The sequence below is a fragment of the Chiroxiphia lanceolata genome, chromosome 2, assembly GCF_009829145.1.
Source record: "Chiroxiphia lanceolata isolate bChiLan1 chromosome 2, bChiLan1.pri, whole genome shotgun sequence".
NCBI classification, from domain to species: Eukaryota; Metazoa; Chordata; class Aves; order Passeriformes; family Pipridae; genus Chiroxiphia; species Chiroxiphia lanceolata.
In genome coordinates, this window is record NC_045638.1 from 118,282,978 (window position 1) to 118,424,284 (window position 141,307).

Sequence of the window (141,307 nt, forward strand, 5' to 3'; positions counted from 1 at the left end):
CTTTCTTTCCTGTTTGATTTGTAGTTATAATGCAAATAATACAGTGTCTATAAACCCCCTCTCAGCAGCTCCATTCCTGACCCTACCTGAGGAAAAAAACCTCAAAGCAACAGAAAACCTTAGGCAAAAATGTTCAGGAATGTGTAGCACGCATTATTTCATATAGATTTTAGTCCTGCTAGTTGAGTTATTTGAAAATGAATTGGATGCAGCAGGGAGGTCAGCAAGAGCTGTTGTTAAAAGCTGCTCTCTTTCAAGATACATATAAAAAAACCCCTGAACACATTCCCTTTATGAAATATATAGCCGAAAATGATAGGAGCTGCTATCCAAATTGCAAGCAGTACAAATGGTGGGTCAGGAGAGGTGTGACCAGAGAGGAGAGTAACAGTGTGTAAGCACAGGAGGCCAGTGTGGAGTAAGGGAGGGAGCTGTATCATTTTTGTGCAGAAAAGCCACAAAAATGTCACAGAAGCAGATAAAGGAGGATGTAAGCAAACATCAAAGAAGGGCTTGTAGCACTGCTTTAGAGAGTTTTAGGAGAAACGAGCCTGAAAGAGGGACCGGGAAATCTCTCCTTTGTTTCCCTTCTGTATTTAGGAAAACAGGCTTTACCATTGCTTGCAGCCAAAGTTCTTCCAAGGAGAGAGAGAGACGTGCCCTGCTGCAGGACAGGCAGGCTGTGAGGATGTGGCAGCAGGAGGGTGCTGAGGGGCAACCAAGGCGTTTGTCTTCTCTCCAGTCCCCTGTTCCCCAGTTGCTCGAAATGTTCACCTTTCAAACAATAGTCAGTATTCCAGCCTGGGTCCGTGCAGAAAGGTGGATTTCTCTGGAAAATGGGAAGAAATGCAGTTTGACTAATTAGGAAGAAGCAGTGATGTTCTTAGCAGCATTTTGGCCAAAACCCAGGAGAAGGAAAGGCTGAATTAAGGCGGAGAAGTAACCTCTGCTATGAAGAGCTCTCTCAGCTTATGCCTGCAAAGTTGACTTTCTTTTGAGCACATTTTGATTGCTTTAAAGTCATGTACTATGCGTGCACAGTACTTTTTTGTGTGGCTAAGCTCTCAAAGTGAGCAGCTGAACAAGGCTTCGCAGTCTGCATGAGTGGCTAATTTCCCTGCACAGTGACAAGTCTGGTTAAATGTGTTGTGGGCTGTGCAAAATGCACACAGAGCCCTGGCCTGAACCCCTGCAAAAGCTTGGAGCGGGGCAGAAGACACTGTGCTGCAGCTCCTTGGTGCTTGTTGAATCCCTTCACCCTTGTCCTGTCACTACATGTTCTTGCAAAACGTCCCTCTCCATCTTTCTTGTAGGCTCCCTTCAGGTAGTGAAAGGTAGGACATGAGGTGGACAAGAGACACAAAAGCCAAAGCTCTGGGAGATGGTAAAGCATGTGGGATATTCTGCTCCTTGGGCAAACAGACAGGATGTCAACAGCTACTTCTGGTAGACAGCAGTGCTTCAGAGACCTGCAGAACAAAATTCCTATTTTCCTTCCGTTTTTCTTTAAAGACAAAAGTAAAACAAACCTTCCCTTCCTCACAAACTAGGGAAAACTCTAGAAATGGATGCAGAAGGGGATGAGTGCGTTCTCTGAGATGGAAGGCAGGATTTCTAGCCAGGGTGGATGTGGAGGCTGCCGTGGGGCACAAGCCACTTGCCTGAGCCGTGGTGTGCTGCTGGGCTGAGGCTGCACCCCAGTGCCTTGCTCTCATCCTACCCATCTCCCCAAGGCTGCCTTCTCTGCCCCTGCAGGGGCAAAGCATCCCAAAGGTCCATCTTTTTTTGTGCAAGCCAAGTGCTGGTGTGCCAGCACCTCTATTGGCATTAAATCTATAAGGCTACAGGTGTCCCATGGGCTGTCAGATGCCAGCTCCCCACAGAAAGAGGCTCTGTGCATGCAGCCATCACCCAGCCCCCCAGGGCAAAGGGGGGGAAGGGGCTCAAACCCAACATAATGATTTCTGAGTGCAACAAGGGGGGAACAATCAGAAACAGGGGTGAAACTGGAGGGGAGCAGTGAGTAGAAGAAACAAACCCACCCTGCTCTTCGTCTGTTTGTGTGTGGGGAGGGAAAGTGGGGGCCCTTTCAGAGCCCTGCAACAGCCAGGGTAGGCTGCTTCTTTTTCCTGCCAAAGTCAGTGCAGAAATCCCTACTAGAGCCATTACTTTTGGACCACTTGACTGCTTCCCTCCACAGCCCTCTGCATCCTCCTTCCCCCACAGGAAGGGGTAGAGCATCCTCAGGGGGCTGGGTAGCACCTTGAGACCTTCGGGAGCTCAGTCTGGGGGCCTCTGCAATGTGCTGCATTCCTGGTCTGGCTGGAGGACAGTATGGATAACAGGGGCTGGCAGTGCCGTGTCTGGTGTCCCATGGGATGGGAAGCTCAGCCTGAACCGAAGGGGCCATTTAGCATTGTGAATTATTGAGTGCCTTGCAATGTGGAGGAGCCGAGCGAGTCAGCTGAGGTCGGGCAACCTGTGCTCTGCTTTCAGAAACGCTGGCTGACCAGGGACCAAAGTACCCCTCCAGCCCACCAAAACTGCAGTGTGAGGGCTGCATCCCTTTGCAGCCAGGTGGGGATGGATGGGAGGTGATGCTGGGGGTCTCACTGGTGCCGAGGGAGGTAGGGATGCTCTCTCCCTCCAGGGCTGGAGAGAGCAGGCTGGGCAGCGAGCTGTGAGCGCACCGCTGGTGCTTAATATTTATTAATGACTTGGAAAAGTGGGGGAAGCAGTGAAGCAGCAACTTTTGCAGATGGCATGAAATAATTCAGGACAGAGAAGAGCGTGCAGGCACCCGGTGGGACTTACCCAAGGTGAGGGGCAGGTGAACCTGGCTGTTGACAAACAGGGTGGAGAAGGCTGTGTCCGTGCCACCGCCGCCTCGCTGGGTCCTCAGTCGACCGCAGCCGCGGGGGGAGGCTGGGTGTCACCACACACAGTTCACTGGGAACATCTGCTCAGACTGCAGCAGCCGTCTCCAAAGAGAACAAAATGGCTGGCTATATAAAGAACAGGGTAAAAAAAAAAAAAAAAAAAGAAAAAACAAACCACCATGCTGAAAATACCACCTCTCTGCCGTCTAAGCAAGCGGAGCAGGTGAATTATGGGCTGGAGGCATCCTCTTGTTGCATGAGTAATGTAGATGAAGAATGGGGGGCAAAAAGGAGCAAAGATAATGAGGGATGCAGAGACACAGAAAATAGTGACTGTCTTGTTCCCACCTGTATCAGATTTGAGGTGAGGTGTTCGAAAAACAAAGACAAACCATTTTATCTCCCTAAATGAGCCACAGTCAAAGAGACATCCATTGACACTGATGGACAAAATGGCTAATGTGGGAAAAAGGAAGGATTCTTTTCAGCTGTGTAGCATCAGCCTTGGGGATGAGACAGTGCAAGACACATTGTGCATGCCAAGAGTCCAGCATGATTCGGGGTAGGGCTGTACACGTAGGTGAATCACAAAGACATTCATGTTTTGTGTCGTGGTTAGGAGTTGCCATGGCAGGCTGGCTGGGCTGCAGCTCCTGAGAGTTGCCCCTGAGGCTCCCTGCAGCTTTTCCCTGTGGCACAGCACTGGCCACAGTGTGAAGGTGATGCTGAGCTGGGAGGGAAGGTGAGTGGCCCCCTCAGCAGTGCAAGACCATCAGCCAGTATGTGGGACCCATCTCCACCTCTGACCTCTCTATGAAAGAGGGCTGAGGTGGTGGGCTGTGCCACCAATACCAGAGGGAGAAAGTGGCAGAGAAGATTGGTGTTTACATCAAAATGCCTGGTAATCCTTGCCTCTCCACCTACCCATTGGCACCCAGGACTGAGGTTCAGTCTTCTACCTGCACCAGGGTGGCAGCATCTCTTACGCCATGACTTTCATTCCTCGGTGCAAGATAAGCACAATGTACAGAGGTTGTGCTTTGGCCACTAATGGACAAGAAAATGCAAGCTGGAAATAGATTGTCTTGGAGATTTGCATATTTGTACTGCTGGAAATGTTCTCACCTAGGATCATAAAGCAGTGGGACTGTAAACAGCATTTGGTCAGATCTTTTTCACTCCTCCAGAGCAAGGCAGGGGGAGTCATCTCTCATCACGGACACTCATGGCACTGCTTCATAAAATTCTTCTAGGGTGGTTAGTTAAATCACTCAAGCAAGACAAGTCCTTGCCTCTGATACGGTTAGGAAATGTGACCTAGTTAAGCCCAGACGTTTTTGAGTGCGATGAAATGGAAGCGACTTGCGCTTGCTGAAAATTGACACCAGAAATAGGGCATTTGCTGCTCTCCTGGCCAGGGGAGCACCACCAAGCCCATGGAGTGTGTGTGGGTAGGTTGGTGGGTGCACGAGGCAGCACCCTGCCACAGCAACCCTGTCCCAACCCTCCTTCTCCTCCTGTGTGCTGCGGCCGTCCTGGCAGGCACCAGGGACCCCTCCAGCCCCGGCCAGTCCCCCTCTGCGCCTCACTCTCCTCCATGAAATCCAATTAAAGGGTGAAATGAATTTTGGAGTCACTGTAAGAGGCTGGGAAATGTCTGTGCATGGGGAGGGGGAAAAAGGTCTGTCTGCTGGTGCTGGAGCAGCAGAGGACTGGCTCTGGTCTCGTTTTAAGCCCAGCCCCACTGAAAAGCTGCTGCCACAGCTGCAAGGGAACTATAAACGTACCATGCAATAATGTTATCACTTTGATGGATGCTGGAAAGGCTTTGAATGTCTTTTTTTTTTTTTTTTCTTTTACACTGTGGCCTTGTACCTTGCAGCTTCCCTTGCTGTAATGTGCCGGTTTCTTTTGTAACTCAAATCCTGCCCCCTCCTCTCTTTAAATCGGCAGAATACCTTCGTTTGCTGCCCCTTTCCTGGAGGAAAAAAGAACTGCTCTACTTTTTTGAGGAAAAAAAGCCTTTGTCCTCTCCTCTTGCTGTGCCCAGAGCAAGCTTATGTCTCTCCAACACAGATTAGCACAGAGTTGACCAGAGAGGAGCTCCAGTGCAGGCTGTCCAAATGCCCGGAGCTCTCGCCTTGGAGAGGAACTGGCCTCGTGGGGACTGCAGGCTCCTCAGGATGAGAAACAAACTTCTTGGTGCTGAAAGTCATTGTTTTTGGCATTTTCTTCCTCAGAAACAGTTTCCCTTTTGACAGCATTACGCTTGGGGCAGTCCACTCAAATGAGCTGCTGATGTCTTGGACCCTCCAAGGGGCTGATATGAGAGCTCAGGAGTGCACCACAGTGATGTGACCTTGATTTGCTGTTTTAGGAGGGTCATGCAGATGGCTGGACTGGCTGATGCAATGTGCCCTTTCCCAGAAGGATCTTCTCCATCCTCCCTCACTTCTCAGCAGTTTTTCTCCCTCTCTCCCTCCCCTCCCTCCCCCATGCTTTCCCCTGTGCACCCCCAAGTCTGTGGAGTTCATCCCTGCCAGTTCGGATGGAGGCCAAAAGCACAGAGGGGTTTGCAAAGCAATTAGGTTCAGAGGAGAAAAGGTCCCTGAAGGCTGTGAAATTTGCAGGCGCAGCCCCAGGCTCGAGGAGTGCCAGGGGCTGGGAGGGTCCCCCGGGGAAAGTCACACTCGACGCCTGTTCTGGCCTTTCTGCACTTTTTCCTCAGACATCTGCTCCTGAACACTGCTGCAGACAGTGTACCAAGCTGGAGGCCCACCAGTCTGGTGAAGGGTGGCCATTGTTACATCCTGCTCTTCTCCAGTTTCCTGGTTTTGTTCACCCTCCTTCTCTCTCTGGTTGTTTCCCTGCTAGGCAGACTTGTCTCTCCCACTCGGTTCTGGCCCTGTTCTCCCTTTATAGGATTTGTTTCAATGTTCAGCCCGTGCTTGGCTTCAGCTGTGGGTGACTCATTCTCTGTGCCTTGCCTCGGTCCCACCTCTTGGCTGTCTCTTGGACATCTGCTCTGCGCTGCATCATTCAAATATAGCCTGCCTGAAAATGGAGCCCTGCTCTGTGCCCTGACACAGCCCCTTGACAGCAAAAACTTGCCTTCCATGCAGAGCTGGGGCTTCTCCAAGGGCACAGTGGCCTCTCCAGTGGATAGCATCAACACAAAGGCACTGGTACAGCGCCTCCTATCCCCAGCCCAAAGGTAACTTTGTCTCCCAACCAGCCCGGACTCACAAGAGCAGGAGAGAGGTGGGGCAGCGCAAGCTCCTGCCGTGCTCATCAGTCTGTCCCTGGGTACTCAAGGGATTTTTGAGCTCATTAGGTGCAAGAAACCATGTGGAGCCAGATACCTGCTTGCACCGCTGCCCCATGGCTCCCTCCCCGCTCCTGCACCCGTGTCCTGAACGTGCTTCCCTCAGCACACTCTGCCTGCCTCTCTCTCTTTTCATCACCTGCCCTGCTGAAGGGGGGCACAGCTCTTCTGATGCAGAATTCCCTTCTCGTGGGAGGAGAAGGAGGAAGAGAGATGCTTTGCACTCCCGAGGCCTTGCGCAGAAGAAGGGCTGCCCCATCCCTGTTTGTTTCACAAACTGGGTTCCCCAGAGTCTCTGGTTCTTCAGGGGCACTGAGAGCTCATGGCAGGAGGATGCATTTGTACCTGAAAAGATGGAGTAAGAGAGTGATTTCTTTTAGCGTTCCAAGTTTGCTTCCTGTAGGGCTTTGGAGTAAGACGTATCTGGTTAGCAAGGGTATAAAATCTAACAAAAGTAGAAGGCTGAATTTCAGGCCAGTATCATTAACCTAGACAAAACTCGATGAATGTGCTTTCTTTCTTCCCTCCTCTCCTTAAGTGAATCACAGAATCATGGAATCAGCCAGGTTGGAAAGGACCTCAGAGATCATCAAGTCCAACCCTTGATCCAACCCCACTGTGGTTACCAGACGATGGCACAAAGTGCCACATTCAGTCTCATCTTAAAAACCTCCAGGTGAATCCACCACCTCCCTGGGCAGTCCATTCCAATGTCTGATTACTTCCTCTGTAAAGAATTTCTTCCTTACATCCAACCTAAACCTCCCCTGGCAGAGCTTAAGACCATGCCCTCTTGTCCTACTGCTGGTTGCTGGGAGAAGAGATCGACGCCCACCTGGCTCCCCCCTCCTGTCAGGGAGTTGCAGAGAGTGATGAGGTCTCCCCTGAGCCTCCTCTTCTCCAGGCTGAACAGCCCCAGCTCCCTCAGCCTCTCCTCATAGGAGACCAGGCCAATGTTTCCTTCTTGGTGAGGGATTTCTGAGGTTCTGACTCCATGGAAAGTTTGACTGGCATGGGTGTGCAGCCAATTTTTGAAGACAGCATTTGTTCAGGGTTTACTCAGTGCTCAGGATACAAAACTGAACTAAACATATGCATTCAGTTTCTGTGCTAAGACTAAGGGCTTTGTGTATGTTCTGTTCAGACAGGAGGGACTCTGCTGCTTCAAACTCAAACCAACTGCCCAAATTAAATACAAAGATATGCACTTAAGAAACTCCTGTGCAGATGTGCAGTTGAATAACAACTGTGCTGTGAAGAGACAAAATCCAAGTGCATTTCCAAGTGAAAACTTCCACAGCTATTTAATGTCAACAATAATAAGTCCTTTTATAGGTTCCTTTGACCTTGAAGCATCTCCAAATGCTTTGTAGGTCTGTGTGTACATATGATCGTTTGCCCAGCAATGAAGGGGAGGTTCTGGTGTGGGATGTAGCAGCCACACTGTGTTATATACAGTGCCCTTGGGCTCCTTCTCATTTCAGAGCCCTGCAGTGCACACACAGTGTTGTTAGCTCTCTAACTTTCTCCTCCGACCTCCTTCCCCTGCTTTTCTCCACATCCCTCCTTGCATCCCTTGCTCCCACTCTCACACTCTGGTGCTGCATTTCCTATTCCTGCACAGCCTTCCCTCCTCTCATCTGTGCGTGCACTATCCCTCTTCCTTGGCAGTCCTCTGCAAAACTTTCCTCCTAAAGTACTCCCCCTTCTTTCCTCTCCTCCAGACTCCTCCGCACTTGAACTCCTGAAGTTCAGTTGAATTTGCATGCCATCCCTGTTTTTGCTTGCAGGCCACCTGGGACAGCAAAGATGTTTTATCTACAATGACAAATTGCTGCATAAAGTTACAGTGCTACATGAAGAGAACAACCACCCTAATGGTATTGCAACCTGATGGACATGATATGCCAGGGAGAAGAAGGTTAAAGAAAACAAAGGTCAGTGCTGCTTTATTAAGTCTGAAAGCAAAGAAATGTACTTAAAAGGTGTCCTTATCTAATGCTTTGCATCGAGCCCATCTGCCAGTTCCCAGATTCTCCCATTACAGGCAGAGGAAGGACAAACTTCCTTGTACCTCAGGGTGGTCAGAGCATACTAATCTTAAGAGCCATCTAGCAAACCTCCACCAGGCAAAGGCTGAGGTTTCCAGCTGTCAATTATACCAGTGGTTCCATTTAAGTTGCCTCAAGTGAGGATTTCAGTGCCACGTGCCTAACCTCACCCAGCCCCCTACCTCCTGATCCTCTGCCATACCTGTTCACCTCAATTTTTGCTTCTGGGTTGGGCTTCTTCACGTTTCAGATGACCTTACAAGGGCGAGTGCTGCATGAAGTGCTGGGCAGTAAGCAAGAGAGCTGCCCTGAGATGCTGCTCATCATCCACCCGGCACTTGCAAATCATGGTTTTCCAGCCTTCTCCGTGCCTTTGTTTCTAGCTCTTCAACACAGGGAATCATTTATGATGTGCTCAGGCAGCCCCTCGCCCTGCAGGCACGAGGTCTTTAGTGCATTGGCAGTGACAGCTGGACAATGTGTGCTCCCCCTCCACCCTGGGCAGGAGCAGAGCTGATCTCAGAGCAACAGGCAGCTTGGAGCTTTTGGCCCACTTCCCCGCAGACGTGGTGGATGGTCTGACTCACGTGGCACCCGTCCATTAGAAACAGGCTTGGGATTGTCCTCACCAGTTTCTTCAACAAAATGGGTCCAATACTATTCAGGGGACAGCACCAGGCCTTGGCTGTGAGGAGCTCTAGTCAGCAAAACAAGGAAGACCAGATAGCTTTGACAGCTCAGAAGTAGTTGAATACCATAAGTGCAAAACCTTAGGCTGTTGAACAAGGTGGGCACATGAGGACAGTGGAAAATAGAACCAAAAGGGACCTTCTGTACCATATTGTCCAATCCCCTGCTGTTTGGGATAGCTGTGGTAAAGACCTGCCTCACCTCTGTGTTAAAACAAGTTGGGATTTTTGTCCCAATAAAATCTCCTGGAAGTCAATCCCAGAAATGTACTTCTTGGACAGTCGGGTCCTTCTTCTAATTTCCAGCTGAAATGCATTCCTGGCAAAGTTATAGGCACTTGTGCCAGCATTGCCCTTTTACTCAAATAGCTCTTCTCTCTTCCTGGTACTTCCCTCCGGGGTATTTGTAAGCAACAAATATATCTCTTCCCAGCCTGCATTTTGCTAGGCTCAAGAAACCAAGCTCATTTAGTCTCTTCTTGTAGAAGAAAGCTCTCTTTTCCCTGGTCATGCTTAGAGAGAAAGGCACAAAAAAAAAAAAAAAGACAATTTTAAATTAATTCATCTTTTATATGGACATACAATATTCTGTACTTCTGTGATGGCATTAAAATCTTGCTAGTTCTATTAGAAATCCCTCATCTGACATGTCTTAGGTTCGCATTTGTCTTTCTCACATCTGCATGCTATTGCCAGCTTACAGACATTTGATCAGCTAGTGCACTCAGGTCTTTCTCCTCCTCTGTCACTTCCAACTGATGAGCTCCCAGCTGGTAGCAGAAATTCTCATTATTACTCCCTCGGGGCACGACCTCGCATTTTGTACTATTAAATTTGATTCCATCTCTATTGCTTCTGTCCCTTTTTCGTAGGAAAACTGCTCTGATTAGTCACCGTATAATGCCTTAGAGACCTAAAGACATATTCACTGAACTTTTATTTTTAGAAACTGTTTGCTGTTTCAGTATTTTCATTCAGTGAATGATGCTGATGTCTCTCTGTATTACCACTTCTTTCTAACAGAAACGCCAGGCTGATGTGGAGAAGGGCAGGAGAAAATTGCCTCCCAGATGAAATATATGGCAAGAAGAGCTATATTTCCAAACCATTTCAAGGAAATAATTTTTGAAGTTATTTGTCACTCTGCTGCACAAAAATGATCAGACACACTGTCCAATCAACAGCAAACCAGAAACGAACAGGTATGAAAATGTTCTGTTTTACCTAACTATTTTTCCAAAGTGATCCAGATTTACTGTGTGTAAATTTACTGCATCTAGCTGCTGGGATGCAGCTCTCATCTACAGAGCTGTCACAGTGATGGCTCCCAGCACTCTGGCTTTTAACCATTAAACTGTTTTTATGATGTTCAAAATACTTCAGAAACAACTGCTGTTACTGCTTAATTGTTGCGCTCAATTACTGTGGCAGTGGGCAGCTTATGAATATCTGCAGTGGTGATGAGAATTCACTTATTCTAACCTCTCCTTCTCAATTACAAATAATGCTATGTGAAGATCATTTTACCCAGAGAAGGTCTGATGTAATTCAAAACAGTCCCCCATCCTTAAGATGCTGTAGCAGCTCTGGAGTGTCTGACGTTGCTGGTGCTTTGTGAGGAGGACACATTTGCATGCTGAAGAAAATTGCCACCACAAGGGCTATTTTATGGAAAAATGCATTTCAGAAAACACCTGGGGAGAGGTGCACACAACAGTACTGCAGAATTTTATTTCCCATGTCTCAATCATGTGGTATATGTTTGTGAGGTGTTTCATAGGGCTGTGAGCTCTTTACTGGCTTTGTAGGTGTTCGAGCAGCACCTGAAGAAATGGGGCTTCCTGGCCAAAGGGGACCTCTGCAAAGTCCATCTCTGCAAGTGAGTATATCAAGATTGCTTTGACTGCTTGTAAACCAGAAAAGTGTGTAGGGAGCTGTAGTACTGACATGGTATTAAAATCAAAGATATCTTCAATTTATTGCTGCTTACCCAAATGAGGCACATCCCAGAGGCACGTGACAATTTGCCATGGTGGTCTTCAGATGGACAAAACTTGTTCCTCATTAAAGAACCAAGTTTTCTTTCCACACTGTGTTCTGCATATGCTCAGGGGGATCCCTGCTGTCTTGGCATGGCCTGGGGAAGGGGTATGTGGGGGGATGACTCTTGGGGGGGGGGTATGTGTGCCTGCGACACAGTCTTTGGAGGCATCTCAATGACCTGCTCAAAGCATCAGAGCAGCAGGACCTCTGTGCAGCCTTTCAAGCTGTGCATCATGGGTGTTTGCCAGCAAAGATTGTATTTCCTGCCTCATCCAGACATGCTAATGAGGCCCCTGTGACATCTGACAGGGCTTACCTATGGAGACGTGAAAGAGAATAGCAGAGGGAGAGGGAAGGCGAAGCATCGTTTTGGAAGCATGAGAACTTCTGAAACATTAATCTGGTGAATAACTCCCTGCCAACAGAATTTCACTGAACCACTGATCTGAATCATGTCACAGATGGCATCGTCTTCCAAAGCATTAGCAAAACACAGGGCTCAACCTTCAGAGCCCATGCATCGCTATTTCTGATCCAGCACAACAACATGCCTTTAAAAGACAGAGCTTCTAATAACTGCAACTCGGGGGGAGGAAGAAAAATCAACCCTGTCTGGGATCTGAATAGCTGCCTTGCAGAAGGAGAATTGCCCATTTTGCTCAGTGCAGCAGTGAAGATGGGCTCGTAGGATAAAGAGCACCACGTGCTCTGAAAGGCTGTGAGATCCACTATGATGCCTTTTTATAAATGTAAAATCCCGACTGGCATTTCTGAGTGCAAGGCAAAGGTGCTGGGCTTGATAAAGTAGGACAAATCATGGCACGAATGGGAGAAGGAGGAAGAAATTGCATGTCAGCTGGCAGCCTACATTTATGGTATTTCATGGCTGCAGGAAGAATTTAGACTTGAATCATTGTTTTAAATACTGAAACCAGTGCTACCTGATGCCAGGATGGATAAACAGAAGTGCTCCTGGGCATGTAATCTCTGGTACCAGGAGCTACATCCGTATTCTCTCAGCCAGCGGTCTTTTTGGCACCTGAATTTAGGTGCCCATCCTGGCTGTGTCTCAACTTCTCAGTCAGAAGAGATTAATGATCCCCACATCCCTACACCCAATTTCCATGCAGGAGGACACGCAAGCTCCAGGTCGGATCTGTGGGTGGCCAGGACCCCTGAGGAGAGCACGGGTCCGAGGCAGGTAGCACTAAGATATGAGCACCTCTCCCAGGGGGCTGGGGTCTGGCAGCCCGACCTCAGCTGGAGTTTCACATGAAGCACAGCTTCCTGGTGAGATTTCCACCGCCCTGGTTTCCCAAGGAGGTGCAGGCCTCCCAAGGACACTGGTACATGTCTCTGGGGCTTTGCCCCGGCATCTCGCCAGCTGCCACTGAGAAGTCTTTACAAAAGATGGTCAGCTTCTGTTAGACATCTTTCTAACCACTGCTGCCACCACCCCACGCCCCCAGCAAAAAGATGTTACAAGAACAATGCCAAAGATTGTGAAAGCAAGCCCTTCACAAGCGGGAGGGCAATGGAGGAGAGCCAGAGTAATGGTTGCCTTGTGCAATCTAATTTTGGGCCCCATTAATGTCCAACTTGCCTGCTCTTTTAGCCCCTGCAGCCCTGCCTCGGTGCACAGACTGCAGCTGTGGAGGGGCTGAACAGCAAAACATAAGGACAGAGGAGGCTATTGCCAGCTGACCTGTGCTCCTGTCATTGAAGAAGCTGTGAAGTGTGTAGTAGTTGACATGGAGGCTGAAAGAAGACACTGACAAGACAGCAGAGTTCTGTCACAGAGAACTGGACTTTCTCCCTACCTGTGGTGCTGTGTACCTGTGGGATATCACGGACACACTTCAACAGGCATTCTCAGGTATTCACTGCCTCTGTGTGCTCTCATTGCCCGGTGCCCATCTTGAAATCCAAGGGGTGCCGATCTCTGCAGTGGCAGAGATCAGTGAGATCTCTGAACTCACTGCTCTGAACTCTGATCTGTGCCAACGTGCTGGTCCCTGGGTAGGCAGACTCCAGGCAGCTCAAAGAGGCTCAGGAATGGCTGCCTCCTCCTATCAGGTGGTGAGCTGGTGATAATAAATGCAGGAGTTGCTGTAAGCACTTCAGTGTTATAATAGTATTAAAGAAGAACCTAAGAGGAAATTAATAGGACCAGAGTAACCAAGTTTGAATAGCATATAAGGCAAAAGGCTGAGGAATCCATCAGCCTGAGGCAAGACCTCTCACAGAAGATGTCAGCCCAGGCAGTTAAAGTCAGGCAGTGTTAGAAGAAACTGGATATAATGCCAACCTGCATAACAGACACTGCTACCACCTATCACAGTAATAAGATTTCATAAAGAAAAGCCCATCTCCGTGGCTTCCAGAGGATTTCCTTTAGCAGACAGCTGGGCACCTGGGCTGATTAAACACAGATACAAGTATGAGCAACTGGAACAGCCTATCGTGTTTTATTGTACCCAGGCAGTTCTCACTAAAAAAGATGCAGCAAACACATTCAGTCCATTTTTAGCTCATCTCTGGATGTATACACGCCATGAGATAACTAACCATGTAGTCTCTGCAATGAACACAGTGCAGCACAGGACCCATTAACAGTCCTTCCATGGGAATGAGCACCCTGCTCAGTCCCCAGGGGTGGAAACAGCATCTTGCAGCCTCTGCCATGAGACAGCAAGAGGCAGTGTGCATAGATTTGCTGTCACCCCATCCCACAGGCTGGCAGAGGAAAGCAGGACATTGACACTTCCTCTTGGTTAGGAGACAGGAGCTGCCACAGGGTTTCCTCTGTGCTGGAGGAGGACATGAAAGCGGGACTCAGCCGTGAGTGTCTCCACACTTGGCTCTGCAGGCAGCACAGCTGTGATCCTTCATGGCTGGCCGGAGCCACAGGCACAGCCCCATCCCTCCCAGCAATACGTTGGTGAGGTTCTTGTACCTTTTCACTGGTTTGAAAATCAGCTGCTGCCAGCCTCGGTTAAGGCACTGCCAGCTGGAGCTGGGGCTATGCTTGTGATCTTGATCTGCAATTGCCTGGTGACTTGCCGAAAGCAGTAAAAGTCCTGAGGAAAAGAACTGGAACAAAACCTTGCAGACGCTGGGCTTGTAGGCAGGGAGCTCTTCAGGCCTTGCTTCCCCCCAGAGAAGATTGTCTTTGCCTCTCAGAGTGATCTGGGCCCCAGTTCTCTTCCTCAGGACCTCACTGCTGCCCTGACAAATCGTGTCAGTCTCAGCAAAAAGAGTGGCTTCTGGCATCAAGCTTTTTGAAATGTCCTACTTGACAGCCAGGGCCCAGGCAACAGTGAGACAACCTGGAGAAAAGAAGGAGACAGTGCAATTAAGTGAAGGGATGCCAAAGGTAGGGAAGGTTTAAACTTCTCTCCTTGTGAATCTTTGTAAAGCTGGGTCTGAGGCAAGGCCGTGGTTTCTTGAATCACCCGACACCTGGAAGCCACTGGCAGGCTCACAGCACAGGCAAAATGGGTGCTTCTGTTACCAGTGTTATCACCAGCCCTACTAACCGAGCAGTGATAGAAGAAAAGCATCATCCAAGGAACGGTGTCCACCATGCATTTGTACACAATGTGTGGCTTTAATTGCACTCAAAAGTTCTAATGACCAAATTAGGGCCTAGTCAGTGTCCTTTGAAGTCAACCAAAAGATTCCTGTTGACTTGAGAGGGCATTGGCTGAGTACCACAAGCTGTAGGAGGAAGTCTGAATCATCGTGATCCCATACAGAACTCTGGGAAGGGATGGTTTTGCCTCCATGAGGAACCACTGGTGTCACAGCCAGCAGAACTGAGAGCCCATATAGCTGCCAAAATCAGAAATATGGATTTAGCAAAATCTCCATGCTGTGGAGTTCCCATTCACTTCTGATTTTAAAGGAGTTGCATGCTTGTCCATAACTCTCACCACTTATCCCCACACTGTCCTGTCCCATTCCTAGGTAGGCACCCTTCTAGTACTACTATTTTGTTAGTTGTAAAATGGGACAAAGTCATCAACTCGGGCATCAATTTAGAACCTGGCCTCTTTTATTCCTCCCCCCGCTTCATCTACAAGAAATGGCAATTCCCACTAATTTTTAAAACTGGCAAAACTAGCAGATTGGATTCAATTAGTCTCTTTCCACCCCTCGCACACGCCTGAAATAAAGTTTCTGTTATTGAAGTTTAGCTGACGATGCTTTTGTGCAAGAAAGGAAAGGCTCCAGTTAGTTTTTCTGTAACCGAAGCCATATGGAACTGAAACTTGTTGAATCAATAATGAAACATGTCTGTGTCACAGAGCAGTTCTGATTCCAAGACATACAATGGACTGTTTGCAAAGTCACGTTGCTGGTTAAAATTGCATATTTTAAAATCGACAAATAATTTAGGGACTCAGCTGCTTAGGAGGATATGGTCTAGCTGACTGCCTGAGAAAGTTTTAAAAAATTCCCAACCAGCCTGAGGTTCTCTGTTGACTCATTTTCATAATGTGTCTAAGTACCGTGGCAAATGCTCACCAGCCATTTAGGCAAGTTGCTTAAGACACACCAAGAAACACGAAGACTAAAAATGATTCCAATGTCCTAATTTCCCATCCATCCTTCCCAACGCACGCACGGTGGCTGCACTGAGAAGCAGGTGAGTTGCTAATGCAGATTATGTTGTCCTTTGAGAAGCTACTGCAATTAATCCACCCAGTACCCCCCGAACAAAGAAATACTTCCGTGACACATCAGCGCTTCCAGATTTGGAAAGGATTTGACAAATGCCGAAGTGAGCTTGCACGGTAAGCGATCTGTGGTGGAGGAAAGAGTGTGCAGCCTCCAGAGGAGGGCATGGAATATCTAAGAGGGTAAATAACCTACTTGCTCAAGGGTAGCATTTATTTTATTTTACTTAGGTGCTTGGCAGTAAAGGAGGGGGTCAGAGGATGTCAGAGGTGACTCAGAAAAGCTTGCTGGTGACTAGAAATTTCTTCACTTTCTGTTAGCATGCGTGCAGCATGCCCATAGCCACCTCAAGCCCATCTGTGTTACAATATGAGGTATTCCCCCTCACTTTGGTTCTTGGCCTCAGTGTCACGCAGTTCCGTAACGCGAATGTAAAGCAGCATTTTGTGGAACTCAAAAAGCTTTGGTAATTCTTTTTAAGACTCTGTGCCTTTCCGAATATCCTTTCTTGGCAGTGCTGGGATAGCTCTGCCCCGACACTATCACGTTTCATAATCTCTTGCTTCCTACTGTCTCCGGGTGTAAGACAAGCATGAGACCCCCGTGCTCTCCGAGCAGGAGGAACGCTGTGGCAGTGGACTCCAGGCTGGCAGCTCGGGTTTCCCTCTCAGGGACTGGGGGAGCAGATGCCTGGAGCTCTGTTCTTCCTGGGTTTTCTTTCTCTCCTCTCTGATTCAGTGTTGGGTAATTAAGGACTGAAAGGTTGCCTTAAGTGCAGCCTTGGGAATTGTATTTTACTGCAGACAGTGTTCCCTGTTATCAGTTACTGTATTGTAATAGGGCCTAAAAATCTGATGCAGATGTGATCCTTTCTCGGAAGGGTTTAGTATCGAAACACAATAACCATGGAGGCAGATAAGGAGATACCTACGATTACTGTGCACTGTGGCACTGTAAATGGAGGTAACTTGAGCCAGCATGTGCTGGAAAGAGACAGGCACTGGTGGCAAATCACTCAAATCCCAGTCCAGTGCCTCCAGCGCAGAATTTGAGTCCTGTAGCAAGGGAATCAAACCACCACAGGGGACAAAATCATTACTAACCAAAATAGCTGACATCATCAGTGGTTGCATGGGAACCTGCCTGTCGGTAGGGGTATATACATATATAAATTTCCTGGTGTGGATTTTCCATAGGAATTTATCACTTCGGCAAAAATAAAAACCTCAAGAAAACCCAAACAAATGAAGTGAAAAAACAAAAGAGCGCAATGTCTCATAATAAGCTCTTTCTGTTGTGGCAGCAGCTGCAGTTTCTCCTCTCAGATTTCTTTTCTGTTATTACTCTGAAAGAATCAGCAGCTGCTTAGGAAATATTCCAGAAAGATTCACTGAGAAGTTCCTGGCGGTTTTTCACATACTAATCTGACAGAAGTAACATCTTCAAGGAAGGGACTAATTCTGCTGGTTTTCCTCTGCTCCTCATAAATTAGTGGTTTCTGATAACACGGTTATCTAAAAGGAAATAACAGCAGGAAAAAATGAAGAAATAACATACCCAGGTGATGGGAGACAAGTAGGTTTTTATTTCACAGAGGGTGTGAGGAAATTGCTTAGGTTATTTTAATGGTCAGGTTTGCATCTCTTCAAAAACTTTTGCTCAGCCGAACTGCTTTCCAAATGGGTGTATCTGGAGGCAACACCCATAAAGAGGGATCATTTGAAAGAGACATAACACAGGCTCCTCTAAAAGTAGGATACCTTCAGGCCATATTAACTCTGGAGTTACTCTGGTGCTGTCGTTGTGCTCTGTGCTGTAGGGCTGGAGTGTGCAGCCACCTGAGTCTGGATGGAGAAGCTGTTGGGGTCCAGATCAGTTCCTCTGAGCAGGCACTCCCAGGGCTGAACTTCGCTGTCATTTCTTGCGTGCTGCCTTTTAACTGGGATGCCCCCTCAATAAGAGCATTTCTCCCCATAATGTGGATGCCTAACAGGAGGCAGAGCTGCTGCCCGACCCCAGTCAGGGGTCTGGCCATCCATGCTTGTTAAACAGGTCAGGGGGTAGAGGTGAGCAATCGTGTCAAGGCTCAGAGTTCCCTCAAACCGTGACTGGAAGCTGTCACCCTGAGCCTTTCCCCTGCCGCTGGCCCCTGGATGTAAGACAAATCCCATTCCCATTTCCAGGTCGCTGGTGTGTGAGGCCACAATTCAAATGTCATCTTTTGAATGATGTTTGCCCATCATTCAACATCAAAGCATGTTTGCCCTTCCCCTGTCCTTCTGTGTCGCAGGCAGCTCTGCCTCTGAGTGCACTCCAGGCAAAAATCCAAAGCTCCTGTCGGCATCCAGAAGCGGAGACGTGGGTCTCCACAAAGCAGTATGGAGCCTCCAAAGCTCTCAGGATCATTAATCCTGCTGCATGAATGCAGAATTCGCTTCTTCCTCTTCTGCTGTCACTAGTGGGTAAGAGAAAAAAGTCCCTACAAACCCCAGAAAGCAGCGATTCTTCCCACAGGAAGTCTGAGTAAAAGCAGTTTGGGTCTGTGATGTCCAGTGCTGCGAAACATTGTCCACTGAACTGTACAAGCTCTTGGGAATGTGGAAGAGATAATTGGAGGTTAATAGAGCTTTTACTGCTGGCTGCCTGGCCAATTATTTCTATGGAAAAATCCTGACTCTTTCCCTTTATTGAAGTGAGTTCATGATCATCTATATTAAAGAAAGCTGTATTCTGAGAACAGATATGCATTTGCATACGGATGGTGTTCTCTTGAAAATTATTTGAATAAAAATAAAAGAAGAATGAAAACAGGAGTTTTCACTCAAGGGAAAAGTTAATGAACTCACTTCTCTTTCTTTCACTCCCTGATTAAATATTATGTTACCATTTCATCTTTGTGCATGAAGAGTAAAGCTCTATTCTGTATTTTGCCAGCTTCATTCATGAAGCTTTGTATTATTTTTACTGCAATAAAAAACTAAAAATTACGCTCTCCACACGAGAAGCAGAATGGAGAAGAGCAGTAATTCCCTGCAGTATGGAGGAAGGAGAAAGTGAAAGACGAGACATCCTCTTTTGTTTGTTTGAATAGGCATGAAATGCACTCCAACATGTGCTGGCGGGAGCAGTCGGAGAAGACCAGCTACAGAAGCTCATCAAGAAATGCAAAAGGCATTGCCTGCTATATAAGTGAGACCTTCCTTTCCGAAGAGGGTTTTTTCCTTGCATGCTCATTATTCCTGAGAGCCCGTGGGCTCGGTAGCAGATTGTACCGATGTTTTAAAGTTGACTGCTTGATCATTCTAATTAGGATCCTGTGGATTTTCAGTGTCGGTAGCTGAGTGAATTTCAGTGGATTTTCAGTCAGACCAGCTGTGTGCCACTGGAGTTCTTGCTCTGCAGTGGTCAGGTAGCTCAGCTGAGCTAGTGTTACCCACATGGGGCATCACCTTCTTTTAGCTGGTGGCAGAAGCATCGGCAACACTCAGATAAATAAGCCCAGAATATGATTCCAGAATTGGCTTGGCATTTTATTAGCACTTCAGAAGGCTATTGCCATGGATTTGTCAGTCTCTGGATATATGAAATTTGCTGGGAGTTCCCGTCTGAGACAGCACCTGAAAACTAGCTCTATATCAAAGCAACTTCACGGGGAGTGCCCATCACCTGCTAAACAGGGCTGGTTTTTCAAACGTTCTTGAGAATGAACATTGTTGCTTTTAATCTAGAAACGGATGCAGGGTTTTATAGAGGCTTAGTGCCTGAATGGCTTGCAGTCCTGCTCGATTGATGTTGAGATGTAAGCAGAGGCAACATGAAATCGCAGAAGAGATACTCACATGCAAACCTTGCAAAGCACAGGATGGGAGCTGGGTGATATAAATTCCAAGTACGTGAAAATGAAAAACAAACAAACGTGAGAATGAGAAAAGGAGATTTAAAATTTAGAAGTGGACCCCTCTGACCAGGGATTTAATCTGTGCTGCTGTTACTGGCCCATTGCTCTAGGTAGTAGGAGCAAGGCTTCTAGCTGCCAGTCAACCATTTTCTTTTTTGATAATTATCCACATTGCAGTAGAAACGGAAATTATCTCTATTTTCTCACTTCCCAATTGAAAACTGTAATTGCAGCTGCTCCCTCCTCCTTGTTTGGAAGTTTTACATGCAGAGAGTCATCAGCCAGCCTTGCCTTAAATCAAATCTTCCCATGCAGCCTGGGTTATAATCTAGCAAGCACAGCAGCTGCCTAGTCTCAGCAAGGAGAAAAGCAGCACATTTCTCCAGCCATTGGTTAGGAAATTCTTGCTAAAAGAAAGGGGCTATGCCTTGTCTGATGCCTTTAGAAAAACGTGAAGGAGTCAGTTTCCTGAGGGCTTTCACAGATATTGCTAATCATCTTAAATTGAAACAGGGCTTCCAAAACCAGCATGTAAATCCCCGTAACACACCTTCAGTTTCTGTCTCCAAGGCTACCCAGCTGCCCTGATCCTCTGTGACAAGCTCTGGAAACGCCGGGATGCTTCATTTCACACTAGTCCTTCCCTGCTCTTCAATCCCCCTTGCTCTGGAGTCGTCTTGCTGCCATGAAACACCGTTCCACAGCGTTGCTGCCGTGGTGGTGGGTGAAGAGCTGGCCTGAAAGCCCGTGGGAAGTCTGAGTGGCAGGGAATGCACAGGCTGTCACCCCTTACACCAAGGCAGAAATGCTGCTTCCCTCGGGGATACAAGAAAAGAGCCAGAGCCCCCATGCAGACTTGCCCAGTTTTGCTCGCTTATCTCTGCAAATGCTGCATTGGAGGTCTCCTTAAAATAATGGTGATAGTATTTACTCAAACTGCTTTTACCAAACCTTCTTATTCTGCTGTAAGACATGCAACTCATGCATAACAGTCACTAGTCCCCAGTCACAGAAGTGTGTTTTGAGGGATGCAGTATATGTAGCCTTATTGGACATCTTCCAGTGACTTTATATGCAGACACTGCTTTCTCACAGAGAGCCAAAATCTGCCCTCTTCTCAAGTCTCTTGGGTCTAAATTAGTGAGACTTTATATACTGTGATTTGAATCTGAATGTGTTTCCTTGCTTGCAGTCCCTGTGGTCACAGAGTAGGCAAGGAGACTTTGTGCTGTAGTTTACCTTGTGACTTTTTTATTTTTTTTTGGCTGTCCTGGGGAACCACATGTTCAGCAGACACATTCCCTGCGTTGCCAACACCGGAGCATCTTCTGAAAGAGAACATCTTCAAGGATGAAGGATTTGCAGAGGCACAGATGTGCGGAGAAGTGTCGTAGCAGAGAACAGGAGCCTTCAGCTGATGGCTCAGCTGAAGGTCTGGGGTAAGATAAAGCTTCTCTGAGTCGCTTGTCTGACCATTATCCAAGACTCACTGAAGATGTGCTGGATGAGCTGATGAGCCTTTTGTACTGCAGATCCCCTCAAAACGCTGTAGGGTCAACAGCAAAGTGCCAAGCTAGAATCAATGAGGCCTTACTGTAGACACTCAAGAATAAACAAGTCAACCAGTGGATTTGCAGGCAGACTGTAACAGCTTGTTATCTGATGTCCCCTGGGCACAAACACTGAGACATCTGCAGTTTTTGACCTGCTTTTTTTTTTTTCTCTGCTGGCTCAATAGCTAGTTAACTGGTCATTCAATGTGAAAACAAAACAGAGGAAAGGAGACAGCAAATTGCAATAGGCAGGAGGGGCTGGACTATTAAGACGCCAAAAGGACTGGAAATAAATAAGTACACAGGTAGCTTTGCTCTCCTTTATTATTTGTGCATCAGGCTCTCTGAGTTTGTTTCTGGAACTGTGTTAAAAGCAGAGTTTTTGATATGCCAGTTGTCATTGAACTTTCATGTTGGTTTTATTTTGCACGTATTTTGCATCTCTAATCTCTTTGCTTGGCGCTGCAAGTTAGAAATTAACCTGAAAAACACACATTGAGACTTCACTGACTTTCCCTTTTTTTTGGTCTGAGAACACAAAGCTCACTTCATAGCCTCTCCTCTAGTCCTATGAAGGGGAGGGAAGTGCCCTAGAAGGATGACTTCTGGATCAGCCTTTGTACTGAGATCTCAGCTCCTTGGGATGTAGGGACTGCACTAGCTTATAAGTGTGGGGGGTGTGGAGACTCTTTCCTGTTTGTAGGCTCTTGTTAATAAGGAGTGTGCCCAGATTCTCAGACAGGGTCCTAATCACCAGCCCTAGCCTAATCTCTTAATTAACTCCTGTTAATGTAAATGCACTCAAAAAGATTCTTTTAGCTGCAGTGTTCAAGCACTTAGAAGTCCTTTCTCGAAGAGACAGTGTGTTTCTTCTTTCATGGATTGATATAGTGACAACACTGTCTTGCTGTATGAGAAGGATTTGCCACATCCTATGGTGCTCACTTCTCATCTCTGGATTATAGATTATTTTAAATCAACTCAGGATAATAGGTGACAGCTCAGTGTATATGATATGCCTACCATTTCAGCCTTGCATAGTCAGAGACCTCCTGGCTTCTCGTTTCTGTAATTTCTGTGTCTCAGAACGGCCTACAGTCAAGGCTGGGTTATGCACCTTGTGGAACAGGAGGTAACAATATGTGAGGTTCTGGGACCTGCCAGAGAAATGCACTGTTACTGCTTCTGATTTAATCTGATTTATTCTCATCACATGGATGTCCTACTCATTGCAATCAAGGTTAGAAAAGGACTTGAGCCTGTTTCTGGTGTGGCAAGACAGTAGTCCCACAGGTAAAAAACACAAAGAAGTGCTAAGCTCAGATTGACCTTACTGAAAAAAGCAAGCTCCCAAAATGGAGTGTAACTGGATGGTATCAAGAGAGTGAATGTGGAACAGGGTAAGAATTGTACCTGCTCATGTTATGAGCAGAGACTCGCCTCTCCCGTGACTTCAATTTTGCCTAGGAGAATCCATATAAAAACAAAAAAATGCCAAGAGAAATGTTTCTATTGTTTTTCTTCTCTGTTTCTAATGAAATCTGTTCCTTTAAAACAGAGCAATATCCTCCCCTATGATTTTTGCAGTCACATCGCAGAAAGAGAGAAAACCTGAAAGCAAAATTGACTCCTTTTGATTTTTCCCAGTTCAAGAGAGGAGACATGCCAGTGGGAAGGAGAACAAAAATCATACTGAGTAAATCTAGATTTTAAACTGCCTTTAATGATCAACAGCAATCATACAAATATTTATTTCTGGGTTTATTAGTTTATTTGTGTTTAAGCTGACAGCAGATCTTTAATTTGATATTCAGTCTTAGTTACATAAAAATATGCATCTTTTAGATTGGTTATTTAATTATTCACTTCCGTAGGAGTTCAGAGAGCAAGTTGTTGGGGGATAATTTTGTCATGTACTGCCCTAGCATGTATTTTCTGTTCACTAATTCCTTGTTTGCTGATGCTTAGTTTGGTGCTAGAGATCAAATCCATAACTCAAGTTGACAAGAAAATGCCTGATAGTTTGAATAGGGTGTTGATTTTACCCTTACTGTTCATGCCGCAGTGGGAGCTGCCATGACATCTAACATCAGATCTTCGATATCCCTCCAGTGCTTTGAAGTGCAGCCCCTCAATATTTCATTCACAATTTCAACCGAAAAGCAACAGAGGGATGCAGCCCTGATGCTGGAAGTGCTAAAGGGAGGCACGAGGTAGGAGGAGGTGCCATTTATTGCATAGCAGGCTGGATAACCTTTTTGCATGTGGTTTGCTCATGTGGCGTCAGTGACATGGGTGTGCAACCCACAGACACAACCTGCCTGTTTCGCAGCTATTACGGCTCTAACATGTAGATCATCACTCAGGGAAGATCCTAGAGATATGCTGCTAAATCCAGATGAATGCATGGAAATATCATGATACGTGGGGCTTTCTCCTCATGCGTTTAGTGCTCAAAAACTCCATCAAATTCAATGAAAGTTTTCAGCATGTAAATGTGTTTATGCGTGCTTAAGTACTTGGGAGCCGAACTTCAGACAGGCAGATTTGAAAAATGTAGTCAGTCTTTAAATTATGTGCTCTATTGAAAGGAGTCTAGCCTAAAACTGTTCAGGAAGTTTGGGAGTTTGTGATGTAAAGAAACCTGTAGCGTGTGGTGTATGCTTTCCACTTTTCCTGGATTTCATTACGCCTTCCTGCCTCACAGAACAGCTGTAACATTAAACCCACTGAAATTTGTAAAGTGCTTGGAGATCCACTGAAGGAAGGCTGTAGAGGAGTAAAAGGTACTCAATTTTCATTGCTGCTCTATCAGGCAAGAGAGTTTCCAGAGTGTCTTAATAATAAATAAGAATAAATAACTGCAAATGTAGAATCTGTTCTGTGCTCATTAATAGGTACCTTTGGGGCTATGGTTGAGCAGAATCTCTTTTAAGGAGACGGTGAGTATAGATTTGAAGATTTGAATTCATATTTCAATACCTTTCTTAGGGCCATGGCTTGAAGCATCAGAGTGTGCTTTAGTAGAGCATGAACACTATCCAGATCTACTGGCATTTGAATAATAGTGGTAGATTGTTTGACCGCTTTCTCCTGTCAAATTTCTACTAGATTTTCAAATAAATCATTCACCAATATTTTTTTTTTTCCTCATGGTTTGGTTAGCTCAATAGCCAGCTGAACAATATTCGTCAAATAAATTACTCAGTTTTCCCCCATCAATCTGCAAATAATTTATTCACAAATACTTTTACGTGAGGCAGCCAGTTCTAGCCAGGACAAATCAAGGTAATTTCCTACTCTTTTGATCACATGCCAGTAGGACTTTATCTTGGACAGCTCAATAGAGACAGGTTTTAATGCATAATACATAATGGGTAAGCTGAGTTTTTCACAGTTCTTTGTGAGCTCTCTGCTATCACCCATATTTCTGTTCAACTACTACAGAGGAATGGCAGAGGGGCATATATTTTCCATCCAGGTACTTTCAGAAATGTTTCACAAAGCCAGCCGCACAGCTTTGAGGGTGCAGGGCTCACGTCAGCCACGGCTGTGATGGGGCAGCCCCTTGGCTGGAACGTGCAATCGGTTCAGTAGAGCAAGGCAAAATGTAAGGAGAGCTGAGAAGAGGAAATGGAGACGAGTATTGTGCCTGCTCCGAAACACAAAGGGAACCCAGAGGCAGAATGAAATCAAGCAATGTGGAATTTCGCCAGCATGCTGGGGATAAAGCCCCTAGCTGTTCAGAAAAGGGTCTTTAATGAGTAGCCAAGACACAAGACGGGCACATCCCCATGTAGATGTCTCCACGACAACATTTGTGCTGTGGTTCCCTTTCCCTAGGGTTCTCATGCAAGCAGTTTGGGAGCTGCTAACAGCCCCCCTCCTGCCCTTAGGGGCTGATGTATTGCTGACAGGGCAGTTGAGAGTGGCCTTACCTGCCTGTCTGCCTACCCCTCTCTTTTGTTGTGGAGAGCTCACGGCAACCCCACGCCAGCAGCAAGGGGGCCTCACGTAGCTCAGGCAGTGGCACCGAAAGATTCTTCTGCTGCTGGAGGTTTGCAGCCAGCAACATGCACTGCACGTGAGCAGCCCTTCTGCAGCCTCTGCTCCTAAGCAGGGTGCTGGGTCCTCATCAGGGTGGATCCTCCTGCTGTTGGTCGATGCACGGCCCTTCTGAATGCTGTTTATTCTGGCACTCCACGCTGGATGTGGGTCTTACACGCAGACGTCTCACCTCTGTCCTCTGCTGCTCAGGCAACAAGGTGGGGAGAACAAGAGCTGTTTAACCACGTTTGCCAAGAAAGAAACTTTGCAAAAGGTAGCAAGTGTATGTCGGAGGAGTGGTGCAAGTAGGGAGTGGTTGCGTGTGGGGTTTTTTAGGCTCAGGGCGTGTTCATGTTTCATGCAGATTTCGTGCATAATAACGTGTTTAATATAACACTCCAATCTCGATCCTTCCCTGAAATTCTGCTGGCTAATCTGGTTACCCCCAAATGAGAGACGCCTTCAGCCTATGCATTATGCAGAAATCTAGGTATGAAGAAATATAGGCAAACATTTCTGCAGCATCATCAATAAATGAGTATGTGTTATCTACCCAAATCAACAACATGCTAAACACTGAAAGTCAAATGGGATGCCTTCCTGAGAAACAAACAACTGACCACATATTTACTCTGCATCTCATGAATAAACATGGAAAGAGCACAAAAACAGAGGAAGATATTTGTCTCGACTTTATACTTGGAGAAAGCTTCTGGCTCAGACTGGTTCTCATAGCTGAACTGTACAAAATGGAATTGGCAAGGGGGAAAAGTGACATAATCACACACATGTAACAATCCATTGAAAGTAGGACACGCAAAAAGGAGAAGAAAACAGGCTTTGAAGGAGACAGTAGACCATCACAGCGGTCAGCTTCAGACCTGCTCTGTCATCTGTGCTGTCGATTTATCAGCCTTGGAGAAACAGCTCTCAAATTGAATGAGGGATCTCAGACACCTGCTTAAATTGTCACCGTGTTACGGAATGTATTTTAACACACCCTGCTGCAAGGCCACGTACTGAGGAGGGAATGAACATAGTGATGAATGGCAGGATAAGGATGCTCTCAGGAAAAAGAGAAAAATGCAGAAAGAAACTTGGGGATTCAACGGGGGTAGTGAACTCCACAAGCTTTTTGCGCAGTGTAGGAAGTTAATGGCCTAATTCCAATTTTAGTTATGAGAGAAGGGGAAAACCAAACAAACGACTAAGAAATGATTTTTACTCTGTGCACAGCATGAGTGTATAGACCACAGTGACACTGTACCCAGGGTGGGTGCCTGTGAGTCCAAAAGCACTTAGAAAACACTGGAGATTCTGAAAAATGCTGCAGCAGCTGAAATTGAATCTTACAATGTTTTCTTCAAAGAAAACAACCTATTTAGGTAAACAAGGGGAAGTAATAGGAGTACCATGTAGAGTTACTTATCCATGAAAATGGGATGGGTGTGCAGTTTTGTAGACAAAGACATAACAGGTTCTGATGTCTCGAAGTTGAAGTTAGACAAATTCAACCCTGAAAGAAGCAATTTCCTAGCAGCAAGGATAATTAAACACTGGATAAATTAGTAGGTGGAAGAAGACACTTGCCATTACCTGGAGTCTTTAAGACAACAAGTGTTGTCTTTCAAACTCACATTGATCCAGCTGCTGGGAAAAAAAATCTGTGACTTCTGTATATGGGTCAGATTAATGGGTTACAGTGGCCCCTTCTGTCTGGAAGTCTGACTATATGGGAGGGAAAGTGTTTCTTACTGAAATAAAAGAGTGAGATGACACTTGTTGAGAATACCACACATGGCTCAGGAGAGCAGGGGTTTCAAGACTAGAGTTTGATGAAGGATCAGCAGTTTAACCAGAATGATGAAAGCTGACTGGTAAGGGTGAGAGACCTTCTAACCTGTTTTATGAATTTGACATAGGGATGTATCTTGGTTTACAGAAGTGACGTTTTCCAGTGAATAAAAAATGTATTTGAATGCTGGCCAAAGGAGGAGGTAGAGCGGAATGACTGGAAACAGGCAGCAAGAACGAGCAGGGATATGACGGTATTGTAAACACAGGTGAAGACAGCCTTGTTTTGTTTGGACAGCCTTTTCTCAGCCACACTTGTGGATTCAGCCCCATTCGCGGTCTGGAAGCTCAGAGAACTTCAGCGTGGACAGGACCAAGTGTCCCCCAGGCACCTCGTGGCTGCAGCTCTGCAGAGAAATCTACTGTGTGCAGGAGCTCAGGTAACTGTGGTTGGAAGGGGAAAGTTCTCCTCATCAAACAGGGGTCTTGTTCCATTCCTATCAGGCAACACCCTCTCTACTGTATAGCTTAACAGAAAGAATAACAAAGTCCAGCTTAAAACCCAGCCTGATAATCATGCTCAGTGAAGAACACAGCACACACTTCCTGCTAGTGGGAGCAAACAACCTCGCCCAAGCCAAGGCATGCTCAAGACCAAGGTGTGCTGGAGACGCCAGAATAAAGCCTAAACCAGCCGTTTTGTGTGGGAACAGCTGCCCAAAACCAGCATAGGCTCCAGAGATGCCCCGCACTGGGAAATGTGTAACACGCACCCACCTCCAGCAGGGAGCCCGGGCAACAAACAGCAGAACGTGCCCAAGGAGAGCTCTGATTTCACAGCGAGCGTGGCAAGGGGACTGAAAACAGCAGACAACTGTCCAAGTTACCAGAGAGCCGCCCAGCACCTCAGCTCTTTGTTTTTGCAAACAGGAAATTAAATCCCCCAGCAAACAAAAATCTCTTGAGCAGCCTGGGAAGGAAGGCGGTGGAGCGGTGGCACGAATACCAGGCTGCAGCATGTCCTTATTGAGTTAACTGGGGAAAGAAAGGGGGAAGAAGGCGAGTCTCAAAACAGGGCAGTGCTGCTTGTGGGGCCGCCTGGCACCGGTGGGGAGCAAACGGCGTCTGTGCTCTCCCTCTCCTGACCCAGGCCATGAGCTCCGGGGTCCGTGAGGGAGCACGGGCAGGCCGGTGGAAGGGCAGGGGACACGAGTGTGCCCGCCTGGCAGCGGGTTTTAAGGCCACACGTTCGGGGATGGGCAGGGACATGAGCAGACCCTGCAGGTCGGGCTGTGCCCAGGTGTGAGGGAGCCCTCGGGAGGGTCTGCAGGGCAGCAGGAGCCCCCAGCTGGGGCTGTGTGAGGGCACAGGGGCAGCAATGACTCCTCCGTGCGTGTGGTGGTTCTGCGGGCAGGAACCTCGTGCCTCCGTGAGGAAAGGGGGCACCCCCCGACCGCCGCACTGGGATCGCGAACACGAGCGTCCCCCACGCCCCTGAGGCGGCCCCACGGCCGCGGCTGGAGCGAGGGACTAAACAGCGCCCCAGCGCCAAGGGCCGTTCCCGGAGGGACACCCGCGGGCGAAGCCTCTTCCCGCCCGGGTGCCGGGGCTTTCCCGGGGCCACGTGTGCACGGCAAGGGCAGCACCGCCCCGCCTGGGCCGGCCCGGGGCTCGGCGGGCCCCGCTCTCCGCCCTCCCCTTTAAGGGGAGGGGGCCGGGCCAGCCGGGCCGCCCGCGCTACCTGCGGGCGGGGGCGGGCGCTGGGCAAAGTTTGTCTCTGTGGTTGGCTGCGCCGCGCGGCGCGGCCGGTCGGGGCGGGCGGGCGGCTCCGTGCGCTCGCAGGGCAGCGAGCGAGCGGCCGGCCCAGGAGCGCTGCCTCCTCCCCGGGCGAGCCCAGCGCGCCGCGCCCGCGGTCCCGCCCGAGCGCAGGGAGAGGCGCCGCGCAGCCCTCGCCAGCATGGGGCACCGCGGGGACACGGCGTCCTGCCTGCCTCTCCTCCTGCTCGTCCTGCTGCTGCTCGGTGAGCCCGGGGGTGCGCGGCCGGCGGGGGGGGGGGGGGGGTGCGCGGGGAGCGATGGAGGGCGGCCGGGGGTGGGTGGGTGCGCTGCCACCTTGGCCGCAGGTAGCGCGGGGGGTCCGGGCGGGGGCCGCCCGCCGAGTGCGGAGCCCGGCACAGCCCGGCCGGGGCGCTGCCCCGCTCGGGGCCGGGCTGTGCCACCCGCCCGCCCGCCGGGCTGAGCCGGCCCCCGGCGCCGCAGCCCCCCCGGCCCCCGCTGCTCCCTCCGAGGGGTCGCTGCCCTTGGTGTCCCCCCGAAACTTTACGAGGCCTCCCCGCAGTGGGGATGGGGCGTGGAGGTGCTGCCTGGCGCGGTTCGGGGCTCCCCCCGGCAGCCGGGGTCCCGCGGCGCCCCGGCGGGGGGTAACGTGGCCGTGTAGCTGTAGCGGCTCCTCCGGGACCCGGTGCGTGGGCTGCGGTCCCTCGGGGGGGGAAGCGGTGAAATTCCACCTGGGACGGGTGAAGGGGCTCGCTTGAGGGCCGAGCGGGGGATCCTTCTCCTCCTGTCCCGGGAGGGGCCCCCGCGCCCTCCTCGGGTTCTCCGGGCTCGCGTTCTCCGGTTCTTCCCGGCGCCCTTCCCGCTTGGCTCCCGGGGTTTGCTGCCTCTGCCGGGAAGTTCTCCCGCTAGGAGATAGCGAGTGATTGTGTAGGTGATGGTTTGTGCCGTGTTCAGGTAATTGTGTAGCTGTCGTTGGTGTGACATGTGGCATTATTCCTCGCCGGTGTCAGGCAGCGTGCAGAAATAAAGACAGTAGCAGGCACTACACAAAAGGGTGAGTGGGGGTTTTTTTTACGCCCCCCCCAGTGTTATAATTTTTGCATCATTGATAACGCTGTTACAGAAGTAGCAGTGAGTTTAAGTAGAGAACCAGAAGATTGTTGGGGTTGGCTCTGGGCAGGCAGAGGTACCTCAGTGCTGGTGAGCAAGCGTGCCCCCCAAATTACTGTATGCAATTCTTGATTCAGAGCACTTGACTAATTTCAGGTGGTAAGTGTGAGCCTCTTCCACATTTCAGGTGGAAGGAGTAACTAATCAGTGCCCCAACCCCATGCTGCAACGTTCTTCTTTAAACAAAACTCTAATCACTGACTTAGTTTGTGCGTGTACTTTTGACTTTGCTATGACTAATTCTTTTTCTTTTTTTTTTTTTTTTTTAAAGTCTGCCAGAGGTCTTTACTCATGGTTTGGCTGTTGAATCTTTCATAGCCAGGTCTGCAGAGCGGAGAGTTACAGTTGAAAAGTCAGCTTCCTAAACCTGGGCTCATCCCAGTCTTTCCTGAGGCTGCTTGCAGGCAATAGGGGCAGAGGTTCTCTGTTTGCAAGTCAAGATCCTACCAGACACAGGTGTCCACTGTGCTTTCTCTTACTTGCATCTGAGGTTAGTCATCTTGTTTATCTCTACAGCACAGGCATTCTGCCAGCTGAGGAAACAGTGAAGAGCTGGAGAGCTCACCTTTAGTGTTTTTGTTTAGAAACAGAAAGGGAATAAGATTTTTTTCGAGAGAATGATTTAGTAGGACAAGCGGAAAATCAAGACTCTCAGATGCTCAAGGTCATGCAGCAAAAAGTAAAAACTATTAAGGATGACGCACAACAGGAAAGTTGTTTCCTTCTTAATTCTGGATGAAATAGAACTTAAAATGGGCATGCACAGATGTATGGTCACTGTTCATGATCTGGTTTGTCTGGGTGTTCAGAGTTGCCTTTCAGGAATTGTTTCTTTTAGTAGTTGAAATGGTGCTTTTAAAATTGAAAGTGCTTTTTGTGTGCAGAAAAAAACCCATCTGAACTTTAGTCTTACTTGTGGTGTGTGCTATGATGTGGCTGGCTATCTTCTGATAAAATTGCTTGGTGGCTTCTATGAGATATTTCAAATGTTAAGAGGTTGGGAAGGTGATGTTTCTCTCATTCTGGATGGGAGAATTATACTTCTGTGAACCATTTCTAGCAGCTCTTTAATGGAGAGAGAGGCTGGGGCTTTTTGGTAACTAATGTGCTGCAAGTGTTGAGGAATTCTTGTATAAGGGAGGTGGAGGGAAGGAGCTGAAGCGTAGGAGAGTTCATCCCTTGCAAGTACTCAGACTTGATTGTTTTGGTCAGATGTTTACAAAATAATGCAGCAAAAGGATGCAAATGGCTGAAGTATTTGGCTGTGGTAATTGAGAATGTTTTATCATCCTTTCTTCTTGATCCAGTACAGTTATAATCTGTTTGGTAAGGAGACTGTGTATCCTGATGGTGAGGCTTTATCTAGTCTCCCTTTTCTTCCCTCCTCTGGTGTGGTTAGATCTTGAGAAGAGAGGGCAGCAGGAGAGCATTTTGTGCTGCCATTGCCTCTGTTATGTGTGATTTCACTCTGCAGCCAACCTACCTAATTAACCTGTGAAATGCTCTGGAAACCAAAATATCTCTCCTAGGACAAGATAGCCAAAATGCAAAACAGGTATCTGGTGGTTACCAAGGCTCAGACTGTAAAGTAAACAACAAGCCTTCCAGCTCCTGAATTTTTTTTTTTTCCCCTGGTTCTTGTTTGAGGTTCAAGGTAATAATTTCAGTGCATCTGAAAAAGACTGGTTTTTGTTTAAGTGCAATGGGGCATGAGGAGAGCAGGTACTCAGTAGATCCTGGGGGAGAACCACTGATAATGGGTTTCCTAGAGGTGGCCTTTTTCTTAGTACTTTTTAGACCTGTGTGGCACTTTCTGTCCGCTATGATGAAAGTCAGTTCCAGCATGCCAGAACCCCAGGAGCCATGTGTTTGAATGAATAAGAGTTGCTTCCTACATCTCCTATCTGAAATTATTTTTGTTTCTTTTCCTCAGAAGCTACAACAATTAGTCACTTGAATCAAGGTTTAATTCAGGCTTTGCAATGGAAAGCTTTTGGTAATTACTGTAAGTTATTGTGATCGTGCACTTCAAGGAGAAGTGTGCTTTCATCTTTTCCTGCATTTGCAGCTAAAGTGGAGGCATTAGAAAATGGGAGAGCCTCGAGGTTTAGGGCAGGGAGGCAATGTAAGGATGATTGCCCACAGAGTGTTCAAGGTATACTGGAGTGGAATCTGCTTCCTGTTCCCTTGCTGGTGCCTCTCACCTGCCGGTGAGCCCAGGGCTGGCGCTGGTGGCCTTTGCCTGCCTGCTGTTGTAAGAAGGCAGGCTCAGATCTTCACTGGTCCTCAGAGAAGGCACTGACAGGGAGACCTGCCTACCTCTGTTGTAACTTTAGTGGTGGTTAAAAAGGCTCCCAGAGGGTAAATACCAACAAGACTGTCCTGGTCTCAGCAGCTGCAGGGGCTGCTGAGGCACTAGAAGCACGTAGTGAGCATTGGAACTGGGTTGGTGAGGCGCTGGAGGGCAGGTGGTGCTGCTGAGGAGGAAGCTCTTTCCCTGTGGTTTTGCCATGCTGATGTATTTTCTTAGTGTGTAGGCTGTGGGAATCGAAGGACTAACAGTGTGTAGTGAGTGTTTTTTCCTTTACATCCTGTGTTCTTTTGGGTTGACAAATGGCAGCTTAGTCACCTTTTCTGGCTCTCTTGTGTCTCTGCAGGTGCCTGTCTAGGGCTCCTTTTTAGGGACTGTGGGTGCTTTTTCTGGAATTCTTCGACCTTGTTCTCCAGGTTTCTCGATGGCTGCGTTTCAACGTAGCAACAGCTTGCTCTCTTTAGGTAGCCTCTGTTGTATTTGGCTCTAATCCCTGAACCGAGGTATAAACCTGCCTGAACAAGATTTGAAGTAAGCAGTAGGGGTCATTTAAAAATGCAGCTACATGCTTGATTAGAGGGGAATGTTCTTAAGAAATAGTATATATCCACCTGTCTAGCTATATAAACAAACATTCAGGGACATTTGAGATTTCAGTTTTCTAATAGATGTATTTGTTGATCTGTTTTTGTGTGGTTGTTTTTGTTATTTTATAGTTGTTTGGGTTTTTTTCCCCCCCAGTCTCCACAATCCTTGTCAAACACTAACCTGCAAAACAGAAATGTATTTTTTTTTTTTTTTGGAAGGGAAATGGTTACATATCTCAATAAGATATTTTTAGAAAGTGAACATTTCAGTTGTCTTGTTTTAGATGCCTTTCAGTGATATATTTTACTGTGTGTGGAGTTCTTTGTTTTAGAAGGGAGGGAAAGGGGGACGCAGTGTCTGAAAATGCGAATTCTTTCCGATTATGTGTGGAAGTCAATTGCTTGAAAGTTAAGTTGGAGATAACTTGAGGAAAACAATAATAACATGAACTGGGTCAAAGTAGGGGTTAGGTCAGTGACTATAAAAGTCTCCAGTACTTTCAAAACAAAGATATTAGGTGGAGTATAAAGGAAGAAAGGAAGACTGTATATTGTAATGCAGATAAAAATATCTGTTTAATACTTTGCTTTTGACTTTTGTTGGAGATGATGCAGTTACTTATCAGGCCCCTGGTAGACGTTCTTATTTCTTAGACCTGTGTTAGTAAATGATAAAGTCAGTTTTATAGAGACCTGTGAGGTGAAATTGTCTCAGCATACCAATGTTTCCATTTCTGTCCAAGAATAAGCAGTTTTATGCATGACCCTGCTTCCTAACCTGAATAAGGTACCACAAAACTGGATATTGAACAAGCCAGGAAGAGATTGCAGCATAAGCAGGTTTGGAGTTGTTAGAATCTCCTGCCATAAAGAGGGAATGAGCTTGTATCAATGAGATACTAAGTTCTCCATCTCGCCATTTTTTTTTTTCTAGTTGACTCTTTAGCAAACCTCAAATTGTAGCTTTCTTCCAAGGTTTGAACACCTGCTGACAAGAGGCTTTAAAATAATGAGATGAAGTTTTAATACACTTTATGCATTGTGTTTTGCAAGGGGCAAAGGTAGAAAATCAGTTTCAGAACAAACTGCATTTGGGATAGGTTGAACTGAAAAATAGCTGCTCAGATGCCGAAAGATAATGTCTTTCCACATCATCAGCATATCTAAAATAAGATAAGAAGCAAGACAGAGGTTATGGAACTTAAAGTTTCTTGGCTTTTTGAGTTTCATATCAGAAACTGTCTTGTTCATTTACATGTAAGCTTTCATAATTGTAAAGTATGACTGATTTCTTCTAAATGAAGTCTGTGACAAAAGAAAAAAGGATAACCTTCTTTTTTTTTTCCTCCACTGAAGCTGGAAGAGGTTTCAAAGCTGGGTTTCCAGTGGAAACCGTAATCAACTTTGAGCCTAATCAGAATGCTGTAGTTAAAGTGAGCTGGATGGAAGGTAGAACCGGTGTTGCTAAATGCCTTTGTTGAGTCTTGTGAAGTTCTAAAGCCATATGGTGATGCTTTTAGGTTTGAGTTGATGTAATTGCCATGGGGACTGCTTGAAACTTGAGGTAGTGCTGCAGTCGATGCTCCTTTTCATTACACTGGATGAGGCAAGTTGCTGGGAAAGTCTTACGTGACAGGGTCTGAGGAAGCAGCCTGGGGAACAGTGTCTTTTGTGTGCAGCAGTGGCAAAATACTGCTGCAGAAATATGAAGAACTGCTGAAGCAAGCTGAAGTGTTTGACTAGTGATAATCTCTGTGGCCAGATGGAATTTGCATGGATGCTCTAAAGGGTCTGAACTGTTAGCTGAGCTATCGGAGGAAGAGGTAAGAAAGACACACAATCCTGGACAGGATTTCCTTTAAAAAGGAATGTGAGGGTGGTTTTTAGAATTAAATGACTTGTGAACTTCAGGAATGAGAACTAATTAAAGACTGGAGCTCCCAGGCAAGCTGTCACAGCTGCTGATAGGCAGGGCTGCCAGCAACGCCTGTAGTATATCTGCTTGTTACTCTTTGTTATGAGTGCCATCTCTTAAATTGTTTATTATTCTGCAAGGCTTTAGGCATTCATGCTGAAATTTTCTTGGCTGGATGTCTACCACAGGTTGACTATTTTTTTTTTTTTTCCCCAGGAAACACCACCCACCTCCCCCTTCCCTTAAAAAGTGCCAGTATTTCCAATAGTTACACTTGAAGAGGGCGCAGGAAGGTTTTTTTTTCTTCCCCTTTTCTTTTTGATTCTTGCATGTTCTAGTCTTTTCTTTCTCCTCACTCTTGAACCAATAGTAATCTCAGCTGTGAAACTGAGAGGTTCTAGCCCCTCCATGGTTTAGAACAAGAACTGGAAATTTGGCTGGAGAGTTAACTTTGCATCAAGAATGTGGCTTTTGCTGTTCTTAGGAAAATGTCCAAATTTGGCCACATTGTAAGACTTGGAAAAGCATCAGTTTGTAAAAGCTTAGTAGGGAATTAGTCTCAAGTCCCTGGAGAAAGCATTCTGTCATTGCTTTTAAGGTGTCAAAGGATTACAGCTGTAATTGGGGGCAGAGAAATGGAACCCTTTTTATTCCAATTTGAGATTTCTGTAAATGTGTGTGAAGTCCTTTTCTTTTTTTGCTTCTGTTCTTTTTTTCTCTGTTCTTTTTTGCCAAATTGCCCAGTGTTGGAGAGATGTGGTGGTCTGTGTGGATCACTGATTGTAGCTGCTGTGAGAGTCTGGTGCTTGTAGCACACAAAGTGTGTGTGTGTGTGTGTGTATATATATATATGATCTTTCTTACATGTAGCTTTTAAAAAAAAAAATCAGTGTAAACTTTGTGTTGCTTTTAACTTTTGTTCTCTGGCTTCTCTCAGGCTTTCTTTCCCAGGTATCCATCATTGTCCTTCACTTCACACTGGCTGTAAAACAACTCCTGCTGCTACAGTTGCTCTTATGGCACTCTTCCTTTAACAGGCTTGATTAGTCTGGACTTGCCTTTCTGCCGACTTTTTCTTAAAGACGTGCTTTAGCTGTGCTGCTTAGTGCTTGATTCATGACTGCGATTTGCATGCTCTTTGAGTCGCTCTTTTCTTGCCGTATCAGTAGCCGTGAAAGAGAGTTTGCTGGAGCCATCGCTGGGGGTCGTGTTGGTTAGCGAGGGTCCGGCTCTGACAAAAGCTGGCTCTGCTTAGGTTTTGCCGGTCTTAAAAACCAGTAATTGCCAATGTAAAGGACTTTTGTTTCCGTGCGTGTTCCACTGTTAGCTCCAACTGCAGAGATTTAGCGTCGTGTTTCAGTCGGTCTTTGATGCAATGTGGCTGTGGGGAATCTTTGAGCAGGCTGTAACGCATTGTTCTCCTACACGCATTAAAGTGATTGTTGCAAGAGAGGCATCCGCGGGGACCTCTGCCAGCTTCTTATTGATGTGTGCAGTTTCATCTATTGACACACTACCCTTCATTATTACACACTGAATCCTATGGCAGTGGAATTTGCTATTAAATCTGCCCTGCAAAAGGGAATTGGCAGGAGCTGCTCTAAAAGCAGCGTGACCCCTGCGTTTGCAAAGAATAGCTTCTAAATATGAAACAGATGCTGAACTAATGGAGGATGCTTCCTAAATTTTCAGGGTACCAAACATAATAATTTTGAGCAAAAATTCAGAATTTGCTTAATTTGTGAATGATCATTTAAGTTTCAATACCCCTTTTCTTCCCCCCAAAATGTATTTCTGATCAGTAGGTGTGTATATCTGTGCTTGAATGCAGCAAGTGATACTGAGGTGAAAATAGGGAATTGTTTGTTAATGGAAACTGTTAGAATAAGCAGTGAGGTGTTAGTCTTTCTGTCTGCACTCTAATCCTCCTCCCAGTGCTAGGGGGTGGCAGAGGTGGTGTATTTCCTTTGCCTCTTGCCACTGCCACAAACTATTTTGTGCTTTCGGAGCACCACCCGTAATTTTTACCAGGATGTTATGACGTCCACCATCCCTGAAAAGAATCTTGTGTTCTTCAGAAGCCCAGTGACACAGCTGTATTGGGAGGTGATGTCAGTGGATGGAATTTATGCCTGTGTAAAGAGCCTTTATGTTACATATACAGTGTTCATGTTCACACACACTTCATATGGAGATCTAAATTAATGCAGAGTCGGAAACCTGTTGCATCAACCTTGTTCCCTTTGATCTCAGGGTTGGGTTCTAGACAAGGCATGCTGTACCTTTTGGCATAGAGAGCTTAAGTGCTTGGAGCAGGCTTTATGGGTGAGAAAATGAAGAGCATGAGAGCTTATCAGAGCTAAAATCACTCTGTGATTGTCTGGAGGTGGAAGGTAGCCAGGTAAGCCTGGGTCTTTCATGTCTATCACAAAGCAGGGCTGTCACCAAAGCTATTGACTAAGCCATGGTTGCTGGCTACTGTATTGATAGGCACCTGTCAATAGTTGCAAAGCTGATGATGTCCCTGGGTTTGTGGGTTTATTTATTTATTAAAAAAAAAAAAAAAAGTTGAGAAAATAGCATATGTAGCCAGGGGTCAATGGGCACAGAAGGGTGGCTGTTGCTGTAAGTTAGAGGTGGGGGAAGGAAGGTGAGGAGAGATTACTGGAGCACAACACACTTCCCAGAGAGAAAGGAAAGTGGGGGAATAGCTTTTTGAAAATGGAAGAGTTGGTTTAAAGTGTGTCTGCGTGAGATGGTGATGCTGGGGCAGTCATCCCCACAAAACAGCCTTGGTAAAAAGCCACAGGTACCTTAAAGCTCTGCAAGCAGAGCTTGACATACCCTAGTTTTCTAAGCAAAGTTTTCTGCTCACCACTGGCAGGTAAATGGAATATCTAATTGTAGGCTCCTGCAGAGTTTAAAACAAGGACTGAAATGCGATTGTGATGCGTGTGGCTGCAGGGTATGCTGTGGCATCTGAGTTGATGCTGGTGTCTGCCTTTTAACTCTGAAAGGGAGGGGGGTGAGGGGGGAACTGCAATAACTCTGTGAATAGAGTTACTGGGTGGGGATGGCCTTCCAAAATAGCCAAAGAACAAATGAGACTTCAGATGATACCCTGGTTCCTGCTTATGACCAGAGGCTGCAGGGCGTGTGCCTGTTCCAGACTTTGCCCTATAAACCTATAAGGATCAACAGAGATAGGCCAAAGCTACTTAGAAAGTAGCTGTTAGAGTTAATTTTGAGGTATTTTTCACTGACCCTCCTCTTGATGTGATGAGCAGTCAGCTTTTAGTTTGATTTTTCTTCCTGTCTGAAGCAGTGGAGAGACACCTCCTTGTGCATCTGGGCAAGGGCTGGTGACCTGGGCCCTTCTGTACTCAGACTTGTAAGGTAGATCCTTTCCTTGCTTTAACAATTCCTACCCAGAATAACAAACTAGTCCCCTTCCATGGACTTTGGCATGTGCGTGTTCCATAAAAGTCATGTGCTGGCTTCTCCTGTGTTTTTTCTTCTTTTGTCTCACTTCTGGTGCCTTGGGATGAGAACTGGCTTTGCATATGTAGGTTTGGCCGAAGTCCAGCATGAATTCTGTTCTCACATGAGTGGCAGTCTGGGGTCAGCACTAATCCTCCAGTGTCAGGGCTGCCTTGTTGCTGTGGGATTTTGCTTGCAGTCCCAAGTGGGACTTTGGTCAAGTGACTGTCATAAGTACACAGTTGTTTCTTGGAATTAAAGCTCTGCAACTGAGGTTTGCACCTCAGAGGGGTCTGGTAACAGGAGACATCCTGGGACTGCCCCTTGTGCTGAAACAATGCATTCAGAGAGGCTGTTTGCTGGGCAGGTGATCAGTCATGGAGCTACAGGGCAAGCCTTGAAGAGCAGTTTGTCATGGGGGTGGGAAGGTGTTTGGAAGTTTTGGCAGGGAGGAAGCAAGGGCCCAAGCTGCAGATTCTGTAAATGACTCTTCTGATGAAGAGCACTTTGTGCTGATGACTTTTTCATCTTGTTCTGGTGACATAAGATTTTTTTTTTGACCTTGGGTGTGCAGGAGGGAGGGTAAAAAAAACCCAAACAAAAAATCAGACCTGGGATACCTGAGTGTGAGGAGGAGGGTCCGTAGGCTTATAGAATATCTAGCAGTGACACATGCTGAATCCAGCCTTGTGTCTGTCTGTCTATCTTTTACTGGGCTTGTGTAAAATGAATTACTGGTTTTGCTTCAGTTCAGTGAATCTGCTGGCCTGAGTAAAATAGCAGCAGGTCTGGGTGGCATCCTAGTCCACAAGGTTGCCCTCTAAACGAGGCTGAGTGAGCTTGGTACCCTGTGTTTTACATAAAACAACTGGATGTGTTGGCTGTGGCTGACACATGGAGGCTGTCAAGGGGACAGTCTGCCCTGTTTCTGACTGTTCTGTTTGTAGGGGTGAGTGAAGAACTTTGGCCTTCAAAGTTACATGGGTGCTTCTCAGTACTACATAACATCACCACTTCCTTCTGCATTTCCCCAGCAATTGCTGTTTGAACGTGCATTATAAATGTGAAAGGCTCATGAATTGGTGATTGCTTTCAATACATACAGCCAAGGAGATTTTTAACTTGTAGTAGTTAATGCCCCGCCTTTAAGACCTCTTGTGCAGTCCTGGATGCACGTCACCAGATTATGAGAGGAAACAGCCTGATGATAGTGTCTGTGTCTTTAGTGAGACTGCTAAATTCCTCACAGGCACCTGTATGTACCCCTTCTGTTGTAATTTGATATAAAATTTGCTCCTGTTACGTTTACCACGTTTAAAACAGATCTCTAGCGCTTCCTCAGAGGCAGTGGTGTGTCTGGGTAGGTCATGCTGGGTTTGAATAGTTGTTCCACTTTGCACATCTCTAGTCTGGCTGGCTGTGTTCTTGTTCTGCTGTGGCATTTTGGCTGGTTCACGCCTTTAATGTAGCTTGGAGGGTTGGTGGGAGCTTGTGGGGGATCTGTCTTTCTGCTTCAGCAGCCTCTGCCATGGGAGCCTGAGACTGTTCTTAGCCAGCCTGCCTGGACTGAGGTGGTTCTCCTTCTTGAAAAAGATGGCATGCATGCTTTGTATTGAGATAGATAAAGGGCAGTGAATACCTGCTGGGAAACCTGAATAGCACTCAGGCAGAATTCTGCTTATCTGGTGGTATATATTGTTGGCGTTTCTGGGAGAGTAGAATCTCTCTCTTGCCCTCTTTCAGAACATCTGTTACTGTGCATGAAGTCATCTTTTGCCTTCCTTTTTTTCCCTTCCATTTGAATCCACTTCTACCTAAATAGTCGTCTATGCAGCATCAGAAGTGTGAACGCCAGCAAAGATTTTTCTCAGGTCGACTTGGGTGTTTTGTTCTGCAGGAAAGTCACTATGGGCAGAAGCAGTGGAGTGTGTACTTGTGATAGGGCAGAACGGTGACAGACTGTGGGACTTGAGCTGAGCTGCCTTTGAGCTCATTGTGGCAGAATGATAGCAAAGGTGTAAGAGGTTTTTTTCGATAGGATCTCGTTGCCTGTGGAACTTCGCAGAAGTTTCTTACTGCATCTGTTTCAGAAAAAGGACGTGTGGCATCTCTTCTGGCTGGCACAGCTGGCCTCATGAAAGAGCTCTGACAAATATTGCCTTAGAGCGTTGTGGCTACGTAAATATTGCTACTGTGTTTCACTGAAATTTTGGGCTAAGCTGTATAAATATGTATCCTTCCTATGGAAAACAGGGTTCTGAGTATAACCTCAGCTGAGTTCTGCTGCTTAACAGAGGTTTGTTTCGGTGATAACCAGTTGACTGACCACGCCTGTGACTCTTCCCAAGCTGTCAACTGCATACTTACCTTTTCTTGAAGCGTGTGTCAGCTAGGAAAGAACTGGGTTTGATGATTTACAGCACTGTGCCCGAGAGATGTCTTTCCCATTCGCATTTTGTAATCTGAATAATGTGATGTGAGCACAGCTTTGTTAGATTTGTAAACTCGTGTGATGATTAGAAGGGAAGAATATATCTGCCAGGTGGATTAATGAAGATGGTTCTTTTCATCAGTAGAGAGATTTTATTTTTTTTTCAATAGGATCTCAGAGAATTCTGGGAGATCTCACTGATTGTACTGAGAAACTGTAGATGATGGGCAGGTAGTGAATTTCTTGCATTGAACTGCTAAAAGATGAAAGTACAGTAGTGTGAGCAGGGTAGGCAGAAATACAAATACCTTAAAACTGCCCGGGGAAGATAATTACTCAAGTGTTAAACTGATTTATTCTCTTTGGTAAAGAGGATCTCCTTTTACAATAAAGGCAATGAGTGCTGCTTTTCAATCTAGAGACAGACTGGACTTCTGTGCTTTAATACTTCCTAGCAATCCCTTGTCCAAAGCTTATTTATTCCTTGTGAAAAGAACAAAGATCTTGAAATAATCTGTGTTTTGTCTGGGGAAAGGCAAAACCTGATCTGGTTGTGTGCTTTGTACCCTGCATTTTGACTCTTGGTAGGCTTAGGCTATAAAACTAGAAACAGTGGAGGCATTTGTTGGCTGCTCTTGCATTGCACTGTGGCGAGTGCTCTTCTGCTTGAAGTCTTTGAAGCGTCATCATTTGATGTTGTGGATTTTAACAAGTTCAAGCTGCTGGGAAATGCTCTTCAGATTATTAATCTCTGTTCTTATTTCTGAAAAATTAAGCAGGGAGGCAGGAGGTGAGGTGGGAGGAAAGTTGTATAGTGAACTAGAGCCCTGTAAATTCTGCATGTACCTTCTGTTTAGGTCTTCACTAGCAGCAGGAGTGCCTTTTGTTATTTTCTTGTAACAGTTGTAATACTGATTGGTCTCTAATAATAAATAAACTTTCTACAGGATAGTGCCCTTAACATGATTTATGACTGCCATTCCAACAAGAGAGCTAAACCCAACTGGTTTTGGGATGTAGTAAAATAATGTGAATTTACCAACAGTGAAGAAATTAAAAGGGAAATAAACAGTTTTGCTTTATTTATATATGAAAGGCTTGTCAGTCTCAATGTTATGTATTGCTGACGTTGGACATTGTTAGGTGCAGACCTGGGAGGAGGACACTTTATTTTTAAACCATTCATTGAGAAATCTGAGTGCAGTATAGTGTGTCTCTCTTTGAGTATTAATGAAGGTGTATCTCCTTTTCTTTTGCCCAGTGGGGCTTAGATATAACACTGACTTTTTTTGAACAATGCTCTCTCTTCAGATGTTATTGTGAAGCATGAGAGCAAGGAGAATTTCCTGATACTGCACAGCATTCAGTCCCTTACTTGTTTATCCTTCATTTCTGTTTTCTTAGGTGTAGGTCCATGTTTTGTGCTGGCATTCTGAAGGATGTGTCAGTTCATGTAGTCTCTAGTGCTAAGGCTGGTGAACAGGTCTCCTTGACTTGACATGGCTTCCAGGATATGTTCTGATAAAGGGATCAGGGTTTTCTCTCTTCATTGGGACAGCAGTGCTTCATGCTTTGGCTTCCTGGGCCTAATCAGAAGTACCTCTGGGGAGTATTAGCTCTCCCAGTGCATTGAGTACATCCTTTCTTACCTGAGGGCTGTTTGCCCTCAAGTGAAGGGGACAGTTCAGGGAGACACTTGTTTGCTAGAAATCTCAAAGGTGCTTAAAAGCTACTACTAAGACTCTTCTCTCACAGTTTAAAAGCGTGCACTGCTAAGTCTAGTGTCTGGAGCAAAGTCCATCTACAGCTTTTCAGGTGAATTTCAGCACCCTTAACTTCCTGAATTGGTGATCTACTTTCCACTTCTGCGCTCTATATTTTATGTTGGTAGCTGCTGTGGTTGAACTAGACATAATTTCTTTTCCACTGATATTAAAATCGTTTGTTTGCGTTAATACAGTGGTTGGTAGAAACTTCTGAGGCTTAGTCTGCAGTGCACTATTGCTTTTGGAATGTGCATTTGAAACTTGAAATGTTGTCTGTAGTTATGATGCCATGTATGTGTCCCAGTGCAGGATCCACAAAATGGCTGGTGTGCTGTCCTCTGGGGTGAAGTTTGTCTGTAGAGTCTTTTGTTCTGTTGAACAATGTTATTATGGGACACAACTGTTCTTTCTGACACAGCGAATGTGAGGATGCCTAGGGTGCAGGCAGTCTGCTGTCTGCTTCAGTGTAAGCTGATTATAAGTGTTAGTTACTGAATAATTTCAGCATATCTCAAGGTTCACCCAAATATTAACAGCTACTTATTCTGTACGTAGGTTGTCTTGTTAAATAGTGTAACCTAGAATAGTTCTACAAGGAGACTGGAGCAGAAAAGAAACAATTAAGGGTTTTCCCTCTGGGTGTCTTTCAAAAATTGTATTCTCCTCCTCTTGCTATTTTAATGTCACGTTGGTTCTCTACCCGCCTTTCACTCTTGTTTCATGCTCAAAAGGATTCCCTTGCTTCAGACTTTTGAGTTACTTGAAAATTCTGTGTTCTTTCATTCCATTTTTTCCTCTCTTCTTACTGCTGGGCCCAGCCTGGGTGCCACTGAGGAGCAGCAGTTAGTAAAAGGGTGCAGCTGCAGAAGTGAGGGAGGGCTGACACCGAAGATCCATCCGTTCATTCCTGTGTCTTGCCTCAGACAGTGGCCATGAGCAGGAGCCTAGGGAAGAGTGAGTGCAGCCTATTGCTACCCTGGTGTATCATCTCCTGATCATCTGTAGCTTGGAAACTTCTTAAGCTAGAGGTGGTATCCTCACAGAATCACAGGATGGTTTGGGTTGGAAGGGACCTCAAAGGTCATGTAGTTCCAACCCCCCTGCTGTAGGCAGGGGCACCTTCCCCTAGAGCAGGATGTTGAAAGCTCCATCCAAACTGGTCTTAACCATGCTTAACCTTGGCTAATTGCTCCAAGTATTTGCTGTCTCATGGCTGTTGCATTGGGCCACCTCTGAAGTTTTGTCTTCTGAAGTGTTCTGGGTGATGGCACCTCTTAGCCGATCTGACTGTGCGTTAACTTTCCCTTTCTCTTTTAGCACCTGTGGTATTGAGTGTCAAATGCTGAGCTTGCCAATGACAGCAGCAAAGTATCTGCCTCCAAAATACATTTCTTAAATGTGTCATGGGAATAACAGGAAACATTTTAAGAGGTGTATTTAGGCGCACTTAGCTGAAAACCGGTAGTTAAAGGCTGAAACCTAAACTCTACTAAGACTCCAAGGGGTAGTATGTTGTGGTAGTCTTTTAATACATGTCTAGATCTGCATTTTCCCATGTCTAATTGCATTAAATTCTCCCAAAAGCTTAAATGTGTGTGACGTGCTGTAGTGCTACGTGTTACTGTGTGTCCCAGGGAGGCTATTCTGAACTGGTTCTAGAAGTAAGAGCACATACTGCTGCAAACACTGCAAGTTAATCAAAGCAGATAATGGTGAAAACTTGCTGGCATATAGTCTAAAGGGAGAAAACACTTTCAATTTGTGATGGGGAACATGAAAAGACCGCTGGTCTTGTTTGGCCAGGTGCTGAATTGATGAGCCTTGCTATTCCACTGCTGCAGGTAACAAAATACCTGCACTGAATACAGGGCAGGGTTTTCAGAGGTGATGGGAGGCTTGAGGCTGAAAGCCTGAAACTTTACAGAGGAGACTTGGTTCCCCAGAAGCTCAGTGCTCAGGGCTTTTTGATAATTGAATCTCTTAATTTCTTGAACTAGCAAACTTTTGTCACGAGAGTGATTTTGTTCTGTTTTTTCCTTGCTCTAGAAGGCACAAGTAGAAAAGTGTTTGTTTTACTCCAGGACTGGGGTAATTGGGAGCGGAATTGTACCAGGTGCTTGCTCAGTGCTTTGCTGGTTTCTGAGTCTCTTGTGTGTTGTCCACATGCACATACCCGCCCACCTGTTCCAGAAGGTCTCTTCTTTTGTCCAGTTAAATTAATCTTCCAGTAAGTTAAACAGCAGCCTCATACAATACTGTTTCCTTTCACGTGTGAGAACGGCTTTCTAGAGGTAAAATTCAGAGGCACAGACAGCTAATTACACAGATAATTTGCCTTCAAGCTCTTGGAGTCAGTGGATGCCAGGAAATTTTTGACTCTTGCATGCTTTTTTGAAAATTTTGGCTGTTAAATTTGTTGAGCAGGGATAAGTGATGCTGCGAAGTGTGGGTGGATTTCATATCCTACCCATACATGTGTTCATGGCTTAGCTCACACTTGTGATTTAGGGAGGAGTTTCCATTTCCACACTGAAGTTCAAACGTGAACAGTCATTTGAGCATCCTTTAGGGGCACAAGCATCCTTTAAGAGCACACAGGTTGCACCTTCTTTACCATTTTAGTTGGAGAGGATTGAATTTCTGAGGTGAATCTCCTCATGGTCCCAGTTTCTGCACATTGCTTTTTACTGGGAAGCAATCTGTGTGTGCAGTTAGCATTCCTGTGGATGTAACTGAGCCAGAAGTGTCACTCTAGGAGCATATCTGCTGTGCTTCAGGTGCCTTGGGTATTTGGCCCATGGCACCAAACCTGGTCCATTGCAAACCCCCAAACATGCACAGTGTGATTTTTGGGGATTCAGCACCAGTTGCCCTCTACAGCTTTTTCTCCTTTTGGACTGTGCCAGGTACTAAAGTAGATGGTTGTGCTAGTCTTAATTTTATGTGTGATGGGGAATATATTTTTTTTTCTTTCTTTTTAAACGTTAGTGAAGTAAATAAACAGCCTATCTTGAGTTCTGTCTACTGATCTAAAACCTTATTCTCAATTTTCAGGAGTCTTAATGAAATCCGTGTTGGTATTTGTCTCTTTGAAATAATGAAGAGTGCTGTGGCATGCCTGTTTTCAAAGCCAGCTGTTTTGCAGACCCATCTGGGGGTAATTTTATTTAACGGTCTGTGCGGGGGTTGCACAGACCCTCTTAAAGACCTTGACTGGAATCCCTGTTGTGCCTTCTAGATGTTGTTTTATGTCCCTGACCTCTCATCTTTTTCTTGTCCAGACCTCTTTCCTCCTCTTGCTTTGGGAGAAACAATACTGTAATGAAAAATGTCCCTTCCTGAAAGGGGTGATTTTTTTTTTTTTCATACCAGAGATGAGATTGCTGCCTTTTCCGGGGCAAGAGAGTTTCTCATTGTCTCTGCCACAGCAAATAGAAGCTCAGAAGCAACACGTACTGTAAATACCTTGCAGTCCTGTTCTCAATTACAGAATTAGTTATGTAAATCTTGTATTAAAGGAGGAAGAGCCCTGATGTCTCTTAAATCATGCTCTCTGTGTGCGCACATGCGTGTACAATTCCTTGTCTAGGAGAAAAATATCTGTGTTCCTGACATGCAGGCTCCACAGAGATTAGCATACTAAACAGCATTGCTCGGCATGACCTGGAATTGGCTTTTAGGGGCTAATTGGATCTATGGGCTTTGAGAGAAGGGGTTGGAAAACATTGGCCTCTGGTTTTCCACACTGCAGACAACAGTAGGGATATGGTGGTTGTGTAGCTGTCCAAATGAAGTCCTCTGGGGGCACCAGTTGATAGAGCACAAGCAAGGTAACTGTTTGGTATTGACTTATGTCTTCTTTGCCTAGCTGTACATATCTTTTTGTTTTCAGCTTTATGCAAAGAAAACAGCATGATCCAGTGAAATGAGCACTAAGCCTGAAACCAGGAATGCCTGTAATCTGCTCCTAACTGTTCCTGTTTTCCTGCAGAAGGTTTGGTCTCATTGGTTCATCTGTCCAAGCAGATCTGCAGCTGAAGACCTGGCAATAGGTGTGCTCCTGCACTTGCCTGCGTGTGCCAACGGGGCACAGGCACTCATCCCCATGCCATAACACCCATTCTGTGTGCATCTACCCTTGGCATCCTTAATGGGGCTGCTTGCTTGGAGATTATTTATGGTGAAGATGAGACTGTTAGATAATTAAATTACAGACAAAAAGGGATTACTCTATAAACTCTGAGATCCATCCCTCCACTGGCTCCCGTGGCTGCAAATCAGTTGTCAAGCGTGGAGCCACGGTGGGCCAGTGCCATATGCTGCCTTGCTCAGCAGTTCCAGCAGCCCTGCTGTCCAGCCACCTCCTTCCACAGTCTCTCCCAGCAGCAGATGCAGGCAGAGTGGAGCTGCCCTTCAGGATCCCAACTGGAGGGGCTGAGACCCTGGTCTCTGTGCGCTGGGTCGTTCAGTGTCGTGGCTGCTGATTTCTGCCACCAGGCTTTTCTCTCTTGCAGCTTTTGCTGGAGCTTCTGTGATGCCTTTGCTCGTCCAGTGGGATGCTTGTTAGGAAACGAGTCTCTGCGTACTGAGATTGCAAGTGAAGCCCGAAAGAATTTTTGGGGAAGTAGAGGTTAAGATTCATAATATCTGGATTATGGAACTACGTGATTTTCCCAGTCTCATCTTCCAATCCCCTTTAGACAGGGACTTTGTCTGATATGGGTGGAGTGTTGGGTTAAATTGTGGTGGACAAGTGCCACCAACTTTAAGCAGGTAAAGAGCAAAAAAAAAAAAAAAAACACCCCAACAACGAAAAAGCCACATCAAAAGACGAGGCAAAACAATCACCCCCAAAAAAACTCACTGCACAAAAAAACTCCAAACAGGTGTTGATTATTTTTTCTTGCTTTGCTTTTTGGTTTTAGTATAATTGTCAGTGAAAAGTAAAATAGTTTATATTGGTTTCAGCACTTCTTATATTTAATACTCTTATATTTAATAGCGTTTTGAGTAGGATTTTTTTTGTGTGTTACCTAACAGTAAAGATAACTTGGAAAACAAATGATTACTTCACACTAATAAAAATCAATACCTTCTGCTTTTAGAAAAAAAAGGGGATGATGATAATGGAAACTATTTTTGGGAGAGGGGAGGAGGGAGCATTTCAGGATTTCCTTTTTCAAATGTATGATCATACTGTACAAATTACAGATTTGTGAAACACGTGGATATTGCTATTTGTGCATCTTTTTAAAAAGTCTTCTGGCAAAAATGCTTTTTCCTAGCTTTCCAGCTAGGTACTGTGTCCTGTTTAAAGTCATGCTGGTAAAAAGAGTAGCAGCTTTCATAGTTTTAACATGATCTTTCTGGGATTTGGATTTTTTGTTCTGTCTTGGATTTTCACTCAGTGTATGATTTTTACTTAAAGTAGATGCAGATTTAGAAATTATCTATTCTGATTGTTTACTCCCGTTAAATCCAAAGAAAGTTCAGTTTAATCCTAGTGGTGTGCTGCCTTCCACATAGAGCAAAGAAAATGGTCTGTCTCTGCCCAGAGGAAATTGCAGGATAGAACAAATAGATTTGGACTGCTCTGCTCACTTCCAGCTGCTTTGGGAAAGATTTAAGATAGCAGATAAGTGCAAGTTAATGATGTTGCAGAACAGCACTGATTTTAATTCTGTATATTCCAGTTTGGGGACTCTTTAAAAATATTGCTAAATGTATGCAATACTCGAGTTGGAATTCATATTACGTTTTTTTAAACTCGTGTCCTTACTCCCCACTGAAGAAAATGTGAAGATATTTTAAATACAGCATTTCTGGAAATATTTGCAGCCCTGTTTCCAACTGTGCTGGCACTTAAGCCTTGACTTGTGGGCTTTACTGCTTTGTCAGCTGTTTTCCTTAGAAATATTGAACTTCTCTGCAACACAAATTACTTCTGAGGAGGAACAACAGAAAATCACCTGTCTTGCATGGCAGTCTAAATACCACTTCCAGAATCCTTGGATTTTTTGGGTCAGATGTCACCAGGTAACCTAACCTCACTCTGGCAGAGTGAGTAAAAATGGAGTTCTATGAGACTTGTCTGGAGGAGAGTAAATGAGGGTCATTAGCAGGGACAGGTATGTGTGGCAGGTGAGAACCAGGAAGAAGTGACGTGTTGATTCCTGCATTTCACTGTTTTTTTTTTTTCTTCTTCTCCTTTCTTTTTTACTCCCAGCTGCATTTTTGAGACTTGTCAAAAGCATATCCTTAGATACAGCCTTTTATCTTTAACCGTCAGTCAGTGGCAGGGAGAGGAAAGAGATTAGATGTGATGGAGTTGTTTGACATCCAGAGGAATCTAAAACATGATCTTTAGTATTAACTTGGCCCATTAGATGTTTGTTCTGTTTGGACCAGTGGTGCCATAGTTCTCTGCCTGTCAAGGGCTGCTCTGTTTAACAAACTAGTCTGCTTTGCACAGTTGGGAAAGGTTTATATGCTGCTTCTTTCCCCTCTACCTGCCACATGCCTTGGTCTACCTTCCAGTAGCACGCTCTCCCCATGACCAGGAAGCAGTGGTGTACAGTGGGATCTATGCTGACATCAGCTGGTGATGGTGTTTTAAACTTTAATTGCATATTCACCTTGGTTTCTGCCTTACAAGCTTCCACTGCAGTTCACTGGTCTCTTCTCTTTGTATTGTAGCATGAATAATCCACAGAAGCACTTACAGCTAATTCCTGTAGCTCGTTTTGGCACAGAATTGAAATGGGTTATGTGCTTGGGTGAAAGAGATGCCAGTCAGCTGATCTTCAAAAGAGTGAAGCTGAACAAGTGACCAGTGCTTTATTCCCAAGAGATGGCAGGTGAGGCAGTGCTGCCTGTTGCAACTCCCTTAGCAGAGAGACATGGAAGAGGGAGATGCCTTTCATTCCTGTGAGACAGTTCAGTGACATTTTTCCAAAACTGGTCATTCTGGGCAGATCAACTGCTGATATCTTCAGTGATATAGTGTGTTTTATATGGTGAAGTGTTGTTCTCTTACTGACTCTGTCTTTTTACAGCAAGACCTTCTGCTGCTGTTTACAGATCTGAACTTGCCAATTACAATGTATTTATCCAAAGTAAGATCATCCAGACACTCTTGTAGGGCAGGACAGATCAGATCTGACTCAGTGGACATTCATTTGGCCCATCGTGCTGGTGTTTTGTGTATTTAGAGTAATAGTGGTGGAGTGGGGTGGGTTTTTTTGTTGCCAGTGGTTACATTTATTTGTTTATAAAGGGGTGGGGGAGAAGCATGGAAAATCTGCTTAGTTTTTCTGCTGACCTTAGGTGGTTGTCTGCCTAGGTCTTAACTGTAAACAGCAGTGGAAGAGAAATTTTTCAGAGAGCTTCTCTCCACTGATGACGAGTAGAGCTAAGGGTAACTAGTCATGTAAGTCAGCAAACAACTAACAGTTATACAGAAGGCTGTGAGGAATTGAAGGTGACACCACAGCATAACTTAACTGCTTGACTAATCTTGTGGCTTTCTATGATGGAGCGACTGCACTGGTGGATAAGAAAAGTGTATCTGAGGTCACCTACCTCAGCTTCTGTGAGGCCTCTGACACAATCCCACAGAACATCCTTGTCACAAAATTGGAGAGAGAAGGGTTTGATGGATGGACCTTTTGATGGATAAGGAGTTCCTTGGATGGCTGCATCTAAAGAGTTGCAGTCAACAGGTCACTGTCCAAATGGGGATGAGTAAAAATGTCCCTTGAGGGCCTCTATGAAGACTGTTAAAGTGGCTCCAGGGAAGAGCTGGAATACCTTTCCTATGGAGAAAGGCTGAGAGTTGGGGTTGTTAAGCCTGGAGCAAAGAAGGCTTCGGGGAGATCATATTGTGGTCTTTCAGTACTTAAAGGGAGCTTATAGGAAAGATGGAGAGAGACATTTCACCATAGGACAGGGGATAATGGCTTTAGACTGAAAGAAGGCAGGTTTACATTGGATATTAAGAAGAGATTCTTTATGATGAGGGTGGTGAGATACTGGAGCAGGTTGCCCAGAAAAGCCCCATTGTTTGAACTGTCCAAGGCCAGGTTGGCTGGAACTTCGAACAGTCTGGTCTAGTGCAAGATGTCCCTGCCTGTAGCAGGCGTGGTGGAATTAGATGATCTTTAAAGGTCCCTTCCAACCCAAACCATTTGTGCTTTTATGATAACTTTGTCCTAGTGAAAACCTTGTGGTTTGCTTAGGTGCTTTTGAAATCCCGTTTATTGGCGGCGTTAGGTGAGGGGGGTGAACGGCAAAGACAGCAGGTTGTTCCTGTGCTGCAAAATTAACATTCACATGCTTTCATGTGAATGTTAATCCCTGTGGTAATAGATGGAGTTCAACTGGGAAGGTACTTACTCTTTCACCCTGTGCTGGAGATGTGGCTTTTCTGAGGTATCTCAGATGGAATGGAGATAAGAGGAATCCGGCAGCCTTGCAGCTTGATAGCATTTCTGAGGCTCCACTTAAGATGCAGTATGTGTTTCTTCATCCTGATAGAGATAATGGGTTTTAAGCAATTACACCCAGGCTAATTCCTTTTGATAAGAGCTCTACATTATCTAAAAAAAGAATCCTAGCCGCCTGGGAAAGAACAATGTAAATGTCTCTCTCACGGACTCTCTCATTTGCTCTTCTCTGATATCTTCAGATGATATGCTGCAAATCTTTCAAGCCATAAAAATCTGTCAGTCTTTTTTTAGGTAGGGAGTGTTGCAGTCAGGGAGGTGTGACACTGCTGTTGGCTTGCAAGGTATGGGGGGAGCCCTGTATGCCTCAGATGATTCCAAGCTGCTGTGGTGATTACAGCTTTGGCATAAAGAATCAAATTTGGTCTCTTTTAAAGGAGCCCCTTGTTCCTTCCCTGTGCAGGCTGTCTGATTGTAAGGTGTAGGTTGCTTCTGCTGGCTAGAGTGATCTGAATTTTGTAATTTGGAAAGAATAGCAAGAGCCTACCCCTTTATTCAGCATATCTCCCAATCCCCTACTGTGTGTTTGTACTGAAAGAAGAGTATGATGATGTCATGTGTTAAGCAGGAATGGTAAGACATCTCACTTATTTAGCTTTGGGGTTCTTTTATTTTTGAGACCAGTAAAGAAATTTCAATAGTTAGCTGCATTTCTGGTACTTAAATAATTTCAATTTTTGCTTAATCTCTCTGACTTTTCCTCTCAGGCATATACAGCGTAGGATAGACAATTTACCTGATTGCATTTAAAAACTGGAGGAAATCCCAAAGCAACTTGTTGTTTGTGTAAATGTGTTACTTCTAGGAAAATAATATTATATATATTAAAACAAAAATTGCCTTAACAGTATTGAAAGGTTTTCAAACATTATAGGCATGTTTGTTATAACCTGTTCTTTCTCTCCCAGATAGTCACAGATGACATTCTCGATGTGTAGATGCCTGATGATAACTGAAGCTGCAAGAGAAGAGGCAAGGGGAAAAGGGGCTGGTTGGAGATAAGGATTATAATCTCCCGTGCTGATATGCTTTGGCTCTCCTTCCCAAGAGAAGAGCCTGTGAATATGTGGTGTGCTGCCTGTGCCTTCGCCTGCCTTCTCAGTAGGGAAAGTCCCTGAATGCTTCTCAGCAGGAGCCTGATCGTTTCTTTTTAAAAAACCGAGGGAGAGGATTTGTGTGGATGTGACTCTGGTGGAACAAAAAAAAAAAAAAGCAAAAATAATATCTTTTTTTTCCTTCAGTCTGTAAAATGGCTTTCATGCATCACACACACCGTAGATAAGCAGTGCAGTACAGATGTGGGAGGTTTGGGATTTTGCTGGAAATAGGAGACAGAGGCCACAGCTATTAGGGTGGGGGACCCATTGCTCATAACTCCAGTGTGGCTCATACTCCAGGAAGGCTTGTCCCTGCTCAGCCCCCTCACTTACACGGTGCTGCAGCAAGGTCGTGCCTAGATTGGAAATAAATGGAGGAGTTCAGGGAGGGAAGATCCTTACCACCATTTGCACAGCTGGCTGCAGTACTTTTTTTTTCCTGTCATAAACTGTTGTGAATCTGAAAGGGCTGCTGTATTTCCTTCCCAGACATGGTAATGTTTAGTTGGCAAATGAAACAACCTTTTGTTCGGAAAGCTCTTTTGAGATGAAAGGCGTCAGCAAAGTTGTCGCTGTGTCTCCTGTGACTGCCTTGGTTGAGGAGCTGGACTGTGTGTTCTAAGTCTTTCTGATGCAGAGGCTCGAGTGCTTAGTCTGAGCCAATTTACTCATTCGTTAGCTCTTACTTTTTTGGCTTTAATTGGCTTCCTACTGCATGTCACATTGCATTTTCCTTTGGCTGGCGGATGTGGAGTCGACCTCCTTCTCTGGGCTCCTAAGAGAACATGTTTTCTTATTAGATAGAGCTGTCTGGTGCAGGCTGGAGGAAGCACCTCGTGAAAGAGAGTGCTGAAGCACAAACGTTTTCCTTGCAACAGTAATTCCTTCTCAGCCTTGTGGACTACTCCACGGGTTACTTTTCATCTTGTTCTTTCAGAAGTGATATGTAGGTGCAAAACGTGTGTGAAGATGAAGCTCCTGGAAGGCTTTCCACATCTATAGCAGTGTCCCTAATGCAAGAGGAAATCCCTAGCAGCCCTTTCCTTCTGGAGTTTTGTAGCTTGTTCAGAGTTTAAACGGATTACCTGTTCTGTAGATCCTGTGCTATTTTGCTGCCTTGTTTTCTTGGTTATCCCAAAAATGACAGGTTGCTATTTAATGTACTCAGACTGACTTCACAACCGATTCAGTCATCTGCTTTCCTTGTTCTCCTTTTTAAAAGGATTTCGTGTAATGACAGCAATGAGATGGTGCATCTAAGTGATGGGACAAATTAATTTAAGTACTGTATGGACCATTGCTAGGGAACAAATGCTAGCCCCAAACTGCCTTGACTATGTCTGTGCTGTCTTGCCTCTGTATTATTCATATGGCAGACCCCAATTTATTATTATCCTACCTTGAGCCCTGCTTTGTCTGTGCTCCCAGTGGAGTATTTCATGCACTCCCTTGGGACAATCCTCTGATCAAGTGCTTGGCAAATAGCCATTAAGGCTTTGTGGTTGACTTACATTTTGTGTGTTTGTGGCCCAACTCTGCAAAAGGACCAGTGCTGCACAGCAGTCCTGTCACCAGTCTAATGAGCCCAAGGAACAAGTCCCATGCCTCATGTTTGTGTGCTGGCCTCCTTGCAGGTGCTCCATTACTATTTGTTTTGGAATATAGTTCCTTGCAATTTCATCTGGTGGTCTGGGTAACTCTGTAAAAAGTAAAGTTTTGTATTTAGGCAATTAATCTTGTGCTCAGGCAAGTTTGATGTCTAGCATTGCAGTTTTTGATACAGAACCAGTTACTGAGTTCTTACTAAATACAGATCTTTGGTGAGCTCAGTCATACTGAAAAATACTGAATTGTCAAACTTCTGTTGTTTTCTGCCACTAGTGTATACATTGTTTTGTCCTCCTCCATCTGTTTCTACAGTTAAATTGGATTCAAGTGAATTCATTAAGAACATGTCACGTTATATTACCAGTGAAATATACTAGGTGTCATGAAAAATGTTTCCAACAATTTTACAGGGTTTGAAGCTCTTGTATCATGAGAGCTGAGCTTCGATTGCTCTGGGAAGATGAGGGAGTGTATGCAAGTAACACAGGTCTCTGTAAGAATAAAATATTTGTAAAAGCTCCTCACTCATCTGCCAGAGTATTATGGAGCTCACCCTTTGCCAAGATCAGTGCCTGTAGCTCTGTGCCTTCTGCTACAGGACATGAAATACTAATCCCTAATGCACAGCAGAGAACGTAACACCTTGTTTAGTAGCTAGAGATGTTCTTGCTGCAGGATGAAAGGCAGAACCTTGAATTCACAGCCTGCTGGGTCACTTAGAAATGCAGCTCACACTTGGAGGATCTGTCCCATGCACGCTCCTCCTTACCTGTGGGCAGGGCACAGCAGGTGCTCTGCAGAAAGTGCTCATTCTCTTGTGTTGAGATGTTGCCTCTGCTCCTGCCTTACGAGAATCCTAATTTATCTTAGTAACAAATCTTATTGTTTGTAAAGTATAAAGTTCTGTTACAACTTGTGCCTCTTCTCCTCTGCAACCTGTTCCACCGCCCTCCTTCCAGCCTCGGGTTAAACAGGAATTGTTTGTGGGACTGTGCTGTGAAGAGGGGGATAGTCATTGCTTTACAGCAGTAGGGCACAGACTCCGAACAGATCCTGGGAGGAGTCCCTGTGTGCTCCTCTTTCCCTCTGGCTTGCCTTTTCTTGGGAAGGTGCTAATCATCCCCTACCTTTATTTAGTGTCAGAGGGTCTTTAGTGACCTTGGAAGAGGAGAAACTGGGCTGTCGGTGCTAATCTCCAACACAAATGTGCAGCCCTTGCCACATTAGTCATGCCTTTGTCACCTCTAGATTGGATTAGTGCAGTGCACGGTATGTGGGTCTGCAGCTGAGGACACACGCAGAACAGTGTTGTCTGCTTGTTTTAGTGTCACAGGAGAGTATTTTCTAGAGAGATGTCAGTGTTTGAGGAGTGCCCTCAGTCAGGATCCTGAGCTGACTTCCCACAGTGGCCTGCTGGAAGCTGGTTTGGCTGTCAGGCAGTGCTTTAAAGCTTACCTGCTGCTGTGTTGCCATGTTCTGTAAGAGGATAAGTTGAAGGATTGAATGCAACTTAAGATTTTGTGAGGAAATATATATCAGAGCGCTGTTGCTTGCTTTATTTTTTGTTGATTGTTTTCCTGTATTGATGATTTTGCTGTGTGGTGCTTGGGTTAGGAGAGATGTCCTTAAAGACATCTGGCTGTGGAACAGTACATTGGCAATGGAGGTTTTTCTCTCCAATGCTCATGTGAATGGTGCAGAGAAGTCCAGTCCTTATTAGGGCTAGTCAATCACTTAATCAGGTACATAATAACAGTCTTCTGGGAGGGATATAAGGGGTAAGAGATTAACCCCAGTCTGCATTACAAATAAGTTTAATGAAGTACTGATGTTAAATACAGAAGGTCTTGGCAGTGAGGAAATTGGACTATTATGGCTGAGCCTGGACACGTGAACAGCCTGCAAAGTAAAGAGTGTGGTAGGAGTTACAAACTGGGGAGGTAAAGGCAGTGTCAGTTCTTGGTTCAACTGTTTGCTGAACTGTAACTGGGGGTAAAAATACCCTTTTTCTCTTGTAGTTGTGCTCAGTGTCTACAGCTGCTTGTGTAGTTTTTAAACGACCACAGAAATCTTATTCTTTAACACATCCTCCTCCATGCTGCTCCGGAGGGACAAGCTGCACTTTATAACAGGTTCTCCAGTGGGTAGTTTCTGTCCACAAGACTCTCTTTTGCCCACCCTGGGATACCTATTGGTATGATGGTTCTAAGCCAGCGAGTGGGGCCTTAAATCTTGGGCAAGAAGATGTGCAGAGTGATAGAAGGGGAAAGTTCAGCAAGTATATTGGTGTTCATGGCTTTCCCAGTGTAGCTGGTGAATTGGAACTGTTGTGGGTTGCTGTACTTTCTGCTGGGGGGTTGTTTGTTTAAATTTGGCTTTGCCTATCCCAGATCAACCTTTGGTCTAACTGCTTTTGGTATTGCTAGACATCTACTTGGTTTTGTCAAGAACTATCCTTCAGTGTTCTAGCTTCTGTTCTACCTGGCCACTAAAATATTTTGCCATGGATATGGAGCTGGTGGGATGCACTAGGCTGTTCATATTTGGAGACTAAATTTAGGTAGGTTTAGGTAGTACTTATCTCTGAAGAGATTTCTCTGATTGGAATTATGAATCAAAGCTGACAATCCCAGAAAACATGGTCTGAGCACTCCTCTGCTTTGGAGGGAGCCTGATGTGCTTATGCTCCCATGTTCTGGGCTTTCACCAAAGAAGAAAAGTGTGCTAGAAGTAGGTGTGGTTGCAGAAATCCGCTCAACCAAACCATGTCTGTTATAATCAGTTCTTCCTTTTAAATCGGTTTGGAAGGCAAAGAATCTCACCTGTGTTAGAGAAGCCATGACCCTTCAGGGCAGCAGTGACTGTGCTCGTTTTTGGAAAACATAGAGTTCTCATGACCCTCAAACTAGAGGAGAGTGCGTTTCCTGTTTCAAACCCTCCAAATGCTATCAGCAGAAGTCTTATGAAAATTCTTGATTAGATTATGCCCTCGCTGCAGTAATGAAGATCACTTATTGTTGTTTAAGCATCTTAGGTAGCACTTGGCTTGTAGCAGAGATACTGCTACCCATTGGATCTATGATAGTTCGCTCCTTTTTTTATTCTTTTACAATTTTTTTCTCCTTGAGTGTTTTGTTGCCTAGTGTGGCATTATATAAGCAATGAAACCAAGATTGCCCACACTAAAAATGGTGTGTTTAGGGGCTCCTGCTCCAGTGAGATTAAATACTAATGGGAAATATTGCCTTTACTGGTTCTAGCTTTCTGCGGAGTGGGATGCCCAACCTTATTAGATCTTTTTTTTTTTTTTTTTCTTTTTAAAGTCTGTCCTGGTAATTTCTTTAACTGTGTGTTCTCTTTTCATAGCTTTCTGCAGAGGGCGTATTGTGAGAGTGCCCAAAGGTCCTCTGATTCGAGTGGTGGGCACGGAGGTGGTGATCCCCTGCAGCGTTAGTGACTATGATGGACCCAGTGAGCAGAACTTTGACTGGGAGTTCTCCCGGGACACTGACTTCGTGCGGATAGTGAGTACCTGGGATTCTACCTTCACCTCTGAGGAGTACCAAAAACGCGTGGGCCGCGGGGATATCAAACTGAGACGGAGCAGCAACGATGCTGTGGAACTTGTGATTAGAAACATCCAACCAGCTGACCAAGGGAGATACAAGTGCTCCACGCCCAGCACTGATGCCACCGTTCAGGGAAATTATGATGCAGAGGTCCAAGTGAAAGGTATTTCTGAAGAGTGAGGTGTGCTTTAAATTTGGTTTTGATACTGGTTGTAGATGTACCCTTAAGAATGTTCAATTTCTGTTGTTTATGATCGCTGTGATTTTTTTTTTTTAATTCTTTTTTCTTCTTGTTCTTGTTTAATTCTCCTAAAGCTAAAATTGAAAATTGAGAAGTATGATAGCAAAGGCATTTGAGGTGAAGAGAGCGTTTACTATGAACACCACTTTCCTTTTTTTTCTGTCTAATAAATATGTAAATAAAGCACTAAGCAGTGGGTTTTCTGATGTCTGCAAGTATTTCATGTCCCTAAACCTCTGTGTAGAGAAGCTAACTTTAGGTAGAAACCACAGGCTATCTTTCTTTTCTCTCACTTTTAGTGCCATTTAGGGATCTTTCTGTATGAAAAAGGTAATCTTCCTTTTGCCCTTTAGAGTACTGATACTACAGTCACACCTTATCCTTGCTCTCTTATTTAGGACTCTTCAGTAATAAATTGAGAGACTATTTTTTTTCCCCAATGTCTTATCTTTTACTCCCATCAAGACAATTCTGGACAGGAATAGACAGAATGATATTTGGATGAGAAACTGAAGTGAGGGGAAGGATAAATGAATTCTTCTCTTGGCTTGTTTAAAGCAGAGAACTTCCTTTAACGGTTTTTCAGCTGAATTTCCTTGTTCCCGGAATATATTTGTGTGTGGAAGAAGAAATGATTGTCCGGGTGTTGCTCGGTGGTAGTTTTACTACCTCATGTCTTAACAGGTCAGTGTGGGTGTTCTCTTCTTGCTTCTGTGTTATGATGCTTGTGTTTTTTGGTCTTTTGTTCTTCCTTTTAAACAGTGATTTCCGACGGCTTGTCCGTGAGCGGCTCAAAAGGACGTTCCTTGATGCCGCTCCGCCTGTCTGAGGGGGACTCCTTCAGGCTGCGCTGCTCGGCAGTTACCACCTCTCCGGAGCACACTCACCTGCACGTGACCTGGCAGATCAAAAGTGGATCAACTTGGCGGGACATCCTGTCTTTGACTCACGAGGGCAAGTTCCAGCCGGGCCCCGGCTACGAGGAGCGGTACCGCAGTGGAGATATCCGCCTGGACACGGGAGCCAACGACACGTACCGGCTGTCCGTGTCCCAGGCGTCCTCGGCGGACGGGGGGGCCTACAGGTGTCTTGTGAGCGAGTGGGTGAGAGGGGCCGATGGCTCGTGGCAGAGGATCCAGGAGAAGAGCGTGGAGGTAGCGAGTGTGTCCATCCAGCGGACGGGTGAGTGTTACTGATGGGCTGGGGCACTGCAGCGCTGTGTGACGCTTCGAGAGCAGAAACTGGCCGAGCTGGAGGAAGTGAGGATACGTTCCAGGAGAAGCCAGAGGGCTGTCTGAGTCAACAGAAAATGTTTGGCGTGATTTTTCTAGCTTTTATTTTGGGGGGCAAGAGGGGATTGATGGCGCGGAAGGATTGCCTGGAACCTCTTAGATGTCTAGGCCAAAATTTTACTTCATCCTTAGTTCGCTTTAGGTGACTCCCGGTTTTAATATTTCTTAAATAAGCATTGTCTTTAATCACTGAGCACACCAAACCTTTTCTCTGCTCTTTTCTTAATATAGGGTTGCCCCCTAGCACTAAGCAACTGCACTTCCCCTGTGAATGTGGCTTGTGATTCAGTGATAAGTGTGAAGCTCTTCTGTATGTTGTTTATTAAAATGGCATATCAAGAGAAAGGAGGAAGGCACTGATAATTTAACAGGACAAATTATTCACTGATTTTTTGTCACTGACACTGGATCACTGGTCTGATTGCTCTACTGTGTTGGCAGGGGTCTAGGACAATAATGGTTCTGTTAAACACATCACTGCATGCTTGACTAAGGAGACAAAAATACATACAGTGCTGTGCTGAGGATATCCAGATATCCCTGCCCATATAGATTTCAGGACTAGATGCACTAAGCACTTAATTGCATTAGCATTATCACTGCTAGTTTGAGGAGGGAGCGGGGGTGATGCATCTTATCACTCAATAGGTGGAAAAACAGGCAATGATGTTCCCTCAGAAATATGAGATTATCATGGTGTTTTAGAGGTATTCAGACAGTAAGGGTATATTTTAATTTTTGTAATCCTTTAATCACTATAGGGAGAACCCAAAACTCTGGGATTTTTTTGACTAGCTCATTTGGATGTAGTTTTAGTATCCTGGTGGTACTTAGCCTGTGAAATGTGACGGGATCAATCTACCCCCTCTCTTTCAGGGTGTCTGTTGCACAGTAAAGCTTGCAGGTGCTCTCTGCTGAGGCAGGATTTGCCTAATTAAGAGGTGTAATTCTATGTTTTGTCACACTTTTGGAGAGTTTGGTTTAAGCAGGTGGGGTTTAATCAGTGGCTGAAAAGAGGGTGAGGGGTGACCAGGACCAGTAGTATTATAGTTTTTTTTTATGTGGTTTGGGTGTGTGGTTTTGTTTGTGCGAAGTTTTGTTTGTTTTGTGGTTTGTTTTTAAGAGGTTTTTTTGCTTTCACTTTTAGCTTAGTCATCGGCAGCATTGGCACTTTGTTAGGGGTGTGAAGTCTTTTTCAAAGTTGTGCTAAATGGGGTAGGTTATTCTCCAGCAAAATGTTGTATAAACATCCTGTAGCAGGACTTGGAGAGAATCTTGTGCTGACATCCGAAATCTCTGCACTTGCATGCTGAAATGAACTTGAGTTGTAAATGGTTATATACCTGTGGGTAAACTCTCTCCAAGTCCCTCTGTGTACATATTCTGCCAGATTCTGAATGCCCATCACTATTTCATGAAGAAGAAACGTTCCTTGGAGAAACACTGCTCTTAACCTTGCAGATGAATCTTATTTTGTATTCTGGTTATTAGTCTGTTAAATTAGCTAGGCTTTCCTACTGATTCCAATCCCATGATAAGACAGTGAGGCAAGTCCCAGTGAGATATTCATCTGGACTTTGTTTACCACTCAGGTGGGGCTTGCTACCCTCTGTTCAGTTGGACTGCTCTGTGTTATCAGGTGGTGAGGGGTGAGATGAGCGTTGCTTGGTTTTACTGGCAGTACAGTTCTGACTGCTCAGTTTGGCTCTAGCCTTTACACATTGTCTCTCATTCCAGGTGGTAATCCTAGGAAGTTTTTACAGATGGGTAACTATTATGTAGGAGAACATGGTTTTACACGGAGGTCACTAAACTGCAGCAGAGACATAGCTGGCTGTATAAAGCGGGTGTCTGTATTCTTATTCATGGTTTTGGTTGTAGGTGTGCTGAGAAGAGCCACTGCTCAGTGCTGTTGCAGCCCTGTCCACTGGTGATATGGTTTGAAGCTGGCTCCCTGCCAAGTCTCCAAACCTTACCACAAGAAGTGTCCCCCCTCCTCCCCCCCCAAACCTCAGGGAGAAGAGGGAGAAAAACAACCAAGAAAAACCGAAACAAGAGAGACAGCTATAGCAATATATATATAAATATATTTACACTTATGTTACAGTTATATACAATTGAAATATATATACAATTTCACAAGGGAAAGGGAAGGGGGAAGGGAAAAAGGAACAAAACCAAAATAAAATATATATATATATATCTCCTGATTAGTAGCCCAATATCTAGCAACTAAAAGAGTTAGCAAAGAAATATCTCACTACTCTCCTTGGGACAACCGAGAGTCGCTGTGGAACGATCGCCAGCAACCTCCGCCTCCCAAGGTCAACAAGGCCTTACCAGGCCTCGCTCCCCAACACGGCAGACTCAACAGCAGGGAACCTGCACCTCCAAGCCGCCGGAAGGAAAGAGAGCAAAGACCTTTCCTCCTTTCTTCTTATAGTCTGGCTTACGTAAAAATCGTAGGGAATACTGGGTAAATCTGGGCCCTTCCTTGGCTACAAACTGGTCACCAAGGAAGGCCTAGACCAAACTACCACAACTGGCCTCAGTGGAGACTTCTAAGGGCATCTGCGTTACACAGTGTGGGAACGGTGCCGCACTGAGACACAGATCTAATCTTTAGGCAGCGTGGGATGAGGGAATGAGCAAGTGAAGACATGTGGTAGGCAGGTAACTTGGTGAATGGTTTGCACTGAGTGTTACAAATGAACACACACAGTGCTGCCGGTTCACCTCTCGCCAGTAACTAAGGCCAGCTTCTCCACATCTGGCCTTGACACTGTGATTCCATGTTTTTCTTTTAACAAAACTGTGACCAGCCTGGAAAGCTGCAGAATGCAGAAGGTCCTGTTTGAATGCTGACTGTTACCATATGTGCTGTGTATATTAAAAATATTCACTAGCCAGTGGAGGAGATTGTTAAATGTGTTTTCAGTGGCTGTTGGTGTTGCTTTAAAGTCCCCAGTGTGCGTTGTCAGAGCAGTAAGTGGAGGTGTCAGGAGTATAGGGAGTTACTGCTGCCTTCTGTTTGCTTCCATTTCATTTTCCTGCAACACACCTGAGGTCAGTCAGGACTCCAGCATGTGGCCATCGCTGCTTCTCATCTAAATCTGTTCTGTTAGAGGAGCTCAAAAACATGTAATCAGAAAACAAGTTGAATTCTAATGTAGTCCTAGTGATTTCTGGGGATGCTTCCTCTTCTGAGAGATAGTTCCCAAACACTTTGACCCTCCTGTGGGAATGGAAAATCCTGTACACCTTTTCCTGCTGTGTGAAGGTGACATGTGGTCTGTGACTGCGACAAAAGCCTTCATTGACCATTTGCTGTTGAGCTGCAAAAATGCTGTTCTCCCTCCCTTTCTCTTCCCTGCCCTCATCACACACCCCTTGCTTGACTGATAATATGTATTTCCATTGTAATAGATCACTTGGTTCAATGTCCAACAGGCATTTGAAGGTAGGGCTGCTGAGCTGCTTCAGAAGCTCCTGTTATAGAATGTGAATAACTTACAGCGGATTCCTTTTATTACAAATAACGAATAAAAAAGTATTTTCTGTTTGAATTTTTGTGTCTCTATTTCTAAGCTCTAGATGTGGTCATCTCAACAAGCAATGTGTCTGTGACTGAGAGAGACTCCCTGGATCTTACGTGCAACATCACAACAGACAGGAGTGGTATTTTCCAGGCAGAGGTGATGTGGTATTTTTCTGCATCACCTGATGATACCTTGGCGGATGCTCAGCTTTTGCTGAGCATGGACCATGATTCTGTGGTCAGTGATTCAACTCTGATCAGCCTGAGCCACGTAGACAGGAACTCCTATCGCCTGTTGGTGCGGGATGTGGACGTGGAAGACTCTGGCTACTACTTCTGTGAAGCAGCTATCTGGGTACCCCTGCACAATGGGAGCTGGCACAAGGTGGTGGAGAGGACGTCTGCACCAGTCAGTGTGGTGGTGACAGCATTAGGTGAGTGATTCTGCTTGCAGACTTCATGGGTAATGTTGCCACTCAACCCTTGGTCCCGTCAGAAAAGGGAGAGGACCTTGAGGAATCTCTCCTGCACAAGTTTCTCTCTTGTTTGCATCTATAATCTATATGTCGAGTGTCTTTCTCTCTCACGTAAAATAGATATATATCTCACCTAGATGTGAGCTGGGGGCAGAACTGGCAGAGCTGTACTACTTGGTGTCTGTTCCCAGCTTTGACTGGATGCAAGTATCCAGGCCCAAACCCTCTCAATGTACCCTTTCAGATCCTCTTGTCATGAGAAACTGGTGGCACTGTCCAGTTACAAAGGCAGAGCTCCTCCAACATAAAAGTGCTGAATGAGGCCAGCATATAGAGAGCCTGTTTTTTCAGCAATAAATAGCTGTACCATAAGGTTAAATCCCAGCGACAATGACTTTGAATGTTGCGTTTTAGCATTGTGCAGAGCAGTTGAGCCGTGACTGTTTCCAAGTACACTTGTAATGTGTGCTAAAGTGCACAAGTGATGAATGTCTTCATTTCCTGTCCTCATTCAGCCATTCAAATTGCACATTCAACTAGTAAGAGTTCCCCCCCTTCCCCCATTTGCATGCGTGTTCATGCGTGTACAGGTGCACTGCGTGCTCGTGTATTCTCTCGTAGTGCCTGTACCTGTAGGACTATTCCTTACTCTTTCCATTCCAATTTGGTGTTATTTGGGAACAGGAGAGAATAAAATCTGCTCTTCAGCAGATGTTTGGTTGCTAGGGAAAGAGAAAGTAGAATAAATTTTCGGCAATCGAGGTTTTCGTCTGCATCCAGAATTCACAGACTCCTCCTCTTTAATGGAAGTTAAGAGCTGCTGGAGTATTAAGTCGTTGAACTGTCAGTGAGGCTGTTCTTTGACAGCTGACAGAGTGGAGGAATGAGGTTTATCCAGGCAGCCTTTTATTCTTTCTAAATCCTCTGTTTGAGTGTCTGTCAGGGTGTGCAGAACCTATCTGGAGTGGTGCTGTCAAAGGGAAAACTCTCCTCTCGGTGGTCCTTCCCCTGCCCACAAATAAAACAAACCTGAAGGGGTTTTCTAAGAACTCGACTTTCTTGCAGCTTTCTCCTTCTCGTGTTCCTGTCTAGAGAAGAGTTTGTGCTTTCATAGCCTTTGTTGCTGTGAAAATCAGAGTTGGCCTTGAATGCCTTCTTTTTGGAGGGGGGAGGGAAGGCAAGGGGGAAAGATAAGAGAATTGCAGAGTGTGAGCAATATATCATGAGGCCCTGGAGTAAACTGGTCTTTTCTGAATGAGAAAGGAAGAGTAGTGTAGCTGTAGGATCTATGGGAGCTTACACCGGACGTGGGTTTTGGCCTCCATTAATAACCTGTGCTTTGCCTGCAGAAGAATTCTGTGCATTTTCTTTTTATTTTGCCTTACTTATGCAGAAAATGTGCAGAAATCTACACCCATTCACAGGCAGTAGATACTACAGACTTAGGGGAGCAGTACTTTTATGCTTTTGTGTTGCCTAATGCCACAGAAACTCACCATCGGTATCACCAGGTCCTCTGGGGTCTGGTGTGTGTGGATGCCCTTGTTCTTGCTAAATGCAAGGACACTGCATGCATAACGCTTACTAGTGAGAGATCTTTTCTGCAAGCTGACGTAGCAGCAGCCCAGCTTGCTGGCTACAATTGTCTTTATCTTTTGCATCTGAAGTCCATAAGTGCATATGCACACAACAGTTTGCACAGCAGTTCTATTAAGATGCTTTATTATCTTGGCTCACTGGTAAGCTAGGCCTAAGTTTTAGCCTTGGATTGCCTTCTCTGTCCCAATTATAGCTTCAGTTAATTGTTTCTGGGAGGGCAAAATGCCAAGAAAAACATAAAAGCAGGAAATAAATACAGAGCACTGAATACAGTTACAATGTAGAAGCCTCGTGATGGGTATTGGCCGAACAGTTGGAAAGCTAGTCATTTTTCTGAATTATAGCAGACAGCAAGACAAAAATATTCTAATACTAGTAAATAAATATGTATTTCCTTTGTGGTGTGAGGTTCTTGCTATAATCTTTTTCCTTTACTATCTCTGTAGTCTGAGAGAAAATAGTCATGCGGCTCCCTTATCGCTTGTAGGCTTTGGACAGCCAGCTATTTCAGATTTAAATGCAACAGCCCCATTCTTAACCCGTGAATTTCAGGCACTCGTTTTCAAGCATGAGATATTCCAACCTCATAGCTGTACAGCACATACTCCTCTGTTCAGACTGTGAAGCTTTTCTGATCCACATGTCTTCGACTCTTAACCTAGTTAGTATTTATTGACCTGTGTAGTATTTATTATGCTGACCACTGAAATTCACTGTGCGCTGCTGTTGGTGCTGCCTGTGGCCAGTGGTACCCACGTCCCTTGGTTTTGGTGTCTGGGTGGGTAAGATGGGTGCCTTTGGGGTGGTATTTTAACTTTCCTAAACTGTAGCATAGAGACACGATGGGATGGTTAAGTGTGGAAAAGAAAGCAATTCATGATGGGAAAATGGCCTCTTATCCTGAAGAGATACTGGGAAAATGGGATATCTCGGGTTAGTCTAAAGCTGGAGGATAACCAGTGTCATGGTGCAGGCTGCCCCAGGCGTTTGAAGAGGTGCAGAAAGTGATTGGCTGGGTTGAACCTGAGCCCATCGTGGTGGGTTCTTGGGGCCAGGCCTAAAGGAGGGAATTTTCTTGCTCAGCAAGATCCATTAGTCTTGATTTTTCTGAGATGCTCTGACTAGATGTATGAAACGGAAGGTCTTGCTTGGAAATTCAGACCTGGGGATACCTGTGTCAGGCCGGTGCACGTCTGAGAACCATAGTCCAGGTTCCCAGGTCTTGTAAGAAAAATGTGTATTCTGGCACTTGGCTTCTATCTCAGGTGCTTCTGACCGGATGTCAGAAGTTAGCATAACTTTTAATAAGTTCTAGCATTTTCTCCCTTCTGCTTGTAGCTTCTAACTTCTTCCCCCCCCCCCCCCCCCCCCGGGTTTCTTCTCCTGCAGAACCAGACTACGACGTGTTCCTGAATGCGTCTAAAACACCCAAGTTTTCGGATGACCCCACAGAGCTCCACTGCAGGATCACGAACGCGCAGGACACCGAGGCAAACCTCCGCTTCGCCGTTTCCTGGTACTACAGGCAGCGCCTGCGCAGCGACGACGTGGTGGCAGATGAACTCCTGGCCACGATGGACGCGGACTGGACTCTGCTGCCCGGGGACAGGAGCAGAGAGCGGATTCAGAACGGGGAAATAATCTTCTCTAAGAAGTCTGCCGACACCTTCAGTTTGCGAATCCAGTGGACTTCCGAGAGCGACAGAGGGGATTACTTCTGTGTCGTCTCTGCCTGGAGCAGGCACCGCAACAACAGCTGGGTAAAGAGCAAAGATGTGACCTCTGCGCCTGTCAACGTTTTCTGGGCTACACAAGGTAGGGACTTTGCACCAATTCGATGAAAGATCTGGGTGGCTTGAGGTAGTTTTCTCCTGAGTAAGCTTGTCAGCCAGAAGGCCTGCTAATGGGCTTTGGAAATGGTGTTTTGTGTCATGAAAATGAAAAAAAAACCACTGTCACCTTGTTTAAAGACCTCTGATTTGTGGAGGGAAGTAACTACACAGTGTTCACCAGTTTTATGCAACAGTTTGGAGGGGAACTGCAAAGAGATACATCCATCAGCCTGCTGAGACGTCCAGGAGCTGGGCTGGAAGTGGCAGGGATGGCATCCAGCAGTGTTGCTGTGGTCATTGCCCCCTTCATGACTTGGAGAATTTTGGTCTCTTTAGGGTGCATCTTGCTGCTAACAACAGGGTTGTATTGAGGTGAAAAGAGGAATGTCACTTTGTCTTCTACGTCTACCAGTTTGAGAGTTGTGGTTTTGCTTTTCTCTCCTACAAGCCCGTGTTTAGGAGGCACTTCTGAGGGAGTTCATGGGTGTAGTGCTATCAGAGTATCAACAAATAAGAAGGCAGCAGAGCAAAGTAATTCAGTGGCTTGCTTGGATCTGGGCCTTTCTGAGGTAGAAGTGAACTAGCTCTGGTCAGTAACTGACTCTGGGAGCATTTTTTAGGAGCTCAGTAATTACCTGAGTTGCTTAATGCTCATTTAAAATGGACCTGTGTATCCTGGATGAGTAGAGTGATACCATGTGAAGTCACGCAAGAGAGGTCTGCTGGATAGGATCAGAAGGACTAGGATAACCTAGGATGTAACATCTTTGGCAAAAATCTGTGCTTATCTTGATAGATTTGTTAAACAGTCTAGCTTAGGCATCCACAGGCAGAGAACCATATTTCAGAGACAAGCACTTTGAAATAATTTTAAAGTTGTTTAGGGACAGTCCCTGAGCAGCAAACTGGAGACCTTCTGCTGTGACTCTGCTTCAGTGGAGAGAGAAATGGTGGGCTGCCTGCTCAGTGCTCCCTGTATGCCCAGACCAAACATGTGGTCCAGGAAAAGGTCATTTTTTTTTTTTTTTTCTTCCCTGAAGCTGGCTTCTCCAGTAGGAATGAGATCTCTCATTAATGCTGAATGCTGGTCACAATTAGTTCAGTGTTATGCCACACCACGGAGTGTGTGTGTACATGCATGCATGTGTAATGGATTGTTGCCTTTGGAGCAGCCAGAGACCAGCTGGAGTTGAAAAGTCTCAGCCTGTGTTGACATTTCTGAGGGAAAGCAAACCGTGACAGGTGTGAACACTCCCGTGTTTCTGGTTTTATTCCAAAAAAACTCTGCTAATTTTGCAGCACAAATGTAAATGTTATAGTCCCTGCGCTGAAAAGTACGTTTTGCTGGCAAAACTTGGCGTTGGGGGATTTATTATGTGAAAGTGAGCTCTCCTACAAAAATGTTCTCCTCCTGAAAAAGCATGTCATGTGTATATAATGTGGGGAGGGCAACATATAGGCTGGATTTCTCCTTCTTCCCTTCCACCCCCTTCAGCAGTGTAGCCCCAGATGCCTCTTCTGTGTGCCCTGTCCCTTGCCATGCCCTGTTCCTGTGAGCTTCACACTCGGCTGTGAGCCCAGTGCTGTAGCCAGCAACTATGAAGGAGTTAATCTGCTGCTGCCTCTGCTCTCTGACTGTTGTTTTGACAAGTATCTCTGGTGATTTGAGTCCCTAACTGCTCCCAGTGCTTATAAAAGCCAGCAGCCAGGCTCTCACATGTTTGCCGAAGGAGAGAACAGAACTTTGCCTTTTCCTGGGCATAGAAAGGAGAGCTTATGCCTACATAAAGACTTTTCTTCCATTTATTTCATTACTTGCATCTTCTGCGTTAACTTTAGAGCAGAGCTCGAGGAGGTGGGAGGACTTTGGAGAAATCCCACTTTGAAAAAGGTTGTTCTGAGCTCTTGAGAAAGGAGAAATGGTTTTATGATGTTTCTGTGGGCCAATCAGCACAGAGGCTGATTGAGGATAAAGAAGCCTTTGCTCGAAATGTAAACATCATGCAAAGATGTCAAAAATCCTTTTTTGTTTTCGTATGTTTACCCATTTTTAACTTGGGGTTTTATTCTCTTTGTTTTCTGTTTTGTTCTGTGGGGACCAATAGTGCTCACGTGTCTTTCTGCTTACTCAGCTTTGCAAATGCAGCCAATTGCTATCATAGATCACCCTTGGTTTTGACATAGTCTGCCTGATATGTTTCTTCCCGTCTTCCACTTCTCCCCTGCCAAGGTGACAAAGAAAGTGTCTTTCTCACCTCAGAAATGAAACACATCAGTTGTATTCTTATTTTTTGCTATTTAGAGTACAAATTCCAATCAGTAAAAGGGGTAAAGGAAGGGAGGAAACCTTTTTGACTGGCTCTGTAAATTATTTTCAAACCAGAAAAAGTCTGACAGTTTAAAAGATAATTTTATTTATTAATTTGATTGTGAGTACTGCCTACATTTAGAACACAACTACTGTTTGCAGTGGAATGTGAAATCAATGCTTTTTTCCTAAACCAGTGTTGTCAACTTTGGATCTGCATGGAGTACTTTGCAAAAGAGAACATTATCTTTTAATTGAAATTCCAAATCTCAAAGGTGCTATTATTTGGGGTTTTGTTAATACTCCTGTCTTTAATTTACGAAATAATTATATTTAACATAACGTTACTTGTCCTAAATGTTTGCCCAGGCCCTCCCATCACACTTAATTGGGAGCAGGGGCATCTTAATCTTCCAGACACTCCTGCAAACAGAGAACAGATAATATTTCTGCCACCCACTTCTCTTTATCGCCGCTGATGTATAATAGGCACCGTGCAATACAGACAGGCAGTTCCTCCTGAGCCAAGAAATTCCCACTGCCATGGCACCACGCTGCTGGGTGTGTGTGCCAGTTTGGGTGTAGGAAGGAGAAAGTGCCTTAGGTTTGGTGAACCCCCCCCCATTCAGGGCTGGCTGGGCTCCTCCTGCCCAGCTGTGTGAGGGGAGCAGAACAGGGAGGGGGGGCTGGTGTGCAGCGATGGGGAGAGCCCTGTGTGGTGTGTACACGTGTCACGCTGTAGTGCAGGCTCTGTGTGCCTGTCACACTTCCAGCACTCTTGGTATCGGAGCTGCTGGGGCCACAATTGTACCTCGGGGTGCTGTACAGCCACCTCCTCCTACGCAGGCACAGCTGTCATTACCTTAATGTCTGCTGCATTCCCCGTGCTTGCAATCTAGTTAGTGCACTGGGGGATGAAGAAACCTTTATGAATATTGAGATGTCTTGTCAGCAGCCTCAAGTTAGTGCCATTAGGCTCTGAGGTTACTGTTAGCCAGGGCCATCACTCTGCTCTTCCAAATGGAGTCAGTGGAGTGCAGGGAAGGTGCTATTTTTTAAAGTCTCCTTGCCCTTGTAGCTGTTAGGCTTCTCTAGAAGTTTGACTGGCTTAGATTTGGTGAAAACTCTTTTCTGGAAGGAAGTGCTCTTGAAGCTGAGCATGCACTTTGTGGTAGAAGAGCAACAGGAGAATTATAGAGTGGCTTAACCACTTGGACTGGCCAGTGATGGAAGGCAGAAGATTGCACTGCCAGGCTCCAAAGTACAGTTTACTTGAATTTTATTTGAGTCATTTGGCTAGGATTTCTTCTGCTGCTAGCCTTCTGTCTTGGAGTAGTTCCCAAATGGGTTATAAGCTTTGGGTATGGTTTACTTAGGATCTCTTCCTCTACCGCTTTCCAACACAAACTCTGCAGATTGTAGCCTCCTGTATACAAGTGTCCAGGGTGTGTTTTATGGTGCTTTTCATTCATGGAACTTTACAAGAAGATGAGAGTCCACGTGGGATTGCAGGCATGTGTGCAGAGAGACAAGAGTGTGGAGTAGCGGTCAAGACAGACTTTGCTCCCTTGGCAATTCCCAAAAGATTAGAAATGAGACCTCAGGCGGTAGTTCTTGGAAGAAAATGTTGGTTTGACCTCTCTGACCCATCTTATGCTACAAGATGTGATGAGTAATTTCTGTTAACATAGGAAACATGGAGGAACTTTCCCTTCCCACTTAATTTTCTGTTCATATTACTGTTATTTCTAAGCTACATGCCAAGTCTTTGGTCTGCCCTCTAACTCATAATGTGCACTCTTCCAGAGACAACCACATGGTTTTCTAGGGGGGGTGTGGGAAGGAGTGCTAATTACACTTTGTCTGCTCCTACTGAAGAACAATTTTGGCATAGAATCACACTTAGGAATCGTGATCCAGGCTTTTCCAGTTGAGAGGATGTGGGGCGTTGTTTTTTGGTGGTTGTTGCCTACATATGCAGGTCTCTAAAATTTTTGCATATTTAGAAATGTTCCTTTGATTTTATTTTTTTTTCCCTACTTTCTTGCACTAAGAAACATTCACCACCTGTATGTGCTGGGTTTTGTGTCCCCTTCTCTATTCTGGTCTGCATTTCTTGTGGTCTAATATAAGAGGAGATGCCTCTGCCTTCTGCGTTCATCCAGCCTAGGGATCTCGGCAGTTTTAAAAGGTAGAAAAATCCTTTGAAAGGACTTTCATAAGAGCACATCTCCTTTTTCTACGTTCAGCATCCTAATTTCTAAACCTTTTGAATTCTACCACTGTTCTTCAGCTTCATCTCTGGGCCTCAGATGTTCTCCTCCACAAACTCTACAGATTGCACTTCTGCTGTCTCATGCTGCCACCACTCCTTTCTTCTTTTTCTTCAGCAGAAATACTTGGTAAAAGCACTTGCTATTGCCCTCAAATGGAAAGGCAAGAAAGAATGTCTAGGAACAAATTTGCTCTGTCCTTGAAGAGGCCAAGACACTGCCATTTGTACTGCTGCCTGACCTGTGGCTTAGGGAATAGTTAAGGCATTTGAAGCCCAGGTAGTAGGGAGAGTTATCTCAGCTGTATCTGTACTGCTCTGAACACGTGAAGGTATTTTGTCTTAAACACACATATGAGAGACCAATTGCAAGATTTCTTTTCTGGTGTCTGGGACCCAGTGCTCTGACATGAAGATCAACAATGTAAAGAACGTTTACCTCAGGAGGGATTTTTTTTGCCCACAACCTCCTCATAAGACCTGGAAAGCAACAATATGTGCCAGAGGAGTATGGCTGGCTGTTTGTGCTTCTGCTTTTGGGGAGAAGTGTAATTGTCTTCTATATTCCTAAAAAAGGTAAGAAGCTGATCTTGGCTGGTCTCCTAAATGCTGCAACCTTATGAAGAAAGTAATATCAGAATCTCATGGACACAGAATGAGGAAAAAATGGATTTGAAGTCTAGATTCTATATATATATATGAGTTCTCTCACAAGGAAGTGTAGAATGACGCTGTACAACTGCAATTGTGATTGTACCCCGAGTGCCTAAATGTGCAACTCTTGTATTATCACTTGCTTAGTGGGTGGAAGTGTGAGGGGGGGTTTTGGTGTGGAGTATCAAGTAATTCTGTGCTCAGCTAGACCACCAGAAGCATCTCAGCCTTCGCCGCTCCTGCTGTTTCTTTATATGGCTTTGCACTGTGATCTGCTTTATACAGTGCTGATTTAAAGTTGTCATACCGGGTTTCTCATCTTGTGGGCTGTGTTTACTCATTGTGAAAACTGCTGCTTCAAGGCAAAACACTGCAAAATGTAATCTTGACAAGTATCTTGTTGCTCTTGTGGGGAGGACATAAATATTACCGCATTTAGTTCAGTTTTGGGAAATGTGTTACAATCTCACCGTTGCTTATTTCCCTTTTCCCGAGAAGTTTCACCTTGCATAAAGGTGATCTGTGTAGTTTTTTAACGGGTCTACATTTGTTTTTTTTAAAAAGGAGGAAAGGAGAGTAGAGAGCAACAAAGTAAGTCCAGAGAGTTGGATTGGCTGTATTTTTCCAATACTGGTACTTCTGTATATTCTGTTCCAGCTCTCCCTTCCTTAGGAAGAGTCTGGATGTGCAGGGTGTCTCTTCATCACAATGCCAGGAAATCAGCAACTCCCTTTCCTTTTATCTGATTCTAATTTGAGTCACTCCTCATTTTCTCAGTTTCTCACTGTGAGCTTATATTTTGTGTGTCTTGGGGCTGTGCTCGTAGATGTATAATTATCCCAAACCCTGTAATTAAGGGATTCTTGGGATGGAGGAGCCAGCAGAGAACGGAGAAGAAATGGGAGGAAACTGAGCAGTAAGTGGTGCTGGCATTCTTGGTGTCAAATGGGCTGCTGGTAAATGTCAAGGCTTCTGGTAGGTTTGTGCACGTGAGAAACAGTGAGTGGGGTATGGGGGGGAGAAGAAAGAAATGTGGAGGCAGAGGTGTGCCTAACTCTTTCAACGTGCAGTTGTGTGTATAGGGATTTTGGGGATGGAGACTTCTGTTATCACCAACTTCTGTCATGTGTTTTCAGCTGAATGTGTCTGGATTGCTGTTAGGGTGGATTTTCAAGGGAAATAAAGGATGCTACACTAAATGCTGCTAATTCAGTCAGTGGCAGCTTCTGTCACTGATCGTGAGCACCTCAGCAGTGTCCTTATCCCCTGCCACTGAGGGGCTCTGAATCTTGTCTAATATCTTGGCTCATGAATAAAACAATCCTGGAGGTCCTGTCACACTGTGACCCATGTACTGCATTATCTGTTCCCTATCTGGTGTTTATTTGAATTCTTGCCTCCTGACCCAAACTGTTGTGTACTCGTGTGTGTGTGTGTTTGTGCGCACTGCTGAATAGCCTTCTGGGATGTCCATGTGTGTTTAGATAAATGTGCTGGGATTTGTTCCTCCGAAAAAAGAACTTTGCCTGTTTGCAATCTTCCAGATGGAAAGGTGCGGCAGGGACATCCCTACCTACTTATTAACCCCCTCTCTTGCTGCTTATTTCCCTCCCTCTTCAGATTACACGCTCACGGTGGAGGCGGTGAAACTGAAGCCGTTCTTTGTAGCAGGCCACACCTTTGAGATGACATGCAAGGTGTCCTCGAAGAACATCAAGACGCCGCGCTACTCCGTCCTCATCACGGCCGAGAAGCCGCTGACGGATCAGTCGAGCCCCAACGGGACCACCCGCATCATCTCCCTGAACCAGGACTCGGTGGTGCGGCTGGAGGACTGGACGGACCAGACGCGCGTGGACGGGGTGGTCCTGGAGAAGGTGCAGGAGAACGAGTTCCGCTACCGGATGTACCAGACGCAGATCTCGGACGCGGGGCTGTACCGCTGCGTGGTCACCGCCTGGTCCCCGGGGGGCGGCGGGATGTGGCGCGAGGCGGTGAACGGCTTGTCCAACCCCATCCAGATAGACTTCCAGACGTCAGGTTGGTACGGAGTCTGGGGGAAGGAGTTCCGCGACGCTTTCCCATTGATTTCCACCCCCCCCGTCTCTCAGAAACGTCTGCTCTTTGGGACAAACGGTGTGACGGCTGTGTTGCCGTGGGATTTAGGTGCTGAAAAAAAAAAATCTCCCGGAGCAGTTAATTAGGGGTGAGATAAGAAAGGGTTTATTATGCCAAGGCTAAAGATGTTACAGGACGCGCGCGCCCCTGTGCTCCAGATGTTACATTTTATAACACCATCCATCCAATCCCAAATGTGTCCACCCTGTGGCCTTTGCTCTGGACCGCCCTGGGTCCACCCCCTGAAAATGGGTCTGGGGTGTGTTTTGGGACCCTCTGTTCATCCCGTCTTCACCATCATCAGAGCACAAAGGGTACATAGTCACCCAGTTTTTAACTGTGTTCTGTGGTTTATGCTGTTCTGCCAACAATCTAGGCCTTGCCTTGACAAAAGACTAAACATTCCTGCTGCAGTCAGGGGTAGGAGTGATACAGGGAACATAGAATGGGGTAAGAGGGTTAAGGAATGTGTAAACAAGGGTGCTACAGGGAAAGGGATGCAAGGGATGCTGCTTTTAGAGTCTACTTCCACTACTTATAAAACTTACAAGTCTTAGAAAAATAAAAAACCATTAGGGGCTTGAGGCATCAGCTGAGAGCTATGCTTGTCTTCTTTGGTTGGTACTTTTGTGTCCTTTGTGCTATTGATTGTTTACAGAAAGATGTTTAATGAATTGGCTGTAATCATAACCCCTGGGTTTTTCTTTACTAATGCAGCTTTTATGGTCCTGCAGGCTCAGAGCTGGTTCTCAGTATGTAGCTGCATTTTCCAGCTGTATCACTAGATTGCTGTTAGTAGTGGCTGCTCTGGAAGAACATTAATATAAACTGGATTTCTGCTCCAAAACAGACCCTATTAGCATACTGTTAAATTCCCTGAGCACACCTCGCTGTTGATGTAATTGCAGAAAATGGTCAGGTCAAGGTAACATTTCAGCCATCTCAGCAAGTGTATCCTGCTGCTGGAAGACCTTAGAGGTCCCTTGTGGCTGGACTACAAAGCTCCACAAATTGGGATGAATTTCAGTACCCAGAAGGACATCCTGTTCCTCAATTGCTTGCTGAAGCCCTTACCTTCAGCTGTAACATAGCCTGCCTGTTGAGATATTTCTAGAGAAATATGCCTGAGCTGATATATTGTTGGGGGAGGGAGAGAGGGACAGCATTGATTGGAATCATCAGCGATGTATATTAACACTGACTTCCTAACATACTGTATCTCTGGGAAGTGCCACGGAAGTTGTTTTTGTAACACTGGTGCACTTAGGAGTGAAGGGCTCATCTCCATGATTTGAAACCAAGCTGGTGATTGCTTGAGGAGTTTTACAGCCCAAACGTAGCCCGAAGGTGCTTGCTATGTTGGAGCTCTCTAGTTAGCTGCTGTACTGCAAACCTTCTGCACTTCCCCATTCCTGTTCACAGGCACAACTTGGAAGGAGGTCTTTGCTCTCATTCCTTGTTCTTCATGCTCTCATTGTGCTTATAATGGCAGGCTGTGGGATATTTTAGAAGTGTCTGTGACTAGGCAAGAGCAGCCTGACTTCTGGCTGCATCCATAACTAAGATAATTGTTCTATATGAGGTGATTTCTAACAACTGAACTTCCTTACACTAGGCACACTGGGGAAAAGGGCAAGGGCTGAGTGTAGGGGAACAGCCTGGAAATGAGGATATCACTTTGTAAGAAGCTGTGAGATGTATCATCCTGATACAAAGATGCAGCTTGATCTTAGCTGGCCAGAGAGAGGACGTTGACTCAGCTCAACACTTCCTTTGGTTCTAAGTGATTTCTGGTTGGCTTCTTGTTTAGTTTTATGGTAAATTACTGTCCTGAAAATAATCTGTTAGTTGCTTATGTTCAGAGTGCCTCTCAGAGCAGCATTGTCAGAGATGAATATGGCTGTAGATTTGCTCTCTTTCTCAGGATGATTTAATGGGCTACAATTTTAGCCTTATTGCTCTTGATATCTGGATCAGACACAGTGGGAGAAGCAGCATTTGCAAAGGGGTGATAAAAGAAACCAGCAAGAATCAAATCTGTCCCAAACCCCACCCTCTCCCTCCAAGCTCTTATGTGGAGGCCTTCCTGCACAAAAGTGGTGTGGTTGGTGCCTCTCCCAACGTTGCTTGTCCTGTGTCACTTTGAACTGCTATCCAAAAAATTTGGTGGGATGCTACTGATACCCGTGGTTCAGAGGGAAAACCGAGAGCTATGCAAGGGAGGGAAGCGTGCGTGTTGTAGTCTTGACTTCTCTTTGCTGTCAGTCTGTACTCCCAGCCCCTTCACCCAGATAGGATTTCTGGAGCATGGAGTGAAGAAAGGGAGGCAGCATGTAGAAGTGTCCTGGGAATGTGTGAATTCCAGTAGCAGGGCTGGAGCAGGGGGAGGGATGGTCCTGAAGCCCTGTCAGCCTTTCATTCTTTGCACAAGAATGAAGAGAGAAATGAGGTCCCAGGCACAATGTACTGGAGTGCTGTTTCCCAAAATAATCTTGGCATGTAGCAAAATTTGTCGTGAAATACCTTCAATTTTCTTTAATTGATGGATGAACTTTGTGTCCTTCAGTTATTACTCAGATATCCCAGCTGGACGTTCACCTCTGGGCGTGATGAGAACATGTGACAAGCACAGTTTGAGTGGACTAACTGGGGAATTATTATTTAGAGAATTATTTGGAATTAAGTATGCGATACAGAAGATGTTTTGTGGGTGTGTTACTCTGGTTTTGTTTGCTGAGGTCTCCTGTGATGCAAACTGAGACTGACTCAGGGTAAATGGCAAAGTTGTGGAGCAGCTATGAAAGCACAGCTCAGATATCACACCCTTCCCTTGCATCCTGTGGCACAGGCAGCTGTCGAACTTGTTCTTCAGAAAAAGAAGTTGGTGCCGGATTTTCCCTAATGGGCACGGCGAAAAGCAGAACTGCTGAGGGAGATAGTTGTTTCCAGGGAGAATGAGAGGCTCCCCAAAATTGGAGGGAAGATACTGGAAGGGAAGGTGCAGAAAAAAGAGGGGCATGCAGCTTTCCAGTCCGTTGTAAAACCTGGGAAGCACCGCTCTGCTGAATCCTGAGTTATAGGGAGGCTGGGGCGTGGTGAGTAACTTATGACTGTGTTTGTCCCTGATAGGAAAACTTAACGAGTCAGTTACAGTGATTTGTGGGGTTCTCAAAGTGTAACAGAAGCACAGCGTAGCTGTAACTGCTGGACAGGAGTATAATAAGGCAGTATAATTTTGAAAAATAGAAGGTATTCCGCTCTCCCTACTTTGAAGCCTCAGATTTAGACAGCGTTTTCAGCTTGCATCATAGGGGTTGAAGTGGGGAGGTGATCAATACAGAAGCAGCATTTTCAGCAGAAGGAAACCCTTAAAGGGTTTTACGTGAATCTTTTAGTCCTAGGAGGAATTTCTTTCTCAGTTGTTTTTATTGATTCTCCTTTGATGGGGGATGGTGAGGCTTGCTGGGATTGGAAATCCTTCTCTCCAGTTTGACTCTTTCCCAGATCTCTCTGAGCTGAGTGATGTTTCAAAGAGGTGTTTTTAGCATGCATACACATTGTGCAGTGTGATCTCTCTGAATGGTAGGGGCATGTAAGCTTTTCATATATGAACTGGGGACTTCACTCATGAAACTTCAGTGTTTCCTGCCACAGTAGGCGTGAAATGTGGCAGTGCTCTGAAATGTTTTTCCGTGAACATCTGTGGAAAATGTCTTCCTCAGATTCTTTCCATTCAAGGCAGAACTTGCTGGCTGCAAGCAGAGACCTTCTCTCTTCTTTCTCCACTTGCTGTTGCAGAGAGATGTATTTATTCCATTTGGTTAACAATCTGAAATGTTAATGTAAAGGAATTTGTTTGAAATTTCCTGAAATAAAAAAAAATGAAATGTGGATTTTGTCCACTGAATTACATAAACTAGATGTTGGGATAGGACCATGGCAAGGAGGAGCCTACTAAGTCATTAGTTTCCAAATATCAAATCAATAGCAGATTGTTCTCTGCAGAATGTATTTTAAGACCAGAGAGGATCTGGTGAATTTTCTGGTATGACCTCATGAATAACATGGATCACTAGACCAATTTTGTAAAACGAATGCCTTCTGTATGTCCAGTAGCTGTAAGCAAAATGAGCTTATTTGAGGGGTGGGGAAGCTGTCCCACATAAAGAATTTAATATTCTTCAGTGCTTATTTTTTGTTTTCTCAGTCTAGAACAGAGGTTCTACCATTTCTTTCTCTAAAAGGTTGCTCAGCAGTGCGGAAGACAAGAGCAGCTGCCAGTGGTTGTCTTGAAATTTTCTCTTAATTTCGTTGCACTGTTTCCACTCCAATGCATCCTCTCTCCTCCCAAGCTGTTGGTTAATGCATGTGTACATGGCCTTTTTTTCAGCCTGGAACACACCTATCTTCTGTTCCTTGCTGTCCTTCTGATCCCAGTTTATCAAGACAGCTTCTTGTAAGACTTGTGATCCTACTTACCCACACTGAAAATCTCACTTGTCTTCTGATCACCTGGAGGTGCTGCTCCAGTGGGAATACCCTGCAAGGGCTGAGCAGTGGGTGGGAGAGGCTGTTGTCTTGGTGTTCACCCTCAGCCTGAGCTGAGCTGGCCAGCAAAGGTGGGAGTCCAATAGCTGGGAACTTGCTTGAGATCAGAGTGCTTACCTGAGGCAGGTCTGGACAGGCATCTCTTTCAAAAGGCTCCATCTGGCCTGCAGCTGCTTTTTAATGCTGAGATACCTGGTCTCTGTGAAATCCACCTGGTTTATCCTGGCATCGTAAACTCTGTTTTGGCATTTGTCCTTTGATTTGTCAAACCCTTTCACCATGAACTGGGAAACCAAAGTTAGTGTTTAGGATGTCTTTGCCCACTACACACTCACAGGGGTTTCCACAGAAGTGACTTCTTTTCCCTTCCCTTGAGGGGAGCAGGGAGTAGGAAGCTTTTAATCTAATGCTGAGAAGTGTGTTATGAGAAAGAACCATTTGGAGCTTGGCTGTGCTCTGAGCTGTCTCCCCTCTGCCACTCACCAGCGGGCAGAAAGTTCTGGAGAGGCAAAAATAAAAGAGAACTTCAAGGGAAGCATCTCGATGAAATCTTCAACTCTGGATTACGTCTGCATGTGAGCTCATTGCACAGCAATGTATTATCACTCCTCTTGGAAGAAGCTGAGATAAACCAAGAGCTGCTGAAATATGAGCTGAGTATTGATGTTGAGCTTGCAATTAAAATGAAATGATGCCCTGCAATGACCCCGAGAGATACTCAATTTTAAGAAAGGCGAATAGAAAGATTCTTAAAGGAAAGAAGCCTTAATCACGGAAATGAATGAAAAGCAGTGCAGCAGAAACTCTTTGGCAAGAAAGGCTGGTGTTTTCCAGCCACTGTTAATGGGCAGGAACGTGCTTTGTCATTGTGTGCCTTTGTGCCTGTGTGCATTAATTTGTAGCTGGAAGTAGAAACCACAGTCTTAACTACTGAGGGCTTCTTCCAGTAACAGCTATTATGAGGCTTGGGGTACAGCTCGTTAGGGAACAGCTTCGTGAAGAAGCAGGGAAAGGGCAGGGGTCTGGAATAGTGTAGGTGAAGAAACTCATTATCTGGAAAAAGGCAGGTCATGGGATTCTCAGCTGAACAGTGAATGATTTGGTGCCAGGGCAGATATGAGTAATATGTTGGAGGATGGACAACTTGTGGGTTGCATCATTTCTTTTCCCCCCGTTGTGGTCTGTGGTGCTGTCTGACTGCGAGCAGGGAAGCTGCACGCGGGGATTGCGGCCTCGCTGCCCGGTAATGGACTGGGCACAGGCTTCTTGGCTGGAACAGTCTACTCTGGGTCTCTGTTGTCATCAGGTTACTTGACCTTTCTCTGCTCTGCTCTGCTTGGCTGGGAAATAAAGGTAGTTCATGTCTGTGGGGAGACTACACCTTATTTTGGCAGAGAAGTCCAAGCTAAAATGATACCAAAAAGGCCAAAATGTCACCTAGGACCTGGATAATTAGGATCTCTTCTGTTATAAATCTGCATCTTTACTGGCTTTTGTTTTATTCTCCCTCCTTTCCCCCCATTTCTTGGACACTTAGGTTGTTTGGATTACTGAGCAGGGAAGGAAAGCAGGGAGAATGGGGTGACATCAGGTAAATAGGGCTCAGAATTTTTTTTTTCCTTCCAATTTGTAAATGCTTAAGTTGAGTAAATTAACTCGATCAACTTGAACTCCTCCTTTCCACCCTGCAGTCTGTTCAGCGTGAGTCTGAGCACAAAGTAATAAATCAATTTTGGTGCAGCTTATAAACACTTTTTCCTTTCATTTTTAGATGTGAAAGAATTAGCAAAAGACTCAGCTGAAAACTGTGTCACCTACAGGACTTGGATCCTGGAGTTACCTTCCTGGGTGACAAAAAATCAACAGTTTGAGCATTGAGATCTGCCATAAGAAGGGACATTCAGAAGAAATTATACGAAAAAAGTTCTGATCCTGGAGCCTGGTTTCTCTTTAAGCACTTCCAGATTTCTGTTGGTAAACTTCTAACCTCAATTTCTTCGCTTTCTGTTTAAAGTTTTATATTTTTCAAGCATTCAGAAGGCAGGAAAAGCTCTGAAAACTCTTTATTCCTGTCTCAACAGCAGATGTTTTTTGATATAAAATTGTTATTACTTTAATAAAGAAGAGAACTTCTTTTAGGGGCCGTGTCTAGGATTACACGTGGCCTTACAGTGAGGAAGAGAGATTTCTGGCTTACTTTAAATCAAAGGTCTCAGCAGAATATGGCACTTTATCATGCTTAGCTCTTACAGTTGGGAACGCTGGTTTGTTTTGTAAATCTGCTCTTTAGTTTCCAGATTATCCGAGGGCATGACTCTTATCTTCAAATCTGAAGTTATTAAAATCCAGTTGTTTCTCAGCTTTCAAACTCACGAGCAGCTTTCCTGCATTTAACTTTGCTTTGTTCTTGACGGGCTTTGCAGGTCACGCTTGTTCTGTCAGCCCTGTGACTGAAACTAAACTCTGGTTTGTTTATTCTCCCGAGTGACCAAGTAAGTGCCAATAACAGTATTTCAACCTGTTAAATGCAGGTGGCAAGGTGACCAAAGCCACATCATCTGTTACCTGCGGGGTTCTGTTTTTCCCGGTGTTAATGTAGCATGAACTGGGATGTCACTGAAGGAGAGTTCGTGTCACCTTCCCAACCCTCCCTGTGACACTGGAAGCGCTTGAGTGTGGTGATGCTGAGACCCTGATGGTCAGTGTCATCCAGGTCTGCTGGGAGTCACCTGTTTTACCACATGCTTGTGCCTGTAACCTTGGCCTTGAGTTTTTTGGGTGTGTTTTGGGCTGCTCTTTGGTTGGTTTGGGTTTTGTTTGTGGTGGGTTGGTTTGTTTGGTTGTTTTTTTTTATACCGGAAGGCAGAAACTTTAAGGAAAGAGCTTGGGTTTTGTGTGCCAAGCTTTGCTTGGTGGATTCCAGATCCAGGGTCTCTTGAGTACTGAAGTGTGATGGTAACAGGGGGTGATGACATGAACCACACCACCAGGATCCATACCAAGATTTTTGTGGCACACCTTAGACCTCTTGGGAGGTCATCAGGAGCCTTGAAAAATGTATCTGGAAGCATCTTGTTTGCTCTGCTGCTCTTTTTTGCCCAGGTGCTTTTCCTGAGTCTGAAGAAAAGCAGAAGTCTCGTTGAATACAACCATGGTTTTTCTTGTAACCCACTAAAAAACTGATTTGCTGTTTCTTTGTTTGAGATGGGCATGCAGCTCATTCCTGCTTCTCACATCCTATTGTCAGACAGGTTCAGCTGAAGCTAGAGTATATTGTTTAAGATGGGGACATAAATCTGGTTAAAAGCACTGGTCAGTTAGTGGGTTGGTTTTTTTGGGTTGTTGGTTGGTTTTTTGGTTTTTTGGGGTTTTTTTGGGTGATTGGGGTTTTTTGCTTGGTTGGTTTTGGTTTGGTTTTTCGGAACAAGACCAGAAGCCTTCTGTAGAGCAGGGTGACGTGCAGATGACTTTAATGAGGGATTAGAGCCATGTCACCAGCTTCTGTGAATCTTTCCCAAGAGGTGTAGCAATCACAACTCTGACTATTATACCTTCTGGTGGTGGTTTAGGGGATTAAATGGTCAGCTGGTCCAGCTCAGGGCTTACAAATCTCCGTTGAAAACAACCTCCTGCCTTTTCAGGTTTTGTAGTGGGGGAAATAAATCTATGAAGATGCTTTATTCTGTCCTTTCATGCCTGAGGCCTAGGACGTGGGTCATGTGGGCAGAAGGCCTGAGAGACATCCAGAGAAGACATATCCCCCTAGGAAGTTGCAGCCACACAGTTTTTAAGACTGAACTAAGGAGCTTTCACTGTAATTAATCTTGCTTAGGAGAGGGAAAAGCACAACCCCTGACACATCTCTTGACTCTTTGTTGAGAGTGATACCAGGACAGTGATCTCTCCCTTGAGGTACAGATGGTAATTTGCAGGAGATGTACCCTACTAGGGAAATAACCCAAGGGAAGGAACTGTTTATGTCTCACCAAGGGGAAGCACAATCATGAAATGACAGCGCAGCTGCTGCCCTCCTGCCTTACTGCCCTGGCAGCTTTGGCTCCTGTGTGGGAGGCAGGGTAGAGATGTGCTTGGTGACCCAGAACTGAGCAGTGTGTAGGGAGTGCTGCATTTCCATGACACATGACCTTTCCTGGCTGAGTGACCAAACAAGCTCAGCTTTTACCCTCATGACTTCCAGTGGCCAGGAGTGCTCCGGCTCCGCTCCGCATTAGTGGTTTGTTGGCATGCCAGGGTTTGAAGGCAGTGTCTGTTGAATGCAGTAGATGTGCCTGGACTTTCAACCCAGAAATAAGGCCTGAAGAATCCTGTCCGTCTGTACCCTCTGTCTTTCCTTTTTAACTTGCCAGGGCAGGGGTAAGGTAGCCCATGCTAAGCTGACAAAGTTGGAATCATGCAGTTCATCACTCTTGCTCAACCCCTCCTGGCTGCCAACCAGGACAGAGCCTGTTTGCTGGAGCAGAGCGTGCCCTGTATCCCTGACATGTCACCTCACTCGCTGCGGGGACTTAGGATAGACCCTGAGCCATGGACAGTATCAGGATTATTATGGTGCTGCTCCACCTTTGATCAGTGCAGCATAGAGAATGTGCTGGGAATGCAGGGACTTTCCTGGCAGATTTTGACAGTCTCTTTGTTTCTTTTGCTTTGACAGTTCACACACAGCTTGAGACTTCTCTGGTTATAGTTGGCTAGAGTGCCCTGGTCCACGCTGCCTTTAATCCCCTTGGACCTTGAACTTCTGTCTTCACAGCTCCAAAGGAAAGGATGGAAAATGTCTTGTTTTATCTGGGGACAAATAATCAAATAGGCTGCAAGGGGAATATAGTTTGGCATGTGTATGTGTAAATGTCAGGAAACAAATTGAATTCACACAGAAAGAATTTGGATAGAGGCTGAGGAAGCAATAGATTAATCTCTGTTCATTTACCCAGAAAAGGATCCTATCATGCTGAGCTTAATGTGGGGCTGCAGCCTGCTTGTGAACTCAGCACCTGAAGAGCTGAACTTAGTGATCTGTATCCCTTATTTCCTTAAATATATTTTAGCATAAGCATGTAGGAGCCTTGACTGATAGTCCACATGTAACCTCTATTGCATCTCTACCACTCTTTCATCCTTGCTTGTTGGGGTAAATTTCAGTATTACTTTTTAGTAGAGAGGTCTTCTAGTGTTAAAATGGGTGCAAAACTCACAGATTATATGTCTACATACTGCCCTTGTGCACAAAGCACAACTGCTTCTGAGGCAGAGCAGAGGGCACATTGTGCCTGGTAGAAATTATGGGGGGAATTTTGAAAGCCAGAGAAATAATTACTGCATCGGAATTGGAATTAATTTCTTAGCGTGCTATATAATCTCTGCTGACCAAAACAAGCCAGGCCTTTGTAGCCTAGAATAGTTTGACCAAAAATTACAGCTCTAGCTTTGTGATACATCCAACCTCAGTTTGGAAATGATGTGCTAAGTGTGTTCAGTGTGGTTGAGCTATCAGCATAGCTTTCCACAGAAACCTCCTTAGAGGGCACGGGACAAGTGGGTTGTCTTGAATGATTTCCTTAAATAATCCTTAAATTTCCTTAAATATTCTCCATCAAAAGCATTGTTTGCCACTGATCTCCAGTGGATTTGAAATTTAAGGTTCCCGTACTAAAACAGTAGCATGTAAGAGTGGAGGAGAGCAAATCTGCAGCTTTTATTTCCTTTCAAACCACATGTGTGTGCTTGTTGTTGCTGCTGCTGCTGTCCCAGAGGTAGCTGAGCCAGGTAATGGAGTCTAGGGAGGGTAAAAAAGATTCCTTCTTAATCTGAGTCGCATTCTTCATTTTCTGCCCTGTGAAACAGAGAGTACTGGCAATGTTGGAATATCTGAGGAGTTGTGATTTGGTTACTTTTGCACTAGAAGTGTAGCTGCTGTCAAAATTCGGGGATGTTTTGGTTTTTGACTTATGTACCTCAGAAGCCAAACAGCACCATGTTGTCATGGTGTCTGAGGATTTCACAACAACCTAAAGGTTTTCATCGATATCATCACCACTCTGCGTCTGAAGGAGCTACTGTGCCCTTGGGCTTTGAGACATCCTCTGCAGAAGAAACTATCCGTGGCAGAGCCTGAAGGAAAACCCACAGAGAAGTATTATCAGATGCACTGCTTGTATTGTCTGTGTTTCAGTTCCACAGCAGAACCATCTGTATTGTTAAAACGCTTGTTTCGCTTTAACTTGGAATTCCTGTTGACAGCCTCACCAAAGAAATACATTCTGGATTAGCCTGAAGACCTGAACTCTCATTCTCTCAAAGGAGTCACTTTTGTGCAGGACAGTAGAAAGCAGAGTGGGGCAGCAGCCTCTGTGTCAGGTGACAGGTCTGATGGTTTGGGTGCTTTATCTTCGCACAGGATTTAATGACTAAAAATAACTATTTTACAATAAATGATTGCTTATCCCTCCTTCAGAGCTCTGTCTTCACAAACTGGGAGAGAATACTTCAAAATACATGCAAGAAAGGTGTTGGACACTGAAGAAAAGCCTAATTGTTGTTACTCTTTTCTAGGTCCTGTGTTTAATGTCTCAGTGCATTCTGACAGCCCGACGATCTACCAGGGGGAGGTGGCAGATCTGCTGTGTATCGTCACAATGGAAGGAATGGCACTTGAGCCAGGTATTTCCACAAAATTATTTTACTTGTAACTCACTTGCCTCCACCAGGCAGAGTAGTATCAGCAGTTACAACCCTGTGTCCTTTGAGTGAGGCTGTAGAACTAGATAAATACAGGAGAGTGTGTTTGCTCTACACAGCTCAATTTAAAATGAGGGGAGGTTTTTTTCACCTTCTGAGGGGAGAGGGGAAAAAGTGTTCTGACTGTTAAATCCCTCTCTGCTGTCCATACCAGCTGAGCCCACTGCAGGCAATCTCTGCCTACAACCAGTAGATGGGCCATGAAAACTATTCCTGTTCCCTTTAATTGGAAGGGAGGTCCATTTAGGAGAAAATGGTCATCTGTAAGCAAATCTTAGTCACCTGGCTTCGCACTTCAGAGTGAATTTAAGGCTTAAGGTAAATCTAAAAATCGTGATAATTGACTGCTGCAGCCTAAGTGCCAAAAATGTTCATTGCCTTTAGAGTTGAGCATTCTTTTTTCTGTGGAAGAAAGAAATACAGTACCTAGTTCCCGTGAAGAGGATAGCAGACACTTTAGAAAGAGATTTTTATGAAAAGCTGAGAAGTTCAGAGAATTGCTCAAAACCTAGCTGCTTGCCAAGCATTGTCTGAGCTTTTTGTCAAAATGCTGTGAGAGCAACTCTGGTTCTTATACCCAAAATTTTGGGTTTGCAGTGAGTTTAGGTTTTAAGTCCTTATATATATGAATATAAACATCTCTTTAAAATCTACAAATATGTATGTAAACATAAATATATAAGTGTATATACCTAAATGTAAAGATGTCAGGATTCATGCAAAACTTAAAAGTCTACACGTAAGCCAGTACAAAAGAGGTGCTGTGCAGAAAAAATTACTTCCAATATAGTAGCTGATGATTTGAAGTACCAGACTTAGTGAAGGCCCATCACTTTGAAATTCCAAGGTGTCTCTTCTACATTAAATCTGAGTGTAGCAGGGAAGCAATTTGCTAGATTGCAGTTGTGTGCTGCCTGTGAAAAAATGATAGAAGTCTGTAGATTGTATTATTGAAATGCCTGGTAGGGAAGAAAAGCTGAGTAAACTTTATTGCTGTCAAAAGAGTCATATCCTGGGATACTGGGCACAGGAAGCAGTGTTGTGTGCCTGAACATACGCCTCAGTCTGTCCTGAGGTTTCTGCACAGCAGGAAGCCTCTTCCAAGTTGAGGTGTGCCCAAGCTCTTACAGGTATTGTTGCGAGGCAGTACTCAAAGCAGCTGCCTTCCTTTCCAGAGCAATAATTGCTGGCAGGGAGCAGCTGCTGCTTCTGCTGGTGTTTGACAGCTTAAATAATGTTGGGGGTTGCCACGTGAAAGAGGCCTCAGCATCCCCGACTCACTTAAAACTTGAAGACAAGAACACAGGAAGCCCCACCTGAGCATGAGAAAGAATTTCTTTGCTGTGTGGGTGACTGTGCACTGGAACAGGTTGCCCAGCGATCCTGTGGAGACTCCTCTGAAGAGATTCAGAAGCCATCTGGACACAATCCTGTGCGATGTGTTCTAGGGGACCCTGCTCGAGCAGGGAGGTTGGACCAGATGACCTCCAGTGATCCCTTCCAGCCTTACCCATTCAGTGAAAAGAGGCTGCTTAGTTAACAGTAGGTCTCTCCTGTCAGTGCTTTGCTGCATTTGGGTTTGTGATGGTTTTGTTGTGTATTTGGTAGCTTGAGACTGGGAGGAGCACGGACAATACAAGGGTATTAAAGGGATTGAAGTAAAAAAGTGTTGTCTTCAAGGAGCCGCTCATCAGCACAGTTGAGTTCTAATTTGGCAACTTCATAAGGGTTCGTGGATGTCTGTTGAATTGACAGATGATGCCTGGAGTTGAAAATGATGCTGTTTCCAGCAGTCATGAGCAGCCAGAGCAGAGTTTTAAATGTCAGCACTGTAATCTGTTCCATAGCTGGGTAACGTCATCTTGGACACGACAGATCTCTGCCTCTCTGTTGGGATTTTTTTTTTTGCCTTTTGTGTTTTTGTTTGTTTGTTTTGGTTCTGTTTTTTCTTTTACACTCTGTAATGAGGCACAGGCAACAAATACTCCTAGAAGGGGGTAAAGTGTGTCACTGTGGCAGGTTTTGAGGGAACTTTTCAGTCCGTGCTCTGAGCTTCTGGTTGGTGGATGAGCAGGATTTGGAACCTAACCAGTCTGATGTGGAGAAATGCAGTCTGGGCCCTTCATATGGGCCTGAGAAGCTGGTCCATTTTCAGTCCTTGCTGGTCCTCTGGATGAGACCGGCAGAAGAGCTGCAGGGAACAGCTGGAATTTAAGTAACAGCTGCAGGGTGTCCAGACTTCCCTTGTCAGTCTGCCTTTTTGGCCTGGAGAGATGGAGGGGACTACAGCAGTGGGTTAATGGAGCAGCTTAGGTAAAAGGCCTTAAGGGCAATGGTAGCAAACAGATGTAGTTCCTCACTAGTAACCGTATTCCCCCATATCCCATCTCTGATCTGTCTCTGTGCTGAGTCAGATGAATTTAATTCACAGCTGGAATGGAGAACTTGTTTTTTAAATTAGTGCCAAACGTTAGACAGACCATGGAAGTAACAGGGCTGTCTCATCCCACTGGAGAAATAAGGCATGCTGTCAGGGAAAGCCTACACCTCATAATCAGATAAACATGACAAGAGTTGCCAGCATCTTCTGGAAAAAAACACGACTGCAGTACAGACATGGTCTTTCCATTTGGGAACGTGATGAGAAAGAAGAGCAGAGCAAATGCATTTGACTTTCTTCAGAGGGGCATGATGGCCTTTCAAAAGCCATCTGCTCTTCTGGTGTCAGGCCTGCTAGAAGGCTGTATTTTTGGGCTCTCTTGTGAGCAGAGAAGGACCAGGGATTTTTATAGGATGTCTTGCTAAATGCCCCTCCAAAACACTTTGAACACATTTGGTATGCCAGACAGCTCTGCTCTTGTACACACAGTTACTCAACTATGCAAGCATTAGCTGAGGATTAGTTATGTATGCTTCCTGTAATAAGTTGAGGTGTCAGGTGCCACCTCTTCTCTCTTTGTATGCGCAGTCAGAAAACTAAAGTACTTCCAAGGAGCTGAGGAAAAGTTAAATGGCCAATTATCTTTGTCAGTGCCATTTTTTTACAGTTAGATCCATCCATTTTTTTTCTAGAGGCATCATTTATGGATTGAACCCTTGTCTGGTAGAGGCACCTCACAATACTTTCAGCGTCTGTGTGTACCCACCCTGTGGGAAATTTTCAGAAGGGTAGGAAAGGTTTTGGCGTGACTGCTACATGCTTTAATTTCCTCTGCTTCTTTGAGACCCTGCTGAAATGGAGTGTGTATTACTAAGCTTAGTACATGGCAGCAACTGCTCCATCTAAAGAAGTGCTCCTTTGGCTTGGTAGCTAGGGTTGGTGTTTTGAATTGATATGAGGGGAGTATATGTGTGTCAGGGGGGAATAGTAGTTCTTCTGTGCCCTGAAGATATAAAAGCTGCTTCAGATATTTCTGTTGAATACACATTTTCACAAATGATCTCTCTAGACTTCCCAGATCACCCATTCTTGGGCTGTGTGCTTAGGGATTTAAAAGTATTACTTACTGTGACTGAAAGGAGATGTGTTTTTTTTTTTATCTGCTCCAGACAGACTCAGTGGGCACTCTGGAGAATTTAACAAAACCAGCTTGTTTACCTCTTAATATAGCTTGAAGTGGTTTGCTCAGCTCTCTAGGAAGCTCTATTCAACCTCATTTAAATGTAGTAAACAAAAAGGGTCTCAAAATTGTGAATCATTACTGTAACAGGATACTGAGAGAGCTCCATTCTAAGCAGTGGAAGTGTATGGTTCCTAAGAGCTGGTCTAGAAATAGGATTCCCTTTTTTGAGGAGTGATTGGCCAGAGAAGCAGCTAAGACCCAGACAGCTTAGTCCTGTGTGTCAAATCGAAATGTGCATAAGGATGTGCTTTACATGTTGATGATCCTCGCTGACTGAGGAGGGGAGGAAGCACAGCACCACTGTTACTCTGCTCACAGAGCTCTGAAAGCATCCAGCTCCCAGGGCCTTGTGTTCCTTTAGGAAAGCATCTCCATTGCATGCCCTGGTGGCTCTGAGGTCCTTGGTGGCCTTCTGGGCTTAGCACTGGGATGTTTTGCTTTACTGTGGGGCGTCTTGTCGAGGTGTCCCACGGTACTTATTGTGTGGAACAGAAAGAACCAGTGAAACAAAGCTTTAAGTGTGACTGTGGTGCTTGAAGTTGAGTTTTTTGTAGATTTGGCACAAAAATTGTGAGTGTGACTTCTCAACACTGATGCAAGGTGTGTGTGCAATGATACAGATGCTTTTGGGAAGCCTAGGGTGTGACCTGTTTTATGTCAGTAAACCTACATACTTATTCGCACTTGGGAGCTGCTAGGCATGTTCACCTCTGATATTTAGAGAGACCTGATTTATATCCTGGCTTTGCTAAATTTTCCTATGTTTTTATTGCATGAAACCCAGAGATATATAGAAATGAATCATATGACTTTGCTGTATTAAGCTATTTCTAGGAGGATAGTGACAGAGGACTTGGAGCCAAATCCTCCCCCTGACTGTCTGTAGTGAGTCACTAATTGCACACTGTGTATACTGACTAATAAAATATGTTGGCATAATACTGTTATCCCATGTTGTAATTACAGAAGATAGATTCAACTATTCCAAAATGACAGCACTCATCCTTGTATGTGGAGGGAAGGGAACCTCAAATTGTCTGGGACGCAAAAGAAGGAATTCTTCGAAGTTGCCTGGGAATCCGAAGGCTAAATTATTATCATCTTTTAATATCTAAATTTATGGCTTAAACCTCTTTTAGCAAGTTTAATGGCGTGTTCAGTGTAATTTGACTTGGCCTGAAAGGTGTCCATATGCTCCTACAGTACCTGGAAACCCAAGAGCTAATGGCAGTGCTGATCTTTGGAAGGAATTGGTCATTCCCAACGTGATTGCCTGTGGACCAGTGCTGTTACCGTATTTGGCATAAACAGACAGCAGAGATGAAGAGTGGTTTCTATAAACAGAGCTCTCTCTCCAGCAGAGGCCCTGTTTCCCACAGACAGTTGGATGAGTGCACAAAGCAGAGGTCAAAGTTTGATCTTGTTGACTGAGCGTGTTTATGATAATTTTTATTAACTTTGGTTTCAAGGGAAGTGCTTTGAGCGCTTTGCCAAGTAACTAATAGCAGTACTTGTAGTATGACAGGCAAGAGCGATTGCTGCGAGGGCTGCTGGTCCATGTGACCTGTGCTGAACCCCATGTGGGACTGGGACACCTACTCCTGCTGTAGGGCTGCAAAACAGGCCATGTGCCATCACCCAGAGCACCCGCTCGTGGCAGGCAGGGCAGGAAGCTGGCTGGGCTCCCGAAACAGTTTGGCCAGACAGTGTCTCTGGTAGTAACATCTGCTTTCTCATATTTTTGTTTTGTTTTCTGAAGATGTGTGTAAAACCAGTGTACCTTAGGAGGGAGTTAATTATATCCCAAAAACACTGGGTAGGTTTTCTTGTCTGCGGTAAGGAGGAATGTTCTACGTGGCCAGCTGATGCTATACTTCAAGTAACAGAGCTGAGGACATCCCTTTACTTCTCTTTACTTTAAAATATTAAGGTTCCCTTCATTGCTGAAGTGTTAGCTTGCCTGATAGAGATGTAAAAATTGTCTTCACTTAGATCTGTAAACAGTTTGAGTACAACAGTAGGCTTAGGCTTCAATTTTTCCATTATCGTGGAGGTCAAATGTGAAAGTTTAGAGAAGAGCAAACTCAGACAGAAGATCACTTTTAAATTCACATTGCTAATACTGTGTTTTTCAGAGATCTCAATACTAGAAAATGGAGGTTTGATGTATTGCCAGAAATCACTGGGACTACCTTAGGTGTGTGCAGAGGTTAAGTAAGCCCTGTGCACACATTGTACCAGTACCCAAAACTCAGGACAGAAATAGTAACCTCTGTTTCCAGTTTGGGCCCATCAGCTTGCTAATGTGCCAGGAAGGAAGACCTGTTGAGGAAACAAGTGAGCAGGCTTTCCTGTCCATGCTGTAGGTCAGGCCAGGTTTCAGGCTCCGACAGGTGTTGCTGGGCTCATGTTAGCAAAGAATAGCAGTGATTTTTGAAGTAGATACTTAGCTACATCAACCTAATGGGGTTAAGACTGATCTGCTAATAAGATCAATAAGACCTTGCATGAACATAGCGAGCTAGATGTGCTAATGGACTCTGACTACCTGTCAGACATGTTAAAACTGGAAGGTGATGCAACTATGTTTTATAGACTGTGTCCTTGGGTGGTAAAACTCGTACAAGGCATGATGTCTGATGGGTCACAGGAACCCACAACCCTGGGAAAAAAAATGTATAAAAGCATCACAGTCAGGCTCTGCTCTGTACTCGTGTAGGTAATTTTTTGTGCTCTATGCAGAACCTTGTGTATTCATTTAGGCAAACTGGCAGATGTAAGGAAGGGGTCTTCAGGAAAGAGCCTTCTGATTTTGTGGTTGTGTAGACCCTGCATGAAGACAGTGATTGCAAATTACTCTCTGCTAGCAAATACCTAGTGCTTCCACTCCCTTTTCACTGCAGGTTCAGCATAATTATAGACCTTCTTATGATACTAAGCCTACTTGGTAAAAACTTAGATCAGAGTTAAACAGAAATTTTAGAATAGCAGGCAGAAAAGCAAGAAATCTCCTCTTTGTCATCCCTGTAATAAGTCAGTCTTTCTGTGCAACTCCATTCTTCCTGTCAGTGCATTTCTTTGCAGTTCACTGCTTGAATCCTCCTAGAAAGGGCATGTTAAGGGGACTCTTTTTTTCGATCTTTTCCTTTTTTTCCCTCTGCTGTCAGACCAGTGCTGGCTGTTCTGCTTACAGATTAACTTATCTGCTGAGAAGTGGCACTATGAATACTTCTCAGAGCTCACCAACATGTCTAAATTCTTCTTTGTCCACCAATGCAGATGATATGTCCTTTGATGTCTCCTGGTTTGCTGTGCGCTCCTTCGCCTTGGACAGAGAGCCCATCTTGCTGGCCTCGCTGGACCGGAGGGGGATCGTGACGCAGAGCAGGAGGAATGGCAGCAGTGACATCAGCCTGGAGAGAATCAGCCCGCTGGAATTCCGGCTCCGCGTGCATGGCTGTGAGGACCATGACTTTGGGAACCACTACTGCGTAGTGACCCCGTGGGTGCGATCTGCCACGGGCGTGTGGCAGCGGGAACCCGACATCAGAGCCAAGCCCATCTTCCTGTCTGTGAAAATGGATGGTAAGAGATCGCAACGTGTGCTGCTCGATTTGTTTTCAACACCATATTGTGTCTCTGTGTGGCAAATACTCCCCATAACTACTTTTGGAGGTGCCTCTGGTAATCTCATTAGATTTTGTTGTCCTTTTTCTGTTGCTCGCAATTTCTGATTCGAGGCTTTTCAGAGTGGAAGAATCTGTTCTGCCTGAACAGATGATAGTCTTAAGACTGGAGCGTTCTCTTCCCTGATCATCTCTTGGTGATGTTTTGCATAGCTGGGGCATCTCTCAGTCAAGGGCATAGCATCCTCTCCAAATGTTAACCCTTCTGCTGCCTGCTGGAGGAAGCCTTGGGTTTGCAGGTGGGGCGTGATGAAACAGTCACATTGTGGTTGCTGTCAAAGCTGAGAACAGTCAGAGCTCTGACTCCTTCTGCCCTCTCCTAATGACAAGACATGTTGCTCCCTGCACTTTATGCCTTGTTTGCTTTCCAGCCTGAGTTGCAAGTGTTGCTAGACTTCATGAGAAGGAAGTTGCACGCTGGATGCTGCATTCAGCACATAGCTCAGGAGGGAAATGAATGCAGGAGGGTTTTTGAACCAGATGCTTTCTTCTCGATATTTCCAGGAGAGGTAATTTTTGGAAGTTCCACGAACTTAAAATGAACAAGGAGCTTTTGTTCTCCCTGCTGTGCAGATAACTTTTGTAACCGTATATTCCAAACTCCTTACAGTTCTTACTGTCTTTTAACTGAGCAGTAGGTATTTCCAAATCAAATTTTTTGTTTAGGCACCAGCTTTGAAGGTTGGTTACACAGAGTAAGTAAACAGTAATTCTAATCATTCAAAGTGTAAAGGAGTCCACTCCTTGCTTTATGGAAACATATTACAAAGAATGCAGCCACACTCTGCCTCTGATGGGGAAACAAGCCAATGCTTTTGTTTGGAGAAGTGGGTAACAGGATACCTCTTGGAATGATCTCTACTTTGCTGTCTCATTCCAAGGCTCCTTTGGTGCTTCCAGCCTCTCTGAGGCTTTGAAATGGTAGAGGAAGAATTGGGGGTGAAGAGGAAAGGGAGGCCAGTAAGAGACCAGTTTTTCAAACCTGAGAAGATTGAAATGAAGAAGGAAAATAAGTGCCATTTTCTTCTGAAATAATTAATCTGCCCCTGACTGAGTAATGTGTGATTTTTCTCCTTTTTCATGCAAGAATAAATGAAGGGGATCTCTGAATTTCTCAGTGATATCTAACGACTTTGCCTTCCTTTTTCAGTTCTGAATGCTTTCAAGTATCCCCTGTTGATTGGCATCGGTCTGGCCACTGTCATTGGACTCTTATCCTGCCTCATTGGCTACTGCAGCTCCCGTTGGTGCTGCAAGAAGGAAGTGCAGGAAACGCGGCGAGAGCGTCGTCGGCTAATGTCGATGGAGATGGACTGAGCGTGGGAGCAGGACACACACTTGCATTTCGGGAGAGACTCACAGGGCTCTTGGATTGTGTTGAGACACTTGCTCGCAGGCCCAGACAAGACAGTGCATTTGCTCTGACTTCAGCCTGGACCTCAAACTTCTCCTTGTTACACATCGTGTCCTGAGAACAATCAGGCCATATTTAGCAACTTGGGAGTTCTCCTTTTCCAGCAGCACTTTCTGCATAGGGATCATGTCCTTCTAATGTGCAAACTGTTGAGCCTTCTTTCAGCAGGGCCCTGTGACAAAATTCATTAAGGTTTTGTTTGTTTGTTTGTTGGTTTTATTTCCCCCCCCTCTTGGTTTTGGAAACGTGTTCCTGTATGAAAGCATGGTGGGCAGGATGATGAATGGGAAGGAGGCTGGCGTTAGACTTTCATTGTATGAAGTGATCTACTTTTCCCCTCTATCCCCATCACAACATCCTGTTCCCTTTCTCTGTCCACCTTGGTGTCTCACAGTGCTGGGTTGAAGGCTGGAGAAGGTTCCTGTGCTGGAACCATCATGAGGCTGTTTTGGCAAAGAATTGGTTTATGGTTGTCAGCTGCCTTCTCTTCCCTGGCTTTCCAAGAGGTTTCAGTTAATCCTGAAACATAGCTTGCCTGGTGGAGATCTTTGAGGCATTTTTAAAAATCTCTTGTTTTCAGTGCTCAGAGTTCTTAGCTGTGGTGAACAGGGGCTAACTTGGCAATCCTGAAGAGTCAATCCTCAGGCAAGCATTTGATGGATGTCTGCCTATGGCCACATTCTCCCCCACCCTCCCACCTTCTCTTCTGCCCACTACAGCTGCTCACATTGTGCCTGAGACCCTGTTCTGCTTGTGGCAGGGGGGCACATGGGTATCCAGGGACAAGACTCAGCCTTCTGCTGGCCTCAGCAGAGAGGTGAGAGACCTTGGCCCACTGGTGATGGTATGACTTGGGAATAAAATAAGAGATAGATCTTTATCTGCAGTTGGTCATGTTTAGAGAAGACTTGTAAACTATGTATTACCAAATGCACAGACCAGACCCCAATGCTGCTTCTGCCAGTCCCTCGATGGTAACCCTTGAACCTTGGGAGAACAGTCAGAGATCTGCAGTAGCTGCAGTGCAGCTCAGGGTGGGAATAGGAGCAAACCCAAGAGGGCAGCAAAAATCCTTCAGGTTTCAACAGTCCTGGCCTTGAGCATGGGCCTGCAGCAGGGCTTTCCCCACGGGCTTGAGACCTATTCCTCGGTGCTACAGTGCAGAAGTCCTGCTTTGGTCTTCCACATATACTGACCTGGCTCCTGAGTGGGAGCAATATTTTTTCCAGGCAGTTCTGTCTTCCCAGCACAGCTGGTGCTTTAAGCAATAAAGGTCAGAATAAAGATACTGTGTATAAACAAACGAGGAAGTAGGACTGCTCCACAACCTGCTGTCACAACCAGGGTTTGGATTGCATCAAGAAGGGTGAGAGATGCAGAGTTGAGGCCAGGGCTCAATCCTTTCCAGATTTTTTTGAGATGAGAGATGCTAAAGAAGAGCATCCATGGAAGGCAGTGGCTGTGGTGTGCTGTTGCCAGTCTAGACATTAATGATGTACTTACTAGACAATCTGCTTCGCTAATAACTCATCCCACTGCATATTCCAGGGGAGCTGCAGGTCTAGTATCTGGGCTGTGAAGGTTTTTTGTGGTAAGTTTTCTTTGTGTGTTTTTTTTTTCCCTTGTCTAGCACTGTGACCTTTGTTCTGAGGCTGACTTGAGGGTGTTTTCCAGAAGGCTGTTCTGCATCCAGCATGTGAACACACATGCAGCCCCATATGTATGCACAGAGTATTCACAGAGATGTCCAGTGATTTTTGGAAGCTGAATGTGAAACATTTTCAAAATGGACTTGATTTGCAGAGCTGAGGCTTGCAACTTGTTATTTGACTCTTTAAGGCTTTTCATGTAGCATTCCAAAACTGGGATATGCAAAACCTGTGAACCTCTGAAAGACTTAGGCCTGAACATTCATAGCAACTTTTTCTTTCTGGCCTGATGTTTTTCTTTGTGGAAGAGCTTTGAAAAAGGCAATATTTCAGGCAGACGTAGCTGCCTTTCCTGAAGAACAGGGCAGAAATATTCTCAAGCTTCCACTGTGAAAGCCCAGAAATTTGTAGCAGTGCTTTAAAAAGGGAGTTCAGGAAAGGATTCACTCAGATATTATTTTGACACCAAGAATTTTCTTTCCTCTCCTGTTTGCTGTAGTAAAATCTTGTTTTTTCCCTCGGACCTTATGCAACACCATTCTGATGTTTGGGATGCTGGCTGATCCAGCAGCTTCTTTCCTGCATTAACATCTGCTTTCTTCACAGAAGGCCTGTGGCATTGGGGCATCTGGGGAGGGGTGGTGGTGGTGGTGAAGTTCCAAGCACAGCATCAGTCACTTTTTGTCCTGACAGACTGACTCCTTGTCTCTAAGCTCTTGGTTAGGTCTTAGGGAGAGAGGTTCGTGACCGCAATGCAATAATTAGGGAACAGATGAGCAGGGAACAACCAACTCTTCCCAAACACACAACATAGCACACTTCCTCCCTGCTGGAAAAAACTCAGGGTTATTTTGGTCAGGGCTCCCTGCTTCTCTAGTGAAAGGTCCCCATGTCCTTATGCTGACCTTCCTTCATGGCCTGTAACAAACCATCTTTGTCACTCCAAGTAAAGGAAGTTTGCCACTAACTTCTGTTGCTGACAGCCCCTTGGAAGGCAATGCTGCATCCCATTCCACCCTGTATTTGCTGTAGTTGGGAGGCTAGAAGCTGAGGGGCTAGACCTAGCCCCCAGGTTTCCTTCTACTTGTGCCAATTTTGTATTATCCCCTTTTTTAAAAATAGAGCATGAATCTTCTCTCTAATGAAAAAAATCTAGGCCACTTTTCATGTTTTTTATTATTATTATTATTTCCTGTGTGACCAGGGTTTGTGTGAGTGGAGGTGTGTGTGCATCTGGTTGTGTATTAAACCTGCAGAGTATCAGAAGAATAAGCTGCCTGAGGTGCAGTACAAGCATCCATATCCTCCCTGCTGCAACCTGTGGTATTGTCAAAGTATCCTAAGGGCTCACATTGATCTTCCTCTGTTTGCATTGCCACATCTCCTGGTTAAGCTGGTAAATTCCTCCAGGCACTTGGAATTTCAATCCAGGACAACCTTGAACATCATAAAGCAGAAGGACAAGATATTTTCTTTCTTTTGTTTTAATTTCAAAGTTACAAAATAAAGTTTTGGGCACAATTCTGGAATGCAGGTACTGAATAGTTTTAACAATGCTGTGTAAAATGTTTCTTTTTATGTTTAAAATAAAGAGCGAGCCTTTTTGATTATGTCTGTGCTGTGGGTCTGGATGTTTGAGCTATGGGCAGTTCTTTCCCTGTACCTTGCATGCATGCAGACACTATTGTTGAAGGTATAAAATGTAAACCTTGCAGTCCTGATTCCAGCACTGTTTACCCTGTAAAATAAGCATGAGCCCTATTTTACAGTAAGTTTTAAATATTTGCCTACACTTCTGCGATGAATCGGGAAGCAGAATTGTTTTCTGAGTCTATTGTGTTTCTTCCCCACTGTAAGTCAACCTTTTTGTTGGGAGAGTTTTCTTTTGATTAGCTAGGGCCAGGAGTCACAGTTGGGAGTGTTATATTTAATATCTGCTGTAAAACCTGGGCATTAGATGTTGAGTCTTCGTTGAAATCCTTCGTGAGGCTTCTTGTTTCCAAGGTACCAGGAGCAAAATCAATAGTGTTGGAAGTAAATTTCCTGCTTGCTTTGCCAATGGCTGAATTTAGGATTTTTTTTTAATTTTTTTTTTTTTTTAACCCCCAGCAACCATGCAAGGACACCGTGATCATACAACAAGGAGATGATTTGCTGTCATGGTTTAACCCCAGCTGGCAGTCAAGCCCCAGGCAGCCCCTCGCTTGTTCCCCCACCTATGGGATCGGGGAGAGAATCGGAAAGGTGGAAGTGAAAATACACGTGTGATGAGGTAAAGGCAGCTTAACAGGGAAAGCACAAGCCATGCACTCAAGCAAAGCAAAGCAAGGAATTCAGAAACTGCTTCCCATGGGCAGGCAGGTGTTCAGCCATCCCCAGGAGAGCAGGGCTCCGTCAAGCGTAACGGTGACTTGGGAAGACAAATGCCATTGCTCTGAATGTTCCCCCCCTTCCTCCTTCTTCCCCCAGCTTTATATGCTGAGCATGATGCCATCTGGTATAGGATATCCCTGGGGTCGGTTGGAGTCACCTCTCCTGGCTGTGTCCCCCCCAGCTCCTTGTGTCCCCCTCGCCCACTCACTGGTGGGCTGGGGTAAGAGGCATAAAAGGCACTGGCTCTGTGTAAGCCCTGCCCAGCAGTTAGAAAAACACCCCTGCACTATCAGCACTGTTTCCAGCACAAATCTAAAACACAGCCCCACACTAGCTACTGTGAAGAAAAGTGTGTCCAAAACCAGCACACTTGCTTTCCAACGTGAAGTTGTTTGAGGCAGAAGTGTTTTTGGGACGCCAAGCCAGGCTTTGGCAAGGTGAGTTTGTGTTCAAAGTGGTGCATTCTCTGTCTGAAATGGCAGTGGTGCAGGCTGGTTGGCAGCAAAGTGTGTACCTTTGGCTTCCTTCTAAATGGTGGTGTCACAGCTGGCAGGGAAAGGTGTGCTCTGCAGAGTGAGCTTACAGGAAGCTGGGAGGTGGCACCAAGCTGTAAGTCCTTAAGGAGTGACAGGGGCTGTCAGCCAAGCTAGAGAAATGTCATAAATGGTCCGTGGTCCCTCAACAGAGCCTTTGCCAGCTGCAGATGTTTAACACACACAGAAGTAATGACCGGTATGCTTGTGGGACAGCAGTTGTTTAGCTGTGCAGGTCACAGCTTACTTGGTAAGTTTGGATTAGCTCTGTGAAATCCTCTTGCTCCCACCCCTTGGGATGACCCGGGTCTTAGTACTGTTCTTGTAAACGTGCTAGGATTTTATCATAAAGAAAGAAAGCCAAAAAACTGAAGTCTGGAGATAAAAAGGGGATACTGGCAAGTAACTGCCTGGGTGTTGCAGTGAATGATGGAAGTTATCAAGTCTTTAGCATCACCTTGTACCTGCTGTGGCTCAGCTCAGCTACCTGCTGGTAGAGGCATCCAGCTGCCTGCTGCCATAAGGGCAGTCTGAAAAGCACTTTTGTGCCAGAGCCTGAGAGTTGAGTTGCTTCTGTAACACCAGGCTCAGGCAATGTGCTTGGCTGTACTTGTTCTACGACAGAGCCTGGTAGGGCTGCGATAGCTCTGGCTGAGTGCCCTGCTTGGGTCAGGGCCAGTCCAGAAGCCTTCACCGGGGCTGAAGCTGACTGGTGTCGTGTGGGATGCATAAGAAGACATGCCTCTTCTTTGTCCTGTGAAGGCAAAGCCCAGTCTTGCAAATCTTCCAAGGAAATGTATGGCTTTTGCCTTTTCAGTGGGACTTCCCACGCCTCTATGGTTGCAGGGGGCTGAGGTGTCTGCACAGCAGCTATCAGGACAGATGCTGTTTCAAGAAAGAGACTTTATCAACTGATTGAAGCTGTGGGATGTGCTAATTAAAGACAAAGCTAGTAGTGCTCATTCTTGTGCCAGGCAAATACACCCTAAATGCAGTGTGTAGCCTTCTATTGGACAGCCCTTTGCCAGGGACCTCCTTCTGTTACTGAGGAAAATTGCATTGTACTGTAGCAGATGAGTGATACTGAGAGCTCCAGGGGAATGCCTGGGTTGTTGAGGAAACCAGGTTCTGTGGATGTCCAGGTCCTTCAGAAGAGCTGCCATAGAGACAAGCTGTTCTCTTCCCTGGCAGCTGAGTTGCATTCCACAAAGTGCCTGAAGTGTAAGAGCATGTCTGCTTCCACCTCTGCCAAGGGGGTAGAAAGGCAGGACTTTCCAAGGCAGACTTTGTGAAACAAGTTAGTGTTGTATTGTACTTTGTTCATGTGGGATTTTCTATACTCCAGCATGTACTGGGCCTTATACCAGACCACAGACTTAGTCTGAGCACACCTCTGTCTTCAGAAGTGAATAAAGAAGCTGCAGATAGATGGACATGAAATTCTGTTTCTTTTTGGCAACTTAATCTGGCTTATGCCCTCTGATTCCTTGTTTGTATGATCCTGACAATGATTTGATGTATCCAGTGGATGGTAAGGATTGCCAAAGACCCCAAGCTCCTAGAAGTTTCTGAGGAGTAGGGCGAGAGAGAAGGGAGGATGCTTCTAGAGCTCTTCTGGCAGAGCTACCAGTATGAATGTACCAGTTACTGGGCATCTGAGAACCCACAGAGATGTCCTACAGCAGGACTGGTGTTGCCTTTGTAGCTATTGTTGCCTCTGTGCTGACTTCAGCTCTGCAAAGACCCTGGCATGGTGTGCAGCAGCTGGGATGCTGGGAATGTGGTAAGCAGGGAAAATATCCACGCTGCTTAGCATCTGCCTGCATGTATCACAGCTGTGTGCAGCTACAGCCAAATGCAGGTTCTGAATGCAAGTACAGTAGTGCTAACCTCCCCTTTGGTGTTCAGGTACATCCTCTTTCTCTCCCCAAATTTGTTTGCCCAATTCACTCTGCGTTTTCTTCCCTCTGCCTTCCCTCTTTTGTTTCCCGTTGCTCCCTTCAGGGCTGTCTTCTTGCCTGTGTCCCTCTGCGTCTCTAAATGACAATGGTCTTTTGTGGTCATCTCTCTGGGGGAGAGTGGGGTACATTGCTGTGGTGTGTTTTTGAATCATCTGCTGAGACCCCAGGCAGCAGAACTCCAGCCCAACGCCCACCGCAGATCAGCCGCAAGTTCCTTTCCTCATGAGGACCCCAGACAATATGCAAGGGAAGTAAGCATTTCTGGTGGGCAAATGATTCCAAAGAGACATTCAGATTCCCTTTGTCAAAGCAGAAGGGACAGATTTTCTTTCTAAGAAAGATGGTTTTAGCTTTCTTTCTCCAGCTGCTTGCTATCACAACACAAATTCTGCTCCATGTCTGTGCGTTCCAGACAAGCAACCACCGTGATGAACATTTTCATTTTTCAGTATGACAATGATGTGATTCATCATTTACACCCAGGCTGGCTAACCTGGACTTGAGAAACAGGTAATTAAAGAATGTAATTTATCTGAGCTACTCGAGACGTGCATTTTAGAGTAAGAACCTGAAGGTACCCACTTCTCACCATTAGCTGTACAGAAAAGTACAGCTCACCTAAGATATGGGAATTAGGCAAGATAAATGTGTGAAAGTACTGGACAAGGTAGGGGCTGAGAGAAATGAGCTAATGGCAACTCCCTCTAGTGATGGGCTGGGGAGGAGGGAGGAAACCACAGCAGGGAGCTGTAGTCTTTATTTAAACAAGAGACAGATGATGGGTCCTCAAGTTCCCTCTAAACATAACTTATATTTCTGTGAAAACAGTTCCAGGATGGATTTTGATCTCGATTTTGTTACTTCTGTAACATATCTGCCCTTGCATAAGGGTAGTCCTTGGGTGAGTTATCAGGATGGATCCAGTCTGCTCTAATTGTGGCTTTATCCTTGTGCAGACTCCTAGTGTTCAGCCAGGCAGCTTTTCTGCCATGTGGCTGTTGGAGTCAACCATGCCTCATGCTGAGGTCCCCGCTGTGTTATCCACAGTGTCCAGTCCCTCTGAAGGTGTCTCTTCTAGCAGCTGTACCAACAGTCAGCGACCTGGCTTTTTTTGGAGTATTTAGAACAAAATCGTTGCCATAAGGTAAAGAAAAGGATAATGTATCTTTGTGCTCTGTTGTGGTTTTGTCTTTCCTCCACAGGGACAGACCTTACCAGCTATTTTGTGTCACTGCCCACTCTCTCCCCCTGCCCCCATCACGGGAGGCTGACAAGCACAGCCTCTTCCTCTAGCTCAGAAATGTCCATCTCTGATATTTCAGGGAGAGCCCCTTCATCTCTGAGTGTTCAGACTGGCAGAAGTATACATTTCATTAGAAATAAGATGTTAAGGTCCTTTTGAAGTTGATGGCTTTTCCTGTAGCCTTTCAGGTCTGTGCTGAGATGTCCTTGCCTTGTGCCATTATCTTTTTCTTTCTCTCTCCTTTCTGTCTCCCTCGGTTCCCTGCATGGATGAATGCAGGAAAGGTCTTTTCAGGAAAGGTCCATAAAGGTCTTTTGTAAGTTGCTGTTCATTAAATTCCCCTTCCTGGACCTGACACAGTGCTAACAAGATTTCTCTCAGGACCCTTGGGCATGGCATTGCTGTGTTTAAACCCTCCCTTACCTTGTGTCAGTGGTGGCAGCAGCGTGTTGCCTGAGTCTTCCCAGCTCGACTGAGACCCCCATTTCAGCAGTGAGAGATGTTCTCCAAGTCCCTGGGATTAGCAGGGGAGGTGCTGCAGGCACTCTTAGGTGGAAGGTGTCAGGCAAAAGTAAGATAACTGCTGCTGTGTTGCAGCACTGAGCACGTACTTTATCAAGCCCTTCAGTGACAACATTGAAGGAGGAGTTGCTTTCACACTGAGACTGACAATCTGAGCACAAAGAAGTGAGATCTAGTGTGTACATTTGCAACTCTTGCTGCCACCTCTGTTTAATCAAAGCTGTGTACCCCGCAGGCTTTCCCTGGAGTTCACTGCAGCTCCTGCCTTTCGTTTGAAGGAAATTTGTTTGGCTCAGAGTAAATATAACTTAGCCTTTCTGTGACTATAGCCAAGATATCCTTCTTTAGTGCAAATGGAGGGTACCAGCAGCAATGGCATCAGTACTGTCTACACTGTGTTCTGCTCTTGGGATACTCGTATGGCAGTGAGAGCAATGTGAGGTGGTCCTGTGCAGAGGGCTCTACCCAAACCTAAGGAGGGTGAAAAGGTGGCATATAACAACAGAGCATTTACTGCGTGGCCAGGTACAGCTCTCTGGTAGCTAAACACACCCAGACCACTAATCAGCATATTAATACTACACTTTGGGTCAAGACTCCCCTTGGCAAATCCTCACGCCCCAAGCTGATTTTGTGCAGACACCTGCATATGGGTGCTTGGAGAGAAAATTTGTATTCACAGATGAAGGATGCCTTAGGAGCTTCAAGAGGAACTGAAGCTGGCGGTTCTGGGATTTTGAAAAGGGCTGGTCTGGCTCTGCTGTTGGACCTTGCAAAACTGCTGCTATTTGCGTGATCTCGGAGGAGTGGGAAAGAGGGAGTTCCCTCGGGGAGATGAGCAAAGGCTTTGATGCTGTAAGTGTGGTTCTGCCATTGCCACCTTGCTTTATCACTTCAGGAGCACAGCTCTGTATTGCTCCCATGCTGTTGGCAGTGCTGGGCTGGCCACGCTCCTCTGGTGCAGACAGTGCTTTAGTGTCCTGGTTGGTGAGGATGGGACTTTCTGCCCATGTAGGTGGTGGGGTTTCCCCCATCAGCCCTTGTGCTGCTCCTTGGGACCTCCAGCCTCTTCCTCTTCAGCCCCAGCCCCACAGTTGCCTGCCTACAGCTCCTGGATGCTCTGCTTACTGCAGCAGCTTCAGGGCAGGGAAAAATCCATGTGCTTTCAGATTCACACCACTGCTATTGGAGGGAGGCACGTCCTTCCTGAAGGGCCTTGAAGACCCTCTGCCCATCTCTATGACTGGGAAACATATTTCTGTGCATATTCTACTCAGATTTGTTAGGAGAGCAGCTCCCTACTGCAGCCACTGGTGCAGTGGGTTTTGGCAACTGGAGTTGTCATTTTTCCCAGCTTAGATGTGTTTAACAATTGGCTGCAGCAAGGGGTGTTTAATTCTCTTGCTAACATTTCCAGGGCAGCTATTTAATTTTTTTTTTTTTTAAACCCTCTTGCTTCTGGAAATCCTGTAATCGAATCCAAGCTCTGTCAATCTAATTAGTTTTGAAGTGCAGAATCTCCATAACTTAGAGACCTAAATAAGTAGCTTAAAATTAAAACCTAGTTTCTCTCCCAACACGTAACACTGTCCTGTATTCCCCCTGTAGAAGCTCCTACTGAACAACAGCCCGCTGCAATTGCTCTCCTATCCCCCTCTTAACCTCCCTCCTCTCTTCCCCGGCCTCTGCCCTCGTTGTGTCCGTCGGGAAAAGAAGCGACCGGGCGCGTCCCTCCGCTGCTCCGCTTCAAAGAGCCTTTCATGGTGCTGCTTGCGTAAAAGATGCTGATGCCGCTCTGCGCGGCCTGGGGGCGGCTGTAGCAGCTCCTGGTGCTGGGCGGGGGGGGCTGCACTCGCAGGCTTCACAGTGACGAGATCGGGCCCTGCAGAGGGGGATTGCCGGGATTCATGGAGAGCAGGCAGTGCTGCCTCGGAGCCAAAGCCCGCAGCCAGGGGAGCGTGGCCTGACGTGGTGCAGCTGCTGAGCGATGCCTCTTTGCTGTGGTGCTGCAAGGAGCTGGTAGGGAGGAGATGAATCAACTCCCTCGGTGTGGCATCCCTCCTGGTCCCCCAGCAACGTGTTGTCTCCCTGAGCTTCCCGCTGACTGAAGCGAAGGTGAGACGTTCAGCACGTTTATGTCAGAAATGCGCCGTGGCCAGCGGAGCAAACTGCAAAGACTGGTGGAGCTGTTGGCTATGGAGGAGTGAGGCTTTTAAGCCCTTCTGCGTGGCTGGAAGATTTTTAAACAAATCAATGAGGATTTCACACAGTGGAAAATCACTTTTCCTTAGGACAAGATTGGGGCACGTGGTGTAGGCTCTGCCTATGTCTCGTTGGCAGAGCAGATTCAGAACAGGTTGGTTTTGCCTGCTGCCATGGCAGTGAAGCAGGAATAACCCATCTCACTTTCCTGAAGTCCCACTCTTGTGTCTGCAGTGACCTGGCCAATTTTGTTATTCTTTGATTTTTTTTTTTTCAATAGAAATGATGGTGCAAACACCAGTTCATTGAAAAAGAGCTGTGGTGTTCTCCTCGTAGGCCAGCTGTGGCTGCTTGCTACTGAGAGTGGCCGGAGTCCTAAGAAGCTGCAATTGTGCAGGAAGATGTTTCTCTGTTTCCTGGATAGTTCTGCTTTTAGGTTTCAATTGCCTTTTTTTTTTTTTTTTAATTATTTGTTTCAGTTACTGTACTGTAATGTGTTTTCTCTGTGCAAAACAATCCCAATATTGGGTTTTTTTCTGATGTGCTGTGAGTTTTTCCTCATGTCTTCACTGCCCTTGCCTTGCATGGGAGCCACATCCCACGAGGGACGCGCAGGATTTGAATTAAAAGAAGCAGTCTTTCATGCCACCACCACGGGAAAAGATAGTTATTTTCTTCATCTTTGTTAGTCTTCCCTTTTTTTTTTTTTTTTTTTTGTTCTTTTTTTTGTGGCTGTCTGCTTTGCCCAGAACTGGCGGGTGGTTTGGTTCAGCATCACATCAGCGGGGAGATCGGCGTCCACCGAGATCTCGCTTGGCTCCGACAGCCCAAGGTGAAAGCCACGTCGTGGCGAGGCGAGCTCCCGGAAAACTGAGCCTGGCTCCAGCAGGAGCTGCAGGGATTCAAGGGCTTGTGCTTCGTCGGGAGGTTTCTGGCCGTGGGAGCGTGCCCGGGAGGTCGCGGCTGAGCCGGCCGGCCTTGGGGAAGCCGCGCAGCCCGGCCGGCTTGCGCTCCGTCATTGGGGGCAGCAGCCAGCCGCCTTTGATGTCTGAGCCGGGCTGAGAAAACCTGATGGCAGACTTCAAAGTCTGTTGCGCCAGCTCCCCTGATTATCTGTAGGCTTCTGGTGCGTCCCCCAACACTGCCAGATTATCCCGGCTCATGCTGAGCTCTTCTCTGCGTCCCCCCCCCCCCAAACCCTGCCCGGCGCCAGCCTCTCACTTTCGAGGCTGCAGCCTCCATCCCTCCCTGCCCTCCTGCCTCTCCGCAGTCACTGCGGGCATACGGCAATGGCATTGCTGGGTGGGGGGCAGGGCTCCTGAGATGTGTGAAGTGGAGGCGGCGTTTTTGGAGAGTTTACCTCCAGCCTGCACCCCCGGGCTCTATTTCCCCTCCCCACTGGGTTGCAAGAGCAGCCTGAAATGCAGAGAGCTCTCTGCAGCTGCCCTTTTGCAGGGCACAGAGGTGTTTACAGCCAAGCAGGCACCACGTGCCTTTGCCTTCCTGACAGCCTTTGGGGAGCAGGGCTCCCACCCACGCTACTCCTGGGCAGGATGCACAAGCTGAAGGGGGCTGGTAGGAGAGGCCTGTGATGTCTTTTTCCCTTTCAGCTTCTCTGCTGGGACCCTGATGCCTCAGATTAGTCTCTGTCTCCTTTTGCCACCTGCTTTTCTCTGCTCTGGGTGCCCCGGGGTGCCCATCTGTGTGCATAGAGATGTGACTGGCAGGTCACTGCTGAGGGCTGGCTGCGATGGGAGTTAGGAGGTGGTAGAGCCAGGGGGCTGAGCAGAGGCCCCAGAGCTCACACCCCTCCCAGAAATGACAAAAACTCATGAGGGAACCCTCCCTTTTAAGAACTGGTTTTGGCTGTGTTTTGTTTTTTTGTTTTTATCTCCCGGACCAAGCAACCTTGGCAGTGGCTGAAAACCCTTCCTGTGAAAAGCTGGATTTGCCCACAACATGGTTTGATTTCTTTGGAAGGTGGGGTTTGTTGCAACTTTGCAGTGGAAGCCAGCAATGAATGTGATGGCTGCAGGCAGAGGAAACCATAGCTTCCCTAATCCCAGGCACTGAGATGGGGTGAGGGAGCTCATAGGAGCCATATAGCCAGGGATCCAGTCTGCAGCCTTTCCCCTATGGTTGCCTAAGTGCTTTTGGGTCTTAGTTGGCTCTTCTCTTTAAAAATCAACACTGAGTATGGGGTCACACCCTTCATCCCCAACAGCTTCCTCTGTAGCATTTCTACCCTGATCTGGGAGTGATCCTTATTCCTATCCCTCCCCAGGCTCCTTGTAGTGTGTAAGATGAGTACCTGGTCAGCACTTGCCTATCCAGGAGGTTTCCAAGCCACCATGGATGTTGCTGATGGCTGCTGTGCGCTTTTAGGTAGTCTCCACCCTGGCTGCACTGGGCTTGGTAAAACTTTCCATACTGCATTTTTGGTGGTGTTTTTCTGGAAAGCCTTGGCCCAAAGTGGCTGAGCAGCATCCAAAAAGGGTGCCTTCAAAGGAATCCAGGGAGGCAGGAAGAAGGAGAATGGATATGTGAGTTATTAAAGATGGTCATCACCAGTGTGGAAGGCAAAGCCAGTTCTGTGGGCAAGGTCATCTCCAGTCTTATGGTTTTTATGCTCTGGACTGGGAGACGGTGCTGCCATGCTGGGGTGTGCTGAGAAGCAGCCCTGCTGCTGCAGTGCTGGCAGTAGCCAGGCTTTTCCAAAGGCTAGAGGTCAGTAGTGTTTAATCCCCATGGGCCTGGTCCAGCACTTCAGTTCACCACGTGAGGTGCATGGGCACAGGCACCACCTGGCTCAGAGGAGGCAAGTCCTCTGCTCCATGTGGGTATGGGCAGGGACCCTCTGTGCTACCTAAGAAGCATATTTCCCCCTCGCTTCCTCCCTGGTGTCATTCCCAGGAAAGCAGGGCAAGGGAATCTTTCTCCCCATGGATTTGGATTCACTGATGTGGTTTGTAAAAGATTCTCTGATCCCCTTCCTTTACTCTGCCTCGTGTGGTTAACAGCCCTGCTGTATGTCTGCTTGCACTGATTTCACAGGGAGGAAGAGGGTGAGTTTTACACCGTGCAGTCCCAGGGAGAGGGAGCTGTTGGTTTTGTCCACAGAGCATCATCATTGCCAAGGGCAGGGCTGGGCTAGGCAATCCTATTCTCCCTGGTTTCTCTACTGCAAATGTAAACAGCAACTCATGCATCATTAGAGTTGCAAGCTTGGAGTTAAACAGTCCCCGAGTGTGTATTTATCTGCACACTGACTGTCGGGAGCTCACTGAGGTTGAACTCCAAGTTTCCTTTCCATTTACTCTGTCTCTCCAGCAGAGATGCTTTTGATGCTTTCTCTCCTCCAAAGCGGTGAGTGGGTTGGCTTACTGTCAACAGGATCATTCCCCAGGGCACTGCTGGCAGTGGATTGCCCTTGGAAAGCAAACCTCTTCATCCCTTTCCTTCTGAGGTGGGAAGGTTCCATCCTGCAGCAGGGAATGGAAGCCTACCATGCTGTGTCCTGTTGCCTTAGGGCCTGGGCCCTCCTCACCAACAGGTGTGCTGGGGCACTCCACCACTTGCCAGCCTCTGCTGTACCTGCTCACCTTCTCTGAGGAGTCAGTGCATGGGTTTCAGCCCTGCATTGCCCCTTCTTCCCCCCAAACAGGTGCTTCTCTGCTCCATTTCGTTGCAATGAGGTTGGGTGGCAGGGGACAGGTGGGATCCTGCAGGCACCTCTCTGCCTGCTGCAACAGGCCATCCCCCAGTCTGGATTTGGCTTTCTGGAGAGCTACATGGTGCTATGGGAGCTGTCTGCTGAGGCTGATGAGGAGTTGGCTAATGGAGGGTTGAGCCTTGCAGCTGGGAAGGGGCCTCACTCCATCTCCTGGCCCTTCAGGCTGTCACACGAGTTGATTTTTTTCTTAAAGGGGAAAGAAGGGACCTTGTGTTTGTTTTGGTTCATTACATGAATCTCATTCCCTCTAGGAGCCCCATGGGATCAAGCAAGAGGAGTTGTTTTACAGTTGGTTTTTGCTTGTGAATCCCTGAGCTTATTTAGTCACTCAGTCAATTCCTCCAGCAGCACAGTGGGAGCAGTGTGGCTCAGGGGTAAATGCTTTGTGCCACCAGCCTTTCTGGGGAAATAAACCCCAACAACCCCAAACCAAACAAAACAACCTCCTTCCCCCCAAAAAAACCAACCCCCCCCCCCAAACAAATAACTTCAGAGAGTATCTCTGGATTGAACTCATCTCCAGTGTTTGGCTGCATGCCTGCGAGACTGGGTTTTCCCTGCCCAGGATGTACCATTGTCAGCCTCCCACCATGTCCCTGGCACCTGCCAACAGGAGCAGCAGCTTGTACCAGGCCACATAGTGCTGATGACATGATGCCACAGCACTTGCCTCTGGGATTGTGCTGGAGCCTCCTGGTCTTACCCCTCCAGAGCAGCTCCTCCATAGCCTCATCACCCTTGTGAACATTGCTGGGCCAGGATCCCTCACATCTAAGTGCCTGCCCATGGAATATGCATACAGGATACAGGATTCCTGGGTGATTTCTGGCTCTGTGGTGAACCTTCAGGAACTAATAAGCTGGTTGGACTGGCTGTTATGGTGGAGAGTCTCCTGACCGTGCAGCTGATGGGCTGGTGGGGGTGCTGTGGGAGAGACACCCCACTTGGGGTGCCCTACTGCACCCTGAGGCAGAGCTGCATCAGTCATCTCCAAGGAGCACTGTGCCACCCCAACCTGGACATAAGGCATCATGCTGCTGTCTGCAGCTATGGGAAATAAACAGCTGCCAGAAGCTTCAGCCCCAGAAATCTGCCTCCATACCTCCCTGGAGTCCAGCCCCTTGCCCCCGCTGCTGGCAGGGGGGGCTGCTGTCGGACAGCAAACCCACAGCCAGTGGGCACCTGGTACAGACACAGGGGCAGAAGGGGCTTAGGGCATCATGCTTGTCTTGGGGATGGGGTGCTGGCTGTCACCTCCCAGAGGGTGTCACTTTGCCGTGTCACTGCACTCTCTAAGCTCTCTCTGCCACACTAAGTAGGGGAAACCACCACTGACAGGCAGTTTCCTCCCAGCCGCTTTCGGAATAGCGGGGTGGCTGTCGCCATCGCCCGTGAGAACCCACCACCCCCGCCCCTCTGGCAGAGGATCCCAGCAGAGATGATTCCAATGGGGCTGGCACAGTGCCTGGCAGCTGCCTTCCTCTTCCTCCTCGTCCTGGGTGAGTGCCCTGCCCGGTGGTAGGAGCTTTCTTGGGGCAGTTGTGGGGAAAGCAGAACACCCCCTTGGTGCAGGCGGGTGGCTCAGCCAGCGCTGCTCTGGCTCGGTGGCCGTGGGAAGAGGCTCATCAGCCTGTGCTCCCTTTTGCACTGCAGTTTCACTCCAAAATGACAACCCCAACCCTAGCAGGGTTTCGGTGAGGGACATACCCATCCCTGTTGAGTGGCTGCTGGAGGTGTGGGGGGGTTACCTCATCCCCTTTTGCCTTGGGAGAGAATTTCTGAAGGCTGTGCCATCACCAGCTCTCTTCTCAGACCGTCACAGTTGCGTTTTGTCTCTGTATCCACATCCAATGGGCATTTTGCTTAGTGTGCATGCTGAGAATCAGAATAGAATGAGTGTCACCTCTGGGAGCTATGCATAAGGGGAGGGTCCATGTGTGGCCACCACCTCCCCAAACCCTCTGCAAGCAGAAATGAAGGGAGCTCTTGATGTCCCCCGGTGTTCCCTGCCTTCAGTGGAGCTCTTGCTGGCCCCCTCTCCTGCGCTCTCCCCAGTTTCTGCCTGTGGAGCACCTCTGCAGTATCCAACCTGCTGCTTACCTCCACTGTTCCATGTCCCTTGGCTTCTGCATTGCAACTCCTTCTCTGGCAGTGGTCAGCTCTGGCACTTGCTCCCTTTCCCCCACGGTTTGTGCAGGACCTGAGTGCCTGGCCCTCTTAATCTTAACACGCCACAAGCTTCCTCCAGTGATCTCAGCCTGGTTGCTGCTCCCTCTGCAATGCTGGCTGAGAGATGCTCTTCAGGCACGAACAGGCCTGGCAGCCCTCTGGCCACGATCCCCTGGCCTCTGTTGTGTGACCCCCAGCGTGCTAGGAGAGAAGTTCGGGATCTGTTGTTATACGACTTGTTCTTGAAGCCGCAAGGGGTGTGAAATCCCTTGGACTTGGCGCTTCGAAGAACGAGGCTGCACAGCAATTCTTTCCAGCGCTGTGCTGCGGTCCCGTGCGTGCCCAGAGCCACCGTCATTTTGGGTGTGCAGCCCCCCTCAGGGTGGCACGTACCCCTGCAAACACCCTGTGTGCTGCCTGCTTGCTGACCGCAGGTCTGACCCCTGCCCAGCGCGTGGTGACGGTGCAGCAGGGTCCCCTCCACCGCGTGAGGGGCTCCCACGTCACACTGTGGTGCAAGGTGAGCGGCTACCAGGGCCCGGCGGAGCAGAACTTCCAGTGGTCCATCTACCTGCCCTCGGCCCCCGAGCGGGAGGTGCAGATCATCAGCACCGTGGACCCCTCGTTCCCCTACGCCATCTACACCCAGCGCGTGCGCGGCCGCGGGATCTACGTGGAGCGGGTGCAGGGGGACGCCGTCCTGCTGCACATCACGGAGCTGCAGGACCGCGACGCCGGGGAGTACGAGTGCCACACGCCCAACACCGACGAGAGGTACTTCGGGAGCTACAGCGCCAAGATGAACCTCTCAGGTGGGTCCCGGAGGAGAGCCCCCGCTCCCCCCTGGGCAGGGGTACCGGCGAGTTCCTGCTGTGCCCCAACGTTTGCGCTGGTGAGAAGTGCTCACCTCTGCGTCTCTGTCAGAGGGGCAGCTGGGGAAAGGGGTGATTAGTGGGGCTGGTGGACACAAATTTTCCTTCTCTCTCCCCTGTGGGATTGCTAAGGGAGGGGTGCCCAGATATCCCCTTGCAGGTTCTCTGGCTATTGTCTCCCAGCCAGGGCAAGGGAAGGGAGAGGAAGCCTCTGCTCTCCCATGGCCTGACTTTAACTCAGCTCCTGATGTAGACTTGGCATTTCACAGCCAAGCATTTAGGAGGGCAGGAGTTTTCGGGTTCTGTGCATTATGTGTTGGTGTCCTCCCAAGTCAGATTATTGACCCAAGTGAGATACCCATAGATGGAGGAAGGTAGCAGCTCTTGCAGAGCACTGGGTGAGGGAAGGCAATGGGGTGGAGAGGCAAAAGGAAAGACCCTGCTGTGAGCCCACCAAATCCGTGTGGTGGTATGATACTTCCACTTGGTGTTCAGCCCTGTTTTCTCCTTTATCTTGGTGTTGCACCAGTCTGCATTTGGGATAGTAAGGGCATAGACTTTACTCTCTTTGGGGTTGCCTAATTAGTGCTGACTGTAGTTTGACTGTAGAGTGTACTGCAAAAGATTCACTTTTCTTTCTTCCCTGCTGAGGTTTTAGCCATGTCACACCTCAACATAAGCTGACAGAAGCCTTATCAGTCAGCTACAAATGATGTCTCTCACGTGTTGTCAGATCCCTTAGGGCCTGGCTGTGGTTTTTTGGGGGTTGTCCTGTGCAGGGCCAGGAGCTGGACTCAGCAATTCTCACGGGTCACTTTCAACTCAGGATATTCTATGACTGTGTATTTATTTCTCCCCCATGCTCAGTGATTGCAGACACCCTCTCAGCTTCCATGGCACCCCAGCTCCTCACCCTCACTGAAGGGGATGCAGTGGAGCTCACTTGTGAGGTGTCCAAGTCCACCACCCAGCACACACATCTCTCAGTTGGCTGGTACCACCTTCGGGGAGCAGGAGAGCACCAAGCTGAGGAGGTCCTCACCCTCTCCAAGGACTTCATCCTGAAGCCAGGACCCTCTTACGTGCAGAGGTTTCTGGTGGGGGACGTGAGGCTGAACAAGGTTGGGAACACCACGTACAAGCTCTTCCTCGGGGGAGTGAAGCCATCCGACCAGGGGCAGCTGTACTGTGAGGCAGCCGAGTGGATTGAGGATCCTGACAAGACTTGGAAGGATATCTCCCACAAGCAGACAGAGAGGACATCGCTGACAGTCATGAGCCAGGGTAAGGCTCTTGCAAACTCACGTGTTGGCTCCAACTCCCTTGTGCATTCAAGGCTCTACTGCAGCAGCTTCAGTGCCCTTCACTTGCTGCCTCTGTCACAGCCCGGGGACAAGCTGGTGGGTCTGGCTGCCCTTTGCTGGGCTCTGAGGGGGTGGGCTGGGCTTGGCTCAGGGCCACGGCAGCCCCTGGTTCAGGAGCTGTTGGTGCTTCACACTTTGGATGTTCATGCAGCCAAATCTCAAACAAATCACTCAGTCTCACAGAGCCATGTGAGGTGTTAGCGGAGAGAGCAGAGTGTGCCTGCAGCAGCCTGGCTCCTTGGCAGCGTTAAGCTCCAGGGTGCAAAAAACTGTGTTGTTAGACTGCCTCCAGGGTCTTGTTGCCTTAAAGTACACCACAGTGAGCTGCTCGTCAGCCACAGGGGCAGAGGGATGTGGGGATGTACTGCATGTGCTGCACAGCTCCAGTGTCTGTTGGGGGTGGCTTGTCTGTCTGTGCAGGCACCAGTTTGCCAGTTTCCAGAGCAACTGGTGCTGCTGTTTACTAGGCCATTCCTCTGAGCACCCTGCCTGACATCCCTCCTGCCACAAGCCCTTTGTTGGCTGAGGTCCCTCACCCTGCTCTGCTCCCAGGAGTGTGTGAGTAGCTGTGCCCAGAGGAAGGGAAAATCTCTTTCCCCACCAGTAAGTTTTACTTCAAAGCAGCCAAGACAAGACTGTGTCTAGTTGATGTCCTTCAACATACGCAACAGTAGGCAGTAAAAGAGGAGCAAGTCTCCCACTGAAAAGGTGCCTGGGGAGGTGGTGTACCCTGTCCCCGTGGCTCAGGGCAGATGGAGAAGGCTACAGAGCCAGGGTGGTGAGGGGAACCTGTGTCTCGTGGGAGGGTGGTGAGTCAGAGCAGGAAACCAAAGAAACAGCTGGTTAAGAACCAAGCACCCTGTGTGGGGCTCAGGGGAGCAAGGTACTGGGGGAGGGAAGTGTGGTCTCTCCTTGTCAGCGTCTGTTTCCTGAAACCTGGCTGACTAGCAAAGTTTTATTCCTCTTATCGCACAGTGTTTGCAGCAAAGGCTTCCCAGGTCTGCTGCTGCCTGGGGAGCAATGGCAGTCAGTGAGCTTCCCTGCATCTGCTTGTTGAAGAGGCACACTGGTAGGGTGTGGCTTCAGGTACCAGTGTCACAGGATCATTTAGAGAAACCTTGTCAGAGCTTGGTATTTATCATGTGGTGTCTATTCAGGGTAGAAGGGAGGTGATAGTGATAAGAGGGCATTATGGTGGCTCTATTGGACCTGCTGGTATTGCCATGGAGGAACTGCAGCAGGTGTTCAAGCCTTCCATCAGCTCTGCAGGGCCCTCTAGCACCCAGTGGGAGAGCCCAGGCTGCAGGACTGAGCACCCCATCATGCTGGGAACCAGCAACCACTCCGACCGCGGTTAACAGCTTCATTGGTTTCTATAAACTCTCCAGCAAATATTTAGGAATGCCAAACATATCTCCAGCAGCTGGGATTCCTGTTTGCAAACTGTTTATGAACCAGTGTTTAAATTCACTCTGGGTACTCTGCTTTCAATATGCTATTTGAGCCCTTCCAACTGTGGTCTGGGAGGTGCTCTGTTCTGCTTCCAAGCTACAGCCTTGCCCTTGCTTTTGGACTTGCAGGGCACCACAGTGACACTCTGAAGGGGGGAGCTCAGCTCCTCAGGGCCCTGGCACTTCTTCCACCTGCAACTGCTGCTTAGTGCCTGGAACTGGCAACCATCTCCAGGGTTGTAATCTCCCCCTGGACAACGTTTTCCATCCTGATCACTTTTCTAATGAAAGAAAATATTTCAATGGAGAATTCCCTCCTGTTGCTCTCTGCAAGGCCGTTGGTGCTGCCAGGTGGGAGGGAAGCATGGGAAGAGCCACTTATCACTCTCTTTGCTTTTGACTGTCAACAGGCAGAGACCTCTCTGTGGACATTGCTGCTGCTGAAAACTCCCTTTCTGAAGGAGATACTTTGCAGCTGAATTGCACGGTGGAAGCTCAGAAGAGCGACAGCAGGCACTTCCAAGTGATTTGGCTCCTCAATAGCATGGAAGTGGCCAGGGTTGACCCCCATGGGGTATTGACTTGGGAGGAAGAATATGAGGGGAGAGCCAAGCTGGGGCAGCTCCGAGCACTCAAGCCAAGCAACACAATTTATGCTCTCACCATCTACGAGGTGGGGCTGAGGGACAATGGTACATATCGCTGCTCTGTGTCAGAAATGAAGACTCCTGGAGACTTGCACGGCATCCAAACCAACCTGTCATCAGGCATCCAAGTCAACGTGAAGCCGATAGGTCAGTAAATCCTAATGGCTGCTCTTCTGGGTAAAGTCTGTAGGATCCTTGGCTGGGGAACGCTCTAAGTCTGGGCTCATCTTGGCAGGGGCAGCAAGACTCTAAATATGCAATAGTTTTTGGTAGATAATGGGAAAAGCGTTTGTTCTGGCAAACGTTATCACGACAGATGCAGCATCTGTCAACAAAGTGTAAACCTTTAGCTCAGTCTCTTTGCAGTAAGTTTTGGGGCAAGTAGGTAGAATTCTGGGCAGTCTGAGTCCTCCTGTGTCTTTGCTACAGAAAATTATAAGCAATGCCTGTTGCTACACCTTAGTGTCAGAGGATGACCCTGCAGAGCAGGTGCTTCTGGAGAGAGGGTTCACTGCCATTTCCATCAGGGTTCTCTCCCTGTTGTGGAAGGATGGCTTGTGAGAGACCACTCTGAGAAAGATGTGTAGGAGACTCATGGTTTCCTTGCCATAGCTAGATGATGATTATTGTCATGTAGCAAGAGCTGCCTGCTGGGACTCCATTTTTTAAGTATTTCTTTATGTATTCATGTCCCAAGAATGATGTTAGCTGGAAAAAAAACAAAGAAAAAAACCCAAATCCCACAAAGATTTCTTCAAATTCGTAAGAAAAGGCTGGTTCAAAATTTCAGGCAATTCCTCAGTTCCTTTCCTTTTCCGATGTCAAGGCTTTGCTAGTCTTTTCAATTTAATGCCACAGTACCTCTGGCTTTCTCTGAGGAGCCCAACAACATCCCCTCCAACACGCTGACTGTTGTTTGCAGAGAGCCGCATGCGCCTGTCCGTGTCCACCAGCACGCCGCAGGTCACGGCAGGAGACTCCCTGATCCTCCACTGTGAGGTGCAAGGAGCCACCAGCCCCGTGTCTGTGCAGTGGTGGCACCTGCCCCCACAGCGCCCAGAGCCCGGGGTGCTGGTGGCCACCATGGAGCAGGATGGCAGCCTGAGGCTGGGGAGCACCTACCAGGACGGCAGGACTCGGGGGAGCCTCCGGCTGGAGAAAGCGAGCTCTGGCACCTTCACCCTGGTGATCCCCAGCACGCTGGATGAGCAGGATGGTGGGAAGTACAGATGTGAAGCAACAGAGTGGTCCCGAGGCCAAAGCTGGACAGAGCAAGGGGAGGCAGCAGTGGCAGTCAGCTCCATGGGTAAGTTGGGTCACCCCTGTTTCTGGATTGGAGGCAAGGCTGGAGAAGCAGGTGGACATGTCAGTAGGACATAGGCCTGCTGTGCCCTGAGTTCTGCTGCTGCTGCAGGGCTGATCACTTGGCCCTGGAGTCCTTCAGATTCCCCATTTCTGCCAGGATGCTGGAGTCCTCCATGAGGTGTTTTGGGGGAGACAAGTGGGACACAGCAGCTAAAATGCCTGGACACCTGAATGGCAGTGGCTTGTTCAGCAGGTCTTCTGGCTGTCTCCTTACCTTGAAATAAAAAATATCTGTTCTAACAGCATAATTGCTTACAGTAATTAAGCTCAACAAAGGCACTTGCTGAGTTGTCTGGTGGCCTTTGTCAGAGACACACCCCTGGTGCTGGCATCTGATTGCTTCTCCTGCCCTCTTGTCTGAGTGCAGAGCTGCTAACCTCCCTGGTGTGCAATCCCCATGTTTCCTCTTTTAATTGCTGGAATGGGTGCCTTTATGGAGAGACAGATTTTGGCTGTGGTTTAGGCTGTTTTCCCTTTCTTATTGCTTGGGTGCCTGGGAGGATGGGCCAGGCCACGGGAGTTGTTCAGGTTTTGTGGAGGGTGTAAGGAAGCTGCAAACAGGACAGTAGCATCAGTGGAGGATCCCTGGCTCCTTGTCTCGGTGTGGGATGGGGCACCCTGGAAAAGAGGGTACTCAGGGTTGTCCAAGGGACTGGGAGGGTGGGAGTTGGATAGGAGAGGGCCACACGGGGCTGGAAGAGCACAGTGCACCTAAGTGAGAGTGGCACTGGGAGAGCAGCAGCAGCAGGACTGCTGGCCTCCGTGGGGTTGTGGTGGCTGGGGCAGCGTGGGAAGGGTGGTGGGAAGATGGCACAGGGCAGGATATCTGTCCTGGTGCCAAGGGCTCTCTCCTCCCGAGCAGGTCTCGTTCTGCGTGCTATGCTGAGGAGCCGAATTGCCACCGTCAGGTACGGGCAAAGTTTTGAACTCGTCTGCCAAGTGAGTGCCAACTACACCCTTGAGGAGGTGCCGGCGTCCGTGCGGTGGCTCTTCCAGCCCAGCCCACCCACCAGCCCCTACCATGAGCTGGTCCAGGTCTTTCCCAATGGCACTGTGGCCTGGGTGGCAGCACAGTCACACTTCAGGGAGAAAGCCCAGCTGATGAAGGCTGACACCTCCTTCAGGCTGCACGTCCACAGTGCCGTGGCCGCCGCCGAGGGGACGTACCAGTGTGAGGTGGAGGTTTGGAGGAGGAATGTCCTGCCCCTGGGGCAGCCAGCGGCCACCACCAGCTCCAATCCTGTGGGGATAAAGGTGGTGCTGCCAGGTAAGCAGTGTCTTCATCAGAGGTCTCTCCTTCTGCAACTTTAAATGAACAAACATGGCCAGGGCAATCAGGACCACTGATGTCTGGGGTGTCCTCAGCAGGGTCATCTCCCAGGGCTGCGTGAGGTGGTTCTGCCTGCTCTCTTGCTTGCTCAGCACCTGACAGCAACCTCAGAGGCAAATTTGCCATTGGCCAATGGCAAAATCTATTTATTTGCAGATTATGCCACTAGGATTTTAAGCCTTGTTTCTGGAAAGAAGTAGTGCCCCCAGAGAAGCCCAGTTGAATGCTGGGGGGTATGAGGTACCCCCCCCCCCCATGGTCTGGGCTTCTGGAGGACAGTGGAGAGAGACTGGCCCCCAAAGCTGCTGGGATGTCTGTGTTCCCTGAGCTTCCCCCAGTGTATTGGAAGTGTGCTGAGAAAACACCAGGGCTCTCTGAGGGGCTGGGAGCCAGCACTGAGCAGCGAGGTGCCAGGGGCTCCGTGGGGAGGTGTCTCCTCCCGAGCACAGGTGGGCTGCTCAGCTGAGGGGCCCTGCCCAGGGTTCCCTTTTAAGGCCACCACTGCAGGCAGGGCATGTGCTGCCACTGTGCCTGCCAGCATAACTCAGGGAGCCTCATCCTCTTGTGGAAGAGAGATGCTGCAGACAGTCCTCAGCCCTCTGTGTGCCTGCTCCCTGCCACCCCTGGCAGCACCGTGCTGTCAGCTTGCTCTGCTCGTGGATGGGGCTGCTGGAGGAATTGAAGGGTTTGTCCTGGCCAAAAACTTAAGAGGCCTGAGGAGGCAGGTGTGAGAATACAGCTTGGTTTATTTTTTTTCACTCACTTCTGTTCTGCCAACAAAAGGGGGGGGGTGGTTCTTGCTCTTTTTTCACGCATCAAGTGCTCCTCCTTCTAAATTCTTGGATTTTTGGAATCACGACCCAGTGAACTGAAATTATGTTGCTTTCCATGTTTTTTAACTGATGGGTTTGCTGTAGCGTAAGCTAACACATTTCCTTCCCTGTTCAGGCTCATTTCTGTGGTGTTCTCCCTCCTGCTCCACTGCTGCTCTTTCCTTACCCCCTGTGGAGCTGGGTGCTGGGCTGCTCAGCTGGCTGAGCCACAGCCATCTGGGGCAGGGTGGGGGCTGCGGGCTAAGGATGAGAATAAACAGCGTGTACGAGCATACATCTCTTGTGTAAATGGCATTAAGATGAGCAGGTGTAATTTTGGAGCATCTACAAGAGGAGATGGTAGCAGCGACGCCATGAAGATATTACAACATTTGGCTCCAAATGTATTGCAGCTGTTGCTGGATGATGCAACACTGTGAAGATGGTGGGAACTGGGAGAGGGTGGTGCACAGTGGGAGGTGGCTGCCGGGTCTAGTACTGTCTCTCTCAGAAAGGCAGCAACGAGCCAGCGAAGGATATTTGGGAAGGGAGAGAAGTCTGGGAAGGAAGCCGACTCTAGCAGCAACAGGGTGAGGCAAAGCTGCAGAAAATTAAGCTGCAAATCATGAAAATCACCAGCCTGTTTCTTCACATACAAAATCTTATAGCTGGAACCCGCAGAGATACTGGAGGTCTTGACTTCTGCTGCTACACTTCATTTAGTGCTTGGTGTCACTTAGAGCTTTAGGAGTTTACATGCCCCTGTGGATCTGGTCTGTGGGTCAGCTTCAGACAGGAGGGACGTGCATGAAGCATTACAACAGGCAGGGAAGGAGAACAGGTCTTTTCCATTTCTGATTTTTTTGTGTGGGTCCCATAATTAATTCCCTGGGCAGGCAGATGCTCCCATCAGCCTCTCAGTGCATCCACCTGCGGTGGCTTCCCCTGTGTCTGGAGCGAGCTGCAGGGGCCTTTCTACCTTCTGTCCCTCCAGCCAGCTGCCCACATGGGTCACTGCAGTGTCCATGCCCTTCTGCATGCTCCACTGCTCCTGGGCTGGGCAGGAAGCGTGGTGTCAGCAGTGAGGGTTCACAGGGAGACGGGCAGCGAGATGCTCAGCTTGGTTAATTAGATTGAAAACGAAAGGGAAAACAGCACCATGGCTTTGTGTGGGAAAGGAAGAGGCAGGCAGCTGCTCTGCCCTTTTGGTAATTGATCTTCAGCAGCAGAGAGAGGAGACCTGGAGCTGGAAAAAAAGGGGCTTTGCAGAAAGTGCTCTGATTCCTCTTGAGGTGATCTCTGAGAGCGTAACAGCAATTTTACTCATCAGAATCAAGTGCTCAAGGCAGCAGTTCCCATAGCTCCTCTCTGAGCTCTAGTAGCTTTTCCTTTTCTGGAGCATTTTCTGCCCCAGCAGGTGTCAGGCTGGGCCATATTCCAGCAAGAGCCCCCCTATCCCCTCCTCCCCTGGCACTTTGCTGACTGGCTGAGTAGTATGCCTTGGTACTGAGCAGCTGAAGTTAAGTGTCTTATTTTTTCCAGTGTGATCAGTTCACCTGTCACAGAAACACAGGATGGCAGAGCTTGGCAGGGACCTCTAGAGGTCACCTGGTCCAACCCCCTGCTCAAGCAGGGCCACCTAGAACAGGCTGTCCGAGACTGTCTCCAAACAGCTTTTGAGTATGTCCAGTGTTCCCCTCTGAAGATTTGTTCTTCCACAGAGCTGGCTCTGGGATGGGTATGCTTTTAAGTACTGAAGTTGGAAGACATCACCTTGCATACAGTGTGCTCGAGTCTGTGTGATCTCTGTGTCATGGATCTGATGAGTTTCCACAGCTTCCTAATTAGAGTGACTGCTTTCCCCTCTCTTCTGCTTCTTGCCCATACCCGTTTCTTTACAACAGCAAATATGTGCTGTGAAATGCAGGACAGCACTTTGTTGATCCCTTGGGAGCAGCCACCTCCCTGATCTCCTTGTGAGTGTTGCTGTGGGACTTGTGCAAGTCCCTCTGTGGAGGAAACTGTCAACCTTTTGGTGCCAATGTGCCTGTCTGTAGAGAGAAGGAAGAGCAATAGAGTACAAAGAAAAAGAACAGCATAAGTGGATATGAGCAGGGAGATTTTGCTGGCGAATTTGACATAGAGGCAGAGACAATTTACAGGAATGTCAAGAGCCATCAGCTGGAGTATCTTGCACTGACCAGTCTCGAGAGGCAGTGAAGGCCTCTAAAGTGGATTGCTTGAGTTTTGAGAGGAAATGCTTGAAGGAAGGGGAAATGCTCAAGCTTTCTCCTGTGGTGTCGCTTTTCTCCATCAGCCCCTGTAGGAGAAGCCACAGCTCCCTCCTGGTCCAAAGCCCTCTCCATAACCTGCTGCTGTTGCATCCCTTGGGAAGATGCTGTGGAGGAGAGCACCCTGCTGAGCCTGTGGCCAAGGGCAGGGGTCTAAGATGCTCTGAGGGAGCATCTCAGTGTGTCCTCTGCAGCCTGTCCCCAAACCAGTACCCAGGGGCTGAGCTTAAGGGAGCTCAGTTCTCCCCAGCCTCCACGGCCAACTGTTCAGCTCATATGCAAGGAAAGCCCTGAGAATGGAAACTCAGCCTACAGTCCCTTAAAGCCCTGATGGTGTCTCATGCTGAATAATTTCTGCCTACCCAAGGCAGATAGCTCTGTGCACTCCTTCCCCTGACAGCTGGGGCAGGGTTGAGGGGAAATGCAGGAGGTTGGAGGATCTTTAAAGATACCGGTTTGCAGCCTTTCCACTGCTGGAGGAGATGGAAAGGTACCAGCAACAGGTGATGTGCTGTGGGAAGAGGGTCCCTCAGACCAGGAGCAGTACAGGCACCTAGGGAACAACGGTGCAGGCTGCCTGGGGGCAGAGCTGCAGGCAGCACCACAGCTCTGCTCTCCGGAACTGAGCAGTGCTCAGCTGAACGATCGCTGGGTGCAATCACAGCGGATGTGCAGGACTCTGTCATGTGGTTTTAGATTAATAACCACAGCAAACACCTGAGGTGGCAACTGTTAGTGAAACCCACACAGGCTCTGTTGTCTCTCTGTGATGAAAGACACTTGTTCACAGTCTCCAAAGCTGTGGGCTGGTTTTGTCACGTATCTGTGAGCCTGCTGATGGAAGCTGTGGTAGACAGACACATTTGCTTCAGACAGAGGCTTTGCCTCCAAGCTCCAACACAGTGGCTGCCTCCATCCCCCATTCCCGCTCCGTGGTCTCCAAGGCACCTCATCTGCTACTCTCCTGCCCAGTAACACCCAGTTGTGATTCCCTGCCATTGTTCAAGCAAGTGTGTGATGATTTGCTCCTTCCCCCACCCTCTGCTCCAGCATCCCCTAATGAGTCTTTGTCCTTTGCACACCCTCTTCCTCCCTCTTCTTTCGGTGTGTTTTTCTCAGGACAGCCCTGTTCCTCTCCTTGACAGCATCCCTGTGTCATCAGCTGCCGCCAGCCATTATTATTATTTTGTTTCTCCATTTTAGAAAGCAGGCTTCGGGTTTCCATGGAAGACAGTTCTGTGGAGGTTGCCAGCAGTGCTGACACGGCCATCGAGTGCCGGATTGTGTTTGCCCAGAATAATTCACAGCTCGCTGTTACCTGGTACCTCCTGCCTCCTCTGGCAGATGGGACCCCCCTGCAAATCATCAGGGCCAACTACAGCGGCGTACTGGAATACGGGCCTGAATTCAGCTCTCCTGCCCAAAAGTCCCGGTTCCTGAGCCAGAGGGTGTCCAGCAACGTCTTCTGGCTGCAGATTCTGTCTGCGAACCTCGGGGACCGGGGCAGGTACTACTGTGTGGTAGAGGAGTGGCTCTGGCTGGTGGATGGCTGGTACAAACTCGGAGAGGGAACATCGGGAAGGACCACACTGGAGTTCAAGCTCCCAGGTGAGCAGGTGGTTATCTCTTGTATAGGTGCTGCTGGAGAAGGCTGGATCAACTTATGACAGGCCCCTTGACAGGACTTTCCTAAGCTGGCAGGGCTTAGAAGCAGCGGCTCCTGCTTTGGATCTGAGACTCAGGGATGCAGGAGTTGTCAGTGCCTCTCAAAGGGAAATAGGGAATTAGGGAGATTTACCACGTCTTCCCAAACCAAACCAGCTGCTATTTTTGCCACTGGCAGATGAAGTCAAATGCTTCATAACAGAGCGAGCTGTAGCATTTTCTTTTCCCTCCAACATATGATGCAGTTGACTGGTTGTACAACACTGTGAATAGAGAATCTGCCCTTTCCTGGTGCTCCTGAAGCATCCTGAAGCAAGACACTGGATTTTACTTACCCTGCAGCACATTGCTACTGAGAAACAAGTCTGAGGGTTTAGCTGCTCCCACCTTAATCACTGCACTGCTGGAGTACATGGTGGGTCTCCCTGGCTCAGTTCTTCCTTCTCTCAGCCTCACTTTGTTTATGAGTTGCAGCCATAGATAAAGTGGATCAGAGAATTCCAGCTTCCTAAAAAGCTTTTGGTCCAAAGGATGCCTTATCACTTATTTGGAGCGGGTGGGAAGAATTACAGCAGAGGGTTGTGAACGGGGTGGGGGGCAGAGACGACAGGGAGGGTGACACCCCAGGGAGAATGAGTCACAGGAGCCTGGGGGTGTCCTGCAGAGGCCCTTGCAAGAGGCCATCCCAATCCCCCATGCTTTGCTCCAGAAGGTTTCCATCAGCCTGTGGGCACAGGCAGAAGTATTTCTACGGCAGTGTGCAACACCACAACATCTTTCTGCTTGCACCCTCCCGCAGAGCGTGAGCTGCAGGTGGACAAAACCAACCGCAGCCTCTCGGCGAGGGAGGGCGAGGAGGTGACGCTGCCCTGCCTGCTGCAGGGTGCCCGCCTGCCCGGCACCCACCTCTCAGCCACCTGGTTCCAGGTGAAGAAGAGCGGCCTCGACAGTCCCCTGCTCGCCCTCCACCACGACGGCACCATCCAGCTCCCCCAGGAGGGCCGGGCGGGGAGGCTGTACCTCCGCCGCCCCACGCCCGGTGACTTCAGCCTGACGCTGACCCGCGTGGAGAGCGGCGATGCTGGGCTCTATTCCTGCCAGGTGCAGGAGTGGCAGCGCCAGGGCGAGGGGCAGGACTGGGCTCTGAAAGCCTCGGCACGCTCAGGGTACACCCAGCTCAGCACCATCCCGCCAGGTAACGCTGCTGGGTGACAGAGGCTGCTCGCCCGGCGCTGTTCGTGTTCCCGTAGCCGCGCTGGGGGGTGTGGGGAGGGTGATGTCAACTCTCTGCTGGCTGCAGTGGCAGACGTGCAGCAAAGCCAGGAGGGCTTGCTTAAGGGATTGCTGAGGGGCTCAGTGCTGGGGGGATCACCAGGGTTGTGCTGGGAGCCCTTCAAGCGCTATGGGCCTGGTAGGGGAGGCAGTGACATTCCAGTCCTGCTGTTTTGCCAAGATGTTTGGCATTGTAAACGTTGGAAGTGGTGATCAGATGAGATATCAAGAGCTCTGACTGTGAAGTGTGTTGGTCCAGAGGTTACCAATGAGTGCTCTTTTTGTCTACAATGTTTTATGGCTTGTGGGCTGTCTACAGGACCATGGTCACAAATCCCTGCTCTCAGCTGAGCCATTGGGACCGGAACAGTAACTGTTCTGGGGAAAAAATCCTGGGTTTGAGTTTTCTGGCAAGCCTGTCTCCTGTGAGGTCTCTAAAAGTAGCCTCTGTTCTCTCTGGGGTGAATTGGGGTGCGTGCTGGGTGCAAAGATAGAGATGAATTCTGCATACAGAAGTTTAAATAAATAAAAGCAAAGGTTTCAGTTGGGTGCACACAGTGTTTTTAGGGAGGTAACAGGCAGGAAAAAAAGTATTCATGTTGCTCTTTGGGGAAATAGGAGGCTTGGATGACCCAAGTGGAGGAAAAAATATAAACTGTGAAATCAATCATGCTGTACCCAGCTGAGAGGATCCTGCAGTTCTTCTCATGCCTTCAGCTCTGGATCTGCCATGCCTGAAGCCAGCCTGGCTGCCTTCATGGGGTTATAGCTTCTGCAGCAATTCCCAGTGCTGACCAGCGTGGAAAGGGTGATCCTGTGGAGCCCTCCCTTGTGCCTGCTCCTGGCACAGGCAGGCATGGAGCCTACTCTCGTGACTGCACCTACAGCAGAGCTAATCCAGATTTAATTGCACAGAGAGGGACTGACAGCACTTCATCCCCCCGCTGTTGAGTTACTGCTGTTGTCCATCATGGCTCCCTCTAGCACTCAGATTTCTCCTTCATCAGTTCCCTCTGTCTCTTGTGACCCATTACTGGTGGAGTAACCATTGCTAAAATTGCTCAGTAGCTGCTGGTAAATTCTCCCCCAGTTTTCGCATGAGTGTTTTTGCCAAGTGGTTTTCATGGTTTTCACAAAATTCAAGAGATTATCTGGGTGTTTTTTTCTTTCTCCCTCTCTGCTCTTTTGTGTTATTATTTTTTTTGGCAGGGTGGCCACGTGTGTGTGCTTGTGCACTCCTCTAGTGATGCAGGTATCTTGATGTGCCCCTCTGGCTCATGAATTTAAATGTTTTGAAATTTTACAAGTGGTAACGAGAGCCATGTGTCATTACCTGTAACCAGGAGTAACTTCAGGTCTGATCCCTGGTGGTGCCATTTAGGATATTTCCCTAGTGCTATAGAGGCATTCATGTAGTGGAGACTTTTCCCTGTCCTATGGGAGAGTAAATGCTGCTTCTACCTGTATGGATGGGGCACAGAGCTTCAGAGGTAGAGGGGTAAAAGCCAGTTTCACAGCAAGTAGTAGCCTCCAGGTTGGTTCCCACCCGGCCCACCAGGCTGAGTGGGTCCCCCATGGACAGCTTCAAATCAGCAGAGCCACATACTAAGCAGAACAAAAGTGAAACATCTGCACGTGGGTCTTGGGTAAAGAGAACTGAGGAACAACACTTTGAGATGGATAAAACAGGCCCAAAGGAGTTGGCATGACCCTTCAGGACAGGCCAGATGGATCTGAGGTCAGTCTGTGGTGTTGGAGCTCTGTGTCAAGTGAGGAGCAGGGATGAATGGGTGGCTGTAAGGGGCCCAGGACAAAAATGGAGATGCTGCAAATAAAAGCTTTTCAGCCCGTATGGGACTAATTAAAAATGGTTTTTTGAAGCACCCAACAGGTCCACCAGCAGTACAGGCAGCCTCTACTTAACTGGGGAGCTGTTCTGCAGGAGCTGCCAGGGACGAGGATGGTGCTCACAGCTGCCTGCTGCTCAGTGTGGCTGAAATATGATAGCAGAGACAGGGGCAGGTCTCTGGGTGGGACAGGGACCTCTTGATCTGATTTCTTTTGCTTTCCTCTTGTCTCTTCTTGTTCGGTGGTGCAGCCTCTGACAGATCTCTACCTCACCCCACTGTCATTGGTGTCAGGCAGGGACCCGAGGGGGGGAAGGGTGTGTGACTTTTCCTTACTGAGACCAGTATGGAATGGGTTGGCTGAAGAACCATGCTGTTTCTGTTGGGATGTTTCTGATGAACAAGATGGGGCCTTATCTGACCTTCCCAGACAGGAAACTGAGGCAGATTGCCTGGTTTCTCTCCCCCATCTCCTCAGGTAGCCTGTATGAATTCTTAAAAATTGGTGGCTGTTGAAGACTGAGGGAAAATGTTTAAGAAGATAACTTACAGAAGCAGCAGGAGAGAGAAACTCATGCTAGCTTGGGGCCTCACTTACTTTTTCTTTCTTCTTTTTCCCCCAGAGTCAACTGTTATGTCTAGGATCTGCTCATCCCCATCACTGCTGAACTTCATCCTATACTTGCCACTGGTTCTGATCCTTCTCCTGGCCCTTGCTGTCTCCTGCTGGTACTGCAAATACAGAAAAAGCAAGAAGGGCAACGTCACAGGAAACCAGCTGATGGAACTGGACGGGAATGGAGAGGTCAAGACAACTTAGCTGGTCTATAGAGGCAGATGTAACCTGAAGGAGTGGAGCTGGACACTTAAGGAGGACTGAGTACTTGCAGAGGGGCTTTTTACTTTTCTGTAGTAGCTCTTGCAATGAATCCTTGAAATTGTGTGTTTTGCTTTCGATGGAATGAAGCAGCTTTGAATTACTAAACAAGGGGTTTAGGGTTTTCATAACAAGTGTTCCTGTCTCTCGGGTTAGATACCCACCCATTTCACACTCTGTTTGTTGTGACATATTTGAGGTTCTTGAAGTACACATCTCCCACTGTGGGTGGAAATGGTGTTATTCCTCTGCAGGAATAAGGGGGAAAAAACAGCTCTCTTTGCACTGTGACACAAAAGTATCAAATTGCTACTCGTTTTAGACATCTTGACAAAATCTATGTGGTATGTGGGCTAAAAAAGCAGTGGCAGAGCTGGTAATGGAGTATTGATGTCCTGTTTAAGTCACTGCACTTGCCTTTGGCCACCCTTTGCTCGGGAAGTTCTTTTCATATTCTTGAGAGCACCTATTCCCAAAGAGCATCTTTTCCAAAAGGAGATGGGTCTTCATCACAAAACCTGTCACTGGAACATGGGGACCAAGCAAAGTTGGCTGGGTCTGAAGAAAGTACAGAGCAGGGGCACCACAGCCATCTGCAAAAAAACCAAAACCTGTTGACCCAATGAAGGACTCTCATGGAGTCTTGCATCCCAGAGGGAAGAAGGGGACACCAAGCCATCTTGGAGATAAGTGTACAAATTTTCCAGTTCCTTCCTTTGCTGGGACTGCTGTAGGAGAAGACAGCATCCAGGCCCTCATGCCTGGGCTGTCTGTGGGTCAGGAAGCTGCACACCTGGGACCTGGTACTGGACATGTCCAGTTTGTTCCATGTAATAAAAAAGCCATGTGTGTGTCCGTGGGGCAGCTCCTCTGTGCTCTGGAATCCAGCTCGGGCTCACCTTTTCAAGGCTGAGGAGCTCTGCTACCTGAAGATTGTCTGGCTGATGCATTAGAGGAAAGGAGATTTCTATCCAGTCCATGTAAGCCAAGAGATATTGAACCTCTAATTGTGCAAAGTGGGTTGTGGTCTCAGTGAGTTGGAAGGTCAGGTGTCAGGGTAACACTCAAAGCACTGTCCTGAGACAAAAGTAGCTGTATAGAAATCACAGCAGACATTTATGAACCTGCTTCCTTTGACCAGAGAGAGGTTTGGAGACGCCGCAGCCCCTCTAGATGATCTGTTCATGTCCTTTGCTTTCTTTACAAAAAGAAAAGCTGCCTGTCCTTTATCCTGAAGAACTGGTAGGTGCTTCAGTCCCTTGAAAATGCACATTTTGCACACTTTTGAAGAGTACTGCTCCTGTTTCGCTGTTCAGCCCCCTCTGTCTGTACTGGCTGCTTCCAGCTTGTTCAGTCTTTCCCCGTGGGATGTGTTTTCTGGATTTGGTGCAGCTTTTCCCTTTGCTGCCCTGACCCCAGCCGTCTCTCCCACAGTGTGAGTGCTCAGAGCTGCACGTGGGGCTCTCTGTAGAGGTTTCCCCCCTGCCTTGGGGGTTATGTCCCGTTTACACTTCCCAGTGGGGCGTTTGATTTTCTGTGTGTGTGTGACAGCGCGGCGCTGTTTGTGCTTGGCTCGCAGTCGTCGGGCTCCTCTCCTGCAGATTTGCTGTCTAGCAAGTTGTTTCTTCACTTGTATGTTCAGGCTGTTGGGTTTTCCTATCTAATTGAAGCACTGTTTGCGTGGGTCTGTCAAACAGTTTTCCACACCGTTTTGTGAAGAATCCTGCTGTCTGTTTGACTCAGCCCTGTCTTGGCAATGCTTTAACTCATGGACCAGTTTTGGTCTCTTCCATGGAGAAGCAGATGCTCCCAGGACATGAAACTCCTGCAAGTTTCATGAAAAGTGGGTGAAGGGGAGGAGGCAGGCGAGTTGTCTCAGCAAGGGGCAGCAGCGTGAGTTGGCTGCCTGGTGCCTGGCTCATATTTGGGGGGTACAGAAAGGAGAAGTAGGTGTGTTGGGGCACAGGAAAGGAAAGAAGGAACTGCTTTTGATGAACAGTTATTAACAATAAATCTATGCACATAGTTTACCTGCCAATTTTGTGCTGCTCCTCCATGTTTTCGTTTGGATTGTTTCCTCAGCTTGCCCAAGAGTCCTTGGGAGCATGCTTCACAAACCTTGGTAAAATCAAGAATATATGATGCCTACTGCTTACCCCTTCAAGGCTTGCAGTCTTCTTGCAAAGGAGGTAGGTAGGTCTGACGTGCTCTGGTTTTGTTTAGAACAGACAAACAAAAAGCTTTTTTTTTCTTTGTGTTCCTCTAGGTGGTTGTAAGTACCTTGTCCCTGTATCTCCCTAAGGATTGCAGTTAAGAAGATGGAGGTGTTCAGGTTCCCCTTACTCTTAAGTATAATTTTGCCCTTTTCTTGTCACCTGTTGTCTCACACCTCCTCAGGTGTTATCACAGCAAACCACCAACAGGTGGCTTGACAGCCCATTCTTTATATGGCTTAGGATGAACCTCATCAAGACCATCTATCTAGTCAAAAATCTGACTTACTGAGGTTGCTGCTCATTACAGGAGTGCTGGGGACAGCCCCTACCATCCTGCCATCTGATCTTCAGGTAAAAAGCTGCAGGCTCTGCTGCAATGTGAGATTTTTCTGTCTGGTGAACTGGGGGGGAAAAAGGTGGTCAGAGAGAGGGAAGTTTCTCTATCAACAGGGCCCTTTCTTCTCTTGTCCTGTTTTGGTTCACTTAATCAGAGGCCTTTGTAAGTATCAACTTTATATTCACGCAGGTTTAGAGGTTTTAATTTAAGTTTGTAAGTGTGCCCAGAGCCTTGATGAAAGGGTCTGGAAGAAGAACATGTGGTTTTGCAGTGGTGGGCTTTTTTCATCTTTTTATTTTTTCCTGTCTTTGCTGTGTCACCACCATACCTTTCAGCTTTATTTTTAAGGTGCATTTTTTTCCACGAGTGAACTTAGAAAGAGTTGTAGCTTATCACAGCAAAAGCTCCAAAAGAGTCCTGTTTTTAAAGAGAACATTTCAGTCAGCTGAGGTAAGTGTATGAGAGGGAGAGAGATGTGTGTGCTTGGTGGATCAGGGGGGTGGTGTTGATTTTGCTGCTGGGGCTCTTGGCCACCTTCACCCAGCCCTGTTGCCAACCTTTTGTTCAAATCCAGCCCATGATATAAAGTAGAACAGCTGATAAAATATATAACTAGCTGTCATAGCCCTTTGGGAGAAAACAGTGCAGCACCATAGACATTGCAGCAGCAGAGCAGTGCCCCCATTGCACCCCATCCCCTAAATGTGTCCTTGCCCAGGGAATGCCCTGTGTGAGAGCTGCATGTGGCAGGAAGGCCCAGGGTCCTTTCACAGGTTTTAAAGCAGTTTGAAGGGGCTACAGGGCAACGCAGAGCTTGGTCCATTACGAATTAATCCACTGGGAAGTGGTTGCATGGGGCTATAAACACACAAACGCTGTGCTGTGTGTGGAAGGTTTCCACAGGAAGGTGTGGGAACTGTAAGGCAAGGGGAGAGCAGCACAGGCAGTGCCTGCCAGGCAAGGCAGCCCACCCCTACGGCTTGGCAGCCCCTCACTGTTCATAAGAGGGATGATGTGAGGGCGGGATGGATGGGAGTATAACCCTTGCATTGCACTGCCTTCCTGGAATGCTTTTATGGCACCTGCCTTTGGGCAGGAGCCAGGCCAGTGCTCAGTCACTCCCCAAACCTGCAGTGGGACAAAGGATCGTGGCAGTGGCTCTCACCTGCAGGTGGGTGCATTGAGGACCTTTCTCTGCAAGGCTCCTCTATTCTGCAAGGAGGGAGGATGCCTGAGTGACGAGCTGGTTGCTGTGCAGGAGCGCCAGGAAGTGGTTTGCAAGCAAGGGGACAGTTTGTGGCTGATGGCTCAGGGTTTCCTGGCCTGCCCTATTTCCCTGGAGCAGAGTGCACAGTACCAGCATGCTGTCCTGTACTGCCAGGGCAAGGCTGCTGAGGCAGGTTGCCAAACTTCCAATAAATTATTCCAAATGAATGACTTGGAGTTCTCCTGGGATGTCCCCGCTCAAGCAGCATCTCTTCATTACTTCCTATTAACTCTGAGTTGGTTTTGATATTTGACATTCAGTTTTCTTCCCGTAATAAAATATTTAAAAACTGGAAATAAAAGCAGCAGTTTTGATACGTGCTTTGGTCTCCCTTGAGCATATCCAGCTGGTTCCTGCAGCCCCTGCTTGTTTTGTGTGTCCTTTGACCTTGGTCTTTGGCACCTTAGACAAAGCAGAACCACTGCTAGGATTCTGAACCTTCCTTAATAATTAAGAAACTGCTGCATCATATCTGCCCACTGCTGGAGTTTTTTTTGTCCTTCTCCAATCATCTGCCCCTCCCTCTTTTCTTTCAGCAGATAATATGGCATTACAGTCATAATTATTGCTGTAGTTGCAGTTACACGTAATTGCAGTTGCAGAGGGCAGGAAAAGGCAGTTCTTGCCCTAGAGTGATGCTTTCCATGGGAGAAACAGTACAGCTGTGAGGCTCGAGGTGGGAAGGATGTGTGAGAGGTAACGTGGGATCTGGTTGGCTTTGCTGCCTCAGCCTCCTTTTAGTCACCAGCAAAGAGGCTGGTTGTGGTGGTGTGGGACTGACAAGATTAATGCAAGATTAATTCTCCTACCTGCCTGGGCATTTAAAAAAGCCAAATAAAAACCCTCTCATGAACGTGGTTTAAACCAAACACAGGCGTGTTTCTCTAGCAGCTCCAATTTAGAAATGCAAACTGTAAAGCAAGATCCAAACACTACTTGCTTCTGGGACCTGGGCTGGAAGCAGAATACTGCAAGCCACAGGTTCAAGCATGTGCTCATCTGGGCTTCCTTGCTTTCAGTCATTCATTACGGTTTTTTTCCTGTGTGTTTCTAAGGAAAGTTATATAAGTGATGCTGGCAGGGAGCTGAGCCTTCCACTGCAGCCAGTGCCAGTGATCTCTCCAGGGGTGTGTGGGCACAAGCTTGCTCCTGCCACGGCAAAGCACTCACCTCCAGCAGTGGCATTATTGAAACAGAATAATCCCTGCAGGGCGGATATTTTGTCTTTTAATTGACACTGAGCTCTGCAGGCAGTGGGTACAAGTCTGGGCTGTTGGACAAAGCAAGGGGGCACAGGGAGGGAGCTGCTCCTCCAGCACCCCCAAATCCTGCCCTCACAGTGGGTGCTGTCCTCAGACCTCCCTGGGGACCACTGTGAAGGCAAAGCCTGTTGGGGTTGGCTGTGAAGCAGAGTGACCTGATCTCTGGCCTTGCTCATGCTGTACCTGCTCTCTGTAGGGGAGGGAGGAACATTTTTTCCTAGGACTGCCAACTAAATGCGAAAATTCACCGGCAAGGGGGAAAACACTGGTTTTATCATTATTTTAAGCGTGAGGGAATGAATGGGTGAATGCTGGGACCGGTATGACATACCAGGAGGGGCTGTGACTCCTCACAGAACCCTCGTGGGATGCTAATAGTGAGGAGAGGTCCACTGTCCCATTTGAAAGAGAAGGGCCATGACCAATCGCTGTTAAATGTGGCAGTAATGCCTCATGCAGTGGCCCCGGGATAAAAGGCAGAGGCAGCCTGAACTGTAAAGACATTTCATTTCCCTGGTAATGAGGGAGACACACTGTGGCAACGAAACCGGGGAGAGAGAGGCTGCGAGATGCTAATTTCTGTTCCTGCTACCGCTGCTGCTTTGATCTGAAGCAAATGCCCGTTTTAAATTGCAAACGGATGCAAGTCAGATATCATCCAGCCAGTGGCTTACAGGCTTAATGAAGTGGGACGTACGCTGCTGCCTGGTAATGTTAAGAGAGGCAGGCAATTCAGAGAGGAATTACTGAAGGTCTAAAGGGACAGGGAGGAAGGATGGGAGGGTGTCACGGGCTAACTCTCAGCTCTGTCAGTGCGGCACAGCGTCCCCTGCTTTCTGTCCTTGGGAAGCCGTGCCCGAGGCCAAGCCCCCAACCCCTCTGTGCCTGGAGAGAAAGCTGTGGACACGTCGTCCTGCTGGTCACACGCCCGTGTTTTGAGGCACACATCCTGTACAGGCAATGCAAGGTCATCCCATTCTTTGGTGTCAGAGCGTGAACATCAACCTGGTGTGTTCCCCAGCTGAGGCAGAGGTATGGGGGGCTAGGTAGCTGATTTTGTGCTATTAGTTGGGCATTTAGTTGAATTTAAGCAAGACAACTGACAAAGCTGTTCTGGGACAGACCCAAAGGCTCCTGGGGATAGAGTCATTAATCCAGAAGCAGTGATCTGGGAGCCTGGTAGCTCATACTGGACAACTGCATCTTATTGAGACTTTTGGTCACAGATCTGACCTGTCTTGAAAAATGATGTCTGAAGGGGTATTTACTATACTCTTCACTAACACAAGGCTTTTGGGTCCTAGGATGAGGCTGGAGTTTGTTGTATATCTTGTATGTATGGGTATTCAGAGACTTGGATGTCTCTGCAAGCTGCTGTGCTTGACCAGCCAGACATGGGAAGGCTGAGGGACCTGCAGGTACCTGGAAGGATTGACCTCTGCACTAAGCAAGGAAAAAAAAAGTAGTGGTCTGGCTATTGAAAACAGCAGGCATAACTCACAAATCTATTATGTTTTTGAAGAAGTCAGCATGTGGATGAGAAAAATCTCATGGACGTAGTCTATGTGGAGCCAAAAGAGACTCCACAATGTCCATTGTTATTACAGAAACTAAGTAACCATGGGATAAAACTGGTAGGTCCTTGCACAGATAAGCTATTTGTTAAAAATACCAGGAAGAAAAGAAATTAAGTGGCTCTGACAGAAAAGGGAGGTCACCAGCTCTGAGACCTGTGCTGCTCAATGAACACAGAAATGGTCTGGAAAAGGGGATGACTGCTAAGCAAAGAAAGGTGACATGAAGTTCATCAAGGTATTAGTAACAAGGGCTGGCTCTGATGAAATGCACGGGGCACTGTGAGACTGTGTGATGAAAGAGCAGATGACATTGGTGTAGGTGACTGTGAAGAGAGGCACGGTGGCAAAACTAGATCAGCCTCAGCTTCACGTGTAAAATGAGAGAAGCCTCAAATGGCAAGGAAAGGATTGGCAGTGGCCAGGCTTTCCTTCTCTCCCTGCCTAAGAGCAGTAGGATGCTGATGAAGCCCGCTGGCAGCAGCCTCAAAATGAAAGGAAAGGAGGAGGAACATGATTTTCACACAACGTAGAGTTAAGTGGGAAAGCCCCTTGTTATGGGATGTTGTGCTGTAATTTCGTGTTCCCCAGGAGAAAACAATCCATGAAGGAACATGCTGAGCATTGCTGACCATGAAGGAGGCCTTTTGATAAGTCCTGGAGCATTGGTTGGTAGAGGTTTGGGGAAGTATCACATATGCCTGCTCTGCTTTTGTCTTCTGCTTCAGGCCTGTGCTTTTGGCCATTGCTCAGACAAGGAGAGGAGGTAGATAATCCAACCATGTAGACTTTTTTAATGTCCTTATTCCACGTTTACTTCGATACCAAAATAAAAAAAGGGCTTGTACCCATTTAAACATTCACATTTTCTCTTTATTTTATACCACCTAACAGGGCTTTTTTTTTTTTCCTAAAAATGCTTATAAAAGCATTAGAATCTCCTTTCAGCACAGTAAATCATGTTAGTCTGTAGGCCACTAGGCAAGATGAAGCTTTTAGATTATCCATTATCCTTTCTTTCTCTACAGCATCTTCCATTCAAGGACTTCACACTGTCACAGTAGCGTAGTTGGGAATTTTCTCTGCCTAACAAACGAGGGAACTTGGACATAGTGGTTTGCTGTGAAACAGGCAAAGAAATCAGAAATCTGCTTTTTTTAGAACACCCCTAGAGAAAGAGACAGGAGGAAACACTGACTCTAAAAGTGAGAATCAAAGGGAAAATCTCTCTACTGGATCCCAAATAAGTTTCCATAGAAACAGATTTTTCTGAGAATGAATAACTGCAGTATGAAATTAAGATTGTGGATCTAATTCTGCAAAATATTTAAGCATGTTCTTTGCTTATCCCTATTCAGCTCAGGATGCAAGCATATGATTTTCATGGAGGCTTATGTGCTTTATTTGATGGAGGTAGAAATAAGGATAAGCTGTGCTGAAGTGGGATCTGGGCTTTCCTGTGCTTCTTCCTTGTCACTGACACACTTGCAACTTATTTTTTTATGACAGCATGGGTTGCATTGCTGCCAAAAGTATAGGCCCCAGTGCCTCAATCTGAGAGTTCAGCACAAAGCTCCATCAGACTCTTGTTACTACCAGGGAGTGGAGTCAGCAGAGCACTTACATTGCTGGGTACTTTATTGTTTTGTTAATTAACTTTTTTTTCTATTTACGTGCAGATTTCATTTTAAATGGGATATTTATTCTGTAAATGAATGCCACGGTGATTATCAGATAATTAACTTGAGAATTGATGGCATAAGAAGTTGAGATTTGCTCATAATCTGTCTTTTGTGCACCTCTATTTGTGGCCCACAGATATTTTAAAGACAGGATAGGTTCTTAATATTTTGCATGCTAATTGCTTTTATTGTGACTGTGTGCTGGTAAATGATTGGTTTTGGTTTAAGCTAATAAAGATTATTTTGAATATCTTTTTTCCCCCCTCTCTGTTGTGACTTCATGCTCAGCTGAATTAATAGGACAAATAAGGTTTGACTCAAAGTTTTATTTCCATTTACTGTATTTGGAACAGATGAAGCTCTTGCGTAGCCAAGCTGTGGCTACTCTTCTTTATGCAAACTTTCCGTGTTCTTATTCCCTCTTTATTTCACATTGTCTTCCTGCTCTTTATTTGAGGAGGTGTGTATTTGTTGACCCCTCTCAAACATTTCCCAGCAGCACTATAGAGCCCAAAAAATGAACTTAAGCCTAGTGATAATAGTGCTTTGGGACTCTCTTGAGATGGTGAAGAACAAATAATCCTCATGGAAATTGTATCTAGCTTTCTTGTTCCCTTTCTCTGAGCCCTTGTGCTTGTCCCAGCCAAAATAAACTCTCAAGGCATTTAGACCATCCATCTTAATGTAGTGTTCAAACATGGAATCTATTGGGTTGCTTGAGTCCAGATGAACAATCTCCCCCTGCCTGTGTCCCACCAGTGCCGTGGCTGCAGAGGGTTCTTGGATGCACTGGGATGGTGATGGTCACTGATGGTGAAGGTGCTGGAGCTGAAACTGGAGGGGGGGCAGCAGGAACTGAAACTGTCCCCTAACACTGCTGGGCTTCGGTTTTCCCTTACAGCTGGAAGATGTTCTTTCTCAAAATTTCCTCTGGAAGACATGCTTCATTCTCCCGGAGATTTGGTTGTTCCTCAGTGCTTGCTGAGAGCCACACTCGCTTTGCAGGCATCTCCTCCTCCCTGCTTTGGGGCAGACTTTTTGTTTTGTCAGTGCCTTCCACGCCGGTACCATCAAAGGTGCACACAGTGATGGCAGAAGTTATGTCTATCCTTCCAGCTCCAAGCTCTTTAAGGTGTGAGGAAAGGATGCTGTCGAAGGAAATCACATTCCTTCAGCAAAACCAGCGAGGGGAGCCTACTGGACAGTCTTTCTCCTCAGAGGATTTCAAATCTCTGAGGAGGCCGTGACCTATGTCAGAGTACAAAGTGTTGAACAGATTTGCATGGGGAAAGCAACTTTCAACAGCCTTTTGCTGCCTCCTGAGACCTCTGCTCCTGCATGCTCAGCAGTTCTGACCACCCAGTGCAGAGGCTCACTCTGCCCACTCCCCAGCCAGGCTTGCCCTGGTGCTCCCAGGAGGCAGCCCAGGCCCCTGGGACAAGCTGTGGTGCTGTGCACACCTTACTCCACGCTTCAGACCTGAGCCAGAGGGGTACATCCCCACCCAAACCAGCTCTTCTGGCCCCCCAGCCAGGCACATTTCCCCTCTGAGCTTGCAAAGCCTGCTGTTCTGCACGCCCACTTGAAGTCACGAGAATGGATAAAAACAATCTATTTTTAATCCAGTGTGAGAGATCTCTTACTCTTGGCTATTTTTTCCATAATTGGTTCTGTTTTCTGCTAATGATCTGAAATTTAGCATCTATTTCTGCCTCGGATATTTGGATAACTGGTGATAAGGAAGATTAAGACTGTTGATAGCAGTGAAGGCTGCAGGACATATGGATGCTGCAGGCCTGTTAGTGATAGACAGAAAGTTGTTTGGAGGCAGTGGGACAGATTGTCTGGGATTCCTGGCTTAGTAGCAATGAAAGGCTGATGAGGTAAGTAGTGCTGGGAAAATCCTGTTAAGGGAAGGAAAAGAGCAGACTGGAACTGATGATCACTGGATGCACTGTATTGAATGTGCAGTTTCTCTACAAAACTGAATTCACTTTTGGCACAGAAATGGGGTTTGTACTTCTCTCCCTACTCCACTTGCTTCATTAGCAGGCTTGTGAGGCACCCTGAACTTTCCAGCATTTAGTAATGGATTAGGACCAAAAACTTTGTGACAGTTGGTTTGGGTTTGGATTGGACATTTCCATCTCCATCCTGTTTGCAGAAGGCATGGCATGGGATGAAGGATCCAGAACAATATCCCTAGATCCAGTCCCTGTTGATATCATGGGGGTCAGAAGCTCCAGTGTAGAAATGTTCCTTGCTGAGCTGTAGGGGAGCTATTTCCAAATTCAGGCAGGGTGCTATGAGCACTAGAAATGTGTGCACACACATATGGTGAAACCTCTGGATAACTACCAACACCATCACTCCAACACTGGGAGCTGCCCTGTAGCTGGAGTCCATGTTTCCATGTTGTGCATGTTTTGCAACTCTCTTTCTAAAGCAGTTCCCTGGTTCTGTTTGGTCAAAGGGTCATTGTGTTACTCTACAATAAGTATATTAGCTGTGATTTCTTTGGGACAGGGTTGGGTCTGGTGATTTGTGTGGTGCTGTGGGTGTAAGAGTTGTGTGATCTCGTGGTGAAAGGTGATTACTGTGAAGTGCAAAGGGACAGATTAGGATAAATGGCACAGAGGAGTCTGTATCCAAGAGCTGAGTGGGTATGTGGGTGTAATATCCAAAATCCTTCAGGTGTGTTCTTAAATACATCCTCTTCCATTCCCTGCACCTTTCTGATTAGTGACAACAAAGTGGCAGGGTTGTCTCCCTTTTTATTCTCTGCTTTTTCAGGAGGAGGTGGGAGGAGAAGCAAGGGAACAAACCCTTCTGCAGAAGGAAAGAAGCAGCAAGGGGTATGCAGAGACAATGCTTCTCCTGTCAAGGGCATGTGCTGTCTGGTCATGGTAGAGTCATGATTCCTTCTGGTAAGAGGCAGGGGAGGGGATCCTGGGAGGGATGGCTGGAGACACTGTCCCTGGGTAGCAGGGGAAATGCCTGTGAATGGGGATGCACAGGGGCCAGGAGGGGTGAGGACCTGGAGGGAAGCTGGGGTCTGGAGATGGAGCTAGTCTCAGAAGCACAGAACAGCCCAGGTTGGAAGAGTCCTTGAAAGATCATCTGGTTCAACATTTCGTGGGAAAGAGAGAGTAAATGAGATTATCTAGCACCCTGTCCAGTCACGTCTAGGAAACTTCCAGTGATGAGGGATCCACTACATCCCTGGAGAGGTTGTTCCAGTGATTGACTGCTCTCACCGTAAAAAATGTATTTATTATATCAAAAATGAAATCTCACCTTGTGCAACTTGTACCACTGCCCCTGTCCTCTCCATGTGGCTCCTTGTGAAGAGAGAACCTCTGTCTAATTTGGAGCAACCCTTTAGGTACTGGAAAACTGTGATGAAGTCCCCTCCTGAGCCCTTTTCAGGGGGAAAAGATCTAATTACTTCTTGTTTTCCTCATATGATAGGATCTCCAGCACTTTGATCATCTTTGTGGCCCTCCTTTGGTCCCTTTCCAGTCTGTTCATGTCTTTTTTTTGAATCATGGGTACCAGAACTGGGTACAGCATGGCTGGATGTGGCCTGATAAGCACTGAGCAGAGTGGCATGATCACATTTCTATTTTTGCTAGCAGTGTCCCTGTGGATGCAGCCCCTGATCCGATTTGCCTTTGTCACTGCAGCGGGGCACTGCCAGCCTGTCCATCGGGACCCCCTGCTCCTTGAGTCCCTCCGTGCAGCCAAAGTCAGGAGAGCCCCAGGGAGCAGATGGTTTGTCTGCTGGGTCTGTGTTACTGTGGGGGCACTGCTCAGCTTGGCTGCCTGCCACACTGCAGGGCCTGCACATCCCCACAGGGAGAGGGGAGCCAGCCCAGGCAGCAGGGGTTGCTTGCACGCTGAGGGAGGACAAAGCCATTGCAGTGTGGGTCAGGAAGTCTGTGATGCAACAGGAACCCCAAGGTGCTGTGACGTGTCACCTCCCACCCCTGCGGAGAAGCAGCTTCTCCTTTCTGGTGGGAAGTGCTGAGGCCTGGGGCTGGGGGAGGCCAACAACACCCACACTGTGGCTCCTGCCTTGCAGATCTGCTGCCTGCCACGGCAGGCTCTGTGAGTACACATCTTCCAGGCAAGGTTCTGTCCAGCTGGCAGGAGCATTTGGAAAGCATTTTCCTTGATTCTTGTAAAACGCCAATTTTTCTTTTCTTTTCAAAATCTTCCCCATCTCTGAGTTGCATCCCGAGTCTCCTTATAAAGCCATCACTTTCCTGCCTGCCTGGCCATTTCTTAGCTTTTCGTGCATCCTGGGAGTGAGCTGAACACGAGCCTTCCTGTTTCCCTTGCTGCAACTCAGCACCCTTTCAGCCACAGGCGAACCTGTGAGTGTCTCGTCAACTTTTTGCTACTCTTGATAAAAACCCTGAGCCCCTTTGGAAATCTGGCAGCTACGTGAGCTGCAGACTCAGCAAGGTGAGCAACATCTGGCAATAGATACATTTGGCCAGAAAGACAACCTGGAAAATGAGAAGGGCCACGTAGTGCTGTGGGAACACTTGCACGTCCCACAGCATCTGGCAGGTTGTGGTTGAATGTGAAGCTATCCTTCTCCTCTCCTGCAAGACGGAGGGGAAGCAGAGCCCACTGGGCATCTATTGCCTGATGGAAACGACGTTTGGACTCTGCAGCTAGATTTTTTTTATTTTTTTTAAGGACTGTTGTGAAAGCAGTTGCTCAAAGAATCTCACAGCTCTTTTTTTGGACAACACAGACTAAGCTCTTGATGCTCTTCACTGGACAACATTTTTCCCAGTCTTAGAAGATGAAAATGGGTTTAAGCATGCAGGAGCCTAGAGGTGTAAAAGCACTGATTTTCCAAGTAACCCACACTGAGAGGTCTGCCTAAATATTTGAGCACTGAGTCACCTGTACTTAAAAGAGAGCAATTAAGGAAACTAAATATGTTCTTGAAGGGCTGAATAATTCCTTCACATCTGTTTCCACTACAAAGATGGCTCTGGAGGGGCTTACGCAGATCTTGCCCTTTTCTGGACCAAGAGAAAATAGCATCAGAGACTGAGAGAGGAGCAGCTGGGACAACCAGACTGTGTAAGTCTCATTAAGCTTCCAGGTCATGATGGTTTACAGACAAGAGGTCTTCGGGAAGATGGGGATGAAAGGACCACAGCTCTGAAAGAAATATTTCTCTCATTGAAGAAAAAAGAGCCCCCCCCCCAAAAAAAAAATTGGGAAAAAAAAAAAAAAGGAAAAACTAAAAAGAAAAAGCAGTGTCTGATAAGGATGGAGAATGTCTTACTCACATTTTTAACAGCTCTTGGGATGATGTGGAGAATTACAGGCCTGTTTGACATGCATGCAAATGAATGCAGTGCCTAGCAAATTAGAATTGGCCATGAAGCTTAGACGGGTAACACTGCTCAGATGTGCAACCTGCAGAGATTCTGCAAAAGGAGCCCACATCTCCCGAATTCTTGCAAGTCTTTGAAGAAACCAGTGAATTAGCTGAAAAGGAAGACCTCTCTAACATAATTTATTTACCTTTTTTGGCAGGCTTTGTGCGAGTTCACGTTCAAGACGTGGCTGCAGGCATCCGGCTAACAGTGGAGGAAGTGGCTTGTCTCTGTGGCTCTGACACCCACTAGGATGTGGGTGAGCAGGTGGTCAGCAGTGGCGTGGGATGAGGTGCCAGTGACGTGCCTTGATCTGCCACGGTAACCTCTGGGGACAGGGAGAAACGTGCTGAAGCTGCAGTGAGGCTCAAGGAGGAGGAGAGGCAGGTGGAAGACCTGAAGGAGGAAGCAAGGGATTCAGTTGGAGGGCAGAAAGAAAAGGAGCTGACAGGAAGGGGCACCTGTGCCAGGGATGGTACCATAAAGAGGTATTGAGGGGTGAAAGTCGTTGTCTCCTCAGCATTGTTTATGTCCCTGATGCTGAAGATCTGGGTGTGTGGGACACAAGCAGGCTGGCAGCAGGGACAAAGCTGTTTTGTCAGGCAACTTCAGGGGTCTATCTTAGACCAGTCCCAGAGGAAATGCTGAAGGAAATTCAGAATAGGAGATGATCCAGAAAATCAGTATGTGGGGAGAAGAGAGTACCCCCTTCTTGGTAACATCTGAGTCGATACCTCCAGGCATAGAGGATTGGGCTCTTGCTGAGCCACCGAAGCACATCTGATCAATAACTCAAAGTCCCGACTTGCACATTAGCAGAGTCAATTATCAGCTCTGCCCTCTGCTTCCTTGATTATTATTTCAGCATGTAGCAGCTGCTTCACAAGCGTTATGGCCCATCACACTCTGAAGGGACTGAGTTAAATGCAGATTATTGACCGATGAGGCCATAAGAATGTACTATAAAATATACAGCCATGTTCACCCATAAATCCCCAACCAGAGTGCTTTTCAAAGCAATTTCTCCTATGGTGGGACTCTGGGTCACTGTCAAGGCCATGAAAAATGTTTTTTCCTCCTTATTCCTGCCGTCTCCTCTGTGGTGGTGGTGTCTCTCTTGGAACTGCATCTGCACATGAACGTGTGGTTCTGCCTCTCTCGAGCTGCTCATTGGGGCCCCTGGGCTTCAGCAGGGACACTTGGGGCGTGGGTGATTCTGCATGTGGGCAAGGTGAACTGTAGTTAATGTTTCTGATCTGGCCCCAGGTTTTCTGCCGCTGCTGAGTTTCCCAAGTTGCTTCAAGTTCCTCAGTTTTGGCTGAGGTTGTGGGCTTACATTTTGCAGCAGCCTGAATCCTGGCTAGCACAAGCAGGTTAGATCATGAGTTGTTTGAACACCAGGTAATGACAGCTTTGCCTGCTCTGCCAGTCTGATATGCTGCTGGCCATCAGCCACGTGCTTCATGGAGACAGGCAAAAGTGTCAGGGTTGTTTTGGTTTGCAAATCGCCTCAGCTTCAGGATACAAATCTCTTTCAAGGAAAAGAGCGCGTGTCCTTATGGTTATGAACTGGGAGTGCTGTGTGTCTATACTGAAAACCTCTCTCCACTGAAGATGCTGGCAGCTGGGCCAGCAGCTCATTAGCTTAGTGATGTCCTTTGTCCAAAACCTTTAGAGCAGCCTGGGCTCATCCTGGACAGGTTGATAGTCATTGCAAGCATAGCACACACTCTGACAGCTCCCATCCCACTTCTGATCTAGCAGCTAGGCATAGGAGAACATCACTCGTTTTGACCACTGCCCCCAGGCTGAGGCTCACTGTTTTACCCCAGGCGGTAAAGTTTCGTGCC

At 47.0% G+C, this 141,307-nt stretch overlaps 2 protein-coding genes and 1 long non-coding RNA gene across 5 annotated transcripts; all 3 read left to right on the forward strand.

Moving 5' to 3' along the window:
• Positions 1-28,899: 28,899 nt before the first annotated feature.
• On the forward strand, positions 28,900-96,794 carry PTGFRN (prostaglandin F2 receptor inhibitor). 3 transcript variants are annotated; one of them, XM_032680330.1, is made up of 9 exons: positions 28,900-28,983; positions 56,974-57,339; positions 58,180-58,599; positions 62,298-62,681; positions 65,712-66,137; positions 73,009-73,428; positions 84,625-84,732; positions 91,713-92,018; positions 93,270-96,794. In XM_032680330.1, exons 1-9 carry the CDS (start codon positions 28,920-28,922, stop codon positions 93,434-93,436), a joined length of 2,661 nt encoding a protein of 886 aa, XP_032536221.1. In that variant the 5' UTR covers positions 28,900-28,919; the 3' UTR covers positions 93,437-96,794. The 3 variants fall into 3 exon arrangements, with proteins under 3 accessions (XP_032536221.1, XP_032536222.1, XP_032536223.1); XM_032680331.1 differs by lacking the exon at positions 73,009-73,428; XM_032680332.1 differs by lacking the exon at positions 28,900-28,983 and having other exon boundaries at positions 57,049-57,131.
• Positions 96,795-109,196: 12,402 nt separating this feature from the next.
• CD101 (CD101 molecule) lies at positions 109,197-125,722 on the forward strand. The gene is made up of 9 exons (XM_032679320.1): positions 109,197-109,248; positions 110,353-110,730; positions 111,658-112,074; positions 114,016-114,399; positions 115,175-115,558; positions 116,480-116,884; positions 121,254-121,658; positions 122,515-122,910; positions 125,458-125,722. The coding sequence occupies exons 1-9, from the start codon at positions 109,197-109,199 to the stop codon at positions 125,652-125,654; spliced, it is 3,018 nt and encodes a 1,005-aa protein (XP_032535211.1). The 3' UTR covers positions 125,655-125,722.
• A 12,714-nt stretch (positions 125,723-138,436) lies between these two features.
• On the forward strand, positions 138,437-139,900 carry LOC116782557. Its single transcript, XR_004355260.1, has 3 exons — positions 138,437-138,519; positions 139,058-139,155; positions 139,618-139,900. It is a non-coding gene; the product is annotated as an uncharacterized LOC116782557 (long non-coding RNA).
• The last annotated feature ends 1,407 nt before the right edge of the window (positions 139,901-141,307 follow it).

What these genes read in the sequence shown, in the direction of transcription:
- CD101 (XM_032679320.1), top strand. Translation starts at nt 109,197, where the DNA reads ATGGGGCTGGCACAGTGCCTGGCAGCTGCCTTCCTCTTCCTCCTCGTC. An exon ending in AGTGGCAGTCAGCTCCATGG is followed by an intron (nt 115,559 to 116,479) that starts GTAAGTTGGGTC and finishes CCTCCCGAGCAG; the next exon opens with GTCTCGTTCTGCGTGCTATG. An exon ending in GATAAAGGTGGTGCTGCCAG is followed by an intron (nt 116,885 to 121,253) that starts GTAAGCAGTGTC and finishes TCTCCATTTTAG; the next exon opens with AAAGCAGGCTTCGGGTTTCC.
- PTGFRN (XM_032680330.1), top strand. Translation starts at nt 28,920, where the DNA reads ATGGGGCACCGCGGGGACACGGCGTCCTGCCTGCCTCTCCTCCTGCTC. An exon ending in GATAGACTTCCAGACGTCAG is followed by an intron (nt 73,429 to 84,624) that starts GTTGGTACGGAG and finishes ACTCTTTTCTAG; the next exon opens with GTCCTGTGTTTAATGTCTCA. An exon ending in AGGAATGGCACTTGAGCCAG is followed by an intron (nt 84,733 to 91,712) that starts GTATTTCCACAA and finishes CCACCAATGCAG; the next exon opens with ATGATATGTCCTTTGATGTC.